This window comes from Sesamum indicum, linkage group LG13 (assembly GCF_026168435.1).
Source record: "Sesamum indicum cultivar Baizhima isolate 11 linkage group LG13, ASM2616843v1, whole genome shotgun sequence".
Taxonomy (NCBI): Eukaryota; Viridiplantae; Streptophyta; class Magnoliopsida; order Lamiales; family Pedaliaceae; genus Sesamum; species Sesamum indicum.
The window spans coordinates 14,402,971-14,546,228 of NC_142669.1; the positions used below are offsets into that span (position 1 = coordinate 14,402,971).

General features: G+C 33.1%; 15 protein-coding genes, 1 long non-coding RNA gene and 3 other non-coding genes across 25 annotated transcripts; 9 read left to right on the forward strand and 10 right to left on the reverse strand.

Annotated features, from left to right (window-relative positions):
- The first annotated feature begins 2,829 nt into the window (after positions 1-2,829).
- On the forward strand, positions 2,830-3,940 carry ECI1 (delta(3), delta(2)-enoyl CoA isomerase 1). Its single transcript, XM_011098799.3, has one exon. The coding sequence runs from the start codon at positions 2,900-2,902 to the stop codon at positions 3,659-3,661; it is 762 nt and encodes a 253-aa protein (XP_011097101.1). The 5' UTR covers positions 2,830-2,899; the 3' UTR covers positions 3,662-3,940.
- Positions 3,941-9,199: 5,259 nt separating this feature from the next.
- On the forward strand, positions 9,200-15,868 carry LOC105176097 (ARM repeat superfamily protein). The gene is made up of 6 exons (XM_011098800.3): positions 9,200-10,022; positions 11,937-12,027; positions 12,598-12,783; positions 13,157-13,264; positions 13,392-14,473; positions 14,821-15,868. Exons 2-6 carry the CDS (start codon positions 11,971-11,973, stop codon positions 15,566-15,568), a joined length of 2,181 nt encoding a protein of 726 aa, XP_011097102.1. The 5' UTR covers positions 9,200-10,022; positions 11,937-11,970; the 3' UTR covers positions 15,569-15,868.
- A 1,357-nt stretch (positions 15,869-17,225) lies between these two features.
- TRNAN-GUU (transfer RNA asparagine (anticodon GUU)) lies at positions 17,226-17,299 on the reverse strand. The gene has a single exon. It is a non-coding gene; the product is annotated as a tRNA-Asn (tRNA).
- A 3,358-nt stretch (positions 17,300-20,657) lies between these two features.
- On the reverse strand, positions 20,658-21,407 carry LOC110013071 (uncharacterized). The gene is made up of 2 exons (XR_002288237.2): positions 21,175-21,407; positions 20,658-20,976 (listed from the first exon to the last, which is right to left on the reverse strand). It is a non-coding gene; the product is annotated as an uncharacterized LOC110013071 (long non-coding RNA).
- Positions 21,408-23,255: 1,848 nt separating this feature from the next.
- Positions 23,256-27,403, forward strand: APC10 (anaphase promoting complex 10). Of its 2 annotated transcripts, XM_011098801.3 has the most exons (6): positions 23,259-23,520; positions 23,761-23,914; positions 24,182-24,252; positions 26,142-26,246; positions 26,329-26,394; positions 26,999-27,403. In XM_011098801.3, the coding sequence occupies exons 1-6, from the start codon at positions 23,345-23,347 to the stop codon at positions 27,000-27,002; spliced, it is 576 nt and encodes a 191-aa protein (XP_011097103.1). In that variant the 5' UTR covers positions 23,259-23,344; the 3' UTR covers positions 27,003-27,403. The 2 variants fall into 2 exon arrangements, with proteins under 2 accessions (XP_020554247.1, XP_011097103.1); XM_020698588.1 differs by lacking the exon at positions 26,999-27,403 and having other exon boundaries at positions 23,256-23,520; positions 26,329-26,398.
- Positions 27,404-31,081: 3,678 nt separating this feature from the next.
- On the reverse strand, positions 31,082-36,027 carry LOC105176099 (protein MODIFIED TRANSPORT TO THE VACUOLE 1). 2 transcript variants are annotated; one of them, XM_011098802.3, is made up of 5 exons: positions 35,642-36,027; positions 33,036-33,788; positions 32,715-32,870; positions 31,668-32,570; positions 31,082-31,415 (listed from the first exon to the last, which is right to left on the reverse strand). In XM_011098802.3, exons 1-5 carry the CDS (start codon positions 35,846-35,848, stop codon positions 31,377-31,379), a joined length of 2,058 nt encoding a protein of 685 aa, XP_011097104.1. In that variant the 5' UTR covers positions 35,849-36,027; the 3' UTR covers positions 31,082-31,376. The 2 variants fall into 2 exon arrangements, with proteins under 2 accessions (XP_011097104.1, XP_088733121.1); XM_088876995.1 differs by lacking the exon at positions 35,642-36,027 and adding an exon at positions 33,882-34,108.
- Positions 36,028-41,532: 5,505 nt separating this feature from the next.
- LOC105176101 (uncharacterized) lies at positions 41,533-43,204 on the forward strand. The gene is made up of 3 exons (XM_011098803.3): positions 41,533-41,764; positions 42,122-42,231; positions 42,314-43,204. Exons 1-3 carry the CDS (start codon positions 41,589-41,591, stop codon positions 43,039-43,041), a joined length of 1,014 nt encoding a protein of 337 aa, XP_011097105.1. The 5' UTR covers positions 41,533-41,588; the 3' UTR covers positions 43,042-43,204.
- A 13,125-nt stretch (positions 43,205-56,329) lies between these two features.
- Positions 56,330-57,937, forward strand: LOC105176102 (GATA transcription factor 18). Its single transcript, XM_011098804.3, has 2 exons — positions 56,330-57,182; positions 57,298-57,937. Exons 1-2 carry the CDS (start codon positions 56,793-56,795, stop codon positions 57,619-57,621), a joined length of 714 nt encoding a protein of 237 aa, XP_011097106.1. The 5' UTR covers positions 56,330-56,792; the 3' UTR covers positions 57,622-57,937.
- An 8,335-nt stretch (positions 57,938-66,272) lies between these two features.
- LOC105176103 (uncharacterized) lies at positions 66,273-67,375 on the reverse strand. Its single transcript, XM_088876998.1, has one exon. The coding sequence runs from the start codon at positions 67,267-67,269 to the stop codon at positions 66,526-66,528; it is 744 nt and encodes a 247-aa protein (XP_088733124.1). The 5' UTR covers positions 67,270-67,375; the 3' UTR covers positions 66,273-66,525.
- A 2,063-nt stretch (positions 67,376-69,438) lies between these two features.
- TRNAQ-CUG (transfer RNA glutamine (anticodon CUG)) lies at positions 69,439-69,510 on the forward strand. The gene has a single exon. It is a non-coding gene; the product is annotated as a tRNA-Gln (tRNA).
- A 3,459-nt stretch (positions 69,511-72,969) lies between these two features.
- LOC110013057 (large ribosomal subunit protein uL6m-like) lies at positions 72,970-75,347 on the forward strand. 2 transcript variants are annotated; one of them, XM_088877139.1, is made up of 2 exons: positions 72,970-73,145; positions 74,725-75,347. In XM_088877139.1, the coding sequence occupies exon 2, from the start codon at positions 74,764-74,766 to the stop codon at positions 75,070-75,072; it is 309 nt and encodes a 102-aa protein (XP_088733265.1). In that variant the 5' UTR covers positions 72,970-73,145; positions 74,725-74,763; the 3' UTR covers positions 75,073-75,347. The 2 variants fall into 2 exon arrangements, with proteins under 2 accessions (XP_088733265.1, XP_088733264.1); XM_088877138.1 differs by having other exon boundaries at positions 74,743-75,347.
- A 5,591-nt stretch (positions 75,348-80,938) lies between these two features.
- Positions 80,939-81,893, reverse strand: DSI-1VOC (dessication-induced 1VOC superfamily protein). The gene is made up of 3 exons (XM_088877137.1): positions 81,692-81,893; positions 81,433-81,595; positions 80,939-81,239 (listed from the first exon to the last, which is right to left on the reverse strand). Exons 1-3 carry the CDS (start codon positions 81,814-81,816, stop codon positions 81,117-81,119), a joined length of 411 nt encoding a protein of 136 aa, XP_088733263.1. The 5' UTR covers positions 81,817-81,893; the 3' UTR covers positions 80,939-81,116.
- A 5,431-nt stretch (positions 81,894-87,324) lies between these two features.
- Positions 87,325-94,872, reverse strand: LOC105176105 (succinate dehydrogenase [ubiquinone] flavoprotein subunit 1, mitochondrial). Its single transcript, XM_088877197.1, has 16 exons — positions 94,594-94,872; positions 93,996-94,163; positions 92,696-92,783; positions 91,757-91,903; positions 91,520-91,664; positions 91,130-91,211; positions 90,921-91,013; positions 90,732-90,795; positions 90,496-90,639; positions 89,486-89,673; positions 89,230-89,404; positions 88,971-89,141; positions 88,803-88,872; positions 88,603-88,723; positions 88,464-88,501; positions 87,325-87,760 (listed from the first exon to the last, which is right to left on the reverse strand). Exons 1-16 carry the CDS (start codon positions 94,681-94,683, stop codon positions 87,658-87,660), a joined length of 1,887 nt encoding a protein of 628 aa, XP_088733323.1. The 5' UTR covers positions 94,684-94,872; the 3' UTR covers positions 87,325-87,657.
- Positions 94,873-98,239: 3,367 nt separating this feature from the next.
- LOC110013055 (uncharacterized) lies at positions 98,240-101,512 on the reverse strand. Its single transcript, XM_088876964.1, has 2 exons — positions 101,085-101,512; positions 98,240-98,885 (listed from the first exon to the last, which is right to left on the reverse strand). The coding sequence occupies exons 1-2, from the start codon at positions 101,192-101,194 to the stop codon at positions 98,681-98,683; spliced, it is 315 nt and encodes a 104-aa protein (XP_088733090.1). The 5' UTR covers positions 101,195-101,512; the 3' UTR covers positions 98,240-98,680.
- A 4,268-nt stretch (positions 101,513-105,780) lies between these two features.
- On the forward strand, positions 105,781-109,185 carry LOC105176106 (protein LIKE COV 3). Its single transcript, XM_011098809.3, has 6 exons — positions 105,781-105,989; positions 106,405-106,457; positions 107,442-107,551; positions 108,226-108,393; positions 108,461-108,685; positions 108,777-109,185. Exons 1-6 carry the CDS (start codon positions 105,837-105,839, stop codon positions 108,845-108,847), a joined length of 780 nt encoding a protein of 259 aa, XP_011097111.1. The 5' UTR covers positions 105,781-105,836; the 3' UTR covers positions 108,848-109,185.
- A 2,124-nt stretch (positions 109,186-111,309) lies between these two features.
- TRNAE-UUC (transfer RNA glutamic acid (anticodon UUC)) lies at positions 111,310-111,381 on the forward strand. Its single transcript has one exon. It is a non-coding gene; the product is annotated as a tRNA-Glu (tRNA).
- Positions 111,382-111,962: 581 nt separating this feature from the next.
- CHR1 (chromatin remodeling 1) lies at positions 111,963-118,560 on the reverse strand. Of its 4 annotated transcripts, none has more exons than XM_088877336.1 (16): positions 118,360-118,560; positions 118,097-118,178; positions 117,165-117,431; positions 117,003-117,089; positions 116,459-116,805; positions 116,171-116,360; positions 115,886-116,061; positions 114,958-115,027; positions 114,685-114,874; positions 114,195-114,290; positions 114,016-114,110; positions 113,778-113,897; positions 113,410-113,529; positions 113,170-113,268; positions 112,956-113,066; positions 111,963-112,607 (listed from the first exon to the last, which is right to left on the reverse strand). In XM_088877336.1, the coding sequence occupies exons 2-16, from the start codon at positions 118,163-118,165 to the stop codon at positions 112,368-112,370; spliced, it is 2,277 nt and encodes a 758-aa protein (XP_088733462.1). In that variant the 5' UTR covers positions 118,166-118,178; positions 118,360-118,560; the 3' UTR covers positions 111,963-112,367. The 4 variants fall into 4 exon arrangements, with proteins under 4 accessions (XP_088733462.1, XP_088733463.1, XP_011097114.1 ...); XM_088877337.1 differs by having other exon boundaries at positions 118,356-118,560; XM_011098812.3 differs by having other exon boundaries at positions 117,165-117,425; positions 118,356-118,558.
- Positions 118,561-126,521: 7,961 nt separating this feature from the next.
- LOC105176117 (uncharacterized) lies at positions 126,522-129,876 on the reverse strand. The gene is made up of 3 exons (XM_088876917.1): positions 129,398-129,876; positions 129,064-129,288; positions 126,522-126,837 (listed from the first exon to the last, which is right to left on the reverse strand). The coding sequence occupies exons 1-3, from the start codon at positions 129,674-129,676 to the stop codon at positions 126,769-126,771; spliced, it is 573 nt and encodes a 190-aa protein (XP_088733043.1). The 5' UTR covers positions 129,677-129,876; the 3' UTR covers positions 126,522-126,768.
- A 4,624-nt stretch (positions 129,877-134,500) lies between these two features.
- On the reverse strand, positions 134,501-135,793 carry LOC105176108 (stress response protein). The gene is made up of 2 exons (XM_011098813.3): positions 135,639-135,793; positions 134,501-135,074 (listed from the first exon to the last, which is right to left on the reverse strand). The coding sequence occupies exon 2, from the start codon at positions 135,063-135,065 to the stop codon at positions 134,667-134,669; it is 399 nt and encodes a 132-aa protein (XP_011097115.1). The 5' UTR covers positions 135,066-135,074; positions 135,639-135,793; the 3' UTR covers positions 134,501-134,666.
- Between the last annotated feature and the right edge of the window lie 7,465 nt (positions 135,794-143,258).

Below are 143,258 nucleotides of genomic sequence, written 5' to 3' on the forward strand. Positions count from 1 at the left end.
CATCAAACACCGTTGATTATATAACCGAATGCAGCATTACCCAATCAAATCATAAGTTCTATTTTTTAAAGTATTAAAACGTGAAATACCTTTAATTACACTTCCAAATGCAATATGGACCTTTAAAGTATTAAAACGTGAAATACCTTTAATCTCCCAATTCGATACCACAAAAAACATGAGTTTTCATTACATCATAAGTATCACGACTTAAAAATTATAGTAAATTAATATTAATAATTACTGTACATAAAATCAAAGTAAAAATTTAAATTTTTACCACAATTAATTTATATTCGTCATGATTATTTTTAGTCAAAATATTTGTTATGGATTTAGCCATGGCTAATATTTTGGCCACATTTTTAGGAAAAACGACTAATGACCGTTGCTAAATGTGATTGATTTGTATATGCCATGGTTTACTTTTTTTTATTGTAATAATTAATCTTAGCGGAAAACCATATATTTTCTAGGGCGAAGCTGATTTCTTGTTTATTTCAACGTCTAGTGTAATCCTCGTGTTATGCACTTATTAAATCAAATTTTGAGTGAAAAATAAAAACTAAATTCACTGATATTTATATACACTTAAATATTTCGTCCATTTAGAAAATAGTAAAATTGTGACACTCTGTACTCTATTATAATAAACATAATATTATATATAATATTCTATTTTTTCTTCATATTTTTTGTCTAGGGTGTTAATTACAAAGAATTTATTTGAGTTTATTTGGGATATAAAAAAAATTATATTGAACTCGGTTACTTAATTTTTAAGAGATTAAAAGTCACAAATTAACTAAAAAATAAATTTTAGGACTAGATTAAAATTTATAATTTTTTTTATTATTAAATTATATATATTTATAAATTAAGGAACTAAATTGCAAATTCTATAAAAAAAATAATTATAAAATGATCAAAGGGGCATAAGCTTGGCCGGCCCCACCCACACACATACCGACACAATTTGAATTAAACCACAACCCTCCCTCGGGTTAATTATTCTTTTACTAAAAAAAAGTAAATAAATTATATTAATATAACTTATATAAATAGTATAATATTAATATAACGAGTCCTGATTAGAAATCGCGATTCGAATTAATTTTTTTTTTTAAACTGATCATCTCGTGATTTCAAACCACGATTTGGTGTCCTGATTTCAAACTACGGACCCCAAACCACGACATCATGTGAATTTTTTACTGTAAATAAAAAGATAAACTAATGGTAAGATACAAAAGTAAAATATTGATAGGGAAAACCCCAATTTACCAAAAATATCCTTAATGAAGAGCATTTCTGTAATTTTTCTAAACAAGATCCGCGTCCTACTAAAGCGGGTCGGAAAGAACCAGCCCCAAGAGAGGAAGACCCGACTTAATAAGAGCCGTCCGATCTGGGACACTATCGTCCAAATGATGATACGTGGATCAAACCACCATACACACCTGGAGCTATAAATACCCCGATGCTTCATTTATTGAGGTAACTGTTCTTTAATATTTTCGACCTATAATTTTCAGCTTGCACATTTTTACTTCGATCAACTCTAACTTGAGCATCGGAGGGTCGTTGTCGGGGACGCACCCGACGAGCCTCACGTTCGTGTTTTTATCCTCAGAACCCAATCACTCGATCTTGAGAGGGTACATGGCCGCATTCAATGGAGACATATTTCAAATGATAAAATAATTTATCTCAAAAATAATAGCCGCATATAAAAAATAGGAAGAATAATATACACCTGGTTGAAAATAGGAAAAATTATATTTTTTTGGCAATCTACCATTCAAGTGTTCTTCTTTACTTTTTAAAGATTTTGTGGTTCTATAATATTTGTATTTATTCTTAGTATTTACTTGCACTTAAATTTTTATTTTTTAATTATCTTGCTTTCGTTCATGTTTCATAGACTGATTTTGTTTACCTCATTTATTAATGAATTTTCTATTTAAATATTCATATTTAGCTACAATTTAAGTGCCGCCTATTTCTTTAAAGATTTCATAACCAAATAGGTGCGGCCTATTTCTTTAAAGATTTCATAACCACCTTGTTTTCGTAATTTTTTTTTTTGATATTATTAAAATAATTCACCGTAATTAATGCTTTCAATAACAAGGGAAGAGGGAGTACTTTACGGTAGAAAACTTGACAAACAAAAGTTATTCATTAAAAAATTTGATTTTTTTCATAATATCTATGATAATTAATTGATGAGTGTAAATCCAATTAATAGTATTTTTTATTATATATATTACTTTTATATGTTATGTTCATAGCATTTTGAATGTTTTATTGTATATATATAAATTTAGAAATATATATGCATATATATCTTCACTTTTTTTATTAAATTGAAATATTGTTAAATTTATATCATAGGGTAACCATGTAGTATCTATTACATTAATGTATTTAAATAAAAATAGTTGTTTTTTAATTAAAAAATATTTAATTGAGTAAGAAAATATATATAGTATTTGTAACTTATAAAATAATTTTTTCAATGTCTAAAATATGATAATATTGTATGGTTATTTTTATAAATAAACTTAGTAAACATTCAATATTGAGTTTTATATACACAACTTTAATAATTTTATATACTAGTATATATGCACAGTCGTATGTGTGTGCATAATAAAATATTTATAAAAATATTATAATTATAAAAAAAATATATTAATTAATTAAATAAAAACACTAAAAAATATAAGAAAGTCATGAAAATTTATTAGAAAAAATTAAACCAATTACTGCATCAGCATTTATATATATATATATATATATATATGCACACACATATGAGGCGCTACTTGGAAAACTCGCCTCCCTCTTAAAACACTCTTACTGTGTGTAAAAAGTGTGAGGATTTGGAGTTAGGATGTGCACTTTAGAGAAACGCGGCGATCTCTTCATCCTTACAATCACCGGCAACGATGAGCACCGGCTGAATCCGACCCTGATCGACTCCATTCTGGCCGCACTTAATCGGGTCAAGTCCGAGTCCGAGTCGATGGGCTCCACTGCTCTCATCACAACCGCCGAGGGCAAGTTCTTCTCCAACGGCTACGACCTCTCATGGGCTCTCTCGGACCCGGACCTTTTTCGGGCGCAAGCACAAGCACGGCCCAAGGTTTTGTCCAAGAAACTCCGGCTTCTGGTGGCGGACCTCATCTCCCTCCCCATGCCCACAATCGCAGCCGTAACCGGCCACGCGTCCGCGGCCGGGTTCATTTTTGCGCTCAGTCATGACTACCTCCTCATGCGGAAGGACAGAGGGGTTCTGTACATGAGTGAGCTGGACATTAAGCACAAAATCCCCCATTGGTTTATGTCAATTGTGAAGAGCAAGATTGCCTCTCCAAAGGTGCGGAGGGATGTGGTTTTGCAGGCAGCGAAGATCTCGGCTGCAACAGGGGTGGAGTGGGGGATTGTGGATTCGGCCCACGAGAATGCTGAGGAGACTGTGGAGGCTGCGGTGAGGCAGGGCATGGATTTGGTGAGGAGGAAATGGGACGGGAAAGTGTATGCCAATAACCGAAAGACTGTGCTTGCCGACGTCTTGGCTGTGCTCGGGTCGGATGAGACGGTGGGGGATTCTGGCGATAATGTGGACGACAGTAAGGCTGTTTCAAGATTATGAATGAATGGTTCTTCCATTTGTATGAATTATGTGGAAATGGAATTGAGAATCTGTATACTTCATATGATACGAATGTGTTTGCTGGATTTGTTAGGGTATGAGAATTGGCAACATATTGTTGGCAGGAAATAATTATATATACATAATTCTAAAATGAAGTGTTGAACTGTGATGTGTGATCGTATATGTATGAACTTATGATAAGCAATTCTCTTGTTAGATTTGTAGTCGGGAAAACCAGCAAAAGAGAGTTGTGGAGTATGCATTTTGTTTCTTTCACCTCATGGGCTTATTTCATGTGCTCTGTTATTAGCGGGTTGTGTGTAACGACAAGGCATATTTGAAAGCAAAATGTGAAAAATAGACAAATATTGAAGTTGAGATATTTGAGGAAAATACCTTGAGAGCGAATTGCATCTTTAGTGCCACAGTTTAGGCTTTGTTGCAATTGCGGTGCAATGTTTTATCAGTTCACCAATTTTGATACCATATCAAGGGAATGTCTCGCTCTTTATATTAAAATACACAAGCCATAAACCAAGAGTACTACTCCCTTACAACAAAAGACCCGAACAGGTGTCATAAAAAAATTATGGCGAGTCAAAAAGGTTTTTGTTATCCCACTACGTCGTGGATCGCACAGCACCTGCAAATAAATCTGTACAAAAATATCAAGCCAAAGTATGTGTAATGTTCCAAAAAGATAAATAATGAACATAAGTATTAACGTGGAGATCATGTTTGTATAGCTGGCAGCCTTTGAATCTGTGAAAGGGGTTTATAAGACCTGAAAAAGATATAACAAAGAAGAGCAGCAGAAGTGACAAAACCAAAAGGTAACCAGAGAAATATAGGTCCCAACTTCAACCATATGGATGAGTAACCTCCAAGAAATCCATATAGGTACAACCACAAAAACAGCACAGAAAAAGCTAAGATAGGACACCAGTATCAACAAAGAACTAATTGAAGTACCCCTAATTTCATGAAAAGTATTTTAACTGAAATTAAAGGTACTAATACTTCTGATTCTAATAGTAGGGAAGGAGCAGACATCAAGTCTAATTAAACCTTTAGAAATACCTGTGATATTATCAGGAGATAAAATGGTGAGATGTTGGTTGAAACAGGCTTGGTTAGCAAAATAATCGACGACTTGGTTATCCTCTCTAAAGATATGTGATATCTTGAACTCACTTTGGGATAGAAGATCTCTAATGTTAATTTTCTTAAAATAAACATTATACCCTTATCTATTGTATATTTATCTTTATTTTAATGACTGTTCGATCTTTTTTATTGCAGTAAAATTAATAGCAAGCAAACTTAAAAAACTAAACAAATAATTTTTTGTGAACAAAAATCATTATTAAGTCAAGATATCCTTTGTATATTCAGTACTAAGAAACTTTTAAGTAAATTTCATGTCTAAATAGTATTGTATGTCTCAAGAATATATGATCATTGACGTGAAGAAATGCATGTGGGTTAGACCTTAATTAGGGTTCTTGAGTGAATATGATGAAAGATTTTATAATTTATTGCTATCTGGCCAGTTCACATATGTGCTTGAAATGGCGTTTCATGCTTTATTTATCTTGTACAAAGATAGCATATTTTTAAAATTAAATACATATATTTAAAATTCAAGAGAAATGTGGGATATGGATTTGTTTATTTTTATATAATGAGAGTGCACAAGATATTATTTTATTGAATTACTATGTGCAAGAGAAGATCGTGCATTCAAAGTAAAGAAGTTACGGAGATATCAAAATTCTTCGGTTGATTATTTTCTCTAATGTCGAAAGGGAGTGTAGGGGTTTGAAAATATGATAAATTATGATGTAATGTGATGGCCCCTCTATGCGGACCTATTTATGATTTAATTAGGAGTGATGGACCAATAAACCGTGGTGGTTTTAATTAAATAATCATAAATTTTCAAATAATTATTTGAAATGTTAAAATGCAGGAGTTATGGGTAAAAGTCAAGATCGGAGTTAAATAGCTTTTATTCACAAGAAAAATTATACTGAATAATTATTATTGAGTTATAAATGCACAGAGAGCATACAATAAAGATAAAAAGGGAAAAAACCTGTAAATTATTATTTAATAATGATAGATAATGGTTTTCCTGTCCCATATCAGCAGCAAACGTGAAACTTGCACGATTTATAAATTTTAACACCTTTTTATCCTAACTAAATTGTCTTTTGAAGACGAAACGGACACTACCTCTGATTGCTACAGCGAGATCTCGCCAGTTTAATTAGTATTTTGATTATGTCAATTTCATCAACTAATAACAATAGGGCCATGGAAATGTGGATACTTTGGGGCAAATGGACGAGGAAAAGCTTCATAAAGCAGAAAGAATGTGGAAGTGCACAATAAGGAGAGTTCAACATCATTTGTGGTAGGTTTTCGATTCGTTGATTCTGTTGGTTTTCACTTTTGTCATGAATGGTCAGCACCGCGTTGAAGTGTGGAAACATCAGACCCAGCAGCCGGAGCTGTGGAAACTTCCGAGTAAAAAGAAAAAAAAAAGCCTAAAATCCATAGTATATGCAACATTTTTTACGAGTTTGAGGTGGATTTAACAAAATTTGTAACTCAGTCATCGAAGATGAGATAAAAGATTAAGAAGTCATTCGAAAATTCATTTTCTGGGATCCAAATAAATTAACCAAATCTGATAGTACCTTGATAAAAACAGTTCGTGCCGAAAATATTAAACGAGTAAATTATCAACTCCTAAACTACTCTGATTGTTTATAAATAATGCTTTTAGGGTTGGGTGTGACGTGATATGTCAATCTGGAACGATAGTTATTGGTGCGACCTTTGCCTAAGGGTTCTAGAGTTGACATGAGCCCTATAAATAAGAGTTTTCCCCAATTTAAAAGGTATTTGAAGCCTTAAATGGCTCCCAGATCTTAGTAGTTTGGACTTCGAACGGATCGATCTCGATTACTTTTTTAATATTTTTTTGTACATATATAAAAAAATATGTATGATTTATTTATATTTATATATAATACATAAACTATTTCTTTTATGAATTAAAATAAAGATATAAATGATATATAAATATTTAATGTTTATATAGATAATACATATTCTAAAATTTTTAATATTTCAATGACTATAACATGCACATATAAATTTATAAAGAGAAATTTACGTTTCAATAATTATATTTTATATCATATTTACGAAGTTATGATAATCATTTTAAAAATATTAATCGACTCCAAGCCAGTAGCTCTCAAGTCCCAAGCGAGTTTGGATTCAAACTTTCTAGAGGTCGTTCTTAAGTTTTGACAAACCAACTTAGACCTACCTCGTCACCGCCCTCCCCATACCCTAATCACCAACACCTCTCTCTCTCTCTCTCTCTCTCTATATATATATATATATTCTACATAAGAAAAAAAAAATCCATTTTCACTCACAAAAATGGCGGTTACTTACACCGCTACACTAATTTTTTAAATTACAAAAATATCCTTATGTATTCTCAACCACGTCTATTTTATATTTTTTAAATATAAAAATATTATATTTTATATATATTGTATTTAAAGTGTAAATAATTATTTATTATATGTACACAAAAACGGCGTGTATGACGATTAGTATATATATATATCACTCTTATTCTATATATAAATATATTCTACGTATATTTTTAATTAAAATTTATATAAATATATATTACATAAATATACAACTTTAAATTTAAGCCCATAATTTGAATCACAAAAATCTAAGTCTTTGATTTTATTAATTGAATTTGGTCTTTAGATTCAACCAGAATATTTTTTTTAATAGAAAAATATTTATTCATTTGTAATATCATAATATTTAAATTACATAACATTTATTTATAAAAAAAAATAAATTAGATGCAGAAATTGAACGTAAAGATTTTATAGATGAAATGGGGATTGAATACGACCCATTTTACCGGGACTCAGCTGAATTCCTCAGCCCACAAATTCTGCTTCTTCTTCCGGACAAAAGATGTACAAACATTTTATTGCAAATCCATGTGAACGCGTAAAAACGTGTTTGGGCCGTTCTGTTTAACAGGTCTGAGGCGTTGACCGTCGTCATTCATGTCTTTGTAACATGTATGTCGCTAGTCTCAAATCAAAGTCGCACTCAGCATTACCCTCCACCATAATTTCATTAGGTCCACACTTCAGCTGTTTTTATCTTTTAGCGATTCCATCAGAATTTTCTTCCCCTTACGACCACTTCGGTCGTATTCCGGAACCATGTAAGTTAATATTTTTACTTTATTATTAAATTTTAGTTTTTTTCTTTTTAGGTATTTCACTTAATTTTAATCTGTTATTTATTTTTTAAATTTGTTAATTAATTAAGATTTGTTATTAATATCAGTAAATTTGGTGAAATTTGAATTATGGAGGGACTTATTTGTTATATAAAAGCAACCCTTAGAGATGTTAAATATAAGTTTTTAAATTACAAAAATTTACATATAATTACACAAAGTTTTAAAGAAGAGAGGTGTAACTATCTCTCTATTTAGAATTATATCATATTTTTGAAAAACTTGTGCGTAATGTTTAGATTCGTTTTCTGAGTGTTTTGTGGAGATAGAGAGAGAAAAACAAAGATAAATAAGTGTGTGTTAGGGATAGTATGTATGTTTGGATTTATTTTTTGAGATAATTTAAAATAAGTATTATATGTTTAATGTTGTGTTTTGGGAGACAAAAACTACTATTAATTGTGAAATCATGTCTTTTATATATTTATGTAGTATTATGTCAAAACAGTTGAAAACACCCAGATAAGGTGCTTTTGTATGATAGCAAATATTGAGTATATTTTGACTTATTCCAGAGATAACTTGAAAATAAAAACAAACATAGTATATATGTTTAATGTTGTGTTTTGGGAGACAAAAATTATTATTTATTTATCAAATCATGTCTTTTTTATATATGTGTTGTATATATATATTTATACTAAAATAGTTAAAAATATCTAAATAAGATATTTTTGAATGATACTAAATATTGAATATATTTTAATTTATTTCGAAAATAATTTAAAAATAAAAACAATCACAGTGTGATGGTAATTTATCTAAAATGAAAAAGAGTTGATGTGAAGCTCCATAATTGTTGTCCATAAATTTGAGAGCAGAAGCGGTTGAGCATCAAGTAGTAGTAGACTGTAGGCCCCATACTGTCCCATAATAAAAGGTTTGCCCTTTCTGTGGAGCCTAATGCTTATTCTTTACAATAAATAACCTTTGCAGCTGCTTTAGGTAACCCAATGACCAAACCTTCTCTCTCTCTCTCTCTCTCTCTCTCTCTCTCTCTCTCTGCATGTATGTTATTTATTATTTTAGACAAATTATGATTATGAATTCCAGACCAATCAAATCAGAGATTGTGAAAAGTGGATAGGGACTGGCGTGTTCTTATGGAATACGATTCCTTTACATAAATACAAGCTCTGAAGAATCGCATGCTGATAGATTGACTGATTCCACTGCCACTGCTGCTTCTTCCACCATTAGCTTAAATTATCGTTTCTCACACTAGAAATTCATGCAAAATCCAAACCCGATAAATAATTTAAAAAGAAAGATGAAAAGTAAGCAGGCTGCAGTTGAAGATTGTTCTTTCTTCTATAGTGGTCTGCTTTTGACTGCATTCAGTCTTGTTTTAATTTCAAAAAGCGATTCAGGAGAGACAGCTTTGTTTTCTTGCCTCTCTCTCTCTCTCTCTGCATTCATTGAGCGAAAGTAAGCTGACCCACTCTCTCTGCATTCATTCAGGGAAAAGAACAAGCTGACCCACCTCATCTTTTTGATTCTTTCAATTTTGTGATTTGAAGGGTCCAAGTGGGTGTCTGAAATAACTAGTTTTGGTGGGTGCTTTAATTCTGGTTCAAGCACCAGAACCAGAATTCTGTTCCTGCCTTTTTCTCTTTGATATATATCCATCCAAAGAGCAAACAGAGTGCTGAAAGGTTGGATTTTTGTGATTGAGTGGGAGTCTAATCAGGAGAAAAAGAAAGAACCATGCAGTTCGACTTTGGAGTGGTGTTGATGTGCTCGGCCGATTTTTACCTCTTTTGAGGATAAGAAGGGGAGAAGATTGCGTTAGATAGTGGAAGTTTTGATAGTTTTTCCAGTTTTGGGCAGTGATGGCTGTGGTTGGTTCAGAAAGTTGAAATATCTTGTGGGTTTTGGGAGTTCTTTAGATTGAGTGTTTGTTGGAAAGAAGCGAAGTTGTGCTGAAGCTCTCTTTCTTGCGAGGTGGAGGACGGAAAACACCGTCGGATGCTCGTTTTTGCTCTGTGCTAGGTAAGAGATTTCTATGTTTTTTTGGAATAAATGATATTTTTGGAAGTTCTCATATCATCCTTCACGAATTTTGACTTGATTTGCGCTGTTTCTGCCATTTGTTGTGCTTTTCATGATTAGAAGAAAAGTTTGTGAATCGATTTTGAGCATCTTTTAACATCATTTGAAGTTTATAATTAGTTTAACATCTTTCGAAGCATACCCTTGAATTGCAACATGGTTGAGAAGTTGAACAAAGAGGTCAAACAGAAAGGTCAGAAACAATAAAATTTGAGTCGACTGATCATACTGTTTCTTTCGGTCTCTTGATAAATTCATCAGCCACCTAATAAGATAGGGAGATTAACTGTTAGAGGACTAATGTTTCAGATATTATCAAAACACTTGGCAACAGCTTGGAACATTCAGATTCACTTCCAGGAAGTTTCTTAATTTAAATTGTCAAACAAGGAAAATTCTAACCCGCTGGTCGGTCGAACCAAACCAACCACAGAACAAGTGTGGCATATGGTTGGTTTAGGTCTAGCCAAACCCGGTCTGGGTTAGAATTTCCTATCAATAAGGCGTCTTTATATGTTGACCGAATACAGGAATTCCATTTAGATCAAATTTCATCTTTCCGAAAGTAACATTCAACTTCATTCTCGTGTCTATCTTTTCCAGCTTACCATTAAACATAATCGTCTCCCAACAATACTAAGTAAAACAGCATACTTGGGGACATGAAACCTATTCAGTCTAACTTTCATACAAGTGGTATTGCAGTTCAGCAAAAGTAGGAAAATAGAAATGTCAAACATACTCTAGCCCGTGAATCATCTGCTAGTTCCGTTTGGAGGTTCTCATTCAGAGCAGGCTTTCCTGATCGTTTTGAAGCTCCATGAGCAACCAAACGGAATAAGCATCTCCCGACTCCAGGTATTTCTGTGCAGTATGGAGCAGAACTATAAATCGGAGAGAGCTGATGCATATTAACAACATTTATTTAATCAGGGAAAGCATACTACCACCAGGATGAGGCATTGCAATAATCACTGACATTCTGATCTTTAAGATCCTAATTGATTTAGAATTCCATTAGCAGAATGCCAGGAGAAACTACAGGGAATCAACTAATCAGATACTACCAACCAATCACAACGTAGTCTTTTAGACTTTCTTCTTGTGAGAGTAGTCAGCAGAAGAAGCATCACAATAACCTTCTTTCTTTTCATTTGCCTCCGGGGCTTCAGTATGAGGAGGTTGGCAAGTAGAAAAATCCGCAGTTGATATGATTGGATTACTGTTTTCTTAGGATATCTGCTTGTTTATAAAATTTTATAGATGGGAAATGAAAGAAGTCCAGGATCCTGAATTCCAATGGAACAACTCATTCATTTTCTTGATTTTTAGTAACAAATATCCAAGTATGCTGATTCTTAAGATACAGCTCCCTTCACTGGTTGTTAACTAGCCACAGTATAGAAAGTATGCATATGTGTTGCATATGAACTTGTTATGCCAATGATCTTTTACAAGCTAATCGTGGTATATATATGCCCTTGGTATCTAATCTAGGTTGTAAGCCATTCTTGCATGAAATGCTGTCCTTAATTGATGTTTGATTTATTGTTTCTGGGCTTTGAACTGGATATTTATTGCAATATTCCAGGGCCTTTTCTACTATTAGTGCTTATCCTGTTCTCATCCTATTCTCACATTTCAAGAGCAAAGATATGACTTTCAGTTGGATTCCTGTTTGTGTTGTATCCTCAGACACAGTTTTATCTCATGAATTGTGAATGAAGTCATGAATCACTTACATACCTGTCTTTGTGAGCACATGATTGCCGGTGTATCTGTTTATAGGTATATGGGCTGGTAGAGATAATATGGGGCCTAATAAACAAATATATCGTGTTCTATTTTTGGCAGCTAGCTCTTTCAAACTTGGAGCAATTGTTTTCTCATGGGAAATCATGTCGCCGAAGTTATGGAAGGATTGCCATCGGCTCGAACCATTAAGGTATAACTACTATCTTCTAGTTTCTCTTTATATTCCTATAACTCTTGCCATTTTGACTTCTGCAAGGTTCAGAGTTAAAGGAAACACAAGTGATAAATGGCTCAATATGAATATTGGATAGGCTGCTAAAACTTATAAATATCTTACAGGTGTTCAAAGTCTAATTGTTTTCTATATGGACTTTTGTTGCTAATTTGAACATTAGATATTTGATGTCTCAATAAAATACTGTAAGTTGACTTTTTTAATTGACTCCTAATGGAGCAACGGGACAGTATCAGGGTAATATTGTGTTTTACTTTTGGTACAGCCAAAAAAACAAGGAAAAAGAGAAGTAAACCCCCTCTTTTCTGATCTAGTAAAGGCCTGCCCTATAGCTATCTTAACAAGGATAAATCTTATTCTTCTATCGAATAACAGAGGACAGTTTTCTGGTTGTTTCCAGATGACGATGATGTTGGCTGTCGGTATATTCTAACTCTAGGTTCACATATCATCTACTTTTACTTAAAGTACATCTTATTTTACATATTTTCTGGTTTAAAGATGTAATATTTCATATGATTGTAGGTGCATGCTCAAATGTGTTCAGAACTATTAAAAGTGGTCGCCAAAGTTTCAAAAGTTTTTCCAGAGATAGAAGCAGCCCGTCCTCGATGCTCGTCAGGATTGGAGGCACTTTGCTTGTTAAACAATGGGATTGCCAAAGCTAAGTCTCTGCTACAGCACTGCAGTGAGTCCAGCGCACTTTATTTGGTATGCACCTTACACTGGTTGTTTTGGTTGATTGTACCACTTAATTCGGTCCCAATTAGTCTTGAATTCAGATATTCCCTTAAATTGGTTTCAATGTGTTTGCCATGACATTTTCTGAGGTTCTAATACTTTCAAAGTGTTCCATCGTAACACAAGTCTTTAAAGTTAAGCTGTGTGCCCATGAACAATAGTATGTGTATTAAATACATAACTATATGATAGATGGAAGAATTCCACATTTTTGTCATTTTCCTGACTCTTCATTCACGCTGCAACACGTAATATTAGTGGAAGATATGTTTAACAAATTGCATTTTCTTTTCCATCTAATTGTTAAGAGATGTTAATACACAAGTTTGTTTCAACATTTCAGGCTCTTACTGGAGATGCTATACTGTCGAGATGTAAAAAATCAAGGAACTTATTGGAGCAGAGTCTCAGCCAAATTCAGAATATGGTTCCAGTGATGTTGGCTGCAAAGGTAAGCAATCAAGATCTCTATGAGAAAATAAAAAATCCCTCAGTTGTTACCGTAGTTGTGGTGCTTCCCACAACTTGCAAACCAGGAAAAAATCAAAATATGATAACTGCTTATGTATTTCTATCAGATTTCTGGAATTATTGCTGATCTTAGGAGTGCGGTGTTTTGGTTGGATCCATCTGAAGAGGAGGCTGGGAGGGTGCTACGGGAATTGCTTCATAGATACGGTTCCACTATTGATTCCACAGAAGAAGCTACACTTGCTGCTGTTCAGACTGTTTCCTCCCTGCTTCATATTTCGTCTCCGAAAGCTCTATTAATTGAGAAAAGATCCATCAGAAAGCTTCTTGAGAAATTTGGTGAAAGCGAACCGAGTAAGAGGAAGATCTTATCATTTTTTCTGAGTCTTCTGAACAAATATGGAAAGATTATAGTGAAAGAGCCAAACCACAATGGTTCGTCAGAACGTGAAGATCTCTATCCATTTGAAAGACCTTATGATTTATCAGGTGAAGTGGAACTCCGTGCAAATTATAGGTCAAATGCTCAGATTGACATGTTAAGTAGGCCTGTTCCACCTCTGGAATTCATATGCCCTTTATCATCGAGGTTAATGTACGATCCTGTTGTCATTGCTTCGGGTCAAACATATGAAAGGATGTGGATCCAGAAGTGGTTTGATGAAGGTCATGACACATGCCCAAAAACGAACAGGAAGCTCAACCATTTGTCGTTCACATCAAATACTGGCATGAAAGACCTAATCACGAAATGGTGTTCCATGCATGGCGTGTCTATTCCTGACCCAGAAATTCAGCAAACACTAGTTAAGTCTTGGGAAACCTCTATGAATTCCATTGCTAGCCTGAGCAGTTCCATGAATGATCTATATCTTCCGCTGGATCTCAGCAACACGTTACTTGGATCTAGTCAGGGTTCAAACCTGTACAAGAATATTGGTGATAATGAGAAACCCTCACATCAGATAGATATGGAGGAATTCAGTAGGCTTCCATGGGATTCTCAGTGCATTGCTGTTGAAGATGTCAAAAAGCTATTGAAACACAATGATGAATCTTGGTCAGTAATTCCATCTGAAAAGTTCATTCCGCTAATCCTTGGGTTTTTGAAGGATGCTCACGACCTTCATGATGTAGAAGCACAGATGACCGGATGCCTATTATTGTTTGAATTTGTGCACAAAAACAGGTATCTTATTCTCCAGTTCTTGACAAAAGTATTTCTAGTCAAGTGGAACCTGGATCAAGAAAACATCTCGAGTTGTTAATGGAGTACAATTCTACTTATTTGTTTCTTGTTTTATTCTTTGCAACATATGAACAATAGTAAAGTATTTTAGGTCGAAACTACAAGCACTAAAGCTTTAGTTTTTTCTTCTATTATATGTTTTCTGTTAGGTTATTTAAGAAACATCAAGACTTAAAACTGAGCCGACAAAGCTCTCAGCAGAAACCAATCAATAATCCAGAATAGTCTAGCTCGGTTTGTTTCAGAATATTCTGCGGTACTGATCTACTTTGTCTTGGGTATTACAGAAACAGTATATCGTACATGAAGGAAGACGCATATGATCTTTTGGCATCGTTTCTTGATACAGAGGTATCCGAGCAAGCTCTCGCCATATTGGAGGAGCTGTCCTTCGACCAACATTGTGGTCACAGAATTGCAGCATCTGCTGCATTTATTGGCATCTTGAACATTATTGACAGCCGGATTAAGGAATTGCTGGAGCCTGCCTTGAAAATATTGTGTAACTTGTCTTCAAATGGTGATGTTGATTCCTTCATCATTCCTTCCATGTTCATTCCCAAACTAGTCCCACTTTTTGAGGATGATAATTTGGCAAGATACTGTATCACCATTTTGAAGAATTTGTGCCACAATGAAGACGGTAGGATGTATGTTGCAGAAACCGATGGTTGTATCGCTTCAATATCCAAACTGCTTGAGAAAGACAGTCATGATGACCAAGAGCATGCCGTCTGTGTACTTCTTTCTTTGTGCTCTCAGCGTCTCGAGTACTGTCACTTGGTTATGGACGAGGGCGTTATCCCAGGCCTCGTCAGTGTCTCCATCAACGGGAACAAGAAAGCGAAGGCTATGGCAATGGAACTACTGCGGATTCTGAAAGAAGAATTAAATGCTAGGGGAGAGAGCTCAAGATCAGATGTTAGCACAGACTCCAGCAAACAACAGAAAGATAAAAATCCTCCTAAAGCACGAGGATTGTTCGGGAAATTTTTCTCAAAACCAAGTGCTTTGGCTGCAAGGAAGAAAAAATAGAACTCATTGCCAAGAACTATGCTTGAACTCCTTCAGGCCAGTGTGAGATTACACAAAATGTCTGGTTAGAATTTTTTTCCTCAGCTGCTATTGTAGATATGTAATTACAGATTTCAGTGTCATACGATGCCGGTCACTCTAGTTAGCTGTTAGTATCGCATATAGCTGTATTTAGCAGTTACTTTCTTTCGTAGATTAGGTTTGATCCATAATGCAAACTGCGATCATATTAGTTATCGTTACGGATAGAAATGTACAGTTTCCATCATTGAATGCTGAAAGTTCTTCCAGTTGTTTTTAGCTACATGTGTTAATGTCCCTGGTGGGAGCACCTCTCTTTACTCCTTGCAGAGCCATCTTCTTCAACCCCCACTGTTTTGATAGTGCCATTCTCAGGAAACACACAAAACACCGCTATTTGCAGCTGGATGGGGGCTGGAGCCGTTGCGCCCCATCTTTACTTACGATTTCAAGTTTTACATATAAATAGATCGATGCAACTCAGTGTTTGTACTGATGCCGTCTCCATATCAACAAACTACACATTCTACAACGAAAGCGACAATGTTAAATGAGGCGAGAGACTCTCTTGTCAGGAGAGGGCATTTGCACATACAGCAAGCCGGGATAGGGAGAATTGCAGGATGACTCTTCCCCAGGATTGAAGCGCAACCAGATCATCGGCCAACCGGCTCAATTGCTTGCCATTCTCGAGGACCACGGGAGCTTTTAACTTGAACTAATACTGGTCTTAGGCTATCAGTCCTGGATCCAAGTCAGATACAAAATTCTTGCTCGAATCAAATTTGGCTAGAAAATATATTGCACTTGTCATATCATTCGTTCAACATTGTAGCTTTGTGCCACTATAAATGCTAATGGTGTTTCTTGAATTACACCCTAGGAATGGCAACCCAATGTTGGCATATCGTCATTAATTGAATTGTCTTTAATATTTTTGGTATATATTATTAGATTATCAATTTGATTTTGATTTGATAATCTGAGAATTTAGTTTTTTTTTTATCGTTTATCACACAAACATAAATTCATCTCGCTAATTTAAAATAAAAATAGATAATTAATTTACTGTTTAATCATAAAAACATTCGTATCGATTTATATTCTATTTCAAATTCAGTTAACTCTTATTTTATTAATTTAGCCACAAGAAATAAAGAATTCTTTTTAGTATTACCAAATTTTTAATTTAATAATATGGAGAATTAGTAATTTCTTATCATTCAGAAGACAAAAATAAAATAAGTCCTCGATAACCTTCTTATATTATTTTATTTATGTTTGCTAAATTAATAATATAAGACTTAATTGATTATTGAAGTATATAGAATAAAAATCGGTAAGAACTTACTTTTAATCTTTTTTTATTTTTAAATGGTAAATAAGATTCTCTATTTTTCGATAAATGCATATTTGGCTGGTAAATGATAAAAAATTATTGATTGCTCAAATTATTAAATTAAAATCAAATTAATAATCGAATAATATCTATTATTAAAAAAACTAAATTTTTTTTAGAGATAATAATTTGACACCTTATAAAGCTTTCAGAACAATATATAAAATCTAGTAGCTTATAATTTTTTGTAAAAATACGTAAGTGTAGTAAACAAAAAACCTAAACTGTGAAAACAATCGCTAGAGGAAGGGCTTGAACCTTCGACCTTGTGGTTAACAGCCACACGCTCTAACCAACTGAGCTACTCCAGCTGCTTGCTATGTCACAGAGAGTGAATGATTTAATTGCTTACTAAGAGGGCACCAGTGTGATAATCTAAATAAATACTAAACATTGACACATTGCCTGTATATAAAAATGAATTGTGGTATGAAATAAAGTAAAAAGGAAAATTTGTTAAAAGAAACAACTATTTGTTAGATGACCATTAATTTTAAAGGAATATTTATAATTTTTCAAATAGCAAAAAATATTTATAATTATAACAAATCTCAAGAGCTCATTCTGATTTACCCTACATTTTATTATAATAGATAATACATTGCATTCCATAGCTAACATGCAATTCGATTGTGAGCTACCAAGACTTCATATTCGATGAATTTTAAGCTTCATCATGATGTCACTGTGAAAGGATAATAAAAATGAATTTTTACAAATTTTATGTGTGCCTATAATTGTTACGATTCTAGGCCATTACTATTTTGCTATTGTTTTTGTACTGATTATCTATTTTTGTAACGAATATTTCATCAGAATAACTAGCCGTTATAATGGCAGTGAAAAAATCGTTGCAAAGTATACGAAAAGACGGTGTTACAAGAACTACTACATTAGGAACGGTTTTCTTTTATTAGAGCCGTACCAAAAGTCGTTACAAAGTAACGGCTTGTTCTAACGGCTATCTTGTGCGTTCCAAAGGCCGTTACAAAACAATTTATATATATACATTTCATTTCATTTGTTGTAAAAATTCTTATACTAACCATACACACTCTCAACACTCTGATTTTCGTGCATATACATTTGATTAACTTGTAGATTATTGCTCAAATTTGGACCTCCAACTAGTGTTGATCACCACTTAAGTTGGTTGACCAAGTAACATAGACTAATTTAATACTTTACTATATTTAGTTAAACTAATTGTAGTTTACTTATTTTAGTTTTATAACTTTTTATTAATCTTATATCATGTGTACATAGTATTGTAATATTTATAAATATGTAGGTTCTCAAATTAAAAAATTAATTAGATATATATTTATGTATGAATACAGTGATATATATCATCATCTTACGAGAATTGAAGAGATGGATGTATAATAAGAACGTCCCAGGGAGGACAACTCTGACACTGAAGTTTGAGGATGGACTAAAGACTTTCATAGAATGGGCAAAGGGTCAGCGTGGACATATGTATAGAGACAAAATTAGGTGCCTTTGCTGAAAATGCAAAAACACAAAGTTCAGAACACCCGATTATGTCAGTTATCACTTGTGTATGCGAGAATGTATGCACCTAATTGGACTTTTCATGGCGAGGATAGGGTGCAAGAGTACTTTGACGCTGTAACTGTCCCTCCAGTGCCTGAGGAGCAAACCCCAGCTGCCCATGTCCAGGGTAATTATTTATTCACATTGAGGTGAAGAACAACATATGAATTGGACACAAAGGATGGTTTTTTATGCAGCCGAATGAGTTATATTTCTTCTTCTCATGATGTTGTGCCTAATGATGCTACGAGGTCCTACCATGTTGATGTCGGTCCTTTTTCATATTATTATGGGGTGGTCCCTATGATTATGAGTCAGGGTTGACAGACCGTTTTTACAATGTAGTGTATGTTGTCGACTAGTCATTGTGGAATGGTTGCACTCAATCTCAATTGGCAACTATTGCTGAGTTGGTGGATATCAAGGTGGACGACCAAATATTTCTCTCAGGATCGCACCTTGCCAAGAGGTTACTACAACATGAAGAAGTTGATAAAGGATTTGGGTTCACCCGTTGAGAAGATCAATACATGTAAGAATGGCTGCATGTTTTACTGGAAGGACAACGTCGATTTGGAGTACTGCAAGTTTTGTGTGGCCGCTAGGTATAAGTCGATCCGAGGGCGAGACCTAAGTGTACTACACCGAGTACCCAAGTATGAAGATGGACAAAACGGATTGAATAGTTGTCTGCAAACCAAGGCTCAGAGAGTTATTGATGAGTCCAAATGGACTAAGGTCGCATATCAGCTGGAGGAAGTCGTACTAGTCCCTTAAGTTGCTATGGATAATCAGTCGTATGATCTACGTGATCCCAATGGTTTACAAATTCGATCTTTCGATTGCACACCAGCAGGGTGCAAGTACTTCATGGACTCAAGCTGATCAAACTGATAATGAAGATGAAGAGGATGATGAAGACAACTTTGAGAACTACGAGACTGACGATGATGAATACGAGGCTACATAACTACCAAACGTACGAAAAGGAACTAAACTTGCCTGTATAAAAAACCCGAAAACTGCTAAAATTTGGACTCATAATTCAACAAAACTTATTTGCATCTCTGTAGCTCTGTGTAGAGTTCTCCCTCCATAATCAAATATACTCATTTCTGGAATTATAGTGAAGTAAACATAAGTCTACTATAAAGTTATCATCATCTACTTTGAAATTAAAGAAAAGCCATCATACTGATCGTAAAAGTAACAATAAAGCCGTCATATGTTGTGATATCGAAGATGGCTCTGTATTTCGACGTCACGGCGAAACTGACGCTCAACCTGAGACTTTTTGAGCTCACTCTTAAACAGCATCTTTAATGCTACAATGTGATTGCTCTGCTCAAAAGAGGAAAAACTAAATTGTAGCTACAAGTGGTACCAAGTTATCCTCACAGCCAATCCCTTTTCCCTCCACTTAGCCATTAAAATCTCAACAAGATAAATAAAGTTCACACGATCTTTTTAGTGCCTTCCAAATACTAAGCTCTCCAGAAGCCCCTGATCAGCTAAAACATCAAACACTAAATTTGAGTAGTTAATTTTGGTAGATTTACATGAATATAAAGAAAATGATTATATTCCATACATTAATTGTCTAATGTGAGACCGGAGAAAGGTTGAGCTTTTCCCATTAGAATAAATTATTGTTATTCTGTAAAGTACACATCATTAATATTGGATGGACAAGAAGATAACACTGATCTAAATCTAAACAGGACTGACCATCTTGTCCTTGCGAGATATAAGTGTCCAAACTTACCTCTACCAAGAGGCTTTCCTATGTCCAAGTCATTGAGAGTCCACCGCTTTCTCTTTGCTGCTGTGCTCTCCAAAGCATGCATACACATGAAGGGAGCATATTGCGCACACAACCAAATTACATAAACTATTTGACTGTGTAACCAAACTTATAGTGAAGAGGCAAAATATACTACAGAAATTTTCTCTCATTCCATAAAGATAAACAACAAACAGTAATGTAATTTGTTTTATGATATCAAGAAAATTAAAGCACTAATGCACCATCTTATAGCACAGAAATAAAGCCAATAGAACAATAAACTCCGAGCTCCCAAGGGCTATTTTCCTGCCAGCAAACACAATACAAACAATTTAACTTAGTCTTGTTATTACAAACAATTGCAATTTTCACAAGTACATTCTGTAAAATCGACGAGACGCTAAACCCTAAACCAATCATTACATTATCAACCCAAATCCCTCAAACTAAAATCCAATTTCCGAATTACAGGCCAATTATTGGAACTACAATCCAAAAGTCTCTTCAAATCAAATGCAACGAATAACTAATCAAATAACTGAAAAGCACTCTATCATCCCAATTCTTCTCCAATAAACGGAGCCTGCATTTCCAAGATCGTCATAACAGGAAACCACAAGGGGGAAAAGAAGATGAAGAAGATACCTACAACAAAGAGGACATCAAATTACGAAAAAGAAAAAGAAGAAGAAGAAGAAGAACCTTGGCAAAGGAAATCATATTCCAAACAGATCATATCACAAAAACTCTTTCAAATTTCCAGAACCAAAATCATAAAAAAAAAAAATCCAAAATTTTCAGAATAAAGTTGTGGATAAATAACGCACAGATTCCTCTTTATACCTTGTGTTCTTGTTCAGACTTCGTCGGGATCCCCATTTTCCGAAAATACACGCACTCAAACGTGTGAGAGATGGAGGCAAGATGTGAGGGAGATTTGCAGGAATGAATGAATGAATGAATTCACATAAATTTGATTTTCAAATAGACGGAACAGAAATAGGGGTCTTTTGATCTTTCCGCGGCCAATGCTCCAACGGTCATTTTTTATGTTTATGCCAATGCTCCAACGGTCATTTTTTTATATTTAATGCCAGAACTGCTATTTGAGATAGCGGTTCTGTTTAGTTATTTTTAAAAAATTCCGAAGCATCCCCTTTTTATAATTTTTATTTGTTTTTTTGTATTAATTAAATAATTTTCCCTATAATAAAAAACCTAAATACACATCTTAAGATGTTACCAAATATTTTTTTTAATACCATTTCTGTATGTAATTTTTCCTGGAGTATACATATTTAGGATAAATTATAACGAATTTTTCTAAAATTTGATATAATTACAAATATTTTCTTATTGTTTGAAAAAGTATAAACATTCTTAAAAATTAATGGCCATATAATAAAAACCTCTTGTGATAGCCTATTGTAAGGGATATTTGTTAGACGACTATTAATTCTAAAGGGGTATTTATACTTTTTCAAAAAATGAGAGAATATTTATAATCTATATATATATATCTACAGTATATATACAAGTGTGAAGCTTTCATTTGTTTGTTCCCCATTATGAAAAGGCATTCATACCCTTACTTAAGTAATGTTTATCATAATACATAACTTAAAATAAATAACATCGAAATAATACTATAATATTACCAGTGCAATTTATGATTAAATATATAATAATGAGATTATTTTGAGTGTTTATTACTATTGTTAGAAGATATTTGTAGCCTTTCTGTGGTTCTCTTTCCAATAACAGATTAGAGGACCAATTATTATATTTATATCCCTTGATTTATAGCATGTTTATATAAATTACCCCTTCTTGAATGCAATTCATGTCTGCTCTCGAATCCATTAAAGCAATAGCAGTTAATTTGAAATCTTTGATAACTAGATTAATTTTTACATACCATTTTTTATAAACAATTCTAAAGATAGTACTGACAAAAAATTCTTCTTCTTCAGAGGCCTTAGATGGAGATATTTTATTGGGATTTTCTGAAAATTTGATTTTGAAGTTTTATGATTAAAATCTCTTGTTGTAATTGATCATGATTTTCTTTTAAAGTTTTAACTTCTCTTTTCAGTTGTCTAACTTCATGTTTTAGGTCAGATTTTTGAGACTTTAGAATTAAAGGAATCAAACATATTCATGATTTCTGAAAATTTTGTTTTGGGAGGAGGTTTTGTTTTCTGAGGAATTTCATTTGAAAGTAATTCTTGAAGTTTATGGAGATAAGTTTCTTTATCTTCAGGATTTTAGATTTTGTCAAGATCTAAGATTAAGGAAAACTAGTTAGTTAAAGTAGCTATTTGTTTATTGCAAAGATCTAATTCTAGTGAACATTTAGGTTAGAATTTTGGGATTCTTCTTCTAAAGAGGAATATCCTTCTTTTGTTCGGATTTAATCTAACTGATTCTCTACATCAGAATTTTCATTTTCAAATATTTTTAAATCTTCTTCATCTAAGATATTTAATAATTGATTAGTCAATTCTTCTCCTAAACTTAATTCATAAATTTTCTTCCTCATTCTACAGCTACTGGCATAATGACCAGATTTTTGACACTTAACATATAATGGAATTAGGGACACTGAAATATTTTTTCATTAAAAAGTTTTTTTTTTGAAAATTGGGTTTAGAGGGGGTTTTAGTATGGTAATTAGCATAGACTTATTTCGGTAAAAAAATAAATGAGACACTATTTCAAAATATTTCAAAACACTATCAAAATTTTCAAAACAAATCAAGGCAAACATTATCTATATTTTAACCCATCTTAAAAATGGGCCAAAAATGAAACCAACCACTACTTTTGGGCCACTGAGATTTGGGCCGACAAAGTTATCATCACTACTTTTCCCACTCTTTTCTGAACAATCAAAGTGCGAGCAATAATTTTCAATTATAATTATATGATCGTTTTCAAAAATTATAATTATATGATCAACGGCTGAATTAGGGTTTATCCTCAAAACCCAAATCAATTATTGCGGTGCAAAATGGCGGAATCGTCCGAGGGGGAGGAGGAAGGGAAGTTGACGGGAGGGAACCAGCAGCTGATGGTGGACGATGACCTCCGGGAGATGGGAAAGAAGGCAGCTTGGAGCGTCAGCTCCTGCAAGCCCGGAAACGGGGTCGCTTCCCTCCGAGACGACAATCTCGATACCTACTGGCAGTTAGTACCTCCCATTCCTTTCTGTTGGTTCTGTTTCATGGGAATTGGTTAGCATTGCGGTGAAATTTGTGCTTAAAATGTGCTTTGTGGAGCTTTTAGGTATAAAGGTTTTGATGAATCCATGTATAATGTTACTCTGTAGCTGCTGTTCTGGAGATTGAAGTTGTAGATAACACGTTGAATCCGTGGACGCAAATGACAGCTTGTTGATTTTCTTTCATTCCTGTTGGTGGATTTTAGGTCAGATGGTGCACAGCCTCATCTAGTGAATATCCAGTTCCAGAAGAAAGTTAAACTTCAATTAGTTGTTCTTTACGTCGATTTCAAGCTTGATGAGAGCTACACACCTAGTAAGATCTCAATTCGTGCTGGCGATGGTTTCCACAACTTGAAGGTAATCACGTATCCTACATACACATGCATACAGACCAATGATGAAGGAGAGAGAGAGAGAGAGAGAGAGAGAGAGAGAGAGAGAGAGAGAGAGAGAGAGAGAGAGAGAGAATATAAGTTTTAGAGTGAAGTTTCTCTCTGCATCAGCTTATAAAGTTGTAAACGATAGTAGTTTATGTCACTGTATCAATTATGGTAGCACGAACTCTGTTCGAAGATTTCATGGGCAAAATTATGAGTTGGTTAGTGACTTTCAATGATTCATTAGGAGATAAAAGCAGTGGAGCTTGCTAAGCCAACTGGCTGGATGTACATCTCATTGTCTGGGAGTGATCCAAGGTGAGCACAGATTCTTCTTTACTTTATTCCATTATCTTCATTCAAATTCTGTTGTTATTAATACCTAGGCAATAAATTTGGTTAAGCAACTGCATGTTACCACAGATGAGTTGTAACTTTCTTGTCTTTGTTTGCACCAATGGACAACAGCTGGTGCTGGATATGTGAACTCAACTTCACATTTGACAGCATTTTTCAGTGAAGTGGATTGATTCTTAGCTCTGTTGAATATGCTTGTGGAAGGAGTTATTAACACTAAACCAGATTTACAAATTGCCTTCTCATTTACCGACTGAAATAATTTTGTTGATTATTTGTCATGAAAACTCCTCTACCCTCTCAGTCACGGTAGAAAAATTTTAAAATATAAGGCTGGACATCACAGAGTTGGATAGGTAAAGCCATTAAGTAACTAGAAAACATCTGTGCTTCCTTTTATAGATCAAGTCAATTACGGACAAACAGTAAATGGCAATTCTTGTTCAAATGATATATAAAATGTAATATGCAACTTAGATCATCTTAAACAATGTATTCCAGTGATGTGGGACGGTCTTCAAATGAAAAACTTAAGGGTTAATACACCGATATTGCTCCAAAACAACAATATTTCCAACCCCTCAAACTTCCAGTATAGCTGTCTCTAGAAGCTTTAAATGATATATTTAAGATATGTCAGATCCACTCCTTCCCTCTTCTGTGTTGTTTCCTTGTTCTAGAGGAGTTCTTATATTTTTTTTATTCACGAGTCCTTTAGTCTCCTGCATCAGTTAGAATGTGGCTCTGGTGCATCAGAACGGAAAAGTAAATTGGATAAATTAAGCCATTGTTTAATTTAATAGTGAAATTGACAAGTTTCTTGAATCTGATGGGGGTTGGGGGTGGGGTTGGTCGTGAAGTTAGAGTTGCATGTGGAGGTGAGGAGAACACTGAATACAAAGATACCTGTCCCTAGAAGCTTTATCATGACAGTTTTAAGATATGCCAGATCCACTCCTTCCCTCTTCTGTGTTCTTTCCATATTCCAGAGTTCTTCCTTCAGCTTGGATTCCTGCACACATTATCATCAAGACTGATTAAAGGTAGTGATGATCATATTTATGTATGGCCAATTTGCCTCATCCAAAATGAAGCGAATGCCTTCAAGCAATGTGTGTGTGTGTGTGTGAGGAAGGAGAGAAGGGAGAGAGTGAGAGGTGACATTATAAAATCAGATAACCTGCCTCAATAAACAAGTTAAAACAATTTTCATGAACCTTAAATGCTCATTCACTTAATATGCAATCTAAATTTGTTTAGGTGACAATATAAAATAAGATAGGCTCTCTTATAGTTATCCAAATTGGTGTACCTCAAACTGGATGGACTGTAGCACCTGTTGCTTTATAAACCAGCTACACCTTCACCAAAGTAAATGCAACTGTATATTGGCTGAAATTTTCTAACAATTCAACACAATCCTTCGAGGGAATATCCATTTTCTTGATGCAGTTATGCTCTGAAAGTGGGAGCTACCTTTGCATCTCGATCATGATGCTGGAGTTGGTGAAAACATGTCAGGAAAATGTGCAAATCAATAATAGACTAGAAATCAGTATCGCATTCATCTTGGAATGATTAAGTACCTACAAATACTCTTTCATTTGGCTTGTTATCAAATTATTATTAGCTTTTCTGAAAATTTGTTAGTTTGCTTGCTTCCTTGACAATCTTTTGCATGTAATTTCATTATTGGATTAAAATATATCATCTGAATGCTAAAAGACATAACATGAGGAATAGAATGGACTCACATTATATCTGTATCTCTTTTTGTTGCTTAGAAAGATAAAATGTTATGTATACCTTATTAGCAAACTAAAGAAGATCCATGGTGATGTATGTCTCAGGGAAACTTTTGTGAATACTTTCATGTTGCAAATAGCAGTATTGTCTAATCATCTGAATGGAAGGGATACTCATGTGCGCCAAATCAAAGTTTATGGGCCTCGACCGTGAGTTGAAATTTTCTGATATCATCTTTAAAACTTATTTCCTATTGTAGAATTAATGATATGATTGTTTTGTTTTTTGCAGGAATCCCATCCCACACCAACCATTTCAGTTCACTTCGACTGAGTTCATTACTTACTCTACTCTCAGGTGAAGAGGATGTCCCTTGGCTGAAATTGAGAAATTAAAAATGAAATGGAATTTGGTGTATATAGGAGATTGTGGATATTTATAACCATATAAGAATGGGGTTGTTGCTTGTGGAACATGCCAAATCTATTTTACTCATTAGCTATTGGGATTCTTCCACGTGCTTGTTTCTTGTCATCAAACTTGTAAAATTTGGACCTATGACTTATATTTTAAGCTTGTTTGTTACTGATGTAATAAGTACATGCCCATGAGCCTGTGCCAACTGATTACAGTAACTGGCTTTTAAGTTTTAGCTGATCATGCCTTTATGATAAGTTGTGATCTGCCAATACTCGGTCTTTCTCACAGAGTAGCTTTAATGTATAAAGATATTCTATAGCTTGGTCTTTTGCTTTGTCAAATGCAGCGATGCTTAACGCGTCTTTAGAGCCTTCATGCCTTGTGCTTGTTTACAGTTCCCAGCAATGCCTAATGCGTCTTAAGAGCTTTCATGTTTGTGCTTGTTTACAGTTCCCATTCATAAGACTGGATACTACCTATTGAAATTTATGTAAGCTGTACTCTTGTTAACCTGACTGCTACTGTGTATATTGCATAAAAGGTAACATATCGCAAGAGGCAAACAAGAAATGTTAATGGAGTGAGCTTCAAGTCATTGTTCGTTATTATGGTCAGCCAGGTGGATTCCAGTATGAGGAACTATTCAAGGTACAATGATGTTTAGCTGCATGAGGAACTTTTCAAGGTACACTAATTACTTGTTGTAAGCCTAAAATTGAGTAAACCACCCTTCCAAGAGGAACTGTTTTGCCTGATGATTATTTGCACTAACATTTATTCGGGGGAGCTACAACAAATCGTAGCCACCATTTGAAGCACTTATCTTTTTCCTTCCCAGAATTCACTTGCATTTTCTTATGTACATGTTGTGAAATGTGGAAAGGAATCACCATTCTACTATGGATCAATGATTAATGATTCAGCCTGTTCTGGTTATCGGTATTCATTCACAGTGTTACTTCTGTTGATGGTTTAAAGATCATTTGTTATTGTTCGCTTGTTCCTGGAAACTTGCATTGCAAGATGCATTCCAGCTTTAGAAAAAGATCATCAAGCATGAGGAAGACAACATTTCGTAACAGGAGTTATAAAACGTTAATGAAATTTGACAATACATTATACATTGTGCTTGGAAAACAAGTATTTCCATCTTAGTTGCTATTATGTAAACCTACATGCACAATTAAGACTTGCACATTGGTAGAAGGATCAACAGCAGCCACAAGCTGGATATTTTTAATTGAAGCTACTGTTACACCAACATTGCAAGTGTTCATGCCAACTTGGGGCTTTTTCTAAGAACAAGTGCCTCTCCAGAGTGTGCGTTAATACTGGCAAACTCGAGAGGAATCATCTAAATCGAAGAAGTTATGCATACTGCTTGGATTTATTTATGGAGTATTTTATTTTATTTTGTGGAGATAGAGAAAGAAAAATAAAAATAAACAAATATATTTTGGACATAGTATAATTTTTGGGTTTGTTTTTGGAGATAATTTAAAATAATTTAAAATAGGTTCTGTACGTTTGGTTTTCTGTTTTTGGAGACAATTTACTAATCATTATCAAATCATATTTCTTTTATATGTATGTGCATAATTATATATATTATTTTGTCTCTAGATGGATTTAATTATATTTCTGTGAAAAACCAATTAAATTTTTTTATTTTTAAAATAATAATTATATATTTAATAAATAATTTTATGCACATAGTAACGGGTTAAAAATATGTTTGTTGGACGCTCTATTCAGATTGATAAGTTTAAATAGATTATTAAAATAATAAACTATTTGAATTAATTTAAATAATGTTATATTATATAGTATTTTTAAAATTTCTAAATTCAATTAGAAAAATCTAGAGTAAAAATTGTTAAAATGGTTAAAATAATACAATTTTTATTGCAAAATTAATACACACCAAACAAACAAAATTGTTTAATTTAAGATGTAAAAAGTCTCTTCGTCATCTTCCACTTCCTTTAATTTCAAAGATCCAAAAAACTACAATATTACTAATTAAAATTTATAATTTCTTAATGGGACAGTTCGTAAAAATTCCACCAGATATTATCCCTTTTATTGCTTTAATTAAAAATTTTAAAAGAGAATTAGTTTTATAATCCGTTAAATATGCTCGATATTAATTTTAATCTGATAATTATGCTTCATTTTTTATAAATCTATTAAGTTATAAAATTGATGAACTTTAATACATTGGTGGCCGGAATTTTGATTTTTTACTGAAAAAATGACAGGACATGTCAATTGAATATTTTTTGGGAGATTTTGAGTCCTACGTGGTTTTAAAAAATGAGTTGGATGATATGTTGGATACAATTATATTATATGTATTATTATAATTTATAAAAATAAAATTATTATTTTAAAAAATAATAATCAAACCCCCCCACCGCACCCCTACCCCACGACCAACTTCCTCTTCGCCAACCCCCCCCCCCCCCCGTCTGGGTGACACCAGTCGTCGTTCCAATAAGTTGTCGACTGCTATTGATACCATTCGACTCCCAACTTAGCGCGATCTTTTCTCCCCCCCCTCCCCACCCACCCCACCAACAATTCTCAGTTTCATCAACCATAGCGATTGGGTTCTCATCTTGACCACCACGACTCCTACCGTTGATTCACCATCATCGGCGTGGCCCACGGTCACGGACCACCGCCATTTGAATCATCACCTTCTTGTGAATCAAATGAATCCCTTCCCATCCAATTTCATCAACTCCTATAAAGATCCCGAATAGTTAGAACTCCTGCACTGGCAATGACGGTCGCCCAACAGCGAGGGCGACCGCCGTCGCTTAGGGGTGAGGTGGCAGTGGTTGTTGTTGGGGGTGACTGTGGAGGTGGTGGTGGTTATGGCAAAGGCAGTGGAGGAGGTGGTGATGGTGGCGGGTGTAGAGGAGGTGGTGGTTGTTGAATTAATTAAAATAATATTTTATTGTTTAATAAATATTTATATATTATTTTAAGATTTATAAATTATATTTATTATATATTATACAACATGTATAATATTATATATATTAGATTATAGAGAGGGTAATTAGGAATACATTGTAAACTATCATTCACAATGCTGCATAAACGAGACTATAGATTCACTTGGCATCAGTAATGAATCTTCATCAGTAACTTATAACATCCCAAGATTGAATTGAACACCGACATCATTATGAACCACATATAATTCAAGAAACCAACTAACAAGCATAGAATTTCGTACATAGAATAAATACAGAAATATGATCTAAAATTTAGTTTTTATTTCTCGCATCTCTTGATAAAACAGTCATAACTTTCTGAAAGAATTTTCAATGGACTAAAAACCTAGATATTTGAAATTAGACCCATAGAACTTTAATTCATATAAGATTCACCCAAAATGACAACCATTTGCATTTTGAAAATTCATCTGTATGTCTTCTAAAAAACTGCAGCTGCTGAAAATGAGAAGAAAAGTTTAGTCCTTTTGGGAATTCTCAACACCCCTTATAAACGTAACTTTTTCACAACTCCAATCATCTCTCTGAGCTACTGAAAAATCTATCTTTCTTGAGGGCCTTTGCATAAATATCTGCAACTTGTTCAGGAGTTTTGATATACTTCATCTCAATCTATTTGAAGCAATTTTTCACTGTTTTCAAATATTGTAAATTGGTGTTTGTGTAATTGAAAACTACTGTACTACTTCTGATCTATGTAATATGTATTTGTTTGTATTTCTGATGAAACACTCCAGATGCAACAAGTTCAACTACAACCTAACCAGTCATGGACGGCTGTGCAACATTTGAGCAAGACTTGATATGCAGCAGAGATTGGTCGTTTTAGTTTGCCTTTATTCGTTTTTATGTATGTCTTCATTTTTTTCACTGTCTAAAAGACAATCAAGAGCATTTAAATGTTTGACTTTTTTTTACAAAATACACACCTCAATCTATTTTAACTTATTTTATTTGTTTTAGACTAATACAAAATACAAACCCAAAAGCATATTATAAAGTACTGAAAAACATGCATGCGGATACACAACTTTCTTTTTTTTTTTTTTTTTTTCTGTGTATCTATTAAAAATTAAGGGTAAATTACAACAAGCTTTTCTAAAATTTATCATAATATAAATATCTCCTCATTTTTTGCAAAATTAAAATACTTTAAGAAATATCTCATTTATAATCCGTCACAAGGTGGTATTTGTAATTTTTTCAAAAAAAAAAAAACAAAAAGATATTTGTAACTATAGCAAATCTTGAAATAAAACCAAACAAAGCCTACTTTTTTTGGGGGGTGGGGGTGGAGGGGGGAGGGGGGGGGGCGCTTCTGAACAAATACGTGAATCTATTGCTGACTGTTTTCCCAATAGAATTCATAGGATCCTATGGAATAAAAAAAACCAATTTGCCTCAAATTAAGATTAAACAATAATAGCAACTTATTCTGGTTTGAATCGTAAGCTTTTCAAACATTTAGATTAAAATCACAATCCCAGAACTATAAGGAAATTTATTCGATTAAGGAAGAAATGGGGAAAGAAGCTTCACTGCATTCAAAGAATTGATTGAGAGTGGGGAAAAACAACCAAGGAATATGAAATGAATGAAAGAATAATGTATGAAATATGATGATGACGACTGCGCAATTGATAACTATCTCAGGCTCAAACAAAACAAATGCTGAAAGGACTTTCTCATTTGCGATGCCCTTTCAGCTGCTCCATTTTGATCTCTTATTTCATCAGCTATTTTACCATCAAACTACCGGTTTCTAAGTCTTGCCCTTTACCTTAGGAAAGTACTCCGAAAGAAAATATATTTTCTTTAGTCGAAGATGCAAGCCCTGATGAGCAGCTGCTTCATTTAATGATATGAACGACAGCGGTCAAAGAACTCAGATCACACACGCTTCGAGTCATGAAGTGAAGCAAGATGTTCCTGCATTAGCAACTCAAAGTTTAAAACCTAATCTAAAAGGAATTCTCAATATGATGCTAAAATGCAGCTACAGTGGCTGATCTGTCCATAAAAAATGCTGGAAACAAAGATGTGTCTGTTCTACAGCAAGCTCCAATAAAGGCATGCCCACAGCAAAACATGTTCTTGAGTCTAAAAGATGGAGCCATGAGTCCCAATGGAATGTAAATAGTTGAGGTGCTCCAATGAAAAACAGTGTAACAACAGACTTACCGAGATAAAATCAAATGCTTTAGTCTCCTCTCTTTTGGAGCCGTTCATCATTGAAGTAGGAGGCTGAGTAACTATGACAGGATTAAAAACATTTGGAAGGGGTGAAAATTTTCCTCCCTTAGAATTGGCAGTGGTATTAATAGTACTTGATTGTAGATTCCCTAGTTGCTGGAAGGTTGTCATTGTAGCTAGGAGCTGCTGTTGAGCAAAGAGACTCCCCATGGCACTATAATTCATTGGCTGCGAAGCAAATCCTGGATTGTACATGAATCCAGATGGAAAATTATGAGCCATGGCACCCAAAGGAAACATGGGATTGGCGTCAACTGCAGCAGCTTGAGAAGCAACTTCGCTGTTTAGGACATCGCTCCCCTGCTCAGCATTGCTTTCGTTTTTCTTTATAATTGGACCATTTCCATTTATAGACAAACCATCCATCAAGTTGGAAATATCTTTTCTAGGACTCCCATGTTCTTGGAAGACTTCAGAACTTGAACTGAAAAGGTAGAAAGGTTCAGATTCAGTTCTATGAGCGCCCATATGGGATTTCATGGCTCCTGACTTATCAACAGCCATTCGAGAAAATACATCAGCAGCATGGTCTTTATCCTGTCTCATGTGAAAGGAGACATCTGCAAATGGGTCATCATCACTTTTCAGCGGGGTGCTCACATTACCACTAAAATTTCCATCAAGTAAGTCATCAATCAGTGGAGCGGTAGAAGCTGCTGCATTTGAAATTTTTGGCTCATTCAGTGTTTTATTGGAGTCTTCAATGCCGGCAAGATCATTTGCGCCACTAGCATCTATCAAATCTGGCATCACTGCAGGCTGAGACATCTCTGTTGATTCTCTTACATGATTAACTTCACCACTTTGTTCACAACCTAGAAGACTCAACACCTGAAATATCTACAGATTAATTATTTCTTGAAATGAACAGTTTAATACTATCAGCTAAGATTGCCTTGCCTCTCTCTCTCATATATTATACACTTCACTTTCCCTATCCACAACATGGCATCTATATGCGAACTAGAATCTCACCTTAGTTGCTTTCTCCCGCAAAGATGCTTGGGGTGATTTGGAACATTGCACCACTGCATCTTTGTTTCCACCAAAATACGATGCAATAACTGAAAAATTTGCATCCTGTTTATTCCTCAATACTGCCTCAAGGACACAGATGGCTTTCATGCGAACCTAAACAAGCAGCATTTTTTAAACTACAGTAAGCGAAAAATTTATAATTCCATCCATTAGATTAGATCATATCATTTTAGGAAAGACTTCCACAACTACTACAGCAATGATCTGAATTAATATTTCTAAACCACATGAACAAAAACAGTCACATGAAGCACAAACCTGCCACGGAGGAGATCTCAGCTTTGTTTCAATAGCATGTCCTAATGACAAAGCATTTAATTTTGAGGCCTCCACCAGGAAAATATGAAGTGCATCCCGAGTAGGCTGTAGCCTAACGCCACCAGCTGTCACGATAGTCTCCAACAATTTCTCCTCACGAGTCTTATGACCATAAGTTGAGCCAGAGTCTGCACCACTTGTTTCTGCCTCAGATGCATTTACATGTTGACCCCAAGTTCCAGACCCAGCATTATTGGAGAAGCGAGAAGAGTCATAAGTTTCCGTAGGTGGGTCAATTCCTTCATATTGATCAGAATAATTAGTCTTCTGAGTCAGAGATCGCCGAAGATTAGGACCTTTGTAACACCCACCATCAGTAGTTTTCCTCAGGGACGGGGATTGTCTCAAACTACTCAGTCCCTGTCTAATTGTTGCACTGCCAATGTCAACAACCTCACTGATAAAGGACTTTTTATCTTCTGATGGCATTTCATAGTTGGTATTTCCAAATCCTTGAATCCTACTGCCAAGGCTACTTTCTGTTGTTGAAGCTGCACTATCATCTGATGAAAATAAGAGCGATAGTGCCTCCTGTGCTGTTTCACGTACAGCTTTGTTCAGTGCATCACCTTTCAGAGGATCTGGCTGGCCCTTGTAGTGGATTAACTGACGTACAGCAACAGAATGCCTCTGCATCTCCCTTCTGAACTCTGCACCTGACTTTCCCACAGCATATTTGATGATCCTCAATGCCTGAAAGAAACATTGTTTTGAAATTATATAAATTAGAGTGCATAAATTTAGTAGAGGTTTTGCACTTGGAGCAGCTATCACAGAGATAATAACCATTTTTTGATGAACCAAGACTCCAATCCAGAGGGTTTACTATGCAAAGCTTAGTGGCTAATGTAGATACAACCATTCACTGCATGGACAAAAGGAGCTAGGAGAAAGCTCGAGAACTGCTTAACCAAAGTGCAATGACAAATATTGGGTTCGTCTAGTCTGCTCTCAGTTCTTCATAAGTACATTCCAGCTAGCAATGCAGCCGGTAAATAACTATAGAACTTATCCATCAAACTGCCTATAAAAGTTCAGATTGACTATAATATCAGCTCAAATTATACATAGGAATGAAGTTCCACTAGAGTTGAAGAATCTTAGAACTAGATCCTAATTCCTTTCGACATTACACAAAAATTTCCTCAAATTGGCACAAATTCAGAACTTTAGGGAGTGATTGGTATGTAGGAATGGAGTGGGAATGGAATAGGGATTCCCGACTCATTCCTACATCTATGATTAATATAAATTAGGAATCGAAATACCCCACTCCAAGGGAATAAAGGGATTGGTCATTTCCTCCCCCCAACATGGTATTAGCCATTCCTAACATGTTGGGAATGAATTCTTTTTTTCTCGGGACAAGTTGATCATTCTATTAATGTGATTAAATAAGACAATAATATATGCATTACGATTAAATAGAATAATCCATTTGTCTGTTCAAACTAATATAATTTCTTTTGCAGAAAATTACTATATCTGTTTATTGAATTAAACAATTATTTAAGTAAGTAAATAAATTTTATCATATAATCTTTTATAGTTAACATATGAGCTGTTTTAAATATTGTTGAAACCTTCTATAAGCAATTTTTCAAAATACTACTATTATACAATTGAATTTAACATGTTCAATAAAATATGAAAAAAGTATCTTTTTTGTAGAAAAATGTACTAAAGCAAATTTGCCATAAAAGTAATTTCATTCTGTTACTAACCATTCATTTCTAATTACGGAACATGTGAATGGAATCAACTTAAGAATGGCAATTCCACTGCGTTCTAGTTCCTTTTGTACACCAATCATATGAATGGTATCAAAGTAAGATTCCTTTCCCATCCTTATTTCATATAAGTTCATTCCATTTCTCCTTAATTCTATTCCTACATTCCAATCATGCACTTAATGTTTTACCAACAAAAGTTTCAAAATAAACATTTTATCAATTGGGGCGAAAAACGGAAACTTATATAGAGTAGGAAAACATTATTTTTGTGAAGTGGAAGATTTCACATAAAGGTCATGCATACGAGATTGCATATAGCCAATTTTGATGTCTATTATCCAATATCAAAATCTTGAGATAAGAGTTTGCGTTCTATTTGATGATTCCATATACTATATGCAACTCTTTTATCATAACTATTCAGCAGGTCAAGATTTTGTTCAAAGTTTAAAATAAGCGAAAACCATCCAACAACTCATTTTCTACTGGAAATGCCAACATTCCACAATCATTGGATTTGTTTGCTTAGGCCCTGGAAACCATTTAACTTGATCACCGAAAACTCGTCCAAATCGTCCAATAATTATTAAAAGAATATTGAACGAGCCAGTTTCTTTACTCTTCAGAACTATGAAATCATCGGGAGTACTATCACGCAAGAAGACATTCTCAATCACGTACAGCACAAAAAGATTCACAGAAATACAGCACAAAATAATCACATTAATTCACAAAAAGACCAAATTAAAACCATAAAGACATATACATAATGAAACGCAAAGAAAAACAAAAGATAAAGAGTAAATGAAGGACCTTGTGCTTTACTACAGGTGATTTATGTTCGAGGCGCTTGAGGATGAATCCGGAGACTTCTTTGACGACGGATTCATTCGAAGACCTCAGCAGACTGCAAATTTCCTCCAACTTGTACACCGGAGTAACCTTATCCTCCTCGTCCGTCGCACCGTCGATTAATCGCGACCTCCAGTACGACTCTACTGCCCTCCTGCTCTGCTGCATTCCTCTCAGTTTCACTTTTCAATCCACCAAGTCACAAGTCGATTGATCGACCGATCACACTGCTGATCAATAAATTAAATAAACAATACATCGACTTATGATTAATGAATGATCAATCTGTGGTGAAATCTGGCGTCCTTGTCGCAACGGAATGAATAGCAAAAATGGATAGTCAGGGGCTTTTGATTATTTCAGGAGAAAAATGTTAAACTAATTAAGTAATGGAGTTAATTGTACTTAAACCCCTTTAGAATAACATAATTATGTTTTATCCCTTAAATCACAAAATACCTTAGCATTGATATAAGAAAATAGAGAATAGACGAACGACACCTCACTCGGGTGGTAAGATTGAGACTTTATAATAAAAAAAGTTATGGATTCGGACTATATGAATGTGAATATATAGTCTATTTTAAAAGTACTGTTTTATTTCTTAGTTTTTTTCCCCTTGAATATGCTTTAGAAATATTGATACAATTGAATCAGTTTGTGAGTTTGAATTAATATATTGAATGAATGTAGTAATTAATCAAATCTTATCGTAAAACAAAATAAAGACAATAGATGTTTACACAAAAAATTGTGTTTGCAAAATTATTACAAGACAAAAAATATATATAGACAAATAAATTTTATTAATTTAAAAGAAAAGTGGATACAAATTTTGTAAAGAGATAATCTCCCGATTCTTTGCTTCAGATATGGATCTAAAGGCTTGAAACTTGTACTTGAATATGAGTGTATAATCTCCTCAAAATTTGTGGAGCAAATTATATCACTTTAAAATTTGATATCAAGTCTTGAGCATTTGATGCCGAGAAAGGTGTTGAAGCTTGGCCCTTGCGAATCTTCTTTGTGGCAGAGAGTTTCGAACTTTGATCGTTTGATTTGTTATATTGTATGGAGTGACTTGTGTAGGATGTGGCTCTTTGTTGTGTGGATTGCTTGTGTGTCGTCCCATGTCTTGAGTGTAGGAGAGCCCTTTGTATGAGTAGGGCTAGAGTAGCTTAGGCTCATGTTTGTTAGACTTAAACACGGCTTAATGTGGATCAGTCTTCTTACAACTCGCATTTGAACATGCTTCGACCCTTATTTAGAAAATCTAAAATAAAATAATAACTTTATATTCTATTTTGCACTGATCTATGAAAATGCATAAGATCCAGATTTGGTATAGGCATTTATGTGAATTTATCTTTTTAAACATATATAAAGGCTAAATTCTATTTTATCCCCCTGTGTTTTCTTGAAATAGCTAAAATTTTCTTGTATTTTAGAAATTGCTAAAAATAATCCCTGTGTTTGAATAAATTCAGCAAAAAAACTCCCCCTACCATTAGAAATTAACGAAAGATGGGGTGCACTGGCATGAAGTGCGATTGGACTTTATTATATTATTATTATTATTTTGCATATTTTGAACTATTTTTAACTTTAATTGACTAAAATTTCCCTATATTATATATATCTAAAATTACTATTGCCGAATTGACTTTTTCTTTAATTTTTTTTTTTGCATTTTGATCTCTTCTAAAATTACGAATTCTTTATTCTTAAACATAATTAGATTAAATATCAAAATACAAAAAAAAAATTACTAATTTAATTTTTAAAATTTAGATATCTACATTAATATAAATATTAAGAAATTTCAATAATTATAAGTTATAAATTAATTTAAATAATAATATTCACTTAATTAATCAAGATATATATTTTATTACTATAATTATCTAAAAAATTATTTTAATTAACTATAATATATAATTATTATAATGTTCTAAAAAATTATTATTAAGTAACTAGAATATATTTAATTAATATAATTAAATTAATTCAAAAAAATTAGGGCTGACAATGATGGTCACCTCCCCCGCTAGAAGGGTGAACATATGTTACCCTCTTTACTCGAACATGTCGCCATAGCCTCTTTCTTACTTAATAAAAATTAAAAATTTAAATCGGGCGGAGTGGGGTGGCGGGTGGGGTCGGATTTTTTAGGGGGTGGGGCAGAGCGTTTGGGTCAGCGCAAACCCACCCTAGGCCCATCCTATTGAAGTTACTAATTTTAAGTATGCAAGACAAAGTATTGTTAAAATCACATTGAAAATGCCCTGGTTATAACCCTTCAATGCTTAACTCAGGTAGGTCGTCATAGAATTATGATATAAGGTTATAAGAATGTTAGGATTGAGAAGGAAATCAACCAGCTGATTGGCTTTCTAATCAGGCATGTTTGATTCAACACATTATGTGATGGATCCCCTAAAAGGAGAATTAGCTGCACTAGTTATAGTCGATCTTTTCCAAATTTTTTCTTTTAACTGATGGTTTGAGGCATTGGTTGGCAATGGACAACTACATGGCCACATGACACAGTCGTTTACTCACAACAAACTACGACGTTTGCCCAACACAAGGTTGTGGTATCGGCTTTTCATAAAAAGCTTTAGGAGGTCATTGTACACGACCGTGGTATTGGAGAATTTGGGCGGTTTTCTGCCTTTGACACATAGTGGATTACGCGGCCGAAGAGCAAGGCCATGTTGCCCTTAACATAGCCGTGTTTATCTATCGGAGATCTTGGGGACGCTAGAGTTACGAAAAAAATTGGCTCACATGGCTTGAAACATGGCCGTGTCTCCAGGCCGTGTTCCGACCTTATTTACCACAACATATTTAGATATTGTTAGAGTTGCTAGACAAGGTAGTAAGTGTCCATTTACTGCTTTTAGTAATTTATTGTATAGTGTAAATTATTTGTGCAATTTACTGTATAATTGTGTAATTTAGGCAATTCTTGTGTATCGTATCATATTGCTTAAATTTTTTTGTGAAATTTATTGTATAGATGTGCAATTTATTATATAATTAGGCTAATTGATGTAATATTATTTTGTACATGATAATAATATTATTTATATAACAATATCAATAATCACAAAATTAAACTAATATTCCCAACAATAATGTCAATAATCACAAAATTAGATCATGTCTGAGGCAGGTGGCGCCAGAGCACCAGCATTTATGGTTTGAGAGCATGAAGGTAATCAAATTTAAATTAATTTGGTATTATCTAATAATATAAATTGTTTAATGAATTTTACTAATATTTTGTTTAATTTTATTATTGTAGATGGCCTACTGGTGGGACTGTGACAATCAGTCTATGTTTCGGGTCTTCCACATGTGGGCCGAAAAATACATCCGAAAGACATTCTCCATCGCTCGATCCAGCCTGATCAAGACACTCTTGTTGCTCAATGAGGTTTAGCTCCAGTTCTAGGCGTACTAGGCCAGCGAGGACTTTCAGCAGGAGTCTTCGAAGAATTAGGCAAATCGGACCGTGAACCCTACGGCGTTCTCGACTGTGTACCGAGGGAGTCTTCCTTTGTCGGCATGCACAAGAGGAAGTTGGTATGAAAATAATATTATTTTATAAGGTTTATTATTATTTTATAAATAAGATGCTAACTGTTTTTTTCTTTCACAGGAAATAGAGTTCAATCAGCAGCCCAAGCAGATGGAGTTTTTTAAAAGGTGCTACAAAAAAAAAAGGAGGACGACAACTAGAGCGGGCTGAGGTCGGCACAGGTGGCGGTAAGTAGATTATTAATATTATTCTTTTTAATAAAATTAATTTTAGTTAAAAGTACTAATAATTTTGTTTGTTTTGTAGGAGATGTCTAGAAGCTGATGGAAGGATCGTCAGCCTCAGCCCAGGACCGAGGACCATGATGCCCCGATCGAATAGGAGGCTTCGGTGGCGATAACGGAACAATAGATGTAGTTGGCTGTAGTCCGGGGCAAGAACAAGGACCAAGTATTCGGCCTTAGTTCTGAGGCCTACGTCTCTAGCCTGACCTTCACATCGCCATCGCCACTGCCACCGCCAAACCCAGTCATGGAGGACCGAGGCAATGATGGCCCACATGATGGCCATGATGAGGGAGATGCGACCCTCCTCCTCGACCACAACATCGCCTCCGACAGACTTTCCGACCTCAAACTAGGACAATATAGACGTCGTTGATAAGGAGGGGCTAGATTAAGTTTTAATTTTTTTTTTTATTTTTGTAATTAGATAATTTTTCATATTAACAATATTTTTCCTAATTATTTATATTTCATAATATTTATTACATTCCATTATTTCAAATTTATTCAATTAATTAAAAATTGATTAAATTAATTTAATAATATATTAAAATATATAAATTTTTTTATTTATTAAATACATGAATAAATTATAAAATTAAAAAATTAGGAACAATTTTAGTAATGGTAAAGAAAATATTACAAATCTAAATAATTGACCGTTTCAAATACCATTGCCAAAATCATTTGAAAGAAGTGTTCCTAAATAGTGACTGACCGTTCCTAATACCATTGTTATTTCAGTTTTAAGTACATATTCCAAAGTAAGAAAGACCATTCTTAATACATTACTACACAATTCTATATATGTGTTCCTAAATAAGACTAACTGTTTCTAAAATCGTTGCAAAAGACTATTTCTAAAAAAAAAATAACCGTGCCTAAAACTATTGCAAAGATTGACAAAAAAAGTCATTCCAAAGACCGTTCCTATATTTATCAGCAATACAAATAGAAACAGTTTCAAAATTCAGGAACGAGTATTACAAAGATCGTTCCAAAAGTAACCTGACAAAAATAATGTAACCATTCCAATTAAAAAAATTATTTTTTTTTTGACAAATTAAATATTATGAACGATTTGTTATATAGTGTTACAGTGTCCGTCCCAAATAGGAACAATCGTGCATGAACCATTCCCTATTATTTATAACGCCATTTATGAGGACGGATGTCCAACTGTTCCAAAAATCGCTCCAAATTAGCTCAGTATCTTGCAAACCGTTCCAAAGACACAAAAATAAAAAAATAAAAAATCGTTTCTAGACCCCCCCTAAATCCCACCTTTTTTTTGTAGTGAATTACACGTATACCCCCTATGGTTAAGAAAATTACATCTAACACCCCTAAAATTTGCTTCTTTCTAATAAATAAGTCCTTCAATCGATCAAAATTCACTAAATTTGTTGATATTAATAAAAAAAACTGAATAAAAATTTATATTTACTATCGATTGACTTATTACTGACTTACTGCAGGTCAAACAATTTGTTCGAACTAAAGTACCCCTATAATGGTGAAAATATACCTCCTCACATATATTAACGCATGAAGACGTGTGAGGGTAATTTTATCATAAAAATATTTATTTGAGCTACAATAAGTCAGTTGGGGTTAAATATTTTTTTGTTTATTTTCTTGTTGATATCAGCAAATTCGATGAATTTTGACTAATAGAGGAACTTATTTATTAGACGAAAATAAATAACAAAGCTAATTGTAATTTTTCAAATTATAAAAAATTTATATATAATTACAATAAATCTTAGGAAAGGAAGTATAATTTATCTAATAACAAATGAGTAGCATCCATCACATACACCAAGGCATGCGACGACCCTCTTCCTCTTTGTTCTTTGGCTAGGAGCAAATCCCGCTCAACTGACTCAAACAAACCGCCCCCACGTCGCGATACCACAATTCTTCGTCCCCATGAACACCGCTCCTTCTGCTATATATACCTAGTCACTGTTCCAATCAATTCGAACACAGATAGGTTTCGAGATTTAGAGTTAATCTGTTTGAATAATAAAGAAAAAAAAAAAGAAAAATATAGACTGCATCATATTTTGTGAACATGGCGGCGGCCAGGGGAACGGTGTTAGTGGTGCTATGGCTCACGGTGGTGATGTCGATGGGGCGGTGCTGGGCGGAGAACTTGGAAGAGATGGAGCAGTCGGCTTCCAAGGTCATGGAGGAAGCCAAAGAATCCGCTGGTTCTTGGGCTGATTGGGCTGCCAATAAGTTCCATGAGTAATCCATCACGATTTTCCTTTGTGTTTTAACTTTAATCTTCCACCAAATTCATCAGGATTTTAGTTTCGAAACTGGTCAAAATATATATAAATTACTAACGGGCAGGTTTGCGTAGACCCGTAAACTTTGGTGGATTATGGATTTTGGGATCCTAACCGGTTCTTTAACTTGATTGTTGAACCCAAAAACATTATGTCATGACGTAATGTTTGTACATGTAATGTGAATATATGAATTTGAATAAAAGATGCAAAAGGATTCGAAGTAGCAAAACATGATTCTATTTACGGATTTTACGAACATAATGGATCCGTTTTGACTATGTAAAGGCTTACTGTATGATTGCTTTTCCAGGGGATTTGGAGGGAATGCAGAAGGTACACCAGATGCAGGTCAAAAATTCGTGGTGAAAGCCCAGGAAGCGGCTTCCAAGTCAACTGATACACTCAACTCTGCTGCATACGGTGATTTGGATCATATTTTCTAACTTTTTGGTATGAGGATTCAATTGTCCGATTCGATAACACAAGCTTTCTTTTGTTGCAGAAACATCAAAATACGCTTCTGAGAAGGCCAACGAGGCGGCAGAAACGGCTTCTGAGAAGATCGGTGATGGGAAGAAGTACGCTTCAGAGAAGGCGAGTGCAGCCAAGCATAAGGCATCCGATATGGTTGAAGGTGCAAAAAAAAGTGGGAAGCATGTGGCAAAGGACGCCTATGAGTCGGCATCCGACAAGGCGGGCAAAGCTTCGGATTTGGCTAGAGAGGCTAAGCATAAAACGAAAGGTAAAGCTCATGAGGCCTCTGATAAGGCCACTCGAGCGATGGACAGCACTGCCGATGCTGCCCATGATGCCAAAGAAAAAGTAAAAGAGAAGGCGCAAGACGCCTCCCACAGTGCGTCTAAGAAAGCCCACAACGCCAAGAAAGCGGCATCTGATATGGAAGATGCTGCGTCCAAGAAGGTGAAGGAAGAGACTCATGGTGCTAAATCGAAGGCTAAAGATACAGCATCGGATGCGAAGGATTCTGCCTCAGGCACGGCCAGCCGGGCCACAGAAGTGGTGAAAGATAAAGCAAAGGCTGCGTACAGTTCCGTGTCTAACAAGGCGGACGAAGCCCTCAAAACGACCAAAGAGAAGGCGGGTGCTGCCAAAGAGAAGGTGGCGGATGCAATGTCGAGTGGGAAACACAAAGTTTCCGATACCGCTGAGACGGCCAAAACGAAGGTTGAGGATACGTACAAGTCGGCTAAGGAGACCGTGTCTCCTTAAGATATGTAAAGTGGCTCAAGCAGAGATGGCTTAAGAAGCTGCATGAAACGTAGGAGTTGATGATGTTAGAACACAGACCATAAGTAGGGTTGTGCTGAGGTGGGTATTACACTACCACCCGTGCATATATTTAATAAATGTCCATAATACTCTTGGTTTACTTTATTCATAATCATTTTGAATTTTTTTAATTTAAAATTTTCATTGAATTTAAACAATAAAGTTTCTAAAATAGAACGAAGCAATTTTATATATTTTTCTATAATAATATCACGATACCATGCTTACTAAATTAATTTATTAAATATATTCCATGAGCTCCTGATCGATCAAATAAAAACTGTTTAAATTTTCAACAAGTATAAATATTTTACCATCGTTTAAGTTTAAATAATGTTCTTGGTGTTGTTCAAATAATATACTATTATTAATCATTTATGTAATCAAAATAGATTCCAGATAGAAATGAAAACTATGATCGGGAAAATAAGTTTATTATAAAAAACATATTTAAAATCTTCAAGTACGTACCCCCATAAGTTTGAAAATTGTACCGAAATTCATGAAAGTAGCCTTATTAACTGTCTTTTTTGTTTTTTTGATATTTATATCTGATAGGCTTATGCCTTCATATAAAAAGGAATAAATTCATTTCACTTGTTATAGTTTATTTACCATTTTGGGTACTGTAAAAGTAAAATTTAATGATTCAGCATATATAACATAATTAACACTACAAAAATTATAATATTTCCTAAAAAATATATTTTATAGTAGCGACTTTTGTAACGGTCAGGTTAATATTTTGGAATAATTTTTGTTTAATTGCGACTGTATTTCAAACGGTAGGCTTACAGCGAATTTTTTGGGCGTTAAAAATTATTTGTAACGGCTTAGTTGGACGTCATCATTTGTAACAGTGTTTTAACTAGCATGAGGGCCCGTACAATTTTGGTCCAAATCTGCATTTGGACTTATTTTTGGAACAACCAAATTAAATTTCTAATAATTATTATTGGAATGGTCGTTGCAACACTTATAGGTATGGGATTGCTTTACGGTTGGACCGGTTTCTCGGAATAGTTATTGTAACGGCCATGCATTATATTGTAATGGTCAATTGGTCTTTGAATTTTTTTTTTAAACGCTTTTGATAATGGTCTTTGTAACTCTTGTGCGAATGTTGGTTTTAGTTTTGCATATGCCTTTGTAACTGTTTTTTATACTGCTTAGTAACGGCTTTATGGTCAGTTTTTTTAAAAATTGATAACTCTCTTTTTGCACGGTCGTTGGAACGGTTTCGTGGTTTATATGATAGTAATTCTTGTTCCGTTACAAAAGCAATTACAAAATAAAAAATACTTTTTTATATTATTTATTTGTATCTAATTTTTTATTTTAATATTTATTTTTCTAAAAATAAATTATTGAATTTTTTGTTATATATATGTAGTTTTAATTTTTTAAATATGCAATATTATATAAAAAAATATATAATATAACAAGAAAATAAAATTAATTTAATTACAAAACTAAAAAGATTGTTTAAATATTGTATTTTTACAAATAAAAAAAATTCTAATCTGAAGCAGCTTGCCCATAGGCCTTGTCTTCGTCATCGTCATCGTCGTCGTCGGGTACTGGGGGATAGCTAGAGGTTGGGGCGCTGGAGGATCAGGCTAGGTGGGATCCATCAGCTTCAAGCCTCACTACCCGATCATCAAGGTCGAGGCGCGACGGTTGTGGTGGCGAGAGCAATGGAGCAGTGGACGTGCAGGGTTGTGATGGTCCAGAAACCGTGTGGTTGGCCTCGAAGTCGTGTACAAATACTTAGCTCCTCTTCTAGTCGGTTGCTGCTCATTTAGGGTAACTAAGCCTTGAGAGGATAATAGAGGATCTTGATCACTGTTTTGCTGGTTATGGCATTCTTCCATTGTCCTCCAGAATAGCTCTTGCGAACAAATTAATTGATCATATTTTTAAAAAGTACTTTTAAATTCAAATATTAAATTATCACATATACCTACCTTGACCTCTACTGCCCTCGGATCGCTCCATTGGCCATCCTCCTTCTTTTTATAGCACTTTTCAAACACCTTTATCTGTTTGACGGGGCATCCGAGTTGTGCCTCCTATTCAAAAATCATTTAATGAAATGATTAGAAAATTAAAAAATTAAATTAAATATTTAATAGTATAATATAATACTTACCATCTTATGTCTGTAGGCCCCAAAGGAAGATGACCCCCTGCGGTAGACAGTAGTCGTTGTGTCCGCGTTAGCTGCCCAGTTGGCCTTATTTTTTGTCAACTATGACTGAAAATCTGGGCTCGCCCAGTACTCCAATAGCTGGCGCCAGATATTCTCGGCCAGCCACAGCAGTTAGGGCAACTGATTGCGGGCCTCAGCGAACCGCTTTCGCAGGAACTTACTTGTCTGCTACTTAACGATCTTGAACATCATCTCATTATCGCAATCTCACCAATAAGTCAGCTGCAAATGTCACATATTAAGAAAAATGTAAATATTAGAAAAAAATATAAGTATTACATAAAAATAAATATTATTCTTACCTTTAAATTATTAAACCAGAATAATTGGTACTCCTATGAGATCTACGACACGGATCCTAGGGATGCTGATAATGTCCATGGACTGTAGCATTAATCTGAGAGTGAAAATCTTGGTCCGACCTAAAAAAATAATTAAATATTAAAAATAATAAAAATTTTATAAAATAATTAAAATAAATTTTTCGTACGTTACCTCGCATCCCGAAGGCTAATATAACGTCTTTGAGACGTTGGTGGCAGTGGTGGCGCTGCTGGTGATGGTGGTGCATCCCACGGCCTGCCCGGCGCCTGTGAACTAATTGACCCTGTCGCAGGTGACCCCGCTATGGCGGGATCTGCAGTCGGTGGCGGCAGCACGGATGTAGGCTCCGATGGTGGGGTTGTGGGGGTGCATCCACACCAACAGCGGGGCGAGGACTGGTAGGGCCACGCCCGCTTGCACGACCATGGCCCCAGCCACGACCTTGTTCCGAAGGAAGTGGAGCACCGATATTCATGGATCTACAATTTAAAAAATATTAATATTAAAACTATCAATTGTATTTTATTATTGTTAAATTATTTTTTTTCTAAAATTTTTAAATATTTCTAAAATTTGCGTTGAAGTCCATTTATTCATAATTATCCTAAAATTACATTAAGGTCTATTTCTTTGTAATTATCTTAAAATGCATAATTTTTCTAAAAATTGCTTTAAGGTCCAATTTTTTTCTAAAATTATAGTAAGGTCCATTTATTCGTAATTAAATTGCATTAAGGTCCAATTTTTTCCTAAAATTACATTAAAGTCCATTTTTCCTAATTCTCCTAAAATGCATATTTTTTCTAAAAATTACATAAAGGTCCAAATGTTACCTAAAAATTGCATTAAGGTCCAAGGATGCAAAAATACTTCACCACATGAACGATAGGTTGTATCCGATCTAAACATAAAACAGGTCCCTCCGCGGAAAGTACCGTGCTTTCAATACACGGCTCAGCAAACTAGCAGGATTAGAGATGATTCGCCACCCCTATTTGGCAAGCATGGATCCAATGCCTCATCGGGTTTCAACTGGAGTGCTCTCCGACTTCTAAAGGTTAATCTGTTGGCGCCAAACGCATTCATATCTCTCTAAGAATTTTGCACTAAATTGTCGCTATAAATAATTATGGGGCACATTTATAATAACAATTTATGACAATATAAATATAGTCACAAGTGCATTTGTTGTCACTATATTGCCACTAAACATGTGTCGCTTATAATTATTGATAACTAGTCATCCCTGCATGCATATAATAAATAATCTTCCACGCTTTAAAATATATTATAAATAAAAATATAACATCTGAAATATATTAATTAGACAGTACAGTTAATGTAAAACTTAAAAAGAATTGAATGATTTAGTTATTTTATTAGTTAAATGATACTTTTGGGATCACAAAAATTTTGGCAGAGGTGTCAAAACCGTCATTTTGTGTCTATAATACCTCTTTTCTTTGTAATAGTATAAATATTGTCACTATTAGAATTACAAAAACGATTAGATTGATATATAAATGTTGTCTTCACTTGGAATCATAAATATATATTTTTAATTCATGCAATTATATATGTATATTAATTGAAAATGTCAATATATAATATGTTGAAAAAGCAAAGCTGGTTCTACAAGTCTGCAGCATGCATGCTTGCTTTAAAAAAATGAGAAGAAGAAGAAGAAGCAGCAGCATTATAAGGCATCGAGAAAAGATAAAGGGGAAGAAGAAAGAGAAGGGAGTGTTTGGTTTCCTTTAGGCAGAAGAATAGAGGTCCTTGTAGGAGACAATTTGAGGTTTAGACTACTTCCTTTCCTTTTTCTATCTCATTTTTTGACTAACACTTTCTCCATCTATAGGGCCTTCTATTGTTATAGCTCCCCTTTATTTTTATGCTTATCTCTCTCTCTCTCTCTCTATATATATATATATATATAATTGTATTGATACTTTTTGAAATTAAATTTAATTAAATGAATTTATCTTTTATTTTTATTTTTTTTAAAAATTACAAATAAATCCTTTTATTACATTGATATATTTCTAGGAAATCCTATAATTAGACCTAAGAAAAAAAAATTACAAGATTACATCATATCGAAGATTCAGGAAGTGTACTTAATTGTAATTTATAAAATATAAAAGATATTTGTGTAAATCTATTCTCAGGATCCACTTACAGGGAGCTTTGTGAGAGCCACGATCTGACCTGCAACTATCCAATGTCACGACCCGACCCATCACTCAGGAAAAAAGAGTCATAAATTAGGCTAAATGACCAAATCTATGTTAAATTGACGGATAAAGAATTAAATCTAATATTGCTAAAAATAAAGAATAAAAATAAATTCAGACCAAAGTTATTTTTATAAATATGGGTATTAAACAATCAACATAAATAGTAATCTAAGTATAACAGTTAATTCCAATATATTATGATTGATGTAATAAATTGAGCGCAATAATTTTAACGCTATCATTTTCTAAATATTTGACAAAAAGTGTTCGAATTAAAAAAATAAGTCGTATTATCTAGAGACGAAGTATATTATTTTTTACTTCAAATGACCAAAAGTATTATATATATATATATATATATATTAGGGAAAATTGCGTACACTCTCTTCCTTTAAAATTTGATATAATTACACATAAATCCTTTATAGTTTGGAAAATTACATTTAGAACCTCTGAGATTTGCTTCCATCAAACAAATAAGTCCACCTATTAGTTAAAATTAACTGAATTTGCTAATCTTAACAAAAAAGAACTGAATGAAAATTAATATTCACCATCGATTGACTTATTACTGATTTACTGCAGGCTAAATAATTTTTTCAGACTAGGCTATTCTTATAATGGTAAAAATATACCTCCTCACAATAGAATAACTCGTGAAGACGTATGAGAGTAATTTGGTCATAAAAAGATTACATGACATGCAACAAGTTGGTAATAAGTCAACTGGAGTTAAATATAAAATCTTTATCGATTTTTTTTTGTTAGTATCAGCAAATTCAGTCAATTTTGACTAATAGAAGGCTTATTTATTAGATAAAAATAAATTATAAAAGTGTTAAATATAATTTTTCAAACTATAGAGTGTTTACGTATCATTATTCTAAATTCTAAAAAATATGAGTGTAATTATCCCTATATAATATTGAGGGGGCCAAGTGAAATTATTATTATTAGTAGTAGTATTATTATTATTATGAACTTTCTTTTCCTTCATTCTCCCACCCCCTCTCAAAGCCATCAATTCTTTAACATTACCTGGCAAAAGTAAATCCTGTCAACAACGACATTACTATAGCTCCAGACCAACCCCTCATCTCTACATCTCTTTCTATACATACATACTTATATATATATATATATATCTAGAGAGAGAGAGAGAGAAAGTTCCGGAGAGAGAGAGGGTGGGAGACTGGGCTTCAGTCATTCCAGTTGTATCTCGTTGCTTTTGAGGAATGTTTTTTTCTTTCTTTTGGAACTTCAACCCTATTATTTTCGTGACTAATTGTACTACCAATAATATATATACATACATACATACATATATATATATTGCATACATATATATATATTGCATACATATATATATATTGCATTATTGTGCAACGCATCTGCATGCATGCATGCATGGGGGCGAGTTCATTGAGGGCCACGTGGCACGTGGATTAATGTCAATGATTAGCCCTTTTTTGGGTTTAGTTCTTTAAGAAGATGTGATGTGATATGCTGTGATCAATTCCAATATTTGGAAAAATTAACTGCACGATGTATTATTGTATAAGATATTATCTGATTTAATTATATAAAAATTTTACTATTTTACTCTAAAAAAATATCGTTATGTTGGAAAAATGAGATTTTGAGATTTATAAATTATGTAAATTTTTTTATTTATAATTAATACGAAATACATGTTTACGTCACTAAAATAAAAATGCTTATTATTCTTTCAAATTGTTGAGATTTTAGGTCCGGACCTGTGCAATAATGCAGATTGATTTATATAAATAATTATATTTATTGTCGTAATGCTCGATTTTAATTGTTTATACTAACAAATTTATAAATAAATTTTTAAAATTATAAAACTTTCATCACTTAATACATATAGTTAACGATAATCTCAGAGTATCAATGCAAATTTTTGTACCCTTAATTTTGAGTGAGTTCAAATTCATTTTAAAAATTAACAAAAAAACAAAAAAAAACAAGTAATTTAATTTGATTTTTTATATTTAAAGAAATTAATCAATGTATTTTATAAATAAATGAGTGGGTCCCACCAAATCCAGAGAGGCGCATAAGATGATGATGATGACGATGATGGGAGTTGGTGGGGCAGAGATTTGATTTTGGCCTCAAAGGCAGCGACTGTGACTATGACTGTGACTGTGACTGTGAGTGAGAAGCAATGGCGTTCGTGGGGGTTTTGCATGCAAAATTGAATGATTAACCAAATCCCACAGTTTTCATTAAACAACACACCATCCCTATTAATTAATCACCAATATTCTTATATTCTTTATAGACATTTGTGACCCCAACACTCTCCCACTCGCACCCCCCAAGAGATTAGGCACCAAACCACTCCCCTTACCTAAATCGAGTTTGATCTGACGTAAATTAATTATATAATAATTATAACATATTTATTGTGTGATTAATATACAGTTAAAAAAAAACCAATTACATAATAAGAATATCACATTTGTTATGTAATTGATGTAGTTCGATCAAATCTAATTTTGGTGAGAATATTTCATGCACCCGTACAGTCTCTTACTACCCACAATTTTTATTTATTTATTGATAAATTATATCGACACTCGTAAAATTAAGTTTAATTATTTAAATATTTTCTATTCCTATATACAATTATAAGAATACCCTTTGTAAGCGTGTTAGTGTAATGTATCTCAAGGAGTGTTCATGTATAAAATTTTTCATAAAATAGAAGGAGTACTTGTAATTATTACCACAACCTGAAAAGGTATACCAGTGCCGAGTAAAGTTGAAATTATATGAATAAATTTAAAATTTGAATTTGAATTCCACCAGTGCCGAGTTTTGTCTCACATAACTTGAATTTATCGTAATGGATAATTGTCTTACTTGATGTAAGTTTATTATAATTTTTTAATCAGTTTATCATAATATGAATTTATTGATCGAATTGACGGCATTGATTAATTGCAATATGTGTTAATATTATAATTGTTTTTAAAAAAAGGAGGAATATTGAATGATAAATTGGAGAAGATATGAGAGGAGTGGGGCGTACGGAAGACGCGCAAGAAGGGAAGGTAATTTGAAGGTGATAGAGAACATAACAATAATACATAGGGCATTGGGGTAATCGCAGTTTACAAGAATTGAGAGAGAGCATCTTTTGGAAAGCGGTGGTCTTCCCGTTTGTCGAACTGCCTCTCTGCCTCTGCCTCTGCCAACCCCCCCCTCCCACTCCAATCTCAAGACAATCCCCCCACCCATTCTCTCTCTCTCTTGTTTTTTTTTTAATCTTTTGATCGAATCGAATCGATCGATACTCCAGAGAACTTTGTTTTGTCCGGTCTTGGGCCCCATCATCATTGTGGGGTCAATTTTCCCTCTTTCTTTTTGTCCCTCTCTCACCAATCCCTTTTCTATTTTTATACTCGTTTTTTTTTTCCTCATAAATATTCAGCTCATAATTTCAAAATTGCGTTTTGTACATTGTACCCTCATGTGGAAATTTTCAATGTTAAATTACAAAAATACCCTTGACTTACGAGGTATTTTTCTTTTTCGTTTTTTTTTTGGGGGGGTGGGGGAGGGTCGTGTTTTATACTTTCATGGGCTAAATTGCAATTAAAATTTCCATACGTATTTTTAAATTAAAAAATATTTAGAAAGATGGGGTGGCGTACGTAGGTGTGTGGTAGTAGTAGCTTTTCTTTTTTCCAAGTATCCATCTTTGGGTCAAAGATTTTCTCCTAAGGACAGAGGAACAATGTGTTGCTTTGATGATTGCGGAGTACCCTCTTTCACTTTTTCCACTTCTCCCCATTTTTCTCTTTATTTTCACATAGATTCTCTACATTTGGTGGCTCAATTCATAAGAATATACCACTCTCAATCATCTTTCATTTTCTACACTACCCACACTATTTTATTTATAGATAACTCATAAGTAGTTTTGTAGCCTATCTATAGTACTCCAACATGACTTGGCCTTTAATAATGATTGGAATCAAAATTGTACAAACATTTTGTGTGTATATATAGTATTTAGGGATAATTACACTCATTCTCCTGAGATTTGATGTAATTATACATAGGTTTTCTGTAGTTTGAAAAATTATATCTAATACCCCTAAGATTTAGTTTCGTCTAACAAATAAGTCCCGGTGTTAGTCAACATTTACTAAATTTGCTGATATTAACAAAAAAAACTGAATGAAAATTGATATTTGCCATCAATCGACTCATTATTGACTTATTGCAGGTCAAATAATTTTTTTCGATCTAAATTACCCTTATAACGGTGAAGATATACATCTTCAAATGCATTAACGCGTGAAGGCGTATGAGGGTAATTTAGTCGTAAAATGATTTATAAAACCTGCAATAAGTCAATTAGGGATTCATATAGATTTTTTTTCTAATTTTTTTGTTAATATCAGCAAATTCGATGAATTTTGACTAACGAAATGATTTGTTTGTTAAACAAAAGCAAACATCATAAAAGCTAAATGTAATTTTCCAAACCACTGAGAATTTATATGTAATTACACCAAATCTCAGCAAAGAAAAGCATAATTATCCATTGTATTTGATGAGAGGGAAACCCCTGTAATAATGACAATGGTTAGCAAAATGTTAATTATCTAAAATACCTTTAGCTATACTTTTTTTCTTCCACAAACAACCGTATTCTTTGATTAATTGATTTAATTAATATTTTTTTTATCTATACTCATTCAATAATATTATTTTATTATTTCTAATCAATTATTATTATTATTTAATTTTTTATTCAATTAAAAAATTAAATTATGATACTCATCATATGTGCTTCAATCACTAATTATAATTAAAGCTCAATGTCTTAGAAAAAACCTATTTTGGTAGGTAAGATACTAATCGACTAAAATACCTTATTTATATTATTTTCTTCTATAAATAACCATTTAATTTTGTAACAAATTAATTACATCAATTATTTGTTATTCATTTAAATTTAGATTTAATCCATTTTATCAATCAATTATTCAGTTAATTTTTAAAATAATTAAATAAATATATAAAAATTTAAATTATATCTTCCATTACTAATATATATATAATTTGAAAATTTCTCCTACTAGGAGTAGTAGAGTGATAGAGATAGGAAAGCTTTTTATGGAATCAAGAATGATGAAGTAACTGGCAGAGTAGGACAAATCCAAGTGTATGTCTACCTACCAATATTCTACATATTGTTCCTATCATAATTTCTCACTTATTTCATGTAAATATCCATTTTTTTTTCTTTTATCTATTTTTTGGTGGTGGGAATTCCATTTTTCAATTTAAAATTCGAGTTTCGTTGATGATGGGAGATCTCATAATTGAAAAGTTATACGTTCGAATCTTACAAATATAGGTATTTAATCTACTATTTAATAATAATATATTTTTTTTATTTTCTTTGAATTTTTTTATAACACCACATTGATTAATTTAGATTATCAATGTATTTTTTTAAGAAAATAGAGGTGTTTGTGCGTAGTAGTTTAATTTAAATTGATAACAATTTTTTGCTGAAAATTAATCAAAAAATTATTTTTAATGCTTTTGATCTGTTTAATTTAAGTAAAAAGTGATAAATTTCTCCGACCAACTTTTGTAATTTATCTGTAAAATCGTACGTAATTTCTCAGCGAAACTCTATTTTATTTTTTACTTTTCACTTTTATTTTTGAATACTTTATTTATTTTTTTTAATTAATAATCTCTACTTTCATCATAATCAAAACTTATTTCCATTACAAAAATACGTAAATGTATGACAAAAATTTCGGATTTGAGGGAGGTTGGTATGATTGAGACGATGACCAACTGAATTGGTTATTCACGTGATTCCAGGACAGGGTACGGCCACTGCTTCTAACATTAGCCTAGACTGCTTGTTTTCTTCATACTTTTATGTCTATCCCACAAAAATTTAATATGGAACCAAAATTAAATTAATTATGAGTATATTGTACTTATAATATAATTAATATATATAAAAAATACCAAAAATCTACATTTATTTTAATCGGGCCGTACCAACCCGGTTCTGGCGTTTCTTGAATCTACATATGTACGGCTTCATAATAACCACATGATCAATTTTGAATCAATATTTCACGTATGATCATAGCACTATAGAATGTTTATGCTTCCAGTACAACTTTTATTACTCGAAGTATTCTTACGGCTTCTATATTTCCTCTTCGTACGGTCCCATGATTTAAGTATCGAAAAGTTATAGTCGAGATATTTTTAAATTTGAACTCCCAAAAATTAATATTTATTTATAATTAATGTGATTAACTGTAAAATCTAATTTAAATAATTGGTTTTGAACTATTACTTGTGCCCCTTATTGTGTCAGTACATATCCATCATATCAATTTGTAGTTTGGATTAGATGGTCTACAACAACCTACGAAGCTTTAGAAGTTGGTCATTAATTGGACTGTTGAATTTTACCCAACTAGCTGCACTCCCCTACACACGTGTTGAGATTTTATTGCTTGATGGAATCCCATAAGATATTATTGTAATAATACCATTTTATTCCAAAAGAAAAAAAACATCTTATCCAAATTTTGTAAGTTGATCATTACACTATATATTTTTTTCAAATGTTGCTGAAATTTCAGTACAACGATGTGCTTATTGAGATTTTCAAGAATATTATCTACGATACAATTTTTATTTTTCATATTTTTATGCACTGAATTGTCCGTAGGCATCTTGTATCACAGTTCATGTGTGATTGTCTTATTTTTCTAAACTTTGAAGAAAATATTATTAAATTAAGTTGTATTTTTAAAGTGGGGCGGTATACGATACACATATAAGTAAAACACCAATGCATAAATAAATGTACATTTTTAAAAATTCATTTATTTAAAAATGCACGAATGTGTATTTTGATGTATTTAAAATTTAAAATGTTTTTCAAGTAATACGTATAAAATATTTTGATGACTTAGTGAAAGACAATTTGTAATAATTTTCAGGGTAAATTACATTGACAATTCTTAAGCTTAGATCCAAATACATAAATATCTCCCTCGTCCCGTCCAAAATTATAAATACACCCCCTAAGAGATTGTCAGTCTAATATGTTTTAGGGGTATTTGTTTAACTTTTTTATACCACTAAATAGGGAGTATACTCATAATTACAACTACCATATCTTCTTCCAGGAGTGTACTTGTAATTTGTAAAATGGGTGAATAGTAATTTATCCCCCTGTGATATTGAAAATGAGCACATTACCCCCTATGAAAAAAAATATAGCAATTTATCTCCTTATACAGGGAGGTAAATTTCTTCATTTTAAAAATTATAGGGGTATAAATCTTTATTTATTTTTTCATAAGGGGGTAATTTGCTCATTTGCAATATCACAAGGGGTTGCTTGCATTTTTTTCCTTTGTATATATATGTATATATATTTATATATTTAAAGTTAATTTCAAAAAATTACTATGTAATTTACACTAATTTTCTCTAATTAATTGTAGGAGAATTGGTGTTGCAACGGCAAAAATCTCATTTCCACCTTAATAATAATAATAATTAATAAATGTTGCAAATCTAGAGAATTACTTTAATTGAAGACCGGAACAGCAGCAACTCTGATATGGTACGATACAATACAAAAAAACGCATATTCCCAACATGTCCAGACCCTCATTAATATAATCACTAACAAGAATTAATTAATGAAGAAGGTAACCAAATCAAGGTGTTTATTCCCGTGAGTGTGATGGTGGGTTGCCGGTGGCGTGGCGGTGGTGGTGGGTGGCGGTGGCGGTGGTGGTGGGGGCAATTCCATTTTCCTTGGGAGGGTGGCAGGCAGAGATACGGATACAGACACAGACACAAGGTTGATGTATTGGGTTTTGGCCACTGTTGCCTCGTGATCGGAGAAGGCAGATCCATGGAAGACTGTTCCCGCTAGTCACGTGGCCTCTTTTGACTGCCCCATGACCAACTCCATCATTTCTTTTTTTCTTTTTTGTTTTTTGTATTTGCGTGATTAAAAATTAAATATTTTTGGTCGACTAATGAATTTTATTTAATTTATTTCGAATATTAGAATTAAATTAGTTTGAACAAAAGATTATAAGTAATTCTTTATCAATTCCATAGATTTTATTAATAAAATAGAAAATATTAAAACTACTCGAAACTGAATTAAAATGTTATTTTTCAACCGTTTAAATTAACTTCCTATCAATTTTTGTAATAAAATGGTATGTTTTTTAAAAAAATTTCAAATTTATAATTTTCTTTATAATTTATTCTAGTCACAAAACCCACCCCCCTCCACACCCCACCCCACAAATTTGTATCTATATGTGTATGTATAGAGAGATGAGGTCTATATATATATATATGTAGAATGAATGAATGGAAATGTGTATATAGGCAGAGGCCACAGTCCACACACCTCGTGCCTCATTCTTATTCTCCTCTTACACTAAATTACACCCTCTGCGAGGTGTAAGTAACCTCTGCCCTCTCTCTGCATACCCCATTTTTATCTAATTTTACTGTGAGTTTTTTGGTTCCATGACAATCAATTGACGACAAACGTGGACTACTGCTCCACCTGCTGACTCCCATTTTTATTACCTTTATAAAGCTAACACACAGACACAGACACACACACAAACACCCCCCACCCCACCCCCCTCTTCATCTCTGCAGCTTATTATGTTATGTACGTACGACGCTCGTAAAACCAGCTCTCTTTCCTAAGTTGTTGTTGTTGTGCAAACATCTTACTATTATTACACACACTCACTCTTCTCTCCCACTTAATTCTTGTATAAAAACCCTTTTTGTGTTGAGCTGAAAACCCCATTCTTGAATTCATCATCATCGTCATGTACCACACTCAGAGCAATTCATTCTCGATGCTCTTCTCCATGGCTAATGGGCACAGAGGTTTTGATGAGGGGGAGATGTACTCTTTCACCACTTCTCCTTCTGCTTCTGTCGATTGTACTCTTTCCTTAGGCACGCCTTCTACTCGTCTTACCAGTGAGAGCGCCGCCCATCATCAGGAGAAGAAGCGTTCTTCTTGCATGTCTAACTTCGGCTGGAACATACTGCCATCCAAGCACACGCCGCCGCCCTCCGCTTCTTCCAAGGGCCACCGTGGAGGAAACAATGGCAACGCTGGTTCCGGAGGCGACCCGCTTCTGGCTCGTCGGTGTGCTAATTGTGACACTACTTCGACTCCCCTCTGGAGGAATGGACCTAGAGGCCCGAAGGTGATTGACTAATTTGATTGCTGTTTGATTCTTTGGGTTTTTTTTTTTTTGGTTTTGGACTATACGTGCATGGGTAAATGGAGAGACTAATGATGGTGAGGGTTGATTGTTGCAGTCGCTATGCAATGCTTGTGGGATTCGTTTCAAGAAGGAAGAGAGGAGAGCGACGGCGGCAGCAGCCACCAGCAGCGGCGGAGCCGCCCACGGGTCCCATCTCGTCGACTCACAACACATGATGAATGGGGCCACTTGGGCTCAGCCCCACAAAACGCCGTGCTATTCTTCGGCCTATGGGAACGAATTCCGGTTCATAGAAGACGACGTCGCCGATCACCGCCGCGACTCAGAAACCGGCAGCGGCAGCGGCGCAATCCCATTCCTTTCTTGGCGTTTCAACGTGACTGACAGGCCGAGCCTTGTTCATGACTTCACAAGATAAACCCTCCAAGAACTAATCCCCACAAACTCAGACCCAAAAAAACCAAAAAAGGAAATTCAAATATCAGAAAAGTAAAGGCCAAAAATCCCATTTGATGGTGATAGTGGTACTGTGACTGATAGCTATGGCTCATGAGAAATTCTTTTCTTTTCAGCTGTTTTTTTCTCTTTATGGTTTGACGGATCTTACATACATAGATGGAGTGAAAATGAGTTAAATTCTATGTTTGTTGGTTAGATTTTGCTTTTTCTGCCTTTGTTCAGACTGCCTCCACATATATATATAGCTACGAACTCCCTTTTCTGTTGGTCTGTTTCATACACTTTCTTTCAACAATGACAAGTTATAGCCAACTGGTTTAGCTTTACGACCACTTGTTGCTTTCTGTATGGTCGGATATGTCTTCCTCCTCCTACTCATATCTTCTTCTATATGTCTTGCTAATTTTCTTGTAGGTTTAGTGCTAAGAACTGGGGTGTTTCTTCATGCGCTCGCGGGTGTTGAATAATCAAATGTGCAGCTGAGCTAACATGCTCAAGAAAAATGCATGTTAATGTGCCAGACGAGATATCCGTAATTGGAATTTGGGGTTTTATTGTGGTTTTGGTCACCTAAGTGCTGCTATTTCTACGTTCAGGCTGTGTTCATGGGCACCCTTATCTTTTCTTTCTTGGTTGCAAGTCATGAGCACCTTCGTCAACAGAAAATTCTCATCCAAATCAAGTTTATTCAAATTAAATTAATTATAAAGCAAATATGATATATTTGTTATGTAATTGATTTATTTCTTTGATTCTAAATTCAATTTGAATTAGAATTTCCTTCAGCATTAACCCTCCTCTATTTGCGTCATTAATCCACCGATTTTATCGCCATTAATTGTTAAATAGTCATCTCCTCATAGTCTTATTTAATACATTTTTAAATAAGTAGATAAATTATTTTATTTTAAAAATAAAGAGCATAGGAAGATAATCTACTCATTTATAATATTACAGGACGTAAATTGCATCTAACTCCTTTTTCTTTTTATATTTTTTTGATCTTTACGTATATGAGTTTGGAAGATTTGAATTCGTGCAGTTTTGGACAAAATTTCGATCATGTCGAGGCATGGTGAAAAACATATATATATAGAGAGAGAGAGATAATTATGCTAATATCTATAGGAGAGTAGTCAAAATACCTCTCTGCTAATGATAATTACGTTGAACTACCTTAAACCTGTCAGCCACCCATTCTTATACTGTTTTTCAATTCAGGAATGCTGACACTAAAATGAATATAACTATCAACATATGACCGTTGCTTTTTGTCCTTTCTATAAACTCTATGGTAGGCGACATCGAATGCTCTACCATCATAAACATTAATTTCATCCTCGGCTAGTTCTTGCTTTTTGCGTATTAAAAGATAAATGCAGTTGATGTCACTGCGGTCGGAACACCACTATAATGGTGTTAGAAAGTATTGAAAATTTAGGAAGTTGCTTTATATCGCTATCGAGAAAAATAAAATTTTAGTTCAATAAGTTAAGGAGTGCTGATTTTGGCCTATTTAAATTAAAATTTGTAATTTGATCTTTTAATTTCAAAATTATGATAATTTTAGCCTTTTTTGGCCAAGCGTTATAGATTATGTCAGTACATAAATTAGGACATTCGATGAATTTGATGATTTGGCAATTCAAGTTGTAAATTTAATGTAATTTTGATTCTGTACTTTTAAAGGGTTGATGATTTTCGTCTTTTAACTTTTAATGTAGCAATTTTAATCCTCTATATTTCAAAATATTAATGATTTTGGCCATTAAGCTCAACTAGTGATCATTTCCACCTTTTATGAGAACACCCGGCGAAATTACACATTTTAGTCCCATAATGTAGAGAGTTAAACAGTTTTAATACTTTACTTTTTGGAATTTTTAAAATAGTTCTAAAATTAAAAAAACTCGACAGATTTAATCCTCTACTTTAATGTAATTTTTAAAATAATCCCAAAATTAAAAAAAAAATTAGACACATTTAATCCTCTACGTTAAGGAATTTATGGGACTAAATGTGTTGCTTTTTTTTAATTTTGAGGCCATTTTAAAATTTTCATAAAGCATAGGACGAAATGTATTGAGTTTTTCCAATTATGGGACCATTTCAAAAATCCTGTAAAGGAGAAGCCAAAGGTGTTAAATCCCTTATCCTATAGGACTAAAAGTGTAATTTTTCACCTAAAACCTCAATAATTGATCACATGCTTTTAATCAGATCCAACATGCTTTCAAAATAAAATTAAGTTCCCATAAACTTCATATCGGGATTTGATTACCTTGCCACCAAAATTAAGCCCTCAGTTTTATGAACTTCTTCCCACAACACTACCAGAACAGATGGTTCGCAAGTACTCTCCTTCAACAAGAAATGCAATGGGACATCTAAAATACACCAAGATTTGGGAGAGAATACGAGTAAGGAGAGATTGATCAAGTAAATTTTTGAAACAATGCAGTTCTTAATATTATGATAGAAAAAAGCTTATTAGAAAGAAGTAAAGCGGATACCCCAAGTTCTGTCAAAGATCTAAGAGAGATTTACAAGACAGTACAAATATGGACATAGGTTAATCCAAATACTTAAGATAATAGAACTCTTGAACCAAAATAACGGATGAGATCTCTCATTTTTGGTGTTCTACCCAGATCTCGGATGGTTGTAGATATCTCACCGCATTTGTTGTTGTTTGTTGCTGTATGAGCCAAGTACCAATAAACCATATATTCTGATAGTATGGTTGGAAGAAATCCATAAAACTAAAGGCTTGGAATATCTAATGGCAGTCAAATCAAGGTATGAAGTTATCGAGGCTTAATTTTATTTTATAAGCATGTAGGGTCTGACAAAAGCATATTAATATGGCTACTGAGCTTTTATCATAAAAGTGGAAAATGGTCACAATGGCTGCTATTTTAAAACATAAAAAACTAGAATCACTACATCCAAAATTAGAGAACCAAAATTACCAACCTAAAGTTACTACAACAACTACAAAAAAAAAAGGATTTAGCGCGGATAAAACAACCGTTCCAAACACCATTCCTAATTAGAATGGATTTTGGAACTCTTTGGAAATGAAATCAGGTTGCTAACATCACAGTTCTCGTATATTCCATCCGTTGTCTTTGGATCAGTCAAACTGTTACCTAAACCATTTCAGTTTTTGTGTTACAAGTTGGATTCCTACTACCATGCCAAAATTGAAACGATAAAACATTGTAATATATTTCGGAACGGTGTTGTATTCATTGGAATGACATGCTAATTGTAGATAAGTACCGTTCCGAAACATACTCCAGAGTTTGTTGAAATATTGGACAAATGAAAAAATTATTTTAAAATGAGGTACAATTTGGAATGGTTTAAGTACTTAGAAAACCTTTCATTACAATACGTGTTCCTAAATATGGTATTTTTGAAAAATAATGTGTGTGCCAAGGACAGTTCCAAAGCGAGTTACAATTTTGGAACGACATTAGTAGATAAAAAATATCGTATTACAATATCCATTCCAACTGTGTTACAACGACTAAATTTAACGTTCCACACGTATTCCCATACCTGTTCCTAAATATGGTGCAACAACTATATTCTAACAGCTATTTTTTGGAGTTTCACACCCAGTTTGTCTCAAATTTTACTATTCCAGTATCCGTTCCACTCCTACTAGAAAAAGGAGAGAATTTCAAACATTGAAACGATTTTTTTTTTAATTTGACCATTACTTTTTTTTTTGTGAAAAAGTAATTAATAATGACAAACAACAAGTTAAATAATAAGCAAAAAGATAGTATCTTTTTAACACATAGGGATAAAATAGTGTTTCATCAATTAAGTTTATTTTAGAAGTGATTTTTCTCCAAGCATTATTCGATTTAGCTTTTATCTGCTTTCAGTTGTTTTACAAACATTATTTACTTTTGATTCTGTTACAACTTTCAATTTTTTCTAAAAAATTATTTCTTGAAAAGCAAAAGTTTTTGCAACACTCCCTTAGTGGAGTTCCCTTGATTTTAATGGGAAGGACAAGGGAGCCTGTTTGGGATGAAGTTCCTGGATTCTTCGAGGTAGTTGAGGGGATATGTACATATTGCTGGGTTTCTTAGGCTGGAGGTTACCTTATGGATAAGGATGTTTTCAATCATTCTTCTAGGACTGTCATGTGTCCCTTCTTGGACAGCTAGTGGTTATCTGGTTTGTGGGACCCTACAAATGTGGCATGAGTGATCCTACATGGATGCCACAGGCCACAAATGAATGACTCGTTGTATGGGCCTAACTGTACCTAGCTCTCTATTTCTAGCAAGTATCTTCCACGTATGCAATTTTCGGCTTAAATTCAAAATGGTGCCAGAAAATTTAATGCAAAACCCTAAATTGGACTTAATTTTATTATTTTTCAAACTTACAAGACTAATTAAATAAATGACATACTTATCGAACTAAAAGTGATATAATGTAAAATCAACGGATGAAAAAAATAATTTTCTCCCATGATTTTCTTTTGGATCACTTGGACCCTCTTGAGTTGATTTACTTTCAAGGGTTTCTCTTGTCTGACTCTTTGAGGACACCCTGGGCTTTTACTCAGCGTAGGCACACTAGGCTCTTGCTGGGATTGGGCTTTCTGCTGGCACTGTGGGCCCTTGCTCGGACTAAATTTCGTAGGGGGCCTTGGGCCTTTTAATGTTCTTTGAGCCTTCTATTCCTTTGGCACTCGACATATCTTTTTTTCTTTTATGCTACTTGCTCTCTTTGGGCCAAGCCATTATGAGTATCAAATATATATAATAATTTATTCTAACTTAATAATATTTTTAATATTATCACAATTATAATTTTTTTTCTCTCACCCACTATTATATTGTTTCTCTCTCGTCTAACTTTTCCATGTTTCTTTTTATTTCAAAATTTTATACTTTTATTAACCCATAATTATAATATACTTTTTTTCTCTTGCGTCATGTTTCTTTCATCTAACAAATTCGTTCATATTCTCTGGCCTTAATTTTTTTTTCTCAATTTTTCCCTCTTCATCAAATAATATTATAATTATTTTATATGCTCGTGAGAACCGCGGGTAACGACTGCTTAGTTTAATACATATCAACATAAACTATAAATGAGTTCAAATTCATTTCTTTTCAAATGGAGTATAATTTGAGTTAAATCTTCAAACTGACAATCTTAAAATATTTGTAATCTTGTTGCGCTTGATTTTATTACATCTTTAATCATAATCATACTATATTTTCCTTTTTATCAATTTTTTTCATAAATCATTTCAATTATTAACAAAAAGAAAAAAAAAACTTAGTCAAATCAAATTCGTCCGAATCAAAACCATTATAAAGTTAATACAATCCATTCAATCACATTGTAATGTATCCCAACAAACTGAGATAATTACAATTTTGATTCTCAAACATAACCCTTCATGTACTTTTGTTGTTCAAATAATTTGATATTACAGTTTTGGTCCTCAAACTGTTACTTTTTTAGTATTTTTTGTTATTTTCATTAACCGATCATTAAAGTTGACAAAACTGCTATTTGGAGGGGGGAAAACAGTTACACCATATGAAAAAAAGTCAATAGTTACAAAAATATTTAATGCTAGAGTCAGAGTTGAGCACTAATATAATTATGTTTTTTTCGCTATAATTAATTACTATAGCTAAAAAAAAAATCGTGTTAAATATGAACTAACCACTGCTTAGCAACGATCATTAACCGTTGTTCCTGCAGATGTGACCAAAATATTAGCCATGACTAAAACCATGACCAATATTTTGGTTATAACTATAAATAATTGCGAATATTGACTAATTGTAGTAAAAATTCAAGTTTTTGCTCTGGTTTCGTTTAACCATGGTTAATAATATTGATTTACTATGACTTTTAAGCCGTGGTCATTTATAATGTGGCTAAAACTCAACTTTTTTATAGTGGAGCTAACTAGCAAGTAAATTTTGATTACTGATTTACACTATTTAATATATATTTTTAAATAATTCGTTGCTGAATTTATTAGCAAGTAAATTTTATGTATTAAATAATATAAATTAGCAACAAGAATTTTACTTGCTATTAACTTGACAATAAAGAAAGTAACAATTTGATAACTAAAACTGCAATCTCAAATTATTTACGGGGCAAATTGTAACACCCTTTGGTTATTATATTAATATTACAATCATCTCTAATAAATTAATTTATTATTTCTCATAATATTTATTTTTCTTTCCATATTTCTTGTTTAAAGATTATTTAAAGAGTTTATTTAAATTAATTTGGGATAAGAAAAAATCATATAAACCTAATTACTTAACTTTTAAGAGATAGAAATTCATAAATTTGCTATAATTCAAACATATCAAAATTTATAGGGACTAAATTAAAATTTCATAAAAATTCTAGAGTTAAATTATATATGACTAGAAATTAACAGACTAATTTGCAAATTTTATAAAACTATAAAAAAAATAAAATAAAAACAAGGGGATAGGTTCAACTGCCATTAATCCCCTTAATTTGACAAGGGGTGACAGCCACTCCTCATTTTGTCACTGGGCCAAAATTTGTAATTATTCCAAAAAAAATAATTGAACACATTCATCTTGAAATTAAAACCCAAAACACTCTGTTTTGAAAATATGTTTGGTTTCATTTTTAATTTATTTTGATGTGTTTCGATGGATATAGAGAGAGAGAGAAAAATAAAGATAAATATGTATGTGTTAGAGATAGTGTGTATGTTTGGATTTGTATCTAGAGATAATATAAAATAAATATGGTATGTTTGATGTTGTTTAGTAAGAGACAAAACTACTGTTCATTGTCAATTCATATCTCTTTTATATATATTTATATACATGTATGAGTATGTATATAATTTTTTTAGTTATGAGACCTATAATTAGTGTAGACTTGTTTTGACAAAAAACAAATTGAGTACTGTTTCAAAACATTTCAAAATACCACCAAAACTTCCAAAACAAATCAAGACAAACATTGTCCATCTTTTGACCCATCTCTCTTTTGCAATAAGCAAAGCCCAATTTCTCCCGTGAATGATTTTTTAAATTTATTGCTAAATTTTGTTAAATCCTTTCGTTATATATCTTAAACTAAAATTAATAATATTTAATTCATTTTCTTTTATTTGTATGGGAGTTGTTATCATTCATTTATATGCATATAGATATATGTATATATACAAATATGTATATTAACTTTAACGGACTATATTATTTATTCCAAAACCTTTGCAATTGTTTAATTTTGTATTAGGTTTTATTACTTAGTTAATCGATTATAATTAATATTAGCCAATAGCTAAGCTGCTGAATTGATTAAATTGACAAAATATTTCCATTGATAAAATGATTTAATTGACTTATTCAAATATTTATGTACATTAATGATGATTGGAATAATAAAAACTAATACTAGATTTTAAGGGTTAATCTTGTAATCCTTTAAAAGTCGAGAAAATTATTAGCAATTATTTAGCTAGAAGAATATAAATAATTGAGTTTTATGATAATATTTAATTGACAACTTAAGTTTAGTTGTTTTATCCTAATTTAAAATTTAATTATTTAAATATTTAATAGTATTTGGATAGGTGATTTTTGCATATCGAAGCAATTATGATCATCAGAGCTGTTGTAAGTGTCACTAAACAATTATACTAGTATTTGAGAAAATTGGAGGAGTATAATTAAGTTATTATAATTATAATTTTACTTGTTTTGAACGTGATCATACCCTTAATTATCTCCATCATTATTTCTGAAAAAGTGAAACGAGATTCTATAGAAAGATTGATTTTGCTTTACATGATTCAATTACGTTTGGATAGCTTTTGTTAGTTTTTACGGTGTTCTATACTGTTTGCAAGTACTAAAGTTTATTTTTAAGTAACGTGTATCACGATAGGTTATTTGTTCTACTACATGATGAGATTATTTATCTTCTATATAATACAGTATCGAGCCCTTGGCTAAACGATTCGTGGGAATAGTATAAAGGTGCTAATAGAGGCTTGATTGTCTAGTTCCAGTATGGGTGTTCTACCAAGACAGGTTGGACGTTGTCTATTGCTATGATTGGCCCAACTATGTACCTAGGTATGGCATTTCTAAGCGATTATAGGATCGGCCCCTGTTAAAATGATAAGCTAGCAGAAGGTCTTTTGAAAGATAAAAGGATGGTATTTATTTGATCTGATTCTTCACAGGTTTCTTGTACCTCTTCGTCTATCAACCAGGTGGATGCGAAAAACGAGGGTAATTATCTTATGCTGTCAGTGGGACCCACCTAATTTTGCTTCGAGTCACACTAGTGGTGAGCGCATGACTCCCAAAAAAAGTTTTGTAAAAACACTTGTTTTGCATATACGTATATATAATTAACCAACTTTTGTATTTATTTTTGCTGTGTAATTATTATGAAAACTTTTCAAAAAATCTGAGTCTTGAATTTAGATTCCACTCTAAATTTAGATGGGCTCAAAAGCGTTTTGGGATGAATCTAATTAAACCGCACATGTCGTTGCCACCAAGTTAGGAAGATGTGTGTTGTCCAAGCCTTGGAGTGTGACAAAAAGCACATATATAATTAGGCTTGGGAACCAAAATCATAATTACCCTGAACAAACTTGATCATTCTAATTCTCTAATTTCTTGATCATTCTAATGAGAATTTCCCTCAATTTTAAAAGACACTAACTATTAGTTCCCATTATAGCCAAGAATAGTGATTGACCAGAACATGAACCATCACTTTTGCATCACAAAATCTTGCAACAGATCTTTGATGTATACACCCAATCCACTTTGTTAAGCTCAACTCAGAGTTCAATAGGACTACCCCTCTTCACAAATTTGTAGACAGCGACTCCAACTCTAGACCCATCAATGGGGCTATCCCTATGTATAATCTCAACATCAAACAACCTCTTAGCCTTCTTGAAAAATGCCGATTCCTTCTTCCATCTCTTCAAATGGGCCATCAAGAACACCGATTTCTTCTCACTTCCCAACAGGAAAAACTTCAGCGTTTCCAGCAGCGGCTCGTAGAGATGATCGTGGTACACCACGTCAGACCCCAGTATCACATCATACTCATCTCTCCCAACAGCTTCCATCTGCTGTATGTCTCCCCACGGCAGCGCCGCCACCTCGACTGCCCCCCAGTGGAGCTCCAAGATTCCGGCGTTCGAGTCCACGTTGAACTGCAGGTTGGGCAGCACGTGGGGCAAGTCCGTGAGCGTGACTCTGGCACCAAGTAACGCAGCAGCCGCGATCCCAACAAGCCCGGTGCCGGAGCCTAGCTCGAGAAGGCGGAGGCGGCGCTCGTTGGGGAGCAAGGCAGAGAGAGCGGTGGTTTGGCCGCGGCGGTGGTTGTCGAGGAGGGTGACGAGAGCGGAGGCGGCCGGCCAGAGCTGGAAGGAGAGGCCTTGAGAGGGGAGCAGGCGGATTGCTATTGTGGAATTGATGGAGTGAAGGTGATAGCTTTGTTCTTGCTGTTCATCTACATGGTTTTCTTGGTGTTCATCAACGGTTTCCTCCAATGGCGGCGTTGGTTGAAGCATTGTGGAAATGGGTTGACGGGCGGCGGATCAGGGTTTGGGCATTTTGATGTTTCTTGGATTTAGGAAACCCTGGTGAAGGAAAAATAATAATTATGGATATTAACACTTGCAACTTGCTATTAATATATATTTTTCGCTGAAGATTTTGATTGGTTGGCTATGGACAAAATGGTCCCAGATCCGGGAAAACCCGACCCGCTTCACCTGGTTTGGACTTTGTGGAGGTTCGTTGACGAAGACTAGTATATATAAACACTCTCATTATATCATAATATATAATTACCTAAGTTTTTGAATTATTTATTAAGAAAAAGACCATAATTAATCCTCTCAACTTCCTTTAATATATATATATATGCATGTAACATATGCAGGCCCTACCCATGGAGTACCTCTTGGGTCTTGTCCATGATATATCAAAATAATTGGATCTGATTTGCCTCTTACACATTATAATTTGTGTTACTTTTTTTTATAATTAATAAATTTTAAAAAATAAAATTTCTCAAATTTTAAGTTTACATTAACATAAAACAACAAATTTTCTTAAAATGAATGAAGCAATATACATATTTCGTTTTTGTAATGATATCACCGAAACATATTATTAAATTAATTTATTTAAGATATGTCACGAACTTTGATCGATAAAGTTAAAAACTATTCAAACTTTTTGCTGTGCAAATTGAACATTGTTCACTTATAGATAATAATCTTGGCTTTGTTGAAAAAAAATAGACCATTATTAATCGATTAAAAGCAATTAGAATAGATTCAACAGGAATGAAAACTGAAGAATGGGCTCAAAAAGAATGAAAAACATATTTTAATTTGGGATTATATTTTTATTTATTTATTTAAACTTGCATTCAACTTTCTTTTAAATATATTTTTGCAAATCAAATTCAAATTCTTTTACATATTGTATATATATCAGTTGAGCTATAACTACTTTATACTTTCTATATGATGCGCGCGATTTTAGTATGGGTCCAAAGTTCTTGGATCTCGATATTGGATTTGGGCTAATTGAATGAAAGCTTTTGAAAAAGAGAACCCGCAAAACAAAATATTAGCACTTTGATGCTTAAATTAGTTCCAGATTTAAGAGTAGATGAATGTAAAAATAAATTACGACGAGAAATTATGATAAAAGTGAGAATTTCATATGTAAGAGTACGAAATTAGAGTGGTAAAGTAGCAGCAAGAGGAGTTCCCGAGTGTGGAAAAAGAGATGCTTGCCGAGGGGTACCTTCCCTATTTCTAGAGGAGGAGTTCCTTTGTAACACGATCTTGCTGAAGAGAATACATGTGGCCAGCAAGAAAGGTGGGATTTGCGGATAAGGCTCCTCCTTATCCGTTCCTCAAGCAACGAATCTCCAGATGAAGAGGGACTCTTTCTTCGTGCAGACTTCTATCAGGTGAGGAGTCATTTTAAGCTAAAAAGTACAACTTTTTGAGGACACCTTCCTTCCTACAAGCTAGCTTTGGGGGTCTCTGGACTGGGCTTCCTCTTTGAGCCATATTTGACAAAGTAGGCTCCCTTCCTTGACTGGACTGAGGTGCGGAGGGCGCCCTTTTGGGCATAGCCTAGTAGGTCTCCCCTTTAGGCCGAACCAAATTGTAGGAGGTCCCCTTCTTAGCCAAGCATGGTGACTTGGGTGGACTGCCTCTCCCTTGGGTTGGTGGGCCTATATTTTGGTCTAGCAATTCTTCTTGGGTCAATCTATTTTGGGCCGTACCTTCATTAAGTCCCCCCACTCTAAGGAGGAATGATGTGTCCTAAATCCTTAGAGTAAGAAATTTCACTTCATCGAGAGGGAGGACTCGTTTTCAGTCGTGAGGGAGGAGGGTATCCCCTTGTTCCTTGAAGGGAAGGCTCTAGTATTTGAGAAGGGAGGACCTTCCCTTCCTGTCTGGTGTTTGTCCATCTGCTCAGCTACTGCAACTTCGCCTTATTGGGAAATGAAGCAGCAGCTTTTGACAGGTTGATCTAACGGCTGCAATGATAGCGAGAAAGGCGCATCCTTGATGTAACTGCAATATGCACATACGCTGGCCTCTTCTCCATGCGCTTGGTAACTGTTCCTTAGTAGGGGCGGTTACCAAAGATATGGGCTTCTTCAGCAAAGTACGAGTAGTTAGTTAGCGTATGTCATGAATGTCAAAGGTCCCATGGTCTAGTGGTCAGGACATTGGACTCTGAATCCAGTAACCCGAGTTCAAATCTCGGTGGGACCTTTTGTTCTACACTTTTTCTGTGTTATAAATTTGATTTTTATGTCACATTTCAAGAAATAGGTTGAGTTTGAGCAATTTATATCATTATGTTCAGCCAACTCATGGAGCTGCTCAGCTTAACTCTCTTCCCAAGCAAAGATGCAGAATAATTAAGTCAATCAATCATCAATTTTCATTAAACAAAATGATAAATAATTTTAACAACTAAATTGATAATTACTATTAATAATTATCAACATCCGATTTATATTTATTAGTTAGCATTAAAATCACCAAACATTTAATATTGACTAGACAAGTAGATTCTACTTAATAGGGGTCTAATAAGAGGAGCCTCGACATAAATACTTTTAATAGGATTTGAAAATGTCCAAATAAGATAAGAATACGTGCACTTTTGCACATATTTCTATCACTTCAAATTTGAACGGATTTGGTAATCATGAACCACCAATATCGATTACCAATTGAAAAGCTAAGATTACGACACCTGAATCCGATGAGTATGAACCTTTGCTACAAACCTCATGAACCGTTTTTAAGTTCGGGGTACATAATTTTATTTGAGATATATTTTTTATTTTATACTTGACTAACTTAAGTATTGATCTCTATTAATTTAATTAGCAAATTCAAAATTAATTAATTCTATTAACTGGTTAACTGCAAGTCAAAACAAATGAATTTAATTAAGGGTTAAATATAATTATCATCCATGAAGTGTCTACTCTACATCAATTACTGCGTTAAAGTATTAAAACCTTACAAAAATTCATAGCCTTTACTTTTTAAGTTTGAAAAGAACATTTTACCCTTAAAAACTTGCTTTGTGAAAAAATAAAAATAAAAAGATTTTTTAGAATACCAAAATCACTATTTGTTTAATTCTAATTTCACTTATTCATCGATTTCTTTTTATTTTATAATTCTAAAGTACTTATGACTTGTTTTATTTTAGTTTTACTCGTTTCTCAAACTAAGTTAAAAATAAATTTATACATGCATAAAATTACCATATTTATATAATATATAAATATACATATTAATTCTATATTTTTTTTAGTTCATCAACTTTTAATTTTATTAATTGTATATTTATTTAGGTAAATATATAAATACATATGCATGTATAGATTTATTTTTGCTTTGATAATTACAAGAAAGTGAAATTAAACTACAATGAGCTCCAAGTATTTTAGAATTGCAAAAATAAAAAGATCTTTTCGACAAAGGGTAGTTTTGGTATTTTAGAAATTCTTTTTAATTTTTTTTTATTTACAATTTCGCTTGTTCATCAAGCTCTTTTTATTTTTGCAATTCTAAAATACTTGGAATATATTTTATTTTAGTTTTAGTAGCTTGTAAAATAAAATTAAAAATAAATTTATACATGCATATATGGTTATATATTTACATAAGTAAATATCCAATTAATAAAATCAAAAGAATGATGAACTAAAAAAAGTTTATAGAATTAGTATACATTTATACATATGATAATTATATAAATGAGGTAATTTTGTGCATGTATAAATTTATTTTTAACTTGATTTGATAAATAAGTAAAATTAAAATAAAATGACCAAAATTACTTTAGGATTACAAAATACAAAGAGCTCGATGAACAAGTGAAATGAAAATTAGACTGATTTTGAAAAAGATTATTTTGCCCTGAACTTCAGAATTGCAACTTTACCCAAGAGATCCGCATCGTTTTGACGGGTTAGGGTCGCTGCTCGGGTTGCAATTGGACAACTGGACCCCCTTATACACTATAAGTACTTCTTAGTCAATGCATTTATGGTAAGACATTAATTACGTTCAATACTCTATTTTAGATCACTTTGGTTTGCTGGCTCGTTAGCAACCTTGATACCAAATACTGACTTAAGTATCGTAGGGTCATAGTTGGGGGCCATCCCAACAAACTTAACAATCTGTTTCTCTTTTCTCAGGACCCTTACATTAGTTTGGAGAGGTAGTGATCTCGAACAGTCTAGAAGATCATTTCATCTAACTAGGGAGGTCTCATGGATTTCGACTGGATCATTAAACCTCAAGGGAGCTTGTTGTAATTTCAGTTATTTAAAACATAATTATTTACAACCTAAATCAAAAGATTTATTGTATTACGGAAAAATAATATTTTCTTTGTCCCAAAATGTTTTGCTATAATACGAAGTCATACTTTTTAATATCTTAGTGTGCTCTCTAGGGGTTTAAGTTGAGTCGAGCCGGCTCCCAACATCACACCTTTTTTTTTTTTTATAAATATTATTAAGTACATATTTAATATTATCTCAATTTTATATTCAATATCCACCATGTATTAGAATCACTAGTCAATATATCACTTAATTTTAATTTTATATAATAATAAAATATGATATTTTTATTTATATTATTTAAAAACAAGCTTAAGCAACAATTTAATAAGTTTTGGTTCATTTTTGTAGATAAATATTTAAGATTCACTATAAATTAGAATTGTTTGTTAAACATCATATTTTAGTTTTAGAAGATATTAAATATGGTATTTTAAATTATATTATTTAAAAATCAAGCTTAATTAATGATTTATTATATTTTTATAATTTTATATAAATAAATATTTAATATAATGCATATGAATTTTATCGTTATAATTTCAATATCCACTAAAATAAAATGCATTCATTTCTAAATCACCATATATTTGAATTGTTAATAAATACTTATATTTTAATTTTAAATGATATTAAAATCTAGTATTTTGATTTATATTATCTAAAAACAAGCTTAATCAACAATTTGTACGTTTTAATAAATTTTTTGTAAATAAATATTTTATATAATGCATATGAATTTTATCATTACAATTTCCATCCATCACAACAAAAAGCATTTATTCACTATATATGAGAATTATTAGTCCATATTTCATATTTTTGTTTTAGATGATAATAAGTTATGATATTTTAGTTTATATTATCTAAAACAAGTTTAATCAATAATTTAGTACATCTTAATAGTTTTTTGTAAATAAATATTTAATATAATGCATATGTATTTTATCGTTATAATTTCAATATCCACTAAAATAAAATGTTGTATTTAATATTTACCATAACTTAGAATTGTTAGTCAATATCTCATATTTTAGTTTCATATGATATTAAGATATGGTATTTCTGTTTGTATTATCCAAAAACAAGTTCAATCAATAATTTAGTACGTTTTGATATTTTTTTTGTAAATAGATATTTAATATAATATATATGTACATATTATTATATTTAATATCCACTACAATAAAATATATTTTTATTAGTTATATTAACCCTATATTTATTTAATATATATAAATAAATATATTAATTATCTCTATATTTATTAAATAAATAATCAATTAAATAATTCATTAAAATTAAAATTAGAAATAAAAAAGAAAAGCTAAAAGAGTAGTAAACATGTAACGTGAGAAATTGAGAATTGCTTATTCACTATGGAGTAGTGAGAACTCTTTTTCTCTCTCACTCTCTCTGTCGCGCGAAGTGAAGAAAAAATTGCAGAACTCCATAACTCTAGCTTCACGTCCACGAATCGATCGGCACACAGCACACAGCACACCTTCCCTCCGAATCCACCATTAACAGGTGATTTTTGTTTTTGGTAAATTTCTTTTACAGTTTGTAGATGAAATTTTCTGAGTGAGTAACTATGCTTTCAAGGTGTTTGAGGAAATGTCTGATTGAATTTTTATTGACTTTGTTTGGTTGTGCTTGGACTTTGCTGGATTTTTGTTGTCGCTCTTGTGACTATCTATATTTTTTACACAATCCTTTGGTTTAGTGATGATTTTTTGTTCTTTCCTCTCTGATTATAGAAACCAATGGATCCTTTAAAGCCTCTTCCGCTCGTTCGTGAGCTCGAGCCCGAGCTCCAGCTCAGATTTTCGGCCGAGCTGGGCTCGTTTTCACCCCTGTCACTGCTCTCATTATGCCGTTGACAACAACAAAATATCTAACTGGATAAATAGAAACATTTTACCAATGAAACAGTACCCTTGTCAATTCAGGGTTGCTGCATATTGTAGACAACATCTTCTCTATATGTACCATGTTAATGGGAAAAGACTCCTCTCCATTACCAAAGTGCAGTGGAGAAGTTCCACTATACCGTATTTAGTGACATTTATAACTTACAAGATAAATGGTCCAAACTTTTTAAATCTTTTATGGGTCCAAATTTATAAAATTTTTAAATTTCTTAATTAGTTGTTTTGGCACTTAAATAAGCTGGAAGGGTGTAAATGGATCCTGTTAGGATCTTCTTATAGAAGGCGCAGACTCTGGTGGCTTTAGCAGGCTTGCGCAGCTGTTCTTGCATCAGAAGTCTGTGCTACAAGCCCATGTTTCCTTTAAGATCTACATGGAAAGCTTGGGCTAGTTCGGCATGAATGGGTAGAGTTCCAGTGAAACTGGCCTTTGTTTTCCTCACTAAATTCTTCATTGCTAATCTTCAATTCTTGATTACTGTGCTATCTATTTCTGATTCTGTTGGTGGTTGCTGAAACAACTTAAAAGAATTAATTACTTTGTGGTTTTAGGTGCATAAACACTTAAAGAAAATTTAAATCATCTGAATGATTGATTATTCAAAATGACAAATTTCACTACATTAGGTTTGTAGAGGGATTCTCCTGTTCCTCATGGTATGGGAGAGGAGGCCACTCATCTAATTGACATTTCCATCTTATGGATTCCTTGATTTTTTTCCTTTGGTATCTTTCAGTTCAAGGTGAAGGGAAGTGTTTGAGGAGAAGGGGCATAAAAGATGATAGCTTACTTGCCTTGTTTGTCAGAGGCTAGAAAAAAGATTAGGTGAAGCCTAGGAACCAAATTCTAGATTTAAGTTCCAGGCGTACCTTAGCGAGATTTTATGGACCATGGACATGTGTTTACTTTTTGTCTACATTAACAATAATTCATCACATTATATGTGTACCATGCGTGTACCCAAAAAAAGGTAAAGACTATTAAATGTCGACATTTCCGTTAAATTATATATGCACCAGCTTATTATTAAGAGGTCTTTCATTCAAAGCAAGTGAATCTTGTAAAACCCAGTTCTCATAATTCTCAACACCTCTTGCCCTTACAGCAATTACAATTTTGTTGAATTATATTTCTGTAACATACGTCTAATTATTCATTCATGCTCTTGATGCGGTAGCATACTCGCTGATGTCAGGTCATTGATATTCTCCGTGTAATGGAAGCCAAGTTCTTTCGCTTTCTTAAGATTGTTGGAGTTGGTTTCAAAGCAAGAGCAGAAGCAGAAGGCCGTCTCTTGTACCTGAAACTTGGTTACAGCCATGAGGTTGAACTGACTGTGCCTCCAGCAGTTCGTGTATTTTGCTTCAAGAACAACATTGTATGCTGCACTGGGATTGACAAGGGCAGGGTGCATCAATTTGCTGCCGCTGTTCGGAGTTGTAAACCTCCCGAAGTTTACAAAGGCAAAGGCATAATGTACATTGATGAAGTCATAAAGAAAAAAGAGGGAAAGAGATCCAAATAAGAGCACACTGCACTATCGGCATCTTTTGAAAATAGACTTGACTTCTGCGATTCAGTTAAGATCGTCTTCCATGCTGAAGAAACTCCGATAGACGATTATTTTGTATTTCCAAGTATTCACAGGGATGGAGCACATTAGTTCTGACCAGTATATGCAGAAAATTAGAAGAATAAACTCAGATTTTTAGATTCAGAATTTGTTAGTTATGGATTAACTGAAGTCCAAAAACAAATCAAATTACTCAGCTATTTTTAACTTAAGATTGAGTGTCAAAAGTTCTTCAGAGTTCAGTTGTTAGTTTGAGATTAATTGGTTAAGTATGCGTATTTTAGCTTAAGCATCTTTCTTCATTCTATGCGATTTGAAGTTTTATTTGCGCTCAACTCAACTAAATGGTCAATTTTGTCATAGATGAAAGTCAATCAAGCATGACTCTCTTTGGCTCATCTAAAGTATGTAGATCTTGATTATTTTAATAATTAAATTAAATTCAAATAAGAAATTAAATTTTTGGTCTTTATATGCATTTGAGGGTCTTCCCAAGCAAAATAATCCATTCAATCACAATGTCAAAACAAGAACAAACCTTCTTCTCCATATTATTTGTATGGAATAATTGCACCGTCATTCCCAAAATTTTGATATAATTATACATAAAATTTGTTGTGGTTGGGAAAAATCATGTCTAGTATACTTCAAGTTCTCTACATCTTGTGAAAAGAAGATTTGTAGTCATGAGATAGATGAATGACACATTAACGAATGTTCCAAGGGGTAAATTTATTTATAATCCTAGAAAGCCCAAGAATAATTATTGAGAGTAAAATTTATATTGGTATTCAAATTTTGCTATCTAAATAATAAAAGATAATTATTATGTTGTCTTGTCTGCATGAGAGTTCTCCGTTCTCTCGTCTAAGAGCCTCCTCCTTAGGGGTGTCAATATAGATTTAAACCCATGGGTTCAATGCAACCCTACTAATTTTGAATTGGGTTGGATTAGTTATAAATTAAAATGGGTTGATATGAGTTTAAGTTAAATAAAATTATATTTTATATGGATTGAAGATGGATTTAATATGAGTTGTTAATGGGTTTTATATGGTTCTTAATGCGTTAAAAGAACTCACAACCCACTCTTCTCTTTCACCACACACACTATTCTCACCCATCTCTCTTTCACACACACACACACACATACACACACTCTGTTGAGTTTTCACCCCATAATGACGAGCCCAAAATTTCAATCTAACTCAACTATTACAATAATCATGGATTTTTACAACCCTTAATAATTCAAAATTGATTTTCAATAAATATTACAAAATAACAGAAATACAAATGGTAGACAGCTCAGGGGGCCGAGATCAGGAGGAGGAAGCACATGGCCTCAACGCTGGCAATCCACTATCGATTGCACCAAGAAACCACAACCACCAAGGCTCAAAATCACACAGACCCACCATGCAGGTATTTATCAGTTCATAAAGAACTTAGGAAGAAGATTTGTTTTTTCTCTTCCTTTTTTACCAAAGGGAGTGACAATATAAATAGCAAAGAAGAATTGAAGACGACAGGGAGGCAGACGACGATTTGCAAGAAACCGAGGGAAAAGACATGAAAAACAAGAAGACATGAGAAAGAGAAGAGACAGTGCGACTGACTCAATAAATGAGGGGGAAGGAGAAATGAAATTAGAGCTAGAGCCTTTAAGAAACCGGCTCAAGGGTCGGGTTTAGGTTTGGGCCATCCTGGTGGTGGGTCGAGCTACACATGGGCCTACCAAAAAATATGGTCCTTATAACTTACATTTATGAATTATATTAACTAATTCACCAAAATAGCTTAGAATATTCGCTAATAATCCATGAGGTATTACAAAACAGTCGAAAGTAATTGATCTTTAGATTGCTTAGGTATTAATTTATAATTGTCATAATCTTTTAACTGACTTTCCACTTAACAAAGGAATATAATTCAAGAATTGAGGAAGGATATATAAAATTTTATAATCCCACTTATTATATACATAAATATAAAGATAAATGTGTCTACAGAGATTTAAATTTTAAAATACAAGTTCAAAGTCACTGTTCAAATCTCATAGATTATGTTGATTTTTATCTCATTTTATATAAATTACGATAATTTAATTATCATTTAGTATTTTAATTCATAAATTTGTAATGTTGACTGTAATTAAAAAAATATTAAATTTTTAATTAAATAATTCAATAATAATAATGATAATATATAACACTTACAAAAATAAAATAAAATTGAGACTGACACACCAGCCAATGCTGACATGTTTACCTTGACAAGTCAAAGCTGGCACACTACAATGTGACCAAAAAAATAAAAATAACTTTGAATCGCGGATAGCACCCACAACCCGAAATCATGGATGTTCGGACATTTTAAAAAAAAAAAAAAAAACTTCAAATCAAAATCGACATATTTTTATTATACCTTTTATTTTAATTATATTTTTATTCTTTTCATAATACTAAAATAATTAATCCCCTATTTTTGCAAGACTTCTAATCTCACAACAATTTTACTATTTCTTTTCATTATTAAATATAAACAAGCCAAAAATAACGACCATGCAACTCTCAAGACTGTTTTACTCAGTGATGATGCTAAACTTAGATTAATTATTTTCTTATTACTAAAAAATAAAAAAATTATATTAATATAATTTAATATACAATATTACTATAAGGAGTCGTGATTATAAATCACACCTCGAATTAAAAAAATAGTTTTTAAAAAATAAAATACCAAATCGCAATTTAAAATCACGATTTAATGTCATGAATTGAAATCATGGCAGCAAGTCGTGATTCCAAATCAGAACAGCAAGTTGAGAGCATTTTTTTTTATTAATTAAATATTTTACAAATTAATAATATAAAATTAATTTTTAACAATATATTAAAATTGTGAATACGTGATGTTTGATTTCAACCAAGGCACGAAGATATGCGAATAGTATTGTCGTGAATACGTGATGTACCGAAATTTGAGTTGGTCTACAACATTACTATTCAAATTTTTTCGCGCCCGGGTCGAAATCAATCATCACATTATTCACAATGAGATGGGTTCAGTGCCAAAGGCTTCGGTCGCCGGCTCCCCTGTCATCAGGTCACCAACTTCCTTGACCTTCCGGCACTGGGCAGGCGTCAGCCCCCATACATGGTCTTACGACTTTGTGGAGACCTGTGTTTTTGGTAAACAGTCGCCCGGGCCTGGTCACTGGGACCCCCTTTATGAGGAGGCACCCCTTCTCCCGAAGTTACGGGGCCATTTTGCCGAGTTCCTTAGAAAGAGTTGTCTCACGCCTCTAAGTATTCTCTGCCTACCAAAGTGCAAGGCAATAATCCCAACAAACAGATTCTTGTACATAATCATATGTGTGCCGATATTGGGTTGTCAAAAATAACTATATACATCATTATATGTTTTACAATTATACAAAAAAATATACGATATTACATTTGTATACTTAATTATAATTGTTTAAATTAATACAATTTTAGTATTATAATTTTTTAAATTTTAATATATTATTAAAAATAAATTTTATATAATTAATTTACACAATATTCAATTAAACAAAATTAAAGAAAAAATGCTCAACTTGCTATAGTAATTTGGAATCACGACATCAAATCGTGATTTATAATCACCACTTGCTGTCTTAATTCCAATTCACGATCGATTTTAAATTGCAACTTGGTAATTTATTTTAGAAAGAATATATTTTTTAATTCGAGTCGTGATTTATAATCACGACTCTTCATAATAATATTAATATATTCAATTAATTATATTAATATAATTAAATTTTTAATAATAAAAAAATAAATAACCCTAATACACCTACAACTGCACTCTCTAAATACTCGACTCTATTTGACTTTATGAGAGAGAAGCAAACACGTTATCTTTATTATGTATTAAAATAAATAAATTAATATTAAAACAATTCAAACACTATTAATAAAACTAAAAATTAAACCTAACAATCTATCAATGAAAATACACATTAAATAAAATAATAATAACAAAAAACATTAAAGATAGTTGATTTTCCTATTTTAATGAAACAGACACTATATTTTGCTGAGATTTTTCTTGCATTTTCATTATGATGAATAACTTAGGTATAGGATTAATTATTTTTTTATTATTAAAAAACAAATAAATTATATAATATAAATATAACAAGACGTGAAATTAAAAAAAATATTTTTTTAAGAATTGATCACGTCGCTATCCCAATCAACTTCATATCGTGGACTAATTAATTCAGAGTTAATTAATTTTTTATTATTAAATAAAAAAAATTATATTATTATAATATATAATAAAAATCGCGATTTCAATAAAATATTAAACAAATAATAAAATTGACAGAAATCGGGAATTCAAATCCCGACTTGAAGTCGGGATTTCAAATCCCGACTCCAAGTGCCCCACTTTCACTATGTAAATATATATTATACGTATATATATTTAACTATGATATGATATATATATATATATTATATTTGTATATTTATTATATATATAACATATATCTAAAAATTAAATCCCCACTTGGTCCAAATTTTTTTCTTTTAAATAAATTTATATAATTTAATTTATATATAATTAATTTTAACAACATACTAAAATTCAAAAAATAATAAAATTAGCATTGCATTAACTTAAAAAATTACAATTAAGGATACAAATATAATAGTTACTTATTTTGTACAATTGTAAAAAATTATATTAAATATATAAATATAAAAGTGTACATTTTTGTACAATTGTAAAACACAAAAAGTATGCAATTAATCCTGACTACCCGGATTTCGTAATATCAAGAGTACAGAATATTCAAATAATATAGACACTCTCAAAATACACAAAAACTTCATAATTCACCACCAAAATGCAAAAAAATTCGACGTGAAAGATTTTTTTTAAAAAAATTATATTAATAAATTTAATACGATAGGTCAATCAAAGATTTTTACATATATATTTACATATATATCATATCATACTTAAATATATATACATATAATATATATTTACATATATAAAGTGCCCCACTTTATATATATTTACATATATATATCATATCATATTTAAATATATATACATATAATATATATTTACATATATAATGTGCCCCACTTTTAAAGTGAGGCACTTGGAGTCGGGATTTGAAATCCCGACTCCAAGTTGGGATTTGAATTCCCGACTTCTGCCAATAATTTTGTTTTTTCTAATATTTTATTGACGAATCGCGATTTGATTTTTATTAAATATTTTAAAAAAATTATAATAATATAATTTTTTTTTTTATTTAATAATAAAAAATTAATTAACTCTGTCGTGAATATTGTGCGTGTGTTGTTGTTGCTGTTGCTGAGAGCCGAAATCCGCAAGGGGGCACCGTGGCTGTGGCAATGGTGTCTAGGTTTCAGGTGGGGAGTCTAGTAACAGTGGAGTGGTCGGGGATGGTGTATCAGGCGAAAAAGAGGTGGGGAGTAGCTGCTGCAATTTGTCTAAGGGTAATATATCAAAATAAATTTGATCTTTTATTCAATTTGTGGGGATCATATGCGTCCATTTTAACTTTTCCTTCATTTGTTTTCGCTAACAAGACATTATGCATCTCTTTTCACTTCACCAAATCAAACAAACTTTGAAGGTAATTTTTCTGTAACATTCTAGGCGACAAGGTGTCTGAACTAGGATAGTGTTTTTTAAAGAAAAATTCACACGCACATACACAACAAACCAAGACCTCTCGTGGAAGACTCATAGGAAAGTATGATGCTCGAAGCATAGGATATTTCAGGACAGTAACTAAGATAGTTAAATATTATAGCTGACGTGATTTTCATAACTTTTCAGAAAGATAAAATTCACAAACACTCGCTACACAACACAGTTAAGCAAGGTGAGCGCCTTATTTATGAGTGCGACACATCATGTGACGAGCACATTACCTTATATCAAGTCCTCAGAGATTACCGGACGTGGCTTCCCATCCTCACCACGATCCCGTCAATATCTCGCACGTACCCTACTTTCTGCCCCCACTCCTTTTCCTCCGGCGCGCTTACTGCCTCCGCCCCATTCTCTACCGCTCTCTGCTCCGCCAGCCATGCGTAATCCCACAGATCAACAACAGAATCACATGAGAGATCCGACTCTTTTTTTATTTTGTTACTTTGTCAATTTTCAATTTCGGTATTTTGAAGTGGATTTTAATTTTTATATGGAAGAAAAAAAAGAAACAAACAAACAAACAAACAAAGCCTTATATCAGGCATATGGACACACCTTGTATGCAGCATCGACGTCTGAATAATCAAAGCAGACCTCGATAGGGTTCCTCTGGTGGGTGGAACGAGGGATCTGCACCTCTCCGGTCAAATCGTCTGTCTCGTGTTGCCTTGCCGGCGTAAAGGCTATCGTCGTCTGCCCACTCTCCAGCTCGCCCCATCTGCGCAAAACTCACCTATTTCTTCACTCGCTCTCAACTAATTAATTACTCCAACAACATTCCTACTTGCACGAAGAATTTGGGATCTGAAGGTACCTGCGAGAGTCGTCGAGGCGGCGAACCTGATGCCCAAAGGCCTTGGCGTAGAAGGCAACAGATTTCGCGACATCTTTGACGTACACAACCGTGTATGCATACACGGGGCTCAGATTTGACGCCATTTCTGCACTTGCTTGAGATATGCAGTCTTTTTCTCCTTGCAGTTCAGTAATATGTAGATGAAATTCTGAATCGGCATCCCCGCATCTGTTACATTTTATATAGAGAAATGTGGCGGACGTGGAGAGTGGAGTTGGTCTTGAATCCTACACGTGTGTTCCATGCAGGTTGAAAGCTGCCACGTCCTTACTGTCCCCTATACTCATTTCACTTGGAGGAGGTTTGAAACTTTAAAATATTGTTTTTGTCTTTTATCAAATTCAGTTTATTTTGTAGAGAGAAAAAGTGAAATTTGGGTGACTATATTGTAGTTTAAGTTTGTTTTTAAGAATAAAGTAGGATAATCAGTATGTTATTTAATTTTGTTTTTAAGGAGATAAAATTTATTGTTAGTATAAAATCATACAAGTTATTTTATTTAACACTTGATTTATACCAAAATTCAGTCGTACTATAATATTTGATTGATTTCTATAAAACTTTTAAGATTAAAAGAGGACTACCCTGCAAAATTGAAGTTAGCATTTCAATTCTTAAGTCAGTAATTGATTTATTAAAATAATAATTAAAAACTTTAGAATAATATAAGAATAATTTTGAAATAATTAAGTGACTTGATAAAATAATAATTATGTGCAGTGCAAAAATACGAGAGAAGTTTGTTGTAAATCAAGAGAAATGAGAGTAAGAGCGAGTGAATTTGGTTATCATTATGGCTGAATCTCGAAAGTGATTGCAGCTTGTAATATACTATTACAAAGTGTGTGTGAGTTAGCTAAATAATAAAAACAAAGGGATTGTAATTTGGACTTACCTTGAAGAAGATATGATAGTGTAAATGAGCTTTGTCAGTCAACCCCATTTCTGCCAATTTTGTTTTACCTGTTGCTTTCAAGTCGACTGTCATCAACCTATAAGAAGTTTGTTGGAGATTATTTTTATATGATGTGTCTTATGATGTCAAAAATGTATATGACTTGTCATCCTTTGTAGGTTGATTCATCTTACTGCCTGCAAAGTTAGTAAAATTAGATGGGCTATATGCTTGATCATTGCTCGTGGACCAGCGGGACTACCCTGCTGGGCTATTCGATAGGGGCCCGCCTCCTTAATTTTTGGTCTTGAGAAAAAAATATTTAACGAGGCATCATCAACCCCCCCCCCCTCTAACTCTAGCAGTGCAAGACTTAGTGTTGGAATGTTGAAGTAAGAGAAATTATTCCCACCAAAGATCTACCTGAAAAAATTTTCTCCGTTAGTGCTTGTTCAGGAGGAAAACTCCAAGTGAGTTGCCTATGTGTGCCTATTGGGCTAATGTGGTAAAGTCATGCTAAGCTGTGAGCATGTGTCTAGGTGTGCTATTTTACGTGCAAGAATGTAAGAAATCTGCACAAATTTTAAAAGGTGATAGGTGATAACTGTCAACTGCGTTAGGATAAGCCAAACTGCGCGGTAGATAGTGAGGGCCACGCATGTCCTGATTGGCTGGCGGTGACAAGTTTCTATTATCCCACCTCTAGAGCAGGTCGTCGGGAGAGGATGCCCCCGATCCAGCTTTTTATCCGACAGTTATACCTGTTGTGTCAACCCATTGCTCGGTGAGAAACTACGGTAGTTCATAGTGGAGACAATCAATGCAACTCCCTGAGGCTCCCAAGCTAGTGGAGTGGGACAATCCTCCAAGCAGGAAGCAGAGCACCGAATGAGCAAGGAACTAACGAGCAAGTCCCTACTGATCTCCAACAGGGTGGTCCTGTACTTGTTGAGCCTACCAACAAGGAGGTGGTTCCCCAAGGACCTCTCAAAAGCTAACACTCTCTCATGAAAGAATGATGGAATTGGATCAAGAGGTAATGAAGGAGATCCCACATTTGGAGCATGGTATTCCTTACGGCACTGACATCATAGCAAAGGAGTTTCTTGCTCATTTCAAGGTGTCTTCACACCTGGCCGCTTACAATGGCACCACCAACCCTGCTGAGGACATCCCTAAGTTTGAAAAGCAGCACTGTTACACAAGTATACTAATAATATTAAATGTCGCGTATTTCTTACTACACTAATTGATTCTGCTAAACGATGACTGGACCAGCTTCTAACTGGATCAATAAGATCTTTTGCAGAAATTAGCTCTCGGTTTCTAGACCAGTTTGCTAATAGCAAGAAGTGTCGAATATCAGCCATCAACCTCTTCGGAGTGAAGCAGGAGGAGAAATGAGACATTGAGGGCATATATTGAGTGTTTCAACATGGTTATCTTGGAAGTCCCAACCACACACCCGAAAGTACTAATCAATGCCATCGCGCAAGGACCTCGAGGTGGACCTCTCTTCGGATCCCTAGCCAAGAAGCATGTTTCCGACTTCTACGACCTACTAGCTCGGGCGAACATGTATATAAATTTAGAGGGTGCTCAGCTATAAAGAAAGATAATCAGCACAATAGAAGGAGGTACAAGAAAGACCCTCCTCCCGTCGAAGTAAAGAGGAACCCAGAGGATGGTTTAACCCTCTCAATCCAAATAAAAAGCATTACACCCCACTCATAGCAACACGTAAGGATGCTCATGGCTATTTTCCCATACCCCGACAATGAAAGCCCGTTGGGAATAAAGATATTGTGTATAGGAATCTGCAGCAAATAAGAGACAAATTGAAAGGGAACGTGGAATTATGAAAAGTGGAAATTTGTAGCAATATTGATCTCAACTCATATCAAGAAGTATGTCCACAGAATTGTACATATATATATAAGAGATTATTAATGTTCCATCCTCTGAGATTTGTTATAATTTACATATAATTTGTTGCAATTTAAAAAATCATATTTAGTTGCATCCGTATAATAAATAGGTCTACCCGTTATTCAAAATTTATTAAATTTTTTGAAATAACAAAAAAAAAATTGATATTTACCCTTAATTGACTTATTACAAGTCAAATAGTTTTTCTAATTAAACTACCATTATATAGTGAAGATAAACCCACCTCACGTGCATTAACACGTGAAGATGAATCATGATAATTTGATTATAAAAAGATTTATTGAAATGCAATAAATCAGTAGTAAGTCAGTTGGGGTGATATGAACTTTTATTCCATTTTTTGTTAATGTCAGTAAATTTAGTGAATTTTGAATAACGCATTAACTTATTTATTAGACGGAAGTAAACCTTAAGAGTCCTAAATATAATTTTCCAACCACATAAAATTTATATATAATTCTACCAAATTTCAAGAAGGAAAGTGCAATTGTCCCTTCAAATAAAGATGGTACATATTGGTTGCGAAGAATTTAATTATATATAATTAAATAATTCTTTAATATAATGCATATAAATTTTATTGTTGTACTTCAATATTAATTTATACTCTCTTGTGTTATTGTAAATTAATAAGTTCTAACGATTACCTTTAAATTTTAGGCCTCTTTTACTTAGAAGGATTGGACTTGATGTTCCTAGCAGTCAAGGTCTATTTTCTGTTTACTTCATTTATCCCAAGCTCGATTTTAATGTGGTTGGCCCGTCATTAATTGCGATAAAGGCACAATTGAAATCATGAAATTATCCATCTTTATCCCATCATACAAAGTAAAAGAGCCCTTAAAATTTCTTTGTGAGTATATGTACCCAAGACACATAATATGCAATCTATTTTACTGCTTATAAACATATGTTAAAATTTGAGATTTTCATGAATTAAATCTAAAGATAATAATAATAAGGATAAATTATATTTACCTTCCGAACTATGTCTGTTTTACACTTTGACATTGAATTTTTTTTTTTTTATCAATTTACCATCTCAACTTTGCGAAATTTGCACCTTGCCATATGTGACCATCTTTTTGTTGATTTTTTTGCTTGAAAAAACATCACATGCTGTGCATATGTGAAAAATATCACATCACATAACCCTTAAATATTACATGTCCACTGCATGTGATGCTTTTTCGATAAAAAATTTAGTTGAAAAATATTTGTAAATGACAAATTGCAAAGTTTTATAAAGCTAAGATGGTAAGTTGACACAAAAGAACAATTTATAAGCTAATGTGAAAATAGTCATAATTCGGATGACAAAATATAATTAACCCTAATAATAATTATGATGGTTGAGAATTTTTAATTATTGTCATCATTATTACATTATATTTGATAAGATCAATCACCGTTTTGTTTAAAACATTCTTCTTTCTATTTTTGTATAATTGAAAGATATAAATATTTAACTTGTCATCATCATATTTTTAAAATGTATGCTCATCATGACCATTCTCATTTACGTTTGTTTATAATTAGCTTATATTTATTTGTTTTGCTAAAATCAATATATTGTATAATTTAATTGAAAAATTATTTGGACGAATATAATTTTTTAATTTGGTAACTATATAACTATAGAAAATTATATATGTGCAAACATTCAGATAATTTAATGCGTATTTTCTATACTTTTACTAACTATGTTACTACTAATCTAATATTGTATATACAATAAAGATAATGAAATCGTATATTCATAACATTAATTAAAATATTGTAGTATATGTGCTGACAAGGTTGAGTTTGAGTTTGAGCCAGAAAATTTGATCGAATTAGGCTCAAGCTCAACTCTTTTACTGATTCAATATGCAAAATTATACTCAAACGAGGGTACATTTTGAAATTACTAGAATAAGAGGCACATTCTTGTTTTATTATTATTGGAACTTAACATTGTTTTCTTAAAATATTACCAAATATGCTGGCGTTCAGTATCTGCATGTATAATTTTTAATATTTTTATTTTATTAAAGCTCATACTGTTTATTTATTTTGAAATTTGTCATTACCTTACAACCTCACAAGCAAAAATTGTTTTGATAACTTTTTTTAATGCATTAATTATCAATAAATATTTTATTTAAATTAAATTAAGAATTTTAACACTTTATACAGTATATATTGTATTGATAACGATGATTTTGTATATATGCAAAAACAAATACTAATATATTATTTTAATTTCAATTAACAGTTTAAACAAAATGAGAGTAAATTTAATTTTTGAGTACATGTAATTGTGTGGAATTAATTTTCTAAACGAATTTGATCAAATAGTTAATTTAACATGAGTTGAAAAGTTGAAAGGTGTTTTCAATATTATAACATTTAAATCTAAAAATCCTCTTCCCTTTGTAATAGTATAGACGAGGGAAACTAATGATGCCCATCTTCTACATATACTAATGCAGTGCTGAATTTTATTTTCTGGAACCGTTCTTTTAAGCTATATTTGAACTAATGGATTTGCAGTTTCCATACCAGTTTCAGTGTTATTGTTAAATTGATACACGAGTTATTAATACATGAATTAAAATGCCCCAATTGATACTTGAGTTTTTACGTAAAAGTTTACCAAATAATATGTTAAAACGAAGACGAGAAGTTTCATAAGCAGCAGGGAAGCAGCGAAATTCATTTTTATAAAGCAATCAATTTAAGCACAGTTGCAACTAGTTCCCCATGAAACAGAAAAGATCTTGACTGAGCATATACATCACTAGCAACTTGACAGAGATGTTTAAATTCATGGGATAAATATCCATACATAAGCAATCACTCAATACGTACCAGGACGAGGCACAGCATGATATTGTATGAACAAATCACCAATGATGATAAGGGAAGCTACATTCTACATTGTGATTCAGGTTGCAATCTATAAGCAGCAGCCTGAAAGGATGAAAGCTATGTTTATTGCCAAAATTTTTCCCTTTTATTAATTTATTGCAACTTCAGCCTTAGCAGAGAAATCTATTGTGCAAGCCACCAAATTTTCACGAATTAGCAAGCGTAACTAGTATACTCGAGCCTTGGGAGGGAAGGATTCAACTTCATCATCAAGTGTATTCATGTGAACAGGCCGGTAGTCCAGTCGTACTTTCTCATTTTCCCAGTATCTGTAGACCACAGAATGAGCTTTTATGAACAAAACAAGGCTTTGGCAAAAGCAACTGTAGATCAGAGAATGCTAGCACCCATCAAATTATAAAAAATATAATCCCCATTCACTAGATGTCCTCAAGTACCTCCCACTTCTCTTGCCTCCCTTAGTAAACTATGAGTCCACTCAGGAGTTGGCCAAATGCTGAATGCTTACACATTTACGTCAACTCAACCGCTTATACTCAAAGTCCCCTAGTCTTGAGAAAACTCAAAACTTATATGGAGCAAAAAGGAAATGTAGGTTTGGAAATTCAATGGTTCAGTAAGTGATCGGCAAATTAAACACATAGATATGCATCATATCCAGCAAATTAGGGCTCAGCATTATAGTGAGTTAATTGCACTGCATCAGACTTTAACTAGTGCTTGTGAATGTTTAGAATGCTATTGAGCAGAGCAACATGTGGGCCATGTACAGTACGATATCATAATGAAAACACATAATAAGCACTAGCATGTGGCCCTAGGTCAACTCCTGCTTCTATTTCCAGCGGGCTATCTTAAATCATTTTATTATTATCTCACACACAACCCAGATATAAATTATACAATTTATCAAGAATAGCATACAGTTTTTCTGTTGATCCTACAGAGAGTAGTTAATCAACTGGATAGCAAAATAAAAAACAGAGAGGAAACTCAGAGGGGAAAGCTTACCCTAATGTATGTTTCATCCAGTGTTCATCATCTCTTTTCTGCAATCACAGACCATTACATTCAGTTATACAGAAAGATGATTCAATACAGAATACCCAAAACCAAACAAAGAAATTGCAGTGAAGGATTTAGAACTCACAGTAAAATCTTCACGTGCATGAGCTCCTCTACTTTCTTTCCTGGCTTCAGCAGAGTGCATGGTGATGCATGCATTAATTAAAAGGTTTTCCAACTCAATAGTCTCTATCAAGTCCGAATTCCTAGAAAGTTAAAACAGAAGATAAGCAAAGAGACCACATTAATGTTCGTGCACAACTTTCAGTAGGTAGGCAAAGGTACCATATCAAGCTTCTGTCCTTCAACTTGACATCATGAAAACTCTCCCAGGCTTTATCAATCAACTGACAGCCTTAGAGGCACAAAAGACCAAGCATAAAAACATGAGTTAAATGTCAGTTGAGCTGAAATGCAAGTGAAAACACTAAAAAAGTAGGTCATGTTGCATACCTTCTTCCAGTGTTTCTTGTGTCCGAAATACAGCAGCATTATTTTGCATTACCCGTTGCATGTTCAGCCGGATTTTAGAGGTGGGAAGGGAACCATTTGAATTCCGAAGCTTGTCCAACCATGCGACGGTCCTCTCTCCAGCATCCTTTTCTAGTGGCTTTTGTTTCTCTCCTGCAACAGTACAAGTGAATGTATCTCAAAGTTGTATTACACGGACCATAAGGCATCGGATCACAATATCAAAAAAACTTTTGGCTACCTGGCCTCTGGATCTCCGCCACCCTGTTTGCACAAGCCCGACCAAAGACAACAATGTCAAGAAGTGAATTGGCTCCAAGTCGATTGGCACCATGAACAGATGCACAGGCAGCTTCTCCAGCAGCAAATAGTCCAGGAACCACAGCATCAGGATCATCACCTTTGATGGTAACCACCTTAAAAAGAATGAAGAAGTTAAATACATCAGATCCATGTTGTTTCGTGATATTTACTCAATATCACGCCATCAATCCTACCTCTCCATGGTGATTTGTGGGAATTCCACCCATGTTATAATGCACAGTTGGTAAAACAGGGATTGGTTCCTTTGTAACATCAACACCGGCGAAAATGGCTGCAGTTTCAGAGATACCAGGAAGTCTCTCCTTGAGGACCTCAGGAGGCAAATGATTCAAGTGAAGGTAAATATGATCTTTCAAGGGTCCTGTTGAATACCAAGAATAATATGTCAAGACTCTGGTCATATACCAGAGGTAACAGTTAGGATCTCAAGAGGCACTTCTTTAATGGACATCCCATGAAGAATAAGTACATTTTTCCTGAATTCCATGTCTAAACAGAACAAAGCAAGCACTTGACACGCCTCAGACTAAAGAGTCGCATGATAATGCCATGAAACAATGTCAGGTTCTGTTACATAATATGCATTCTTGTGATTGGGATAGCTAGACTAAAAAACAAATGTAGTTCTCTCCATGCTACCTTCCACTCAGCCCTCCACCCAAAATAACTAAAATCAAGTAAAAAGAACTTAGGGGGTCAAAAAGGGCAGAAGAAAAAGATCACTATCACAATCACCCTGAAAATGATAGAAGCATGCAAACTACAACTTAGATAAAGTCACTACATGCTCCAAGGGACAGCCTTCCAGAACCAAGGAACTGGGCTATCAAGCAAGCTTACGCACTAGCCAACCAAATGTGTAGAATCAGTTGGTACTTTTATACTGTAGAAGTGATAGCATAATATATGGGCAATTTCAGGGAGGAGATCGGATTGTCAACAGAAGATCAAGTGGTTTTGCTCACAACACAAGTAGGATGGGGAATCTCAAAATGATGGGCATTGGTTTTGAGCTCTGCTATTATAAATCAAAAAGAAGCAATCAATCATCATCAGGAGACTCGAAACTCAAACACGAAACATGAGGTAACCTTGGAACTATTGAAGAAGTGGGCAAACACAGAGGAACAATGTGTATTCAATTTGTAAACATTACATGTCCAGTGAGTTGATGATTACATACCAACGCCACGCCCTTCTCGAATCTCCATGGTCATAGATCTTGATACAACATCTCTTGATGCAAGATCCTTAGCTGTTGGGGCATATCGTTCCATGAATCTTTCACCCTCACTATTCCTAAGAATACCACCTTCACCACGGGACCCTGAGAATGGCGAAAAAGTAAAGGAACTTAAATAAAGCTAATAAGTGAAACAAGAATAATAAAACTGGAACATGCATATGAAGGCACAAAACCTTCAGTAATGAGACACCCAGCACCATATATGCCCGTTGGATGGAACTGAACAAACTCAAGATCCTACAAAATGAAATTCACATAACAAGTAGTTGGAGAAAATTCACTACATATTTAGTTCATTTAGGAAATTAGTATTCCCTTCGAAATACCCTCCACAATTAAGGGAATAATAACATTATACAAACCTGTAGCGGCAACCCAGCACGTGCTACCATAGCATTGCCATCTCCAGTGCAAGTGTGAGCAGAGGTTGCAGAAAAGTATGCTCTACCGTAACCCTGAAGATACATCACAAAAAACAACATTTCTTCAGGTGAAACTGATAAATATTAGAACGAGCATTTTCAACATCACTTATATAAGCCTAAAATATGGTTGAAAAATAGATGGTTACCCCAGTAGCAAGAATTGTTGAGGCAGCACGGAACCGATGTAAGGTGCCATCCTCCATATTCAAGGCAATTACACCTTGGCAGCTACCTGATATCAACCATCAAACACAACCTAGAGAGTCAGGAATACAAATATATATTTGCATGAAGTTTAATCCAGATATCAAGAACTTCCATTTATTTATGCAATTGTCCAGGCGAGGAATTCGAGACGTTCGTTTTTCTTTTATCAACGGATTGAGGGTGTATGGAAAAACATAATAAGATTTTCACAGATGCAGGAAAAGTATTGGTGATAGCCATTACTCATTTCAGGTGCAGGCAAAACCATGGATAAAATGGAAACACCAAAGAAAATATTAAAAATGCATGCAGAAATGAATTGGGGAAACCTACCATCACTGCCTACAAGTAAATCAAGGGCAAAGTATTCCACAAAAAATTGTGTGTTATGTTTCATAGCCTGCCCATATAATGTGTGCAGTAAAGCATGTCCAGTTCGATCAGCAGCACATGCACAACGATATGCTTGTCCACCTATGAAGAGTAGGGATTGACAGATTAAAGAGAGTTTGAACAAAAAAAAAAAAAATAGGGAACTGTATTTCCAGTGAAAATTGTCACCGTACCTTTTCCAAAATTCAAGCTTTGACCACCAAATGCACGTTGATATATCTTCCCATCTTCGGTTCTGGAGAACGGTAGCCCATAGTTTTCAAGTTCTATAACTGCTTTTGGTGCTTCCCTACACATGTACTGGATGGCATCCTGGTCCCCTGTGGAACACAACACCAAGATAACAATCATCTAGTACTGGTATTACGTAAATTTAGTCTATCATGGACCATCTTCGGACTTTCGTGAATAATGTTAAACATTAAATAATACACAAACAGTACTGTATTGGAATCAAAACCACAACAAGGTTACATATACATTATTGTTTCTTACTATAAAACTGCCCAAAGCCTTCTCAACTTCAAATGAAACAATCATATGATACAAGAAGAAAAGCAAGCCTTTCATATTATACAGATTCAGACCCAATGCAGTAAGAGCAGTAATAGTTGATACTTTCAGAGGATTCTACAGCCAGGACATACAAAAGTGAGAAGCACCCAGTTTAACTCAAAATCTAAGGAGATCGTTTCAAGGAAACGTAGATTCTGTAGTACAATCCAATAAAAAGATATAAATAAGAAAAACTAGCCGTTCTCATTCTAACGCACGAAAATATACACGCATGCAAGCACAGAAATAATGCAACTGAACTAATATTGGACACATTGAATTAGAAATATAAAATACATTTCTTCTAAATGGGATACCTAATTTGTGGTTATTATGTGTGACTTAATTGCTGGAATTAGATTATGTTTTAATCCTCTACCTGGGTTTACCAGGCCATAGAAGGAAAAACAAAGAAAAAGAAAAGGCAATTCTCCCTAAAACAGTATAACTTGATTATACAAAAACACATTCTTTGCTGAAGACAATGACTTATAATATAGCAATTGTCTTATAGGATAGAAACTTGATATCAGTGTTTATCTGGAGAGCTAGTGTACCTAGCCAATCACTTCCCTTTACTGTGTCATACATGTGCCACCTCCAATCATCCTCTGTCATATTCCCCAATGCGGCATTTATTCCACCCTGCAAAAGATGTCCAGTGATAGCTATTAGACGCTCATAGATTAATCCATTTGTAATACATTGAACTTCAAAGAGCAAATTATTGCCATAACAATAAGCACAAAGAATATTTCCAATTATCGCTGATACCCCAATCTCTTGGCTGGAGACAATAGCCAATAAGAAAACACCTCAACTGATACTGCCTGGATAAACAGGCAACATATAGACACAAAGACAGCAAAACATAAAACGGATGTCAACAAGTCCATAGATCATTTTCCAATGAAGAATTTGAAAGTCAAATCCCGTTGATCCTGTAAGACATTCAGATATTTCAAAGCTTCGGATTTGGATTTTAAAGAAATTACTTTAAGATCTCTATCATTTAGGAAAGCAAGACGATTTGAAATGCACGATTGTAAAAGAATAATAGTAGGGAATGGAAGGGTTTAAATGACTCTTAACATTCGGATAATGTCAAATGACTCAAATCCATAATCCTAATGTAAAAAGTACCTCATGCAACATGCTAATGATCTTGTTATGGCTGAGGTTTAAATTATGCATACCAAAAATATTTAGTGATTCCCCCCAACAAGGAGTGGTCTGGAAATTAATAAATTCTTACAATCATAGAAAACTGTTCCAAGAACCTATATCTTTACTGCAAGTACATTAGTTAAACAAGTAAACATTTAACCAATGCAAATAAAAGAGGCCGCTTAAAGATAATTAAACAATTACTGGATGCAACAAAATTTCAAGCAAAACTGCCTCTGAAAAAATTGAATTTTCTCCTCGAAGTACAAAATGCCTCCAGGTCATCAGTTTCTATATAACACATATCACTAGGGAAAATAACCACTCCCACAATAAGAGTGTTCAAGCAAACCCGAAAGCCAAAGCTAAACAGAAACAAAAAGTAAAATCTTAATTAAAAAGACAATAAGCAAGTCAGGCGGAAGACGAGAAGACGAAATAAACGTTTAGAAAATACACCTCCAGCACACAGAAACTGATAACATTCTTAACTCTAAACTATTTCAACACCTATATCTGATACTCCTTTTTATTGCTCCATCAAATGCATAAAGTAAAAGTCAATCAGTGGAAATATACACAAACTAAACTATGGGGGAAAAAACAAGTTCATATCCTGGAATCATGCACTTGCCTTAGCAAAAAAACACAACAATTAGATGAACAAAGAGAGACACAGAACTACATTACCTGTGCTGCAACAGTATGGGAGCGAGTGGGAAAAAGCTTGGTAATGCAAGCTGTGTTGAATCCATGCTCTGATAACCCTATGGCGGCCCTCAGCCCCGCACCTCCTGCTCCAACTACCACTGCATCATAGGTGTGATCCACCACTGTATAGGATGGCGTTGCCCCATTCTATCCAACACCAGTAAATAAAGGATTAAATACAGCTCTGAGAGGACATCAAATATATTTCAAACATCCAGCTAACTCGACAAGTTAAAAACCCGATTCCACCAATAGGCAATAACAGAAAGGAAAAAAAAAAGGGAGAGAGAGAGAATAAAATTAATCGAACACTTAAAAAGTCACCAATTTTCTTAAATCAAACACGAAACACGTTTCATTTCGAACTCCCAGCTAATACATCCATCAAGCTGAAAACCAAATCCACCGATAAGGCAAACAACTAAAATTGCACTTGAAAGAAAGACCCAAGATTCCTGATTGGAAGCAAATTACAACATATATCCACATACATATATAAATATGAAGCTAATATCTGACCAATCAAGGAAAAAAAATTGAAAAAAAAAACAAAAAGTGAAAGAAGCAGGAATCTTACAGATTGAGCTGAGAAGAAACGGCTGATGGGGGCGGCGGAGGTAGATTTCTTAGAGGGAATGCGGAGACCACGGGACACGCACCGCCACATCTCTGTCAGATATAACTATACGTTTGATCTAGTGTGTGTTTTGTGTGAGAATGATGTCGTAGAGGGAAATGGAGTGGCAGTAATGAATGGCGAATGCAGAATCAGAGAAAAGATGCAGCAAAGAAGAAATTGGGAGAGAGAGAGAGAGAGTGTGTGTGTGTGTGTGTGTGTGTGTGTGTGTGTTTTTATTGGGAGTGGTGAAAAGTGATTATCAGCTTAAATACAGAAGTTGGTATTCTAAGAAAATGAGGTTAATTATTAAATTAGCATTTTTTTATTTATATATTAGTTACTAAGGCTAATTAATTATAAATGTGGGGATATATTTATTGCTTATACGATATTTATCTCTTTAATTAATTTATTTTATTTAATAATTTTCTATATGTGAATTTAAAATTTCATTTATCTTAAATTTTGACCAATTATTAGTTTTATCTTCCTTTTCTTTTATTTCATAACACAAATGTAATAAAAATTAATATTATGAACATGCAACGAGTGTGCTTTGATCACTAATTATATATAATTTATAAAGAAAAAGCTTAAAAACTATCATACTTTGTTTTATAATATCAAAATTAATCATATTTAAAATATAATTATAAATTATTTTTTTATTTGCACTAACCTCTTATTTATTTAATTTTTTTATTTATTTTTTAATTTCCAATTCATATGTCATTTATTTTCATTTATTCTTATATTAAATCCATAAACACTTAGCTAATTCAAAACAAATAATTTTAATAAATTTTAATTTTAAATTTTAAAATTAAGCACACGTATCTGGTACGTAAATAAACCTAGTTGTATCCCCGAAACTTTTGCAGTGCAAAAAATAGATTAATCAAATTAATATTGGTTTTATGATTTTTAAATTCTCATACTTGGTCGATATAAAACTACGGACAATTATATGCTAATCATCGATGGAATGAAATAACATAAAAATATTAAAAAAAAATTGATTACAAAAAGTTAAAACCTCAAAAAGAATAATAAATTCAACTAACCTAATTAATTGTACTTGTTCAAATAATTTGTATCCATTTAATTTCTAGATTGTCAAGACGATACTTATAATTTGAAACTCCATAACTATATAGTCATGAGTTTCAATCGCATCTGTATATGGGTATTAGTTTAGTTTATTAATAATTATTTATTGATTATAATAATAACTCATTGTTGATTATTACATATATTATTATCCGGTGATAATGGTATATATATTGGTATAACAGTAAAAAATTGAAACTATTAATAATATAATCTCAATCGATTGACTCAAAAGCACATATGCTCATGTTTGCAATTTTTTATTTATTTTTATACTGTTCATTATTACATCAGTGCATATAAACTCGAATACTAATGCAACATATCAATATTTTAAAATCAACCAACATATTCAAAGTACACAAATAAATAATCAATAATACACTACTATTAAAAGTAGACTGCATATTTGAACGCGCAATCTCATGATCGCAAGGTCTCAGCCTCGTCGCTAAAAAATATATATACGTTTACATATTCTCAATATTACATAATTATGTGAAACAAGAAAAAAAGTTTATATATATATATATATATATATATATATCTTCAATAAATATCTAAAAATCAGAAACAGGGGATACCAAAAAGGGTGAAAGTGAATTTTGATGAAAATATGAAAAATGAAAAAAAAATAAAATTATCCAAAGAAATGTTCTAGAAAAATAGGTAGTTTGGGGAAGAGGGCAATTGAAGTTGAGAGGTTGGGAGAATAAAGGAAGGGGAACTGACCAGACAAATTTGATGGGTGGAAGAATGGACGCGCTCACAATTTGCAGACACCACGGAACCCCTCTACGTCGCCTACGGCCCCTCCACTAATTTCTTGTTTGTCTATCGGAAAGTGAATAGGGTAGTTGATACTTTAGTAAAAAGAGTTGTATTAATAAACTTAGTTTGTCATGACATTTTTTGTACGAGGATGATTTACGTCAAACTTTTTTGAAATGCATTGCTTCCCCCGAACTGTAAACACTTTTGTAGCAATGAATATTTTATCTTCTGTTCGGAAAAACAAAAAAAAAATGGATCTAAGAGCCAATTTACTTAAGTATTGACCGTTTTAAAATAGGAGATCGATGTTGTGGTTTATTAGCATTTTACATTGAAGGTTGTGCTTTATAGATTTCTAATAGAAGAAGAAGATTTGGTAGTTGAGAATAAATTTTTCCAACTCTTGTTAGGGTGTTTGGGGTGAGGTGATACACTCTTTAAATATCTTTAAAAAGCTAATAAGCTCTAAAACTAAGATGAGTTTTTTAAACACTTTTAAAGAGCTTATAAGTTATAAAATAAATATGTTAGAAACTTATAAGCTATTTAAAAAGAATGAGTTGCTAAAAAAAAAATCTTAACAAATTCCTTTAAATTAATCACAAATTTGCTATTACTGACATCTTATAAGCCCCATAATCTTATTTTTATCTATACACTTAATAAACTTATTTTTTAAAATAAAATCTGACATCTTACAAGCTCTAAAAACATCTTGTAAGATGTATAAACTTATAAGATTATTTAAATAAGCTTAGCCAAACACCCTCTAGTCTCAAATACTATGTTGCAATCCACGAGCTGAACTGATACCCAAAGCTTAATAATGAAGGCTCTGGATTCAATTATATTGTAGGAAAGTATCATAACATTAGAGCAACATCTCGTGCTCTTCAAAGAGGGGTCTCAAAAGATGTGAATCACAACATAAAGATGATGATATTTTGACTCTTTAAAATTTCAGCGAAAATCATAGTGAAATTCTAGCAAAGCCAGATTCCCTGTATGCTAGTTCTACCAACTGGGAAGGCCTATATTATTACATTTTATACTGCGAAAGCCTATGATTCACCCCATCAAATGAACACTCTCATGCACATTCTTCTTGAATCTCAGCCTCACAAGAACACAAGATTAGTTAATGTTGAAACCAAGAAGACCAATATACACATGCATGATGCCAATACTCAACAGATTAAATTGCGTCCAGCACTTGACATCAGACTACAAAGAAGCACAAACAAAAGTTAGCACTCATCACCTCCGTAATCTTGGACAACAGTATCCACTAATTCCCAAGAAAGAATATATTGTTAATCAAATAAAGCTATAAGCGTACTGGAGTTAGTAATATAACAAATTCAGCAAAGATGAAAATGGTAAAACATATAGAATGATTCGTAGACTATGGGTAGTATCTATATAATCCACCCAATTACTCAGAAATATATGTAGTGAAATGTATGGACTTCTGATATTTCATGCTCTACATTCTACAAAAGTAAAATATCACCAGTAATGTGCTTAGTTTTTTTGGATTGTCTGTCAAACAGGTCCGATAAATTTACTTCTGCAAAATGCCAAGAATGGAGTGCCCAAACCCTCTTGTTTAATAGATGAGTTCAGTAGTTTCATAAATGGCGGGTGAGATCAAACAGCATAAGAAAAAGGCAGATTCAGTTACTTCATAAACCAGGAGAACAAACTATAGTCCAACAAGGAGGAATTAAGAGTTAATACTATTAATTATTCCCCCAAAGGTAGTTTCTACCATCCGAAGCATTCCATTTCTTGGTTGCTATCTCAAGTAATTGGTTTAAATAATGAATTGCAAAAGCACATTGAATAACTAAAATGTTAAGAGTAAGATCTAGTAACCCAAATTTGGTGGCCAAGATCTTTCATAAATACAGTCTAAAAGCTGCAAAATTTGAAGTTAGTGGAGTAACTTTTTCTCGAATAATTCTGAATTACTCCGGGCGAATTCTCAATATGCTTTAGGATGAGGGAAGAATAGTTACGGGAGCCATGCCCTATTCTTGCAACAGGTTGCCAAGTGTGCATTAGTGATGTTGCAGCCTTGAGTTTCCAGAGGTGTAACTCGAAATCCCATTTTAATGCATGTGGACATTGTCTATTGTCTAGCCATAGTTGATGATATTCACATGGATAGAGGTAGTAACAATCTTCTATCCCTTTTCCTTGCAAGCGATTGCCGCGAAATTCTCAATCGTACAGGGAGAAGGATGCCAAGACATACAAGAATGAGGGAGATCCAGTAATGTCTTAGGTGAAGTGTAACATATGATGAAACTAGAAGCACAATAAAGATCAAGGCCAAAAAAATAGCAACTACAACATCCCTCCTACAAAAGAAAAAGAGAACATCAATTAGAGAAAAAAATTAGTTGTTTGACATAATGAAAAAAAAAGGAGGGCAGAATAAAATAATGCAAAAGATCAAATTATTTTCTACATTTTCAGCATGTGGTAATATTTTAACTAGAACTAAATACATTAGAGATGACAGAAAAGATATGTCAGTAGATGAAATCTCAACATCCATCAACAAAAATGTCTAGATTACTAACTTACTCTCTCCCTGTACGCTCCACAACAAAGTGTATTCATCCAAGTCAAGATTTTATTCTTTTTCACAATAACAATTGATGCATAAGGATGCTCAATTTTTAATAATGCCAATGTGTTTTAAAATTGATACTCGACATAATCAGTTTGGTATTTTGCTACAAGCTAATGATGCTCGACACAACTCAAATATTGCTTCTACTAAGAACTTAATAAAAGTTGGTAGTGTTGTTATCTGGTTCTTCAAAGTACCATAAAGGAATGTGATTCTTTCAAACATGGGGGATACACTAGAAAAGATGCTTCTTATGCATTTATGACTTTTCAAATTCATCTTTACCATTGGAGATATTTTGAAAATCACTCATGATTTTGTCAATTTTTCAAATAAATGTCACAATCATCTGGTTGCGTTATTTTTTATTTCCCCTACAAGAACAGAGAAATAGGCCGAAAAATTTTTAACTGAGCAAGTCTGTGAGAAATTATCTTGCATTAGACCAGATGTCTCGTTTTGATGACATTGAGGGCAGGATATGTAGTTCTATCATTTATCAACTTGAAAGTTTACATGAACCAGTGATGTTGGCTCACTATATCTGGAGTTGGACGCCTAATTAGCATTTGAAGTAAGACCGTATATGTAGAGCCGGCACTCTAGCTTAAAAGGGCATTTCCTTATAAACATCCTTGATTTTGCATTTCATGCTTGCCTGTTTTCCAGATACCGATATGTTAAGACATATTAACTGCTAACAAAACAACATTTACAAAATAGCTATACATATGATGAAAGGTATTCTAGCTAGTAAAACATTAGCACCCAATATCTGTCAAATGAGAACTAGTCGACAATTCTCTGCTTTATAAAGGATAGGGAAATAGTTTGAAGAACGAATGCCTGAGCATTTGAATAAACCTAGTTAAATATTTACATGAAGCAATTTATTTCCACAAGTGACCAGAGAGAAGCAACTTCATGACTAAAACATCTAGTTAATGGAAAAAATGAAGCACATTAAGTAAACCTCTTGAGGAAACTGGAAACTAATTATGAAGGGACCAGAACAAGCAACTTCGGGAATATATTCTGATTATTTACTCAACAACTACTTTTCCACAGCTGAAAAGGAAACATTTTGACAAAATCTATACTGATAAATCGACATTGAAACCCTCACGGATAGCAAAGGATCAGCAAGAGACGCGGATTTTCCGATGCACAGTAAAATAAGCAACATCGCCCTTTTGAATTGGGAACTAACATGATCATGAATGATTTACTTTGCCAGAGCTAATAGAAATACATCTCCTCCTTCCTACTAAACCACTTTATTATCCATGAGTCCAGACTCCAGATGTATGTTCTTGAACTTCACCAAAAGGAATCAAGTTCAAAAGTCTGGTATTGAGATTTGAGATATAAGTAAGCATTAAAATAATGCAGTCCTTCAAATGTGGTTACAAAAATGAAAACTATTTACAAACCTTAGGAACACACATGTTACACAGTAGGTACGGATGTTACACAAGTAACACAACTGCATAGCACACCCCAACCCCACTATTATATCTTTTGGGCACCGGATGCTCATTTAGTCTTCCGTTTCTTTACTTCTTCTTAAGTTGATACTACTAGTTCTTAAAACTCTCATACTTTCAATTTATGGCAACTCAAAGTTTTGACTCTAACACACTAAATGCCCTGTGTCCGGTAGTAAATATATTCTAATTCGTTTCCTAGGAATCCTAAAAACGATTTGTTTTGCAACCGAAGCATCATTATTCCTTAAAATACAGGAATGTCGTAATTATTTCCCACACAAGCTCAAAAAACCTTTCTCGAAATCTGTAAAATATCATATTCAGTTATCCTTATAGAAAAACACACAACTTCAAATGCAAACAACCAAATTATCTAGTCAGCGGTCAAGGTTAACTAACTTGAGGAAAAGAGAAGTAGAAGAACGCTATACCAGGTAGAGAGAAAGGGTTTCGGAGAGAAGATGGTGAGGGTGGGCAACTTGTGCTGCGATCGGATCTGGTAATCTCTCAATTGCTCCACGAGTTTCGACCGGGTTATCATCGAATTACTGCCCCAAACAGAACCGATTCCTACCCCACCTCAGAATTGAAATGAACTGGATTAATCGAATCCAAACATCGAAGATTCTATACGTGAACCTTAGATTTAACTTCTATTGCCCCTGAAATTCCAATCCGATTTCTTTCTGCAAGTTGTATTAGCATTGAATTCCACACAAAATTTGGGGATCTTTTTGGAAATCTTTCCGCTAGAGAAGAGGAAGTGGAGCTCTCAATCATCAGCGGATAGCGTGGAGAAGACCGGAGTCTGCTTTTCCAATTAATTTACTTTAGCCCAAAATTAAGAAATACCGGACTCTACTTAATTTAGTAGTCCTACTTATTTACATCTGGTAATCTCATCGCCCTCATTTAAGTGTATATCTTTTGTAATTTAAAAAATTATATTTATTGTATTTATCATTTATTTTTTAATAATATATATATTATTTTATTGATCAAAATTCACAAAATTTATTAATATTAATAAAAATATTTACTGACTTTATATCAATTTTTTTAAATCAAAATACTCTTATATATCATTACAAAAAGATTTGTTAGACTTGCAATAAGATCCCACCACTTTAATTTCAGCCTTGGAATTACACCCATAGAAATTGTGTAGTTACAAACCTTAGATCGAGCCATTGCTTGTCGTGCTCCACCCTTACAGAGCAAGGTAGACATTTTTGTTTCCTCCTTTTTGAGGAAAGAATGCGTGAAACAAAAAGGAAGTGTTGTTGCAATTTTAATTGGACAAGAAAGGGTAAAATTGTTTTAAAAAAATAGTGTAAAATGAGTGAACAAGTTGTAACCAGCGTCCGTGTGTCACAATTGGGGGCCTTAAGGGGCGTGCTCTATTTCAAAAATATAGGGGGGTAAATTACTCTTTGTTTTTCTGAAGGAGGTATTTTGCACATTTCATATATCACAAAGGGTATTGCGCACATTCCATATACCATAATTTGAAAAATCAACTGCTCAAATTTTAATAATTATGACAGCACTGCTGAAATTGATTACAAAATCATTGTTATAACGGTAAATTCAGACCTTTAGTAACACATCGATGGGGACGGGGTTAAAGCACATACAATCATAAGTCGTGTATCAAAAAACCCAACCTAGGAACTAGAGATCCTGTAACTAGGTTCAATGGAGAAAACAAATCATATAATGACTTATTTTGAAATGCACTATCTTATTTTAATTGATTTTTCATCCCAATGATGTAAGTGTATAGTCATGTAATCAACTATGAGGTTGAGTTTACTAACTCTTCATGAGAATATGTAACTCAAATTAGTGGGATGTTAAGAGTTATAAGAACCCTTGATAGATTTCACCTCTATGAAGGTGGAGCAGCCCACTTTCTATGAGAACTGGGCTTATTCTAAAAAATGCTCATGAAAATTTTGATAGCAAAAGGTCGTAATGTAATAGCTAATACAATTTGTATTAACACATTGATTGTTATGTATGTACAGTGATACTTTATTTTTTCTAAACATTCATAGGTCAAGTTTGAGACCATTATTGGCTAGAGTAGCAGTTACTGTTTCACTAAGTGGAGGTTCAATATTGTGTACACCTTCATTATGCAAAACAATCTCGCTTCAACTAGTAAACTCTCTTTCTTTTTAAGATTAAAATGAGTGGATGATTGTTAGTATAATTGCATTTTAATATTTCAAGTATAGCCTATGTCCCTTCATTTTTCTCCATTAATGTTTTTTTAATCCACGCACACATGTTGCCAATGGGTTTGAATCCAACATCTCTACAATGAAATGTTGAGTTCGAAATCACTGGAGTGTCCACTAAGGTTAGTGTTGTTGGTGGATGATTATGACTTTAATATTTGTAATCGTCTCTCTTCAATACCATCTTCCCACTTCACCATATTCGTACAAAATATTATTCCCATTTTCTAGCTTTATCTCTTGTAACTAATCACATTATTGTTGACTAATTCACATTAAAATAGTAGATGATTTCAACACCTATAAAAGAGGACAGCATCACACATATGCACAAGATTTCTACATGCAATTTTCGATAAGAGAGAGTTATATTAGTTGTAGGAAGGTGCTCATTTGTGGAGTTTTGGACTCTATAACTTATCCAGAGTGAGTTAGAGTCACGACATTATTGGGTTGTTGTATCCTGGAAGGGATAGTCGAGACTGATACTGCTGGACTACTGAAAATATTTTACTGTGATGTGCTTGAATCTCCTCAAAGAGAGCGAAATATCTATGCCTCAGCCTAAAAATATTCTGTATCTTTTTTTGAACTGTAATTACTATTCTACAATAAGGATTAGTTGATTCAGCTCAACGCCTTCAATAGGTATATATCCTGAAAATATGATTCTCGTTGCTCGAGTGTCATAGTTAATCTCTTTCGATATTTTGTTGTACTTTGCTATTCTCGTACTTTCATTATTCTAATAGGAGAAAAAAGTTGAACCGCTTCTCGAATCCATATTTAAAGTTAATGTGAAAAATATGATTGTATTAGTAATATATATACTCCATAGTTTTTTACAAGGATGATTACATATTTTTTCTTTAAATTTGGTGTAATTATACATAAACCTCATATAGCTAGAAAAATTACTACGCTAGTACCTCTGACATTTGTTTTCATCTAATAAATAGAGTCATCCATTAGCAAAATTTATGAAATTTATTAAATCAGAAAAAAAATGAATAAAAATTCATATTTATCACCTGATTAACTTATTACTAACATATTCTTAAATATTTTCACATGCTAATGCATGTGAGGAGGGCCATCATCACCCTTATAAGGGTATTGTGGCAAGAAAATATTTGTTTTTGTGACAATAAGTTAATCATGGGTAAATATAAATTTTTATTCATTTTTTTTTCTATTTCAACACATTTCATGAATTTTAACAAATGGATCTATTTGTTGGATAAAAATAAACGTTAATGGTATTAAGTGTAATTTCTCAAAATACAAAAAATTTAATTAATAATTTTTCGTTCATTCCTATTTGATGTACATAAAAATAGGCTGGTTCAAATATGCCTAAGTAGTTCAAAAAAGAAGAAAGGAAAAGACAATCTAAGAAGCCCAAGAGGAAGGGAGGAGACCTAGAACATTCCCCCATTGGAAGACTGGGGATGTCCCCCAACTCGGACTATAATCAAAACCCTCCAAAACATTCGGCCGAAAAGACCCACACACATGACAGCCACTCTCCCACGTGGCACCTATCAACCCAAGTTCAGCAACCATCTTAGACCACATCAGCTCTAGGAGAACCTCCCTAACAGTTGGGACACCTTACAGGCGAGGGGTCTTTCAAGACAAAGAAGCCTGCATAAGCAAGGAGGGGCTCTCTGGCCGCTAGAACTCCTTGTAGGTGAAGGATCTCCCTAGACTGAAGGAGACTCTTATTAATGCACATCCAACTGTGAATAAGGACGACCTACCCCTTATCCCAACCATTCCAACCAACTTCCGCAAGAATCTCGGGAGTGAGATTCAATCCCAGCAAACGGAGACACTCCCTCTATAAATACATGTATACTCCTCCACAAGAGGGACACCCCTCTCACTCTCTAGACACATTTCTCAGTCTCTAGACACTCCTCGAATGCCCCTCTCACTCTCTAAACACCTCTCTTACTCTCTAAACTATCTCTTGAGCTCTACTAAGCATATTATCACATATTCTTATACTTTTCACCATATCACCATTTTCAATCATATTTACTTACTTTTTGTTGTATTTCATTTTGAATCCAATACTAATTTGGGCGTCGGACCACTAACACTTTTTTTACAGGTCTTCCTTTAGGATTTTCATTCGCTTCCACTCAAGCTTTGAACATAGTCCATATCCATTGGACCTGTGTGTTTTTTGCATGAATCCTATTCATTTAAAGTTAATTTATTTTATTAAGTTTAATCAATTATTTAATTTAATATTTCCTCCTCTTTATTTTAAGTTAGGATTAATTACACTTAGCCCTCTGTTAACTGTAAAATTATATTTTCCTCTAAAAAAAAGTTTAAAATTGCATTTACACCTTCTCCAAAATTCGTTGTTTATACCCGATCTCTTTCGTTAATCTTTAGACATAAAATGGTGATATTAACAAAACAAATATATCCAATTATCCCTTATTTAATATTCCCATATAAGAATTTTGTACTTACAAAGAGAAAAATTTAATAATATTAACCTCATCCATATATATATTACATTTATCCCTTTATAAGAACAAAAATATACATGACAATGTTAAATTCGGGGCTTTCTTTATTAACATCAATATTTGTTGTCCAAATTCTAACAAAACTAGGTTAATTATAAACGAAAAATTTTAGGAAAAATCTGTAAGAGATTGTTTCAAAATTCTTTTGATTTAAAAATAAAATTTCATATTTAATTTACCCTTTAAATTATATACATGCGTGTGCTATAATATATAGTTTTCTTGTGGGCTCCTTTTTTTTTATAAATAAAATAAATAGTAATTAAAAAATGCAATTACATATAAGAGAAGAATGCATGCATATGGAACACACATGTAATGTACGAGAGTTCACTGGCTTAGGGTTGCTCAGCTGATACCTCCATCCGTCCATCGGCACATAGAGATGGGAGCGAGAGAGAAGGACAGAGAGCTCGAACGCCTTATACCCTTGTCGATTGGAGGCGTATCAAACGACGACAATGTTGCCTCCAAATCCTCATTTCCCGCTGATTCACCGAATGCCTCCACCTCCGCCTCCGCCACCTTTAAGAAGGAGGTTTGTTCTTTTTCTTCTCTTCTCCCATTTACATGTTTTCTGATCTCAATTCAACTGCGAGCATCTCTCGGTTGAATTGCATGAATTGAAACAAAAGAAGAGGAGGTTAATTGAATTTATAGGGCGATGTTTATTATTCCATCGATTAGAAAATTAAGTTATGGTTTACTGATTGTATTGTGCTGTAGGTTGATTTCGTGGGTAACTTATGTGTTTTAATAATTTATGGTTATGCTCTAGTGAATGTATGCCTCTACAGAGTTCAACTAATTTGGCAAAGAATTGGTTTTTGGTTCTTGTTTTAATTCAATGTCATGGTTATCATGAGAACAATTTTTGTTAATGTTGGAAAGAAGACTAAGATTTGGTCGAAAGATTAGTACGTAGAAACGTCCTAATTTTTTGTCTTTTGTAGGCGTTCCGTATTGCTGTTCGTGGTTGGGCATGGAAAAAGTTTATGACAGGATGGTTAGTTTGATTATGCCTCGAACTGATGCATAATCCACATTTTCTGTATCATTTCGTGTTCCTCGTTAAAATTATGTTTGCTGCTGAATCTGATCTGGCTCTGTTTTACTTTCTGGTCTTGCTTTCAGAATGTGGTTTTTATATGCTCTACAACAAAACAAAAGCTTATAAAAACTGTTACATTAACTTTCCTTGAGTTAAAATGGGAACCTTGCTAAGACACCTTGACTGAGTACTCCTATATGATCAACGACTTATTCTATGGAGTCACAACGATCTAATGATTTTCCAAGAAAGAATACCTGAAATCAGAAATATACTTTTACTCCCTTTTGGCCGCTACTCATTAACAGTGATGTATTAGTATAAAGATAGGGGGTGTCCGAACTTTCCGTTTCTCACAGATAGCTAATGCAACTGCATTTTCACCTTGCAACCTCTTAATATTCGGAGGATGACGACATTTACAGTGACGCAGTGGTATACGTTCTATTCTCACTTCCACGTACCCTCCTTACATATAAATTATTCGACTCAATAGATGAAAACTTGAGCCAAATCACTGCTAGTGTTGGATAAATAAATCACTTGCAAGTTTTTGCGATATTCAAATTAATTTCTTATTTATTTATGTACTTCTGAAGTTGTTTCCTGTTATATGAATGTTAAGACATCTTTAGGAGGGAAGTGTACAGATGTGGAAACTTAACTCGAACAGGCAGTTAGGAGGTCATCATGAAATTATGTGCTACTTAACTAAGTAGACAATTAGGAGATCTTTACGAAATTATGTGCTTTGTTTGTTTTTTTTTCTGGCTTGCATTTTGAACATTAATATTCTCCAGCACAACATTGATCATTCTTCATCAACATCTAATTGGCAATCATTTATTTCCTGCGATGATGTCTTCTATTTCAAGATTAGACTGCATTTTTTGTTCTCGTAATTTTTTCCACTAATATTAATTTTGATATTATTTGCAGTGTTATCTTATCTCCCTTGATCATCACATTCTATATTACATGGTGGTTCATTCATTTCGTGGATGGAATCTTCTCACCCATCTATGATCATCTGGGCATCAATATATTTGGTATGCATATTAGAAATTGTTTATTACTCATGTAGCCTGCATGCATAATTATGCAAAAGATACTTATTTGATGCTTCATCTAATCAGTTATTTAACATGTATACATAATTATACTAAAGATGCTTATTTCATGCTGCATCTAAATAGAATTCACACTACAGAGTGATATAATACACAATCCTCAGATCAAAATATAATAAGGTTCACCTGGTATAGATGTGGCTTTGACATTGATGTTAAATTCAGTTAAGATAAGTAGTACCTTTTGTTTTTTAAATTCTTTTACATTGGCCATTTCATAGTAAGCTAAATTTCATCCCTTTGGACATCTCAACGAACACGGTAGTCACTTTTTGATCATATAAAAATGTTTAATTCCAAAAAAATGTAAACTGCATAGACTTATTCCAATTTGTTCTACAACATGCTGCTTTGCCTGCATTATTATGAAATGCAAAAATAATCTCGTTCATGGCACTTGATAAATTGCTTGACATACAAGCTCTTTAAGAAACTGTACTATCATAAATCCAATGTGATTTTCACTTCCTAGCTTTCTGCCAAGTTTATCAAGGAAATAACTGAATTAGCCACTGTTCAAACAACATAAATGGTGTTTTGGCCATATTAAATATAATTAGCTTATATTTCTAGTTTTAACTAATAATGGACAGGTCTTGGATTTGTAACATCACTTATTTTCATTTTCCTGGTTGGAGTGTTCATGTCCTCATGGGTGGGCACCTCACTTCTTGCACTGGGAGAATGGTTCATTATAAAGATGCCCCTTATGAGCTATATATATGCTGCCTCAAAACAAATTAGTGCAGCTATTTCTCCAGGTAACTCTAATATGCTTACCAAGAACTACACGTGCTTCAGGTATTGAATTAGATATTACTTGTTCAGATCAGTCATCTAAAGCCTTCAAGGAAGTGGCTATTATAAGGCATCCCCATATTGGGGAGTATGCATTCGGTTTTATTACATCATCTATCATTCTCCGTAAAAGTACAGGTTCAGAGGAGCTTTGTTGTGTATATGTCCCCACCAACCACCTTTATCTTGGAGATATCCTTCTTATCAATTCAAAGGATGTTTTGAGGCCTAACCTTTCTGTGAGAGAGGGCATAGGTAAAATCTTGAAGAGACTGTCATAACTTAGACTTGCAATGATATTTAGGGGCCACTGATCCTGATGTTTTCTCTTTCGCTTATGGTGCAGAAATTGTCATATCTGGAGGAATGTCTATACCAAAGCTATTGACTACTATAGATTCAGAATTTAATTTGTAATCTCCACAAAGAGAAGCTCAATGGGGATTTTTGAACTTTTGTAGGCTAGAACTACCCCGGTCGCTCTATTTAGATTAGATTTAGATTACAGAGACCGCCCTGATGCATCTCAAGTTGTGTAGAAGAAAGGCCCTTGATCTGACAATGTGGATATCATAGAGACATATTTGTCTCTCTCTCTCTCTCTCTCTATCGAACCACTGTAGAATGCTAAAGCATAGTTGAAAGGTTCCCAGTTGAGTAGCTAGCTATCCATGCTCTTCTTTTCTGTAATGTGATAATACTTGAGAGCTTTCACCCTTGACTGGTAAGGCATTTCGCAATACTCTCAAATACATTTTGACCCTATGTGAAAACATATGATGCGACATCAGTGTTTTGTCTAGAACTCTTTCTTCATTCTAAAATTTCTAATTCATGTCATGTTAAGACATCTTTGCTTTTCGTTTTCATCTTTGGTGAGTTCGAGTAGAATTTAATATCTCATCTGCGACACATTCCTTATTTGTTCGATTTTCTTGATTCGAAGCTTATTAGGAATATTCCAAGCGCATCCTATTACATAGGAAATGTGAGAAAGCTCCCTTGTAAAAGGAAGAAATACAAATGAACTTCTCCTATGTATTAAAATAGGGATAATTACACTCCCATAAGGTTTGGTGTAGTTACATCTAAACTCCCTGTGATTTGAAAGATTATATCTAGCACTCCTGGTATTTGCTTTCGTCTAACAAATAAGTCTCTCTCTTAGTCAAAATTCATTGATTTTACTAATATTAACAAAAAAATCAGAAAAAAAAAATTATATTAACCCTTGATTGACTTATTACTCACTTATTATAGGTTAAATGAATCTTTTTATGATCAAATTATCATCAAATGCGATGATATTATTACCTAAGTACAATAATATCACTGATAATTATTTCGGAGTAAATATTATGTAATGATTTAATTGTTTAAAGAAATAAAAACATAATTTTTTTTCATACAGTTTTAGACCTTTGCTTTTGCATGTGTAGGACTAAGTAGCATTCCACAAGAAAATTTTGGAACTGATATTTTATAGGACTAATTTGATATTAACCTTATCATGTTCCAATATCAAATAGGTACATTTCAAAACCTCTATGACATGGCTTAGGAGTGAAAAGGTTGGAAGAGGAGTGAGCAGAGAGCATAGAGGAATTATGTAATAGCATGAATAATTTTGCTTAATTAAAGTATAAGCAATTATGTAATAGGATTTTGTGTATTTTTATGTATTAGTTTCTTAAGCGCTATTGTGACCAATTTTTTTTTATTCTTGATATGATAAAAATTTTGGTTTGTAATATTATGTCGTAATTTGTCATATTTTTTTTATTTAAATTTTAAAATTATTTTTGTGGTTTATTTTTATTTTTTTTAAACATTAGAACTAAATTTTAAATAAATTTAAATTTGCATATTTTCAAAATAAATGAAAGTGAATGTAGACCATTAGTTGAAGGGATGCGATTTAGATCATAGATTAAAAGATCAAATATGAAACTTAGGCTATTATTGATAAGATCAATTTATATTAATAAAAATCCAATCATTATGTTTAGATTCATTTTGGGTCATCTTCAACATTGCCCAAAACAGTTAAGACCCAAAAAAAGACTAATTTTTTTTTATTTATTAATAGAGTTTTTTTCAACATAGTTAAATTTTTAACTTATTCTTTTCATAAATTGCAAAACATAAATATATTGTTAATTAAATTGTATTTATTTTATAAATTATTGAAAATCTAATTTGTGTGTTTCTTGTTAAATTTTCATTGGAATTATTATTGTTGTCTCATTAAGTCGAATTTACATATATGATTGAAAATTTAATATATATATATATATATATGTATTAATATACTACACAAATTTGATTTTCTCCTATTCCAAAATATGAATTTCAAGATTTTAATTATAAACAATTAATTATTTATTAAATATATCATTATTATTTTGAAAAATAAAGACAAAAGCTTAGTAAATAAATGGTTTGCCGGACAATTATAATTACAATAATATATATAATTTAACCCACCCACAAATAAAATCATATATACAAATATAAATACGTATAGAGAAGACATAATTTGACAATAAATATTGAATTCTGTTTTCCAAAAAATAAAACCAAGTCCAAACATACAAGTACCCATTTTAAACTATTTTAAATTGTCTCCAAATACAAATTCAAATATATATATATATATACTATTTTTAAAACATATTTATTATTTTATTTCTATCTCTATCTTCACAAAATAAAACAAAAACACTTGAAAAAATGAGTCCAAATGTAATAAATAGTTTTTAATTAAAACGCATAAATATTTATAATTAAAAATATAAAAAAAAAACATAAAAAATAAAGCATGAGGGTTTTATTTGCACGTTTAAAAAATATTTAGTTACTACTAATAAATCAACAATTCCGTTGTCGTCCAGCGGTTAGGATGCCTGGCTTTCACCCAGGAGACCCGGGTTCGATTCCCGGCAACGGAAATTATCCATTTTATTCCTCCTCTTCACATCATAATTTTAGATTACTTCATAATGTGTCCTAATTACTTTTATATTTTAATGTAATAATTTCTCTACAAGGAAAAAAGCACAAAAATTCAAATTTGGGGACATTTTGATAACCTGAACTCATCAGCAAGAGTTAAATAATGATCGATGCATGCTTTGATTTATTGTATTTTGTCAATTTTTAAACTTGATTCACGAATAATACAATTATTCCCAACTTGTTCTCTCAATAGAATCAAGTCTGCTTGAAGAAAAGCTGACATTGTGTTCGAATTAATAAATTTGAAAATAAAAATTCGAAATTTATAAAAATAAACTCTTGTGATTGATTTTAATAGGTGCAGATAATAAAATAATTCCATAATATTAATAAATTTTGTGTTCTTTTGATGTTGAAAAGCTTCCTTGAATCCTTCCTTTAAATTCAAATCATTCCATCCAAATATAATCCGAATTTGCTGCCTCGACCTCGAGCTTTCTGATATTAGACAGCAGTGACTGTTATGAGCTATATTTGAAAAAAAACAAAATTCAATTCTAACTATGGAAATAAATACTAAAAATAGCAATTGATACCAAAATTAGCTGTTGTGAGCAAAAAGAAAAGGTGAATGTATCACTACAAATTTCTTTTACGGCATCACTCAAAAGGAAGAGAACAATGAGCATGACTGTTCTCACACTAGATTCCTGGAGAATTCATGTAACAAATAATGTCAACATCCCATTGTCACACCCTTTTACATGGGATATGGGTGGGACGAGGTAAATCCTGCCAGCCTACTTCCACTAACTATGAAATTAACTATAATTGTCTATCCGGACATCGAAAATGCATTCCTCTCCAGATATTGACAAAAAACAAGAGGATATATGAGAGTTGGCAAAAACATTCAGCTCTCTTTAAAATGGGCATGGAAGCAGTGACAAGGCAGCACCTGTAAGATAACGATAACAGATTAGCTGTTGAGAGTAGAGAGCATGCCTCCAGTTGTAGTGGGGATGACCACCTCCCAACCAGGTCCTTTAAGAGGAAGAACATCCCGTTTTGACTCGACCTTCTCATCTTCCTCTGATAAATTAGCAACCAAATCGCTACGGTCCAAAACTCTCTCCAGATCTTCATCACTAATATCAGTCTGGATCCATTTGTCCTCTTCATCGTCTTTATCATGAAGAAGAGCTAGCAATTCTTCTTCCTAGAACCAATATAACTACGTCAATGGAAGTAAGGTCTTGAAACCAAGAATACAGTATATGGTGTGCTGTGGAGCACATCAGCAGTTTATATGTCAGATGCAACAGAAGTTGAAGGAATGAAAACATTCTTCATATGTAAATAACGAATGCCAGCATGATTTATTTTATACCCAATGATGAAGAAGCATACAAGATAACATAATTATGCCTTCTTAACCAGTCAATTACGCCTCAGTCCTCACTATAAAATGTGCTGAAGAAACAAAGACTTCTGGAACAAATACTAAAAGAAGACATCAAAAGGCTCCAGAATAGTCTCTCTAGTTATGCACAAAATTTCAACTAACCGTCATAATGTCTGTTCCATCAGGCTTGGATCTTTCCAGCTTAAACTGACCCTTTCCAATCACCACATGTTCAAGTTTCAACTTGCTAAAAGCTCTTTTCAGAATCCTACCCTGAAACCATGTAATATTCTCCTGATATTGAACAAGGGGGGAAGAAACGCAAAAACATGTGTATGTAAGTGAGAGAGTGACAGGAATGTCTCTTAGGAGGCACCTCAACAGATTGAGCAGTAGCTAGCCTGTAAACATGAACAGGTTTTGTTTGACCAATTCTGTGACACCGGTCCATTGCCTGTAAATCCATCTGAGGATTCTGGAATGCAAATTAAACTTCATCAATTCCCAGAATAGAAAAGTAGCAGATACAGCCAGGTAAAATAGCATAGTGTGCATGAAAGGTGAGCTTGTGTGCAGTGTGTTTGAGAGAGATTAAAACATGAGTTGAAGAAGGTACCCAATCACTGTCATATAAAATGCAGGTATCAGCTGCAGTAAGATTAATACCCAGACCACCAGCCCGGGTGCTAAGAAGAAAGATTCTGTAATTACTGTCCACATCATTGAATTCCTTAATCTGTTTGTGATTCACCAAATGTAAGTTCAAATAAGTTTCCAATGTTAAGCAGAAAAAGCAAACAACTAGTTCGTGAAACATAAGGTCCTAGAGGATATTCTTCAAGTATGGGCATACAAGGTACATAGAGAGTGCCAACAAAAGAAACAACTGGCATCAGATGTTCTCCAAAAAGGAGAAAATATGGAAACTTAGAACAGTAAAGAACAAATGAAAGCAAAAAGAAAAATCCAGTAAGATAGCAAAACCTGTCTTCTTCTTTCTGCCAATTTAACACGGCCATCAATTCTGCAGACTTCAAATCCCTTTTCACTGAAATAGTAATCCATTATGTCTAAGATCTTGGTCCATTGAGAAAATATCAAGACCTGTTATATCGCAGAAAAAACTAAGTCAGAAAAGGAAAAAGAGAGTTAAAAGCAAACAGGAAATAACAATTTGCATCTTCACAATCATCTCAATATAAAAGAAGAAGCTCTCAAGTACTTTGTGCTTGCGAGCAAACAGTTTAGCCAATAATCTGTCCAATAATTGAAATTTGCCACACTGCTCAACTATCTGTTCAACAGGTGGATAACAGTCTGCCACAGAATACAGGAAAGTAAAAGGTTAGAGAGGATTTAATTGATTCAATTTAATTAAAACGATGGCTGGCAGATACATACGTGAACCATCAAATGCAGACTCCAAAAGGTCTGGATGGTTGCAGTTCTTCCGGAGTTGAATCATCAAATTATTCAGCTTTCCTTTCATACCATAAGCTGCACGCTCACAAAGTCAGTCAGGTTGATTATCCAGATATCATTTTGATTAAAGTAAACCATCGATCCAAAACTATTAGTTTTTAGAATAGAGCAGGAAGGAAGTTTAACATATGAACCATCCAAAAAGAAATGTGTCAGATTGAAAAACCAGTACTGGCTTCGGAAGAAACCAAAAGAGAAATGTAAATCACAATATAATGTTAAGACAAAAGTCAATTCAGCTTATTTTGAAGATAATCAGCACCCCAAAAAAGAGAGTAGAGATAATACGTGACAAATAAAACCATAGCGGTCAAAGACTACTTCAAAATGACTTAGATGTTCCTTTGAAGATGCACAAAGACTAACAGATATATGTTCAGAACTATTCAGCAACCCGTACTAGCCATACCGAAATCTGTTTTCTCTCTCAGGTGATCTTCCAGCTTTGCATTAATGAGATGCTCCTGGAAGTTCTTCTGATGTGGAGTCATTGAGGCATACAAGATAATCTCTTTCTTCCTAGGGAGCAGTTGTTCCACATCTGCTTTCATTCTGCGTAGCAGAAAGGGACGCAATATAGCATGAAGTTTGGCCACCACCTAAAGATATATGAGGAGACAATTATGAGAATAAGCATCAACTTAATCTTCCTTGGAAGCTCAATCCACCAAAATGAGCGCACCTGTGCCCTTCTTTTCTCTTCCATTTCTTCCCTGAGGCCTTCATTAGCACACTTCCCCGAAAAGTCAAACCTGAAAGGTCCACAAAACAAATAAGCAGTCAGGAATGAAGTAAAGCCTCAATTCAACCGACATGGGTACACTTCATGGATAACCTCAATATATTTTGGCTATATGGAGATCTAAAATCAGGGATGAAAAGGCTTCAGAAGATCATGGGAATTAATCCCAAAAGATTTCTGGCATGGACGCTAATATGGTTTCCAGAAGTTCCCTAGATATTTAACTTAAAGTTTGGTAACACTTTTTGGATCTTGCCAGCCTCAATTTATCCACCATACTCAAATTTTCAGCAAAATCATAAACTCCAAATTCTACTGCTTCATAACTGAGTACCTGAAGGAAAACAGCTAAATCGTCCAGGAATAACCTTAAAGGGGGAAAAGGAAAGTTAGAAGAAAAGCATTCCCATAATCCATAGGGATAGTGCAAGCAAAACCCTGGTGTCTTTGTCAGAAACTAGAAAATTCCTAAAACAAGGATCCAACAAAGACATTTTTTTCTATTTACTATCTCACCTGTTTAAGCATAAAAATTGTCAGAACTAATGTATTTATCAAAATAGGTAGAGCATATTAATCTCATAAAAGTTGGTTCATGGTTGTGCAAGTATATCTTCTGACAATAGGATAATCTATAATGAACACAAACTGAAATCCGTAACTACTCAAAAGAGCAGTCAACTACAAAAGTTGTAAATGCACGAGATGGCAAATGGTAGATATAACGCTTCACATACTGTAGTCAAAAGAATAAATATCAATATAAAAGAAGAATAATCCATTGCAGAATTTAACACAAATACAAGAACCACAGACTTTTAAAGGAATACTGCTGGTTGATAAATATGTAACAATGAAAAGTTCATACCATGACTCGAACTCTTCGTGAGATGAAAAAATATCAGGAAGAATGAAATTCAACAGTGACCAGAGCTCAGCTAAGTTGTTTTGTAGAGGGGTGCCAGTTAAGAGAAGCTTATTCTCAACAGATAAGTATTTCAGTTGCTTCACCAATTTACATTTCGAGTTCTTCAACCTGTGTCCCTTCAGAAAGTATAATATTTTTAATTAAAGCAACAGTAGTACATGAGTGATTCTTAAACTCAGGCACTTACACAAAATTCAGGAAGGAAACACTATTTACACTACATACCTCATCAACAACCAGGTACTTCCAGCTGTAATGCCTGAAGTGTCGTCTTGCATCACTCATTGCAATTTCATAAGAAGTAATTACAATAGGAAATCTGGGACCTACTGTCCGAGGCATGTGCTTTCTTATAATTTCATCCCTGTCTTTCTTACTACCATGGTAAATGATTGCCTCCACCGAGGGCACAAACCTACCAAATTGCAACCAAAATGTCATCTCAAATTACACTCATATGCTATGTGAAAAAAGAAAAGAGTATCTTGAGTCATAACAAGTAGAAAGCAAAACCTCTGTATTTCATTCATCCAATTTGAGAGAGTGGAGAGAGGAGCAATAATCATGAAAGGCCCATGCATTCCATTTCCTTTGAGGTGTGCAAGAAAAGCAATAGTTTGAATTGTTTTCCCGAGGCCCATTTGATCAGCAAGGATCCCATTCAGTCCATTTTGCCACAATGAAATCATCCATTTTACGCCTTTAATTTGATAAGGCTTCAACTTTCCACCAGTCAACAAGGGTACCAGTTCTGCCTGCTCTTTCTCAGCTCTCTCTTCATCTGTAATGGTTGAATCTTCAGCGGAATCACCATCTTTAGTTCTTGTAAGCATGGCTGCAACAGCTCTCTTGGCTTTCTTCTACAGATGTACAGGAATTGTTTGGACATATTGCTCATAAGTGGTAGTCGAAAATGATAAACGTTAATCTTACAAACATAAACTTGGACATTGAAACTGATCAACACAAACGCTGAAATTGACACTACAAGTTCATAGCAGAATTTCTTAATTAGAGTGTAACCAACAAAAGCAGGGAAAGACTAAAAATCATTTACATTATTATAACTTGCACCAGCCTTTCTTTTGGTACCACGGCCTCTCTTGCTTTCTTTAACAGTTTCCCCATCATCCTCAAATCCATTCTAACATATTGAAAAACCAATTACATTAGCAGAGTCATTACGAATCACATTATTATTGCATCAGAAGAAAGAAACCTTTGTAATATCGTCCATTTTCTCCAGCAGAAACTCAGAGTAAAGTTGGGTTTGTGATAAAAGCTCATCCAATTTAGTGAACTGGATGTCATTCAAGTGAGGTTCTTCTCTAGGCTCATTTGCCTTCTCCTCTTCTTCTTCTTTCAACCGATCTTTCAGCAGTTTTTCTTCTTCCTCTTCCATGGTTCTGGAAACAAGAGAATAATTTCTATTTTCTGCTTCAACATCTGCTTCCAATTTAACAAGGTTCTCCTTGCAGTCCTTCAGCTCAAAATAACATCAAGAACCAGATAGCCAAGCAAAAAATCAATAGCTAAGAAAAGAATAAGATCAATGCATAAACCACAAACTTAGTTGAATGAGATCCTAACACATAGTAAATTCAAGGAATACACTAATCCTACATTATTAAAAAACCATTTCAGATGTACACGGCAAACAAACTGGTCAAAGAATTAAGAGCTCAAGCTAGAAGAAGTATAGAAACTTTCTCACTGTAATTAAAAGCTTATTCAGTACCACAAATATTAGATACTGTGGAGGGCCAAAACTTAAACAAATTGAGGAAAAGATCCGCTTATGTGTTACTGCAACCATGCCATCTACAAAATATCCAATAATCTTCTTCAATGTCGTGTGTAACCAAAAGGTAAAATGCAGCTGTCCCCGATTGGAGTAGCTCTTAGAACTACGTTCCTCCAAATAAAAAATAGAACAAAAAAACAAAGGACAAATGCTCACTTGACAAAACAAAGGTTTTATTCTCTAACATAGAGTAAACAGCAACCCTCCCCCCCCCCCCCTCCTCTCCCTCCAAAATTTAAAAAAAAATCACTTGAAACAATTTGAAATAGCGCTCAAGAATGAAGGCGGCATGAAATCTATTTAAAAACATGAAAAAGCAAGAACTGCCGAGTAGTTAATCGTTATACCTCGTCTTCAAGAACAGAGGTCGGAGAATCTGCGGCAGGCTCGCTCTTCACTTCGTTCTCCGCCATCATATCCCCCCAAACCCTAGGCCATGAAAACAGTCCAACCCGAAATCAAATCAAAACCCACAAAACAAAGCAAGGAAAAGAAAATGCCTTCTCCAGAACTCATTTTCAAGTTGCGCAAGACAAAATAAAGCAAACTCAATACAAAAATTTTTAAAAAAGTAATTACAAACCGTGTAGAAAGTAGTTAACGTACTTACTTGATATCCCAAAAATGTCCAAATTTGCAAACAGGTGAGCCTTTTCCCCTACTTACTCTCTCTCTATGTGTGTGTGTGTGTGTACTGGAGGCAAGAGGCCAGCAAGAATGGAAGAACTGAGAATAAATGGAGAGAGTGATACAATGCTGTATGTCTCGGAACAGAGAGAGTTGATTATTTTAATTTAATTGCCATTCTGTCGGGGAGGCAACGAGCGGGAAATCAGATATTTCATGTTTGCCCTAAAAGTTTCAGATTATTTCAGAAAAAGCCACTCCATTCCTATTTTGAAATCTCACTCCGTCCCAAGACCCCAAACAAGTTTAAGGTGGTGTTTGGTTGTGACAATATTTTTGGGAATATTATCTATTTATACCACATTTAATTGAAAAAGCATCTTATTGATATATTATTTTTTTTAAATTAAATCTTTCTTGTAATTTTTTCACTCATCATATTTTTTCGTAAGTACCTTTTGGTAGTTTTTTTCTTATTATTTTTATCTTTTATATATTTTTAATTAATTCTAAACTTTATAAAAAGTAAATAATATAATTCTAGAAAATGTTTTATCCGAAATATTTTATAAAAATCATGTACACTGCATAGAATGCACCACCATCTCTATATCTATACTATGTATAGTTAAAAAAGGGTGACATGATGTCTCAATTATTTTCGTCTGTCAATTTAATATTTTACTTAATTTATTAACTTCCCACGCACCCATATAACTTTTTGCTACCTCATTATCTTTCAATAATTATTTTTTTATTTTTTTTACTATATTTTTAATAGATTTAATATTAATTTATTATTTTATATATACGTCATTAAAAAATAAATATTTACACTTTCAATATACATTCGTTATTGTTAGTTACAATGACAAGATTCTAATGTAAAAGTATTATGTGATGTAATTCTTAACTAATAGTTGGGTTTAATACACTTAAACCCCTTTAAAAATAAAAAGTTATACTTTCTTTCTGAAAAATTTTAAAATTGCACTTATACCCCTAAAAGTATCACTGTTTTCACTTGACGGATTTTTTTTATTAAGATTTAAATAAAAAAATATTGACGTTAGTACAAAAAAAATTATTAATTTATGATTTTACCCCTCATTTAATATTTTTATATAATAATTTTGTACCTATAAGTGGAAAAAGTAACGATGTTAACCTCACTGCATAGATATATATTATATTTATCTCTTTATAAATAAAAAAATAAATATATAAGAATGTTAAATGAGAAGTAAAACTAAAAATTAATGCAATGTTTTTGCTGACGTATGCATTTCCCATTTAAATTCTAACATAAGACAATGAGGTATAAATAAACAATTTTCTGAGAGGGCGTAAGTATAATTTAAAAACTTTTTTAAAAAAATTTATAATTTTATATTTCTAAAGAAAGTTTAAATGTAATTTAAACTTAATAATTTATACTACATTTCCGAGGGGAATAAACTTGAAGGGATACCATAAGTATTATTTTACTTTATATTTTATGAGTTTCAACATAGTTCTAACATATCAACTTTATACTTGCGTTTGAGATATTGTTAAAAAGTATTCAACTTCTTAAATTTGAAAAATAGAAAATAGCCTGAAATAATGTTTATCCACACTCTTATAGGGTGTATGTAACTAAAACACATACTTTCAAAATATATTGGATTGGCACATTTTTCGAAGACACTTGATAACAAATCGTCTTGAAAATTATTGTATGGTGATTATTTTTCACTTCATTTCTTTCCTTTCGCCTATTTATTACAACATGACTAATCACTAACAATTTTCAAAAAGTTAAGTGCCCGAACAAATAATCTAGCTAGTTGTTAGTATTCACTTTTATGGAGGCCAGAAAGACATTTGGGATCTTATTTTTGCTATTGGTTTTCACGTTTGCTCGTATGTCTTTTAATTTTATAAATTTTTTTTACCAGATTTTGTCTAATTATTTGTATCTAATTACACACATAAATGTTTAAATATTACATACACATGTGGTAAAGCATTCAATGTTCATTACATGTCTAAGAAGAAAGCCCTTGGACCCTTTTATCACACTACAATACATGCCATGTATAATGTCGACTTTAATAATGTCAGATCATATCAAAGTTCATATTCTATCATTTATGTTTTTTGTAATTGTTGTATTCAATTGGAAAGTTGCACTGTATACGTATAAAGATATGCATAATGTACATTTGATGGTATATTTGCTGAGCATCTCTTTTAAGTCTCCAAGCTCAGCTTTAATATATTCGATGTTATGTTGTAGCGGTTAATGTTTGATGAGATAAAGGATTAAGTTATTGGGTAGATTATATTTTGCCAGTTTAACTATATATGGTTTTACACTGTCATCTAATCTTCTTTTTTCTGTATCAATTTACCATCTCAACTTTGTAAAATTTGCACTAGCCAACATGACCATTTTTTAGTGAATTTTTCTGCCGAAAAAACATTACATGCAGTCCACATGTGATGGTTAAAAGTAATGTAATAATAATTTTTCGGCAGAAAAATTGATTGAAAAACAGTCATATATAGAAAAGTGCAAATTTTTATCAAAATTGATATGGTAAGCTGAGACAAAAAAAAAAATAATTAGCAAATTATAAAACCATATATAGTTCGAATGACAAATTGTAATTTACCTAAAATTATTTAATAGCTAGTAGAATTTGTGATAGTTACATTTCTAAAAACATGTAATCTTTTCTTTCTAGGACATTTTCGGTGTCTTCTATTGTGTTTGTGTAGCAAGGCCCACTAGATAGCTCCATAAGCCTAAAGTGAAACACTAGCTATCATTATCTTCCCCAATGTTGTGATGTATTTTTATTTAAAATTTTAAATATGATGTTATCCTATTCTGAGTTATGGAAAAATTCTTGTTCGGATTAAGTTTGGTAGAACCAAATCAATCACAGAGCAAGTGTAAACACTTGTTATGTGATTGATCACTTTTTAGAATTTTTCGTGAGTTGTATTGGTTTTGAAAAAATTGGTACAATGAGTTATATATATATTTGTGATGTAAAATACAGAGATGAACATCCCTCAAGTGGAAGCAAAACGTTGTTGGTCAAAGAGCCATGATTTCAAGGGTATTTGTATACGCCACGAAAATTGTGCCTTGCTTTGCAGGATTCAGGGAAATAGTGGTGGTAAATGTCGAGGGTTTCCGCCTGCATGTAAATGCAGCAGACGTTGTTAGTTGAAAATCCATAGGATGAATTGTGAAGCAGAAGCTACTGTATTGTGTTGTAATCTGAAGAATTTGTATATTCTATTATCCTTCTCTTTGTCGTTTCTTTAGGCGTTTGGAAGTTTTGCTACAAATTGAGGACAAAACAGTTGTTTGATTTTTTTTGCATGTAATTTTTTACATTATGGTAGATTTTCTTTCCCTTTATGGCTCCATTTGAAGAGTTTCATATATATGCAAAACAAATAAAAATTTAAAATGAATAATTGACTCTCCATCATTCTCATTTTAACGTGCATGTATTAACTAGTCCCATGGACCTTTCTCCTTTTTCATTCTTTGATTTGAGACCTTGAAAATGGTCTTTTTAATTGAAGAAGTTGTTCAAAATTTAGTGTTAGAGTTGGAACTTAATCAATTCTTTTTCTTATATCTATTTTATTTTTTATTCGAGGTGTTTAGTGCTTTACTAAGATGGGAAAGTAGGGTGACTTTCGAGAATAGTAGTCGCTCAAGGGGCCCACGTATTTCTCATTTGCTTTTTGCAGACGACTCTCTTGCTTTTTGTCATGCAAGACCAAAAGATATTATATGATGAAGGGGATTCTTCGCATTTATGAATATGCATGTGCATCGGGCCAAGTAGTGAATTATGAAAAATCCAAGATGGTGTTTAGTTAGAACGTACCAGGGGTGAATAGAAGAGATATTACTAGGATTCTACACGTGTTAGAATTGTTCCAAGTCTGGAGAAATATCTGGGATTACCATCTATTTTCTATTGGGCCAAGAAGCACATGTTTAAAAGCAGGTAAACAAGTGTTGATCAAATCAGCTCTCCAATCTATTCCTACAGATGTGATGGTCTTTTTTTCTGGTTCTGCTGGAGTTCTTCAAAGGAAGGCAAATTGCATTAGGTGGCTTGGGGTCGATTGTTTCAAAGTAAGAAGATAGGTGTTTTTGGGTTTGGAGGTCTCCTTGGCTTTAACTTGGGAATGATGGCTAAGCAGGCATGGGGGGTGATTTCAGCACCAAGTAGTATGCTTGGTCATGTGCTTAAGGCATGATATTTCTCTCTATGGATTTTTTGCAACTAAGATAGTTATAATCCTTAGGTTACATGGCGGGAGATTATGTCAGCACAATTTCTTATGAAAGCAGGATGTCAATGAAAGGTGGGTGACAGGAAATATATGTGGATTTGGGTTCATAATTGGATATCGCGTCCCTTATTGTTTAAACCGATCTCTCCCCCAATTGGAATGCTAGTTGATTCTCGAGTTAGTGAGCTGTTATTACTAGAGGGAGAGAGTGGAATATGGATGTCTTGCCAGCGCATTTCTGTGAGGATAATATCAATTGTATTTCTTCAATATCGTTGGCGAAACAAACATGTCAAGATAGGAGAAGTGCCGCGGTGGGAGTGGTTGTTGGTGATTGCATACGGAATTGTGTTTGCTAGAGGGCATTGTGGTGTCCTAATGTCTCATAAAGGATTCTACTGAGGCAATGGCAGCACGTTTTGTTGTAGAAATCGCAGGGAATTTCCAAGTGTAAAGTTCCAATTCCCGGTGATGCTTTATTCCACTGGCTTGTTTCTCCAACTGTGGGAGATATCAAATTGATGTTGCAAGTGGACATGCATGGGCGATTTTTTCGGGGGGCTAAAGAAGTGAATCAAGCAGCTTGAATCTTGCTAATCATACTTTGTTGAGTACAAAACATGATGAAACCCCTACTCGACATAACGATTTTCTTTCACTTTATTTTTCAAAAAGTGGAAAATGATTCAATAAATTCATATTTATTGCTATTCTTGTTGTCATCCACATCATTACTAGAGTAAGTTTTCTAGATTGAATTGTAGATGTTGGAAACGTGGACCACTTTTGAATAGCATGACCACGAACGCTCCAGAAAGAAAATTCACTTGATGGTTTAATTGGATTTAATATATGTTTCTTCTTATTATGTTATGCTCTTTATACTTCTTAATTTTACATATGTTCTATTCATTTTTTGTTCTTACAGAAAGAAGATGGATGCAACTCTATCAAATAACTTGAATCATAAGTATGAAGAGATACTAAAAATTGGACGGTTCATGATGAAACACTTCTAGAAAATGGCTCAATAACTATAAATAAATTTGAAGCTAAAAATCAGTATCGAACTAATTAGCAAGTAAAACTTTCACGTTAATCTATATTATTTAAGATATATTTTAAACCATTCATTGCTAAATTTGTTAGCAAGTAACTTTTGTTGCTAAATTCATTAGCAAGTAGCAACAAGAATTTTAATTGTTGATTAGCTAGCTTTTTTGTTTGTTGCTATTGATCTATTTTCTTGTAGTAATTCTAGAATAAGAAAATGAAATATTCGAGATACTTGAATCAGTGCAATAATCTTGAACACTAAGGTTTTAAATCTTTTTGGGCATTGGCATTCACACTAAAGTACTCTAAAACGCAACCCTGCTATATCACTACACTAACGAGATCAAATGTTGGGTATTCATCACACTACCTTTGCCAGGGCAGCCCAGTAATGGTTCATCGTCGGGCAAACATTCTCCCACAAACCGCACTGACTCGTTGGAAGACGCCATGGAAGGCTCAAAGAGAAAATTGCAAACTCAAAACAAAAAACCCAAAAAAGGAAGAGGAGTAGGAAGCACAAACAAGAAGAAGGCAAAGATAAACTAAAAAATACTTACAAGAATGAAAAAACAGGAAGGAAAAATGCAAGAGCTCTAAAATTTCTCTCTCTCCAGATCATGGGGGAAAAGAAGAAAAGGAAGGGATAAGCCTGCAATAAGGAAGGGAGAAGGTGCCAAGGGCTACACCCACCCACGTCTTTGCCAAATAACCACTTAGGTTGTGACTAGGCTAAAAATTTTGAACGAATTTCCCCAACACCCCAACAACTCCCTAGAAATGTAGAACCTATCTTTTAACAGACCTAACCGGCCAAGGTTTCCTAGGCCTGTAACCGTCTAAATTTGAGGAAGCTTATCCCCAGCAACCATCAACCTAAGTCCCTAAATGTCATGATTCTTCACCCAATGAGCGGATATGGCTATAAAGCTAGCCTTCTCCTCCTAGATCAAGGTAACGTGAATTTTGGCAATAAAGCTCTCTATTATGAAAACTCTCTTGTCATTTTACAACTCATCAATGCTCTATTTTTTTTAATTTCATCTTTTCACAACTATTTGTTGGCTTAAGCATTGGTGTGCGAATGTATTTTTTGGAGGTTTGCTTTTGAGGCTTGTCGAAAATTCACCCCAGAAGACTCAAGTCTAAGAGTTATCAAATAAGCAACTTTTTACTGGCATCAATAAAAAAATTTAATTTGGATCATTAAATTAACATAAATTTATAATATATTTTTCTGTTTTATTCTATATATAGATATCTAATCAATACTTATCATTTAAAAAAGATGGCATGCATATTGGGAAATACAGTTGTAGTAAATAATTGACAGAAAATATATAACTATACAACTAGCTTTATCTTATACTGTATGAAATAAATTTAAATTATACATTATTGTCTTTATACTTAGATAACACATACTTAAATATTTCACATTGATTTTTTTTGTAAAATAAATAAATATAGAAAAATCTATGTACATATATACATCGATATATTATGTTAATTTTGTTTGAATATAAAAATATATGCAATCTTCTATGAAGTATACAAATATGTGCGTGTGTGTTGTGAAAGCATATGGATACGCACTGTATAAATATAACGCACATAAAATATAATATAATATTTTTGTGTGATGCTTATCAAACTTATGAGCACAGTAGTAAATTACGTTAAGTAATAACATAATGTGCATATATATGAGTATGTCACACACATTTAATATAGATATTAATATCATTAAAAAAAATAAAACAAAGTATTATACAGAGGTTAAGTATATATATGTATATACACATGCATATTATTTTTGTGTTATATGATTCATATAAATTTTTATATATTTTATGCATTTAAAACAATATGACCATAGCTTTTGTAAAATATAAAATTTACTAAACATTATTTTAGCAATATAAGAATAAAACAGCCCTTCGATAAGAGAAGCACACTCTAATCCCATATTTTTAGAAATAGAAGAATTCCTAATCTTAAATTACACCAAGCAAATTTAGAAGTATTAAAAAAAATAACCCAAACATGGTGTACTAAAGTTTTGGCTGATTTAAGACCAGCACAAAACTCACACAACAAAGAATACTAAACATATCCTGCTGCCTTTTCTTATATTATTTATGTAAAAAAAACAGATCCACTAAATGAATTGACATCTGTAGTAACTTATATTTCCTCAGAAAATAAATAATATTCAACCAAGAAGTATATTTCGTCCCATTTTAATTTAATCCCGAACATATTATCGTTTATTATCAACAATTTTTGAACTTCTCCATAAACATATTACCAAACCACTCGTTGCGTTCCCAATGCAAAACTTCAAACTTTCCAAACACGAAACTGATTTTCCAAATTCTTCCAAAGCCTATATAGAAAACAACTTCAGAGATAATAGCATACTCCCAGTTTGTACACAAGCAGCAGAGAAAACCAAAAAAACAGAAATCTCGACAAAAGAGGCACTGAAGGTGCTGCTATGCAGCATATAAATGTCTTATCTTGCAAACTACATCTACCACAAAGACCTGAAAATTGCACAAGCAAATTACTAAAACAGATATGCCGTCTTAGTTCAAAACAATATCCATTTGTGCAATTTTCATGCAACTACAATACTTCTCCAAAAAAAACACCTGGGATGAGCAATCTTAGGAAAATGTTCCAAGTAGGAGTCCTACCTTCACTTGAATACTAGTGCGTTTCTTCATACCAGGACAAAGCAAGAGAAAAGAAAACTAAATTTTCACATGAATCAAAAGAATTAAAAATTGTTTTACTCAACCATATAGCAACATGGTATCACGACAAGTTTTGGAGAGAAAAAAGACAAAACCTAACTAGATACAAAATTATGTGTTCCAAAAAACATGAGAACTAAGTATAATCTCCTCAATGACACCTTTCTCATATAATAAGCAGCACGCATCCTTTCCATGTGGCTGAATGCATACAGAAAAAATAAACTTGCAGGCTCCAATGCACCATTTCTCCCAAGTCATAATTTTCTTCCTGCTGAGGTCATTTCCCTGTGCTCCACTTGCTTCAAATTCAAGCTTCTTATGCTCTGAAAGTATATATAAACATATTCGATTTAAGGATCCGTAGAAGATGCATGACTGAAGAAGCATATTCAATGAAAATACAAGCCAGCATATCTCCAGAAACTTTTTCCTATCCATGGGAAGAAGGGCAGCAACACGAAATATACCCGCATAATTATAGATCACCAGATCAGGAAATCAATAAATTTGGTAATATTTATCTAGCATCATCTCAAGTTAGTAGCTAATAACTAAATGAGCTATGGATCAAACCACTTGCCAAATGCTGGCTGGATAACCCATTTTGGCAAGGACGTCTTAAGTCTCCAGTTATTGTAATATGCACTATATGATCAGTACTTGTGCGTCTTTCTTGGAAGACAGAGGGTAGACACAGAATGAGAGGGTTATTGCTGTTCAGCAAGTTAAACACATAAGGGCAGTTTTGTCATAAAAAAAGCAGAAAAGTATTTGTCGACCAGTGCGGGTTCCCAACGTACATGCATGTGAATAGTTTGGTAGCTTATACAGGACAAGGTAACTCAACAACTTGAAATTAAAGACCCCTACATACTGATACAACTTCTAACAGTCACTCTTTTTTGGTGAGGGTACATAATAGCCATTACCAGCTAGGTGACATCTTCAATATTCGTATTTATGTTATAAAGTGCATTCCAACCTTAAGCAGTAATCAGAAGTGAAACCCAAGCATTACAAAGCTCAAAGAGAACTAAAATGTATGTCTAATGCTAAGTTTTGTGCTTGTAACTTTCCTCTAAGAATATCAAATAATGGTCATGTAAACCTTTATTTCCCTAAGTAAAGTCCATTACAACACTATAGTACTCCTTTAGGAAATAACAATCATCTTACAGCATTTCTGTCCCAGAAAGAAAGCAAACACAAAACAGTAAATGGATATTTGAACCACCAGGTCAAAAGCTTTACTCTACACCTGCAGTGCAGTCAACCTTCAATTCATCTTAGCATCTTTTATTGAGGTTGAGAGTGGATTCAAGGCTTGGTGTCGGTGAGTTCTACAACCTGATTGGTGGGGGTTAGGTTATTTGAGGACCAGCAGGGCGTGATAATCATGGAAACAATGGCAGACATGAAATGGGACGAGATCTTAAGGGCAATACTGATGCAAGAAGGCTAACCCAAGGATTCGAGTCACAGGTTCTGTTCTTCTCTTTTCTGCCGTACCTTTTTTCTTTTTCAGCCAACATCAAAGTTACATGGTATTGGAGATTCGTGCCTAAGTTGGTCGGCTTACCAGAATTGATGATCTGGCTAATGAGATCAATCAGTGAGACTGCTATTGAGTTGTGATTATGGGATATATGGCTAGTTCTTTTCAGTTTACTAATAAGTAGCTAAAATGAGAAGGTAAAGTGCGAAAAATATAAGCTTCTCCCAGAAAATTCCAACTCCCTACTAGGAAAAGAAATAGAAATCCAACTTATACATAAACAATTCATACAAAATGAAGGAAACTATTAAATCTACTTGAGCTAGCTATGAAAAGCAAACTGACAGTAAAAACCACACTTTTGTAAAGATGCTAGATAATTGCCACTCATTGTTTTGCACTTTGAAGCTAACAGGAGAGTGATCAACGTTAATAAATCATAACTCATCCTTAAAGATACATTGAGACTAAACTGTACAATATTTTCAATGCCTACCAGCTACTGTGCACATACATTCTAGGTCTCTTGATTTATGATCAACATGTCTTCTTAAGCCACAGTCAAACTGAAGGCGCTGATTGTTTCCCTCAATTTATAGTCGCACTCACAACTGCAGAAAGCAGGATATCAATTGCTACACTCATTCACTGCTTCGCCAATCAACCATATTTATGAGCTAAACCATTCAAATGATTGTTAACATGCCATCAGCAACTCATTGTTCCTTCAAGTAAAGATCTGGTAACAAGCTTAGGCTATGTATTGACAAATACAAGTTGTTTGCTTTTCATTATTGTAAAAATCTAGCCCCGAGGACCTGGCTAATGCTCCATGTCGCATATGAATTAGGATATTTTAGCCAAAATCTTTCTCGATACCAAACACCAGGTAACTGATTCTTCTTCGGCAATCTTTTTCAAGAAACCATACCCACATTTCCAGATAAACTACTTCATAACTAATTGGCCTCTCAAGCTACCCTGGCTCAATTTATGTTAATCAAATCCTTAAAACACCAACAGCTAACGCAAAAATAGGTAGCAACGAACTTACCAATGACAACGATGAATGTACAGGAGGTGGATCGAGCTTAAGGTAACGAGCGGACATCCTGGCGATCTCCGAAATAGCGGCCTCCCTAACCTCAGGCACCTCGCTCGTCAAATCCTCGTACGCCGCCACAAAAGCCTCCTGCCAAAAACCCCCAAATCTGAACCGCGGGCTGTTGGTATACACATCCCACATGTGCTTCACCAGTTTCTCCCTCTCCTCCAAATCCTAATGAAAAAATCAAAAAAAAAAAAAAACATTCCAAATTCAAACACTCCATTGCAATACATAAGCACGTTAATCACATAAATACAAGAATTCGGAAAAAAAAAATTACGAGGACGTCGAGATCCTCAGCTGCGTGGGAGTTGTAATCGTCAGCGAACCGGTTTTTGAGATCTCCAGCGGACCAGCGGAGGGTGACCGTTCCAGTGAGCATCGACCAGAACGCGAGCAACAATATAGCGGCGAGAGCCCAAAACTTGTAGCGTCCGCGGCGGAAAATGTTTAACTGATCCGACGAACTGTCCTTCCTGGGAATCCCCGAGGACGATGACGACGATACAAGTGATGAAGATGTGGGCGTAGAAACGGGTAGGACGTCATCATCCCTCATATCTATTCAAACAATTACCGAGAAAAACAAGAATAACCGGAGATTGAAACTGAAACTTTCAGATTAATGGAAACATCGATCTGAACCATGGAGCGGTGGTGGTGATTTTCCGGGGGAGGAAGGAGGTGGGGGAGTGGGATTATGTAAATTGTGGGGCACCACAGCCGGCGGGGGCTCTACATTTATTGGATTGGATTCTCCAGAAATATATTATATATTTGCAAGGGTGGGCTTAAGGAGAGAGAAGTGTTGAAAAGCCCAATAAACGTGGTTCCCTTGTAAACAAAAACGTGTGTGAGAGTTTTTTTAGTGTTGGATATATTTTGTACGTACTCCTAAACTATATTTATAATTGCATTCATCCATTTAAGTATAAAAAAATAACAAAATTCAACTAACGAAATAATATAAGTTATAAACCTAAAAGAGATAATGAATGACCATTCATATATTTTGATGTTAGTAGATGTAAAGTAGTAATCCATTAATACATTGTTACTTAATAGTTATTATAAATAGGAGTTATAAGGTATTGAAAATATATGAAAAGACGGTGATACATGAGGAAAAACTCGATCCAAATCCTTTGAAAAATGGGCCTCCAAAAGAACTTTTTCAGCCGTCTCAAATTAATAAAATATTGTATACTCCCTTAAAAAAATTAATAATAAAAAAATAAAGTAAAATTCCTCATCATTGAAAAAGCAGCTCACCCAACCAAGGTTTTTTTAAATCAGTAATACTTGTCTTGGGAGGAGTTATCGTCGGAATAGGCAGGTCAGTTAGTTTTCTAGACTTGAAGCAGCCACTAGCTCCTTTTTCTTCTTAAGATGTCAGCTTCGAGCTTCTTATTTGGAGAAGCTCCCGCCTCCTCTTGCAAGGCTTTTTTAGTCCCCAAGATCGTCAAAAGTTTGATTAAAAGTAGAGCCTAATGGCAACTATCTTAAAAGGTTGAAAGAACAAGTTTAAACGCCGATTTTTCTCTGTGTATCTTTGGCTGTAAAATAAATGTATAAAGGCTATGGTCAATTCTTGCCCCAATCAAGTTGTTTTAGCAATTGTAGCTCTTCTGAAAGTCTGAAAGGACTGCTAGGTTGGAATGAGCTTCTTTATGTCAAACTTCAGTATCGAAAAATGTGGCTTTTGAGCCTAGGATTTTTGTATCGACTCTCATTCACTCCCTACTTGAAAGCAGAATTAGGTCAACTAATGAGATTTGTTTTACAAGTCTTAATCCCTTAATGCAATTACTTTAACGTAGGCTGACGCTTAAAAGAAGATGGCCATAGTTGTGAAGTTTGCTAGTCTTGAACAGGTGAAGAAGATCATTGTGAAAAGAAGAATAAGGACTAGGAAAGTATATCATTTCAACTCTAGAACATCGTGGAGGCATGCGTGCTTCCTCTAACTTATTTAGAACCTTCCCGTATTTATAATGATAGAAATATAATTCTAGTACGAGGTGTACCTCTATTATAGAATGTACAGGGCTGGACTGAAATTAAAACAAGTAAATTTAAAGGACTAAAATTAAAACAAATAAATTTAAAGGACTAAAATTAATAGCAGGCAAACTTAAAGGACTAAACAAATAATTTATCTTTTCAATGCCTTCATTGCAATAATACTTGCTTGAAAACTTGAAGTGATAAAATTGAATTTGAAAGTTTAATAATATTAAATTCAATTGCTATTAAATATGTAGATTTAATGATTTTATTAGATTATTTTGTAAATGGTATTATAAACGATATATTATTTTAAAATAAAAAATAAAAAGATGAGAAATTTAATTTAATATCTAGTCTTTTTTTAAATTATTTTATCTTAAATCAAAATATCCAACAACGTTATAAGGAAAAAAATGAACCATACCCAGACCCAAAACATTAGGTCTAAAACAATGACATTGGGTTTAGAGACCCATAGAGTTTTGAGGGGGTTGGGTAGGGTATGGTATTATTTGATAGGATGGGCCTTTCATAGGGATGGATCTGAGTATAATCTTAGCCTACTCATTAACACTCTTACCCCCAAGTAACTGTTGAAAAACAAGACAAGAAATATCCCGTAAAAACAAAATGGATTTAAGCTGCTCAATTGCAAGACCAAATAAAGACGAAGAGTATAAAGTTGTAAAATATTTGGAATACATTTGCACAAGAGTTAGTATGAGTGTCAGTGTTTCATAATCACTCTAAACAACCAAAAGTACCTCAAAGTGAAAAAATTAATAACAAATTGGTACCATAGAGATATAAATGTTGAGTTTACGTAATTTGAAATTTTATTGAAATCCTTCTCTCAAATCTAAATCCCCATCCAAATTGAAATTTTATTGAAATCCTTCTCTCAAATCTAAATCCCCATCCAAACGTAGCATTAGATTCTTTTGGATAATTTTATATTAAGGATTTCAACGTTTATTTTAAACTATGTTTATGGTTAGTGGATTTTAAAATTTGTAAGCGTAGAATTAATTAAAATCATTTCTCTAAGGTTCGCTTGGTGAGAGGAAAAGGGAAGAAAAAGAATAATAATTTTTCTTTAAATTATTTGGTATAATTGGAAGGAGAGTAAACCTCAAATACTTTTTGGATCGAAGAAAGACATTGAGATGAAAAGACTAATTTTTGTAATTTTACTAAATAACCCTTCTCTTTATTTGGTATTACAGAATGAATAAATTAATATTACACTAAAATAATTTTAGTATATCAAAAATATAAAAACTTTATTAATAAAAATATTTCAAATAAGAATAAGAATATTTTTTTATTAATAAAAATATTCATCAACATGAGTTTTTTTTATTTCTTTTAAAAATATATATGGGTAATAGAGTAAATAAAACTAAAAACTGTACTTTTTTGCTTTTTGGCCTTATATTTCTATTTTTCCATCCAATTTTAGACAGAAACAAAATTGAGCTTTCGAGAGGTTTCATATACATCGAATTTTACTTCACCTCCATATCTTTCCCTTAACCAAACACCGACTTATCTCTTATACATTCATTTTAATTTTCATTTTTCTTATACTTCCACTTTTCATCCCAACCAATCACATTCTAGAATCATTCCCTCATGTCTAGATCTTTCGGTCCAAATGCGGGCATAATCTCTACCTATCTGCACTAATAGGTAGCATCCGAAACATTGTACGGTTATTACCAAAAACTTATGTGGAATAATTACTACTATTAATTGGTTCACTTAATTTTTATATGTACGTCTTTCTCAATAGAGATTACAACCGTAATTCTTGTTCATCATTGTATATTATAATTATAGGGTAAATTACAACAATCTTTCCTAAAGTTTAACATAATAACAAATACCCATTATTTGAAAAATTACAAATTACCCCCTAATGTTTGATAAAATTATGTAATTCTTGAATGGAAGTATAAAATTATGAACTTTGTCCTTATTGTATTTTTTTTTAAAAAAATTAAAAACTAAGAAAAAATCGATCTGGATAGATGAAAAAATTTTAAAAATTATAAAAAAAAATTATCCAATTAATCCATAAAAAAATTTAAAAAATAAATAAAATTATAATTTTTAATCCATAAGAACATTTGACAGTTCCCATAAAAAATGAATGAAAATCTAAAGAATTTGGCTAATTGTTAGATCTCCGTTAAAATCCGGGATATTTGTAATGTTTCAAACGACAATGAGATATTTGTAATTATACCAAATTTCAAAGGAGAATTGCACCTAAACCTTGCACCCCGACAAAACAAGGATTTCTATAGCTGACCTAGAAATCAGCGCTAAATCAAAACGTACATTTACCCCACCAAACTTCTTGAATTGAATCCTAAATTCAAACACTAAAATTATACAGGAGGTAACGGCTTGGATGAAGATTATGGGCTCATAGCAGAGACGGAGCAAGCATTGTTCTAGACTACTGGACTGACTTCCTATGCTCCCTCTACCTTAAACCCGAATGTGAAGTTCTGTTTTCTGAGATGAGATGCACTTCATTGATAAGAACATCTTTCATCTAACCAAGACGGGAGATCAAAGATGTTACGTGTTGCAGAGCTGGGAGCAGTCTAACCTGCCTAATGCCTACCATATTCAAACATGAGAGAGGAATTATTGAAAAACAATGTTGAGGAAGCCAAGCACCTAGACCACAATTTGAGTGAAAATCCATTAATGTTTGAGGAAGGAGGAATTTCCGGAAGCATCTCTTTTCCAACACTGCAAACCACTTAAACGAGAGAGAACAAAGACAAATCTCTTGGCTGAGGAGAAAAGCAAGAATACACAACAAAGACAGTGAAGTCATTCAGAACCTGGCTTCAGCTCTAACTGGAAATTAAGGTTCCTTCACATGCATAAAGATTCTTTCCAACATCAATTCCTTTAGGGCTTAAGATAACTCTTTTCAGATCTAACATCAGTACAATTAACATTTGTTAACTTATCCTTAGAAACTATCTAAAAAGAGGAAAACTATTGTAACAACCCCTAAAGGAGGAAGCGTTCGCATAATTGCCATGAAATTAACTACAGAAGTATTCCTGAAACTGCAAGAACAAGCGCGCGCGGGGTGGGGGGGTGTTGTAGAGAAAATAAAAACCACAATAATAACATGTTCTCCAAAACGTAAAAATTGTCAAATGGAACACTGATCATCCCAAAGTAGATCTCTCCTCACTTACTTCCAGTTAGTTGTAAAGTTAGTAATACAACTGCCAAAGCAACAAAACATCATTTCGGCTTCTATTTGTGCTATCAGAGAGCAATTCAAATGAAGCTTATTGAACTACTCCAGAAGATTTGGCCTTAATGCCATTCCGCATCGACAAATATAAAGCTTCATATATTACAGAATATTATAATATGTAAAGAAACCATTCAATTCACCTATTACAACTCACAACAAGGGAACAGTTTCTCAGGTTGGGGCTAACAAAAATCATTCGGATGGTAGCAACTAACATCTAACTAAATTATCGGTGGTTGTATCAGAAACAGCAATTACAATCAAATGGACACAGAGAGGTACCTCCAGCCTCTGGGTTGCCAATACCCAACTCATCCTCCGTATAAATAGCTAGCCCATCTGCAGTTTTTTTCCTTGATCGAGAAGGGGTGTCAGTAAATTGATTCTCTTTAGAGACTTTGCCCTTACCATTCTTGACTATCCTCATCTTGTCATGCGATTTCGCATTTGCAGCAGATACTTTGGCTGGCTTCTCAGTGGTTAAATTTTTCTCTCTCTCAGGTCTCTTTCTTTTCTTCCCGGCAAAAATTTCATCAATCTCACTGCCCATCTTTTTCGGCTTTAAAGGCTTCTCCTTTTCTAGGACAGGACCCTCAAGGGACGCTTTGGGCTTCTTCTTAGATGAACTAGTTTTTGTCATCTTAATATCCTAAAATCCCATATGCAAACACAGTAAGTTTCAAGAATCAATTTCAGATATTTCAATCTGAAGATAATCAAAGTGAGAGCTATGCACAAGATGGAAAATAAGGACAGCATTACGATATCCTAAAGTAGCCTTGGTGGACGAGCTCAAATTACACAGATGCTAAAACAGAAACTTTATCTTCAATAACAGCATGTACCTGTCTATTCTAAAGTCGAATTAATCAAGATACTTCCACTTTCCCTTCTACTACTTGCTTTTCAAATTTCCTACCTCTCTGTGCTATTTATTTTCTTCACTAGAAGCCCTAGAAACCTACCCACAGCCAATTACTATTCCATTAGAACAAGCAGAAAACAACATGAAACTAACAACGAGAACATATAAGCACCATTAGGGAAAAAACAATTACACATCCACACGCGCGCGAACACAAAAACACAGAGGGAAATCAAAACTAAATTGGAATTTCAATTCGCTGAACGGAACTGCCGTGTCTCGAAAAATAGGAAAAAAACACAAACAGAATGCAAAATCTAAAGGCAATAACAAAAGCAAGAAGCTCACCTCGGGTTCGAAGTTCCAATTGCTGGCGCGCAGACCGACGAGGGGACGACAGAGAGAGTGGGAGGGAGGGGGGGAGAGAGAGAGACAGCAAAGTGTGGAGTGCACCAGCAGCGATACCTCAAAGCCCAATATAAACCTTTTGGACTTTCAAGCAGTGACCCATCTGGTGGTAACGGGCCCCCGACAACTTGCTCTTCAATCTATCTATACTTTTTTATATTAAGTGAAAGAGTTTTGCCTTAATTTGTATTTTGAGTGTTTTGTTTTGTATTTTGAAAATAGAAAGAAAAAATAGAAATAAATAAATATGTGTTGAAAATAAATAATAGGTTTGACTTTGTATTTTGAGGTAATTTAAAATATTTTAAAATAAATGGTGTAGGTTTCATATTGTAAATTGGGAGACAAAAATCACTGTTCATTTTCAAATCATCTCTTTTAATATAAATATTTTATATTTAATATTATATTTTGAAAAATTAAAATTACTATTTATTGTCAAATCATATTTATTTTATATTATATATATATAAATGTGTATATATATTATATATAAAAAATAAAAAAATAAAAAAACACACAGATAAGGTGTAATAATACAAAAACAAACACTGAATGTATTTTATTTTATCTCAAAAAATACGAAAACATGAATCCAGACATTGCCTTGGTGTCTCAAATATTTTGGTCGATCCGACAATATTTTTTTTTTTACTTTTTCTTAAAATTCTTTATATGTTTTTTTCTCTCTCTCAAATGTATTGTATGTATTATTATATAAATAAATGAAACAAAAATTCATAATATAAATACCATTTGCGATCGGAATATAATATAGTGCGTTTTCACGCTTTTTTTTTTTGTATATTTTTGTTAATATAAAATAAGAATAAACCCCAACTATACAGAGGCTTCACGACGGATTAACGGTCAGGTAGAAATGAATTACACAACTTAGGCTTCAATTCATGAATCAAGAAAAGGAATTAGGTCTTTTAATGAATTTGAGTAAAAATTAGGATTTGAGAGAAAGAGCGAAAGTCGGAAACTCTTCGGCCAGCATTCTCAATCCTCGGATAGGTCCAACACTAAAAATGTTAAATTTAATAAATTAAAGGACTAAATGTATATTTTATACAAAGAATAAATTACAACGATTTCTCATGAGGTTTTGCATAATACAAATACCTCATTTTTGTTTGAAAAATTACTTAATAAAATTTATCATTATCGAAAAAAAACTAAAAACGAACCCATCCAAGCTGTTGGGCAAGAGTGCCAATTTTGAATTCATCCTAATTTTGCATGCTTTAAATGTCAAATATTTGTTGGTTGAACTATTTCATCAAATTTGAGTGGTTTATGTAAATTTCATTGTTTCCATATTAACATAAATTTGAAGTCTTTGTATAAAGAAAGTAAGATTCTTTGTTGATTATGTTCAATGAAGTGGGGCATCGTTTCAAGTCAAAGTCACCTTTTTTAATAAAACTCTGGGGAAAAGTATTATTTTATTCTGCTAAGTATGTCTAATTTTAATTTTAGTTCGATAACTATGTTCATTTTTGTTTAGGTCCAGTAACTTACGAAATTGCTTACTTTTAGTCATCTGACAGATTTTCGAACAATTTTATCCCTATGCAACTTTGAAAGACAATTTTAATCCATATCCACTCATAGGGGTAAAATTGTCCGAAAATCTGCCAGATGACTTAAAGTAAGCAATTTCGTAAGTTACTAGACCTAAATAAAAATGAACATAGTTATCGGACTAAAATTAAAATTAGACATACTTAGCGAACTAAAATAATACTTTTCCCTAAAACTCAGTTTCAAAAGATTTATGTCAAATACCAATTTTAGGATCTAAAAATTTGGAAAGTTTGAATCCTTCCTTGGTTTTTCAAAGAACTTCCAAGAGACTTAGGCTCAGTTTGCTCTATGACGGTATAATTGATTTTGAGATTATTTATTATAAATGAATTAATTTAGAGTTATTAATTTTAGAAAAAGTAATTTACGATGTTTGGATTTGTAATTTTGTAATTAATTATGTAAATTATAGTTAATTTTTTGAAACTAACCTATTTAAGGTTAATAAAGAAATTAATTTTATTATTTAATAGGGATAATGAGTAATTAGGTAAAGAATAATCGCATAAGGATTTAAGTGTTTATTCGCTGTGATTGAGCTGATCAAATCTGTATTTCGAGTGAAAATACAATTTTTTTTGTTCTGTCGTTTGGCTCCTTTTAAATAGTCAGTAAAAATTATCATTTGTAACGGTCCATTGATCCTACTGTAAATATTTTTCGTCTAAAATTAATTATTCCAAAATTAGTTATATTATAATTAATTATTTTATATTTGATTATAAACCAAACTAATTTGTGACTTTATAAAGATATATATGTTTTTTTGAATGAAATTTAATCATAAACATAATTATTAGAAGAAAATTAGAACAATTTAAAGAATTTATTTATAAAAAATTAATAAATTTAAACTGCTCAATCACAAGGTCAGAAATGGGAGCTTAAAAAATTGACTATTGCATATATACTTGAATGTTCTGGACAAGCAATACAATGGACTTGAAAAAGTCCAAGTCACCTCTTTTGGAAAAAAATATCATTGTTTTTGATTCTTAAGCTTTTTTCTTTTTTTCCTCTTTCATTCTCCAGTTATTAAATTTTTAACCTATTTTTAAGATAGAAAAAACAATCTTGCTCGACATACAATATGATCTTAGCGATGATCGGAATATATCATAGTAAGAGGTTAAAAGACTAAAATACCTCCTAAATAGGTAAAATATTCTTATAACAATAATCCATGTGTTTTAATTCGAGACGGGTCCTAGCTGAACTGATCTAACTCGAGTGTCTGAAATTCGGACAGTCAATTATTCTGTACTTAAGTCCTCGGAGATTATACCATGTGGATCATACAAGTATGAACATTTGACTTTATAGATACCCCACAACTAATTTGTGTCACGATACGTTAATTATTACTTTTGCACCCTCATTTATTTATTTATTTTTTATTTTATTAAAGCCGCCAGTGTTTATGTGGGAGGTTTGATAGGAATCCTACTGGTTTGTTAATTTCAAAAAATTCGAGTTCCTACACGAAGCTATAAGCAATAAACAACGAGTACTTCCTCCCTTTAAAAGCCCATCAAATATAAAAGTTCTATACAAACTAGTAAAATCGAAACTTTGGGTAGAGATTATTCGATCGAATGAATGCTCCCATAAGACCTTGTGCCTCCCTTATGACATCCAGATCCCTCATTTACCCTTTCAGTTCGAACCCCACCAATTGATTGGTTATCGAAAATTTTTTATTAGGAACTACTCAATAAAATTATAATTGTTTTTTCACATATCCAAACTGAACAACACTAGAAAAACCGGCCTAAATGGCAACCCGGATCAATTGATATGGTCACTAACTGCAGTGACTGTATTAGATCACTTGATTACTTGACCGAGTGAGCAAATTGAGCCATATATAACTTAATTACTTAACTGATTTTGCATGTGATTGAGCGAGCCGAGTTGTTGACTTGAGTGCGCTATTCTAATCGATCGTGTCCGAATATTTGCGCTACGAATGTTCAAACGAATTGGTGTCTATCGTCAAATCTTAACACCAATGCATGGTATTTTATCTTGAATATAATAAAAAAAGTCATCCTGCTCTAATTTTAAAATTACATTTAATTTAAATCACATGCATTATTCCCAACAACCAACGTATAAATAATTATCAGGTGAATAACAATTTATCCTTCTGTGATATTGAAAATCAGCAAATTATTCCTTTATAAAAAATAAATAATAATTTACCCCTTGTGTTTTAAAGAATGAAGCAATTTACCTCCTTACCTGTATTTTAAAGAATGAAGCAATTTACCTCCTTACCTGTGTTTTAAAGAATTAAATTGCTATATTTTGAAAAATATAGGAAGATAAATTATTATTTTATTTTTTATAAGGGGGTTGTTTGTCTATTTTCTATAACAAATGAAGGTAGATTGCAATTTACCCAATAATTATCATTAATTCGGGTAGTTTTTTGTTTTTATGTAATTATACAAAAAGAAAAAAAATCAATTTACCAACCATCTGTGATATGTGAAATGAGCAAATAAATTCCTATGAAAAAAAAATACCAAGTTACCCTCTGTGTTTCCAAAAATGAATCACGGCTACTTCTATTTAACCTTATACAAAAAATATGAGTAGTTTTTGTAAATAAATTATGGGTTAAATACAGTTATCACCCTTAAAGTATCCACCCCACACCAATCACCCCCTAAAGTATTAAAACGTAAAAAAACCACCCCGACCTTTTATTTTTAAGTTTGAAAAGTCCATTTTACCTTTACAAAAGTTGCTTTATGAAAACAAATTAAAGAGATTTCTAAAATGACAAATCATCCTTTCTCAAAAAAATTTCTAGTTCTAGTTTTACTTATTCATAAAACTCTTTTTATTATCGTAATCATAAAGAAGCTCACAATTTTTTAGTTTCACTATTGGTGGACCCAAATTGAAAATAAATTTATATATCCGTATATATATATCTACTTAAAAAAATATACAATTCATAAAGGGTTAAAAATATTTTGCACCCCTAAAGTATACCAAATTCATTAATTACCCCCCCTAAACTAAAAAACCTTCAATTACACCCCTAAACTAAAGAAACCTTCAATTACCCCCTATCTTTGTGATAATTTTAAACTAAATGAAATGGACAAAGTACACTATTAATAATATGCTATATTCGCTTTAATGTCCTCTATAGTTAAATATATCAATCAATGCGATTTCAATTTCTATTCATTTATGATTTAATAAATTAATACTGAATTAGTCACATATTGATAAGACCAATGTTAGTACTTTTAAATTAAACTAAATTTATAAGCTTGTGTCTGTGTATTACACTAGATATAATTATAAAAATAAAAAATATTGCAAGTGGCCGTCCAGCCTATTGTTTTGACACCCAAATGTCAAGTGAGGTAATTTTTTTTTAATTTTTATTTTGTCTTTCCATGTAAAAACTCTATTTTACCCGTTGACCTAATGTTACGTCCAACGTGTTAGGCCTGACATTTAGTGTGCAATACCTAGACCTAGACCCATTTTTATTATGACATGTTTCTGTACCTAATATTTTATATTAGATCCAGACTTGGACACATATATATATGGTAATAAGTTTTTTAATTTGGATAGAGCCTACACTCTAAAATACTAGTGGGTCAAATTTTAATATGCAAAAGTGCTTCTTTATTCGATAATTTAAAATTACTGAATTTATAAACTCTTGCTAATTATCAATACGATTTTATATACTGAAATTCAAAATAATTACTTTGTACTTAATTAATTTATATAAATCTAGTATTAATTTATAAACATTGAAGTTGAATAAACTTTTTAAATTCATTGATACATTTAACAATAGAGGGTATTTATGTGAATATATCATATTATTAATAGTCAAAAGTATTTTTATGAATTTATCATATTATTAATAGTCAAAAGTATTTTTGGATAAAGAATTATCCAAAAATATTGGGATAAATAAAAAATTATTTAATTTAAAGAATAATTGACGAGGACAACATATTTTAAGGGTGTAAAATATATTTAATTCATAGATTATATATGAGGAACATCCCCCGCCCACCCCCCACCAAATACTGATATAAGTTGAATATGTCTGCATTTCCAGTGGATTTAAATTGTTTCGAGCTCAAGTTATCACCTTCCTCTTAAAATATTTCTCACCCACACAAAATCATAATATAAAAGGTTTTGTAATATTTTAAGCATTACAACTTATTCCAAATATTTTATAATTATTTTTCAAGTTTATAAAATATTGAATTTTATTTCAAAAATAAAATTTTAACATATTTGAGTAAAATAAATTGATAAAACTTATAAAAATATTATGAACGATGATTTCGTTATTAAGTTCGTGTATAAAAGAGCGTATAAGCTTTTGATATTTTAATTTAAAATTTATTATATATTTTCTAAAATATTATATGTAAGCAAATTATATTGAAGTTCTTTAAGATTATTGAGTGGAAACCCCTTCAGTAGTGAGCCCAAGAAAAAATTCTAAACAACTATTACAATGAATCGTGGGTTACAAAACTCCTTAATATTACAACCCACAATTACAGAAATATTAATGAATTCATACAGATCTATAACAACATATTTTAAGTAATAAACTATAGATATATATAATGCAGAAATAGAATCAATGGCTTAGGTCAAGGAGCTAAATCTGGAGAGAAAGCCCACAGCTGCTAAAGCTGACAACCTCTCATGGTTGCTCAGTACCAAACAACAATAATCAGAAAAACTTAAATCACAAAGATCCACTCGAAAAATCACAAAGATTTTCCACGAATGAGATGATTCCTAAAGAATGTTTAATCGGAGAAGAAGATTTTTCTCTTGGTTTTGTTCTAATAAGCCTACGGAGAGCCTTTTATAGAGGTAGGAAATTGATTTATGAGAGACTGACATTGAAGACGGAGAGAGAGAAGGAGACGACGGACGAGAGAAAACGAGGAGGAAGAGAGAGAAGAAACCAGAGAGAAAATATGTGGAAGAAACGAGGGGGCAAGATGAATTAGGGTTAGGATTTTCAGCTATAAATATAATATAAATCGGGTTGGGCGAGTGGGTCGGGTGAGTGGGCTGATTGTGGAACAAGTGGGTGAGCCTTCCAAATAAGAGGTCTGGCAATATTGGATTTGAGACTACCAATAAGGTCATGGGTCTAGGTACACAAGTAGCTTATTCCCTTTGTAAAATTATAAGTACATCCTAAAAGTATCTCATTCTCTTTGTAAAATTATAAGTACATTCTAAAAATATTTTATTTCTTTTATAAAATTATAAATGCATCCTCTTTGGAGTTTCGACATAATGTACTTCAAGGGGACACCCCATTCCCTTAAGAAAATTATAAGTGCATTCCTTGAGAATGTGTCAATAAATGTAATTTAAGGGATATCTGTATATATTTTTTTCCCTATAAATGGGGTATCCATGAAAAATATAATTGTAATTTCAAGATGAATAATAATAATTAAACTTAACTTAGGAAGTGTTGACGTAATTTAATATTTTAATACTTTTTTTAACATGATTAAAATTTTTAAATAGTTTACTTAAAATATTTTAAGAATCTTGTGTCATTTTTATATTTGAGGGAAATTTACAACCTGTTTGTTTATGTTTTTATTTTTAATTTTTAGTGAAAAATATATGTTTTCGATTCTGTATAAATTTTCATATGAAATAAAAATATGTTTGTATTAATTAATAAAATTATATTTTATATTAAATGGTTATATCAAATCGATATGGTTGAATAAGAATGTGTATACACAAATATACATAATTTTAATTATTATTTCAAAAAAGAAAACTAAAAAATGAATGAAAAATGGTGTAATTTTGTCATTTTGTTCGTATGCATGGGCTCCCGATTTGAATTAGCTGGCAATTGGAAGGAGAGCGAGTAGGAAGGAAATGGCACGGTCGTAATATGGAGGGAATCTGAGG

Bases quoted from the DNA above. Each gene is read 5' to 3' on its own strand.
- ECI1 (XM_011098799.3), top strand. From the start codon at position 2,900: ATGTGCACTTTAGAGAAACGCGGCGATCTCTTCATCCTTACAATCACC.
- LOC110013057 (XM_088877139.1), top strand. From the start codon at position 74,764: ATGGAAGCCAAGTTCTTTCGCTTTCTTAAGATTGTTGGAGTTGGTTTC.
- LOC105176097 (XM_011098800.3), top strand. From the start codon at position 11,971: ATGGGAAATCATGTCGCCGAAGTTATGGAAGGATTGCCATCGGCTCGA. The intron at 12,028-12,597 runs GTATAACTACTA...ATATGATTGTAG, and splicing joins CATCGGCTCGAACCATTAAG to GTGCATGCTCAAATGTGTTC. The intron at 12,784-13,156 runs GTATGCACCTTA...TCAACATTTCAG, and splicing joins AGTCCAGCGCACTTTATTTG to GCTCTTACTGGAGATGCTAT.
- LOC105176117 (XM_088876917.1), bottom strand. From the start codon at position 129,676: ATGAGGGATGATGACGTCCTACCCGTTTCTACGCCCACATCTTCATCA. The intron at 129,289-129,397 runs GTAATTTTTTTT...TTTTTTCATTAG, and splicing joins CTGAGGATCTCGACGTCCTC to GATTTGGAGGAGAGGGAGAA. The intron at 126,838-129,063 runs GTAAGTTCGTTG...ATATACTTTCAG, and splicing joins TACATTCATCGTTGTCATTG to AGCATAAGAAGCTTGAATTT.
- LOC110013055 (XM_088876964.1), bottom strand. From the start codon at position 101,194: ATGATAACCCGGTCGAAACTCGTGGAGCAATTGAGAGATTACCAGATC. The intron at 98,886-101,084 runs GTATAGCGTTCT...TTTCTTTTGTAG, and splicing joins AAACCCTTTCTCTCTACCTG to GAGGGATGTTGTAGTTGCTA.
- LOC105176101 (XM_011098803.3), top strand. From the start codon at position 41,589: ATGGCGGCGGCCAGGGGAACGGTGTTAGTGGTGCTATGGCTCACGGTG. The intron at 41,765-42,121 runs GTAATCCATCAC...TTGCTTTTCCAG, and splicing joins GCTGCCAATAAGTTCCATGA to GGGATTTGGAGGGAATGCAG. The intron at 42,232-42,313 runs GTGATTTGGATC...CTTTTGTTGCAG, and splicing joins ACTCAACTCTGCTGCATACG to AAACATCAAAATACGCTTCT.
- CHR1 (XM_088877336.1), bottom strand. From the start codon at position 118,165: ATGATGGCGGAGAACGAAGTGAAGAGCGAGCCTGCCGCAGATTCTCCG. The intron at 114,111-114,194 runs GTATGTATCTGC...ATTCTGTGGCAG, and splicing joins GTCTGCATTTGATGGTTCAC to ACTGTTATCCACCTGTTGAA. The intron at 113,067-113,169 runs GTGCCTCCTAAG...ACATGGTTTCAG, and splicing joins CTACTGCTCAATCTGTTGAG to GGTAGGATTCTGAAAAGAGC.
- LOC105176106 (XM_011098809.3), top strand. From the start codon at position 105,837: ATGGGAGCGAGAGAGAAGGACAGAGAGCTCGAACGCCTTATACCCTTG. The intron at 107,552-108,225 runs GTATGCATATTA...AATAATGGACAG, and splicing joins TCTGGGCATCAATATATTTG to GTCTTGGATTTGTAACATCA. The intron at 108,686-108,776 runs GTAAAATCTTGA...CTTATGGTGCAG, and splicing joins TTCTGTGAGAGAGGGCATAG to AAATTGTCATATCTGGAGGA.
- LOC105176108 (XM_011098813.3), bottom strand. From the start codon at position 135,065: ATGACAAAAACTAGTTCATCTAAGAAGAAGCCCAAAGCGTCCCTTGAG.
- DSI-1VOC (XM_088877137.1), bottom strand. From the start codon at position 81,816: ATGGCGTCAAATCTGAGCCCCGTGTATGCATACACGGTTGTGTACGTC. The intron at 81,596-81,691 runs GTACCTTCAGAT...AGTTTTGCGCAG, and splicing joins CGCCTCGACGACTCTCGCAG to ATGGGGCGAGCTGGAGAGTG. The intron at 81,240-81,432 runs GTGTGTCCATAT...CTGGCGGAGCAG, and splicing joins ACGTCGATGCTGCATACAAG to AGAGCGGTAGAGAATGGGGC.
- APC10 (XM_020698588.1), top strand. From the start codon at position 23,345: ATGGCGGAATCGTCCGAGGGGGAGGAGGAAGGGAAGTTGACGGGAGGG. The intron at 23,915-24,181 runs GTAATCACGTAT...ATGATTCATTAG, and splicing joins ATGGTTTCCACAACTTGAAG to GAGATAAAAGCAGTGGAGCT. The intron at 26,247-26,328 runs GTGAGTTGAAAT...TGTTTTTTGCAG, and splicing joins AAAGTTTATGGGCCTCGACC to GAATCCCATCCCACACCAAC.
- LOC105176103 (XM_088876998.1), bottom strand. From the start codon at position 67,269: ATGCTTCAACCAACGCCGCCATTGGAGGAAACCGTTGATGAACACCAA.
- LOC105176102 (XM_011098804.3), top strand. From the start codon at position 56,793: ATGTACCACACTCAGAGCAATTCATTCTCGATGCTCTTCTCCATGGCT. The intron at 57,183-57,297 runs GTGATTGACTAA...TGATTGTTGCAG, and splicing joins ATGGACCTAGAGGCCCGAAG to TCGCTATGCAATGCTTGTGG.
- LOC105176099 (XM_011098802.3), bottom strand. From the start codon at position 35,848: ATGCAGCAGAGCAGGAGGGCAGTAGAGTCGTACTGGAGGTCGCGATTA. The intron at 32,571-32,714 runs GTGAGATTCTAG...TAGATATTTCAG, and splicing joins TGCGGGAGAAAGCAACTAAG to GTGTTGAGTCTTCTAGGTTG. The intron at 31,416-31,667 runs GTAAGTCTGTTG...TTGCTAATGCAG, and splicing joins AAGCATTTGATTTTATCTCG to GAACATCTTGCTTCACTTCA.
- LOC105176105 (XM_088877197.1), bottom strand. From the start codon at position 94,683: ATGTGGCGGTGCGTGTCCCGTGGTCTCCGCATTCCCTCTAAGAAATCT. The intron at 90,796-90,920 runs GTTTGTATAATG...TTCATTTTGTAG, and splicing joins GTGCTGGGTTGCCGCTACAG to GATCTTGAGTTTGTTCAGTT. The intron at 88,502-88,602 runs GTGAGTTCTAAA...CTGTGATTGCAG, and splicing joins ATGCACGTGAAGATTTTACT to AAAAGAGATGATGAACACTG.